This window comes from Pelophylax lessonae (assembly GCF_965119305.1).
Source record: "Pelophylax lessonae genome assembly, chromosome: 3".
NCBI classification, from domain to species: Eukaryota; Metazoa; Chordata; class Amphibia; order Anura; family Ranidae; genus Pelophylax; species Pelophylax lessonae.
The window spans coordinates 69,089,116-69,225,212 of NC_138770.1; the positions used below are offsets into that span (position 1 = coordinate 69,089,116).

The window sequence follows — 136,097 nt, forward strand, 5'->3', positions numbered from 1 at the left end:
TTATCGGACGTCCTACAAAGATGTCCTGTCTCCTTCAACAGGCTGTCGCTGGGATGACTTTCTCTGTTGGCATTTCTTCAATTTTGGCCAAAACAGTTACTGTCATTCTGGCTTTTAAAGTTACCAAACCTAACAGTATGCGGACACAATGGCTGGGAAAACATTTTGCCACATCTCTTTTAATTATCTGCTCTTCTGGGCAGCTTGTGATCTGTGTCTTCTGGTTGATCTTTTCTCCACCATTCCCAGAGTATAACACTCAAATAGAGGCAGGGAAAATAATATTACAGTGTAATGAGGGATCTACCACTGCTTTCTACATTCTGATTGGCTACATGGGAGGTCTGGCTGTGTTCAGCTTTAATGTGGCTTTTTTAGCCAGGAAATTACCAGACACATTCAATGAAACTCAGTATATTACATTCAGCATGCTGGTCTTTTGTAGTGTTTGGATCTCTTTCATCCCAGCCTACCTCAGCACCAAAGGGAAATACATGGTGGCTGTGGAGGTGTTTGCCATCTTGGCCTCCAGTGCTGGGGTCCTTGGCTGCATCTTCATTCCAAAATGTTACATCATCCTACTGAGACCAGAGCAGAATGTGAAGACAACTGTAGCCCAAAGAAATGTTTTTAAGTAATCATTCAAAAAGATAGAAAACTTAAGAATTTGGATAATAAAGTACATACAATTATTTTTGAATAGTTATGTGAGCAAAGCCAGGATTAGCTCTAAATTAGGAATATGGCACCAACATTCCATAATAAAGTGAGATGCGGGACTTTAAAGGTGCCAAGATTTACCAACTAGTATCACTAACATACACCACTGTTAAAACATAAATATTTATTTATCAAAGGCACAAATCCATAAAATCATTGACATGTCATTTGCGTAACCATACAAAGTTATGAAGTAAGGAAGTTGTTAGGATGCTTTTGCATTCTCATTTGGACATGTTTCGCCGTGTAGGCTTCTTCAGGAACAAATGCGCAGCACCTTCCAACTTTCTAAACAGAAAAAGTATGTATGTACCGACAGTTTAACATACAAACAAAAACACAAAATAAACTTACACATTAGTGAATTGCATACATTGCAACACAACATTAAAGAAACCCACACACCTATATTCCTCCCACAACACCACAGCAGGGATTCCCCAGAATAAATTTGGGCTTCATACCTGAAGGCAGGGTAAGACCCACTGATATATGTGAGATAGAGAGTCTGTTCATGTAAATTAGATGTGTCCAACCTAATGGAGTCATGACCCAATGCCGAGTCTCCTGCAGAGAGAAGTATAGGGACCCAATTCTGGATAAAAAAATAAACAACCAATTATTGTTTTAGAATAAACAGGATATTCCTGCTATGACACCTCAGCTTTCCTAAGAAGGCCTTTACTTACTTTTGTTGTCACAGAAATACACAGAGAGGGGAGCAAAGTTGTCCGCTGAAGGCAGTGATTCTTGGATGCTTTAACAATACCCTTAAATGTACACTGTCACATGCGTCCAAAGTCAATCACAGTGGGGGGAATATTTGAGTCTAAAAGAGGGCCTACATGAAATGAGCTCTAAAGAAGGCTCCAAAAACACATTAATTGTATATCATATCATGCCTACAGGTGCGCTTCTATCGTTCCTAGACTTGCAAAGTACTTTTGGCCTACCGCCCTTGATGGGCTTTTGATACTTCCAACTACAGCATGCGGTTCAAGCCCAATTCCCTGTCCCACCTGTGTTGGAGACCGACCTCTTGGAGGACCTTTTGGCACGGGAAATGCTATCTAAACCCTTGTCAGTGATATATACTACTTTAATGAGTGTGGATTCTCTGAGGATGGCTAGGCTATGGCAACAATGGCTGACTGACATACCCAACTTGGACAAAGAGGCTTCTGGGAGGACTGCTTCGGAGCTGCTCCAGACTGGGGATAGCATCCAGAGACCAGTTAATTCAAACAAAGTTCTTACATAGAGTGTATGATGTGCCCCAGAGACTGCACAGAATTTACTCCCAAGGGCCCCTAATTGTACTAGATGTCTCACATTGGAAGGTACATATTTTCATATGTTCTGGATATGCCCATGGGACAGTTCTGGATGGAGGTACAACTCTTGGTCTCCTGCACTCCGGAATTGGCGCTCCTGGGCATACCGGACGATGTCCAGAGGCTTAGATGCACTAGGCAGCTGACCTCCTTTTTGCTATATTACGCAAAGAAGGAAATTATACTCAAGTGGGCTTCCCCCACCCCCACAATGACATCGTGGGAGGCCATCATCAACGGGGCCTTGCCAATGTATAAATTGACTTATATTAATAGGAATTGCCCCCAGAAGTATGAAAAAATCTGGCAACCATGGCTAGACTGTTGTTGTTCTGTGGCGTAATTCTGACTCTCGCATGGACTGTACAGCATATGCTAAATGGTCCGATATGTTTGTATAATGTCTGAGTATCTCCTGTTTCAATGGTATGTACATCTGTAACACCTTTGTTTTATTTGTACCATTGTTTTTTCACAATAAAGAGCAACCCTGTTTTATTAAAAAATAAAAATGTGGCTTGTCAGCCCCTTCTTGATTAGGTTAAACTGTAAGAGGGAGAGACAAGGCAGATTTTATCTTAAATAAACTTTACAGTGTATTATTTGAGAAACAATAGCACAAAATAATGTACAGTGGCTGCATAGTATGTGATTGTTATGCTTTGACTGCAATATAAGAGGGAGAGACAAGGTTTGTTTTATCTTGAAATGAAAATTAGATTGTATCATTTAGAAGAAAATAGCCACAAATAGTGTACAGTGGATAGACAATGCAATGCAGGGGTCACGCATAACACAGAGCTAGAGAGCTGAAAGGTCAGAAGCAAGTGACACAGACTGTAGGGATCAGTAGTAGGGATGATCGAATGGTTCGGGTCCACCATCGGTTCGGCCCGAACATTGGGTGTTCGAGGTTCGGCCGAATTTAGAACTTTTTGCCCAAAAAGTTCGGAATTCGGAAACCAGAACCGCCCAAAATGCAATGCTTCAGGAAATGGGCTTTAACCACTTAAGCCCCGGAAGATTTTACCCCCAATCCGACCAGGGGGTATTTTGCGATTCGGCACTGCGTGACTTTAACGGACAAGTGCGCGGTCGTGCGACGCTGTACCTAAACGAATTTCACGTCCTTTTTTTCCCACAAACAGAGCTTTCTTTTGGTGGTATTTGATCACCTGTGCGATTTTTTGATCACGCGCTATAAACAAAAAAAGAGCGTCAATTTTGCAAAAATAACAATATTTTTCACATTTTTTTATATGAAATTCCCCCCCAAAAAAATGTAAAAATCAAAATTGTTTAACATTTTCGGCCAATTTGTTTTATGCTACCTATGTTTGGTAAAAAAAATCGCAAAAAGCGTATTTTGATTGGTTTGCGCAAAAGTTATCGCATTTACTAACAAAGGGAAAGATTTTTGTCATTTTTGTTGTTTTTTTTTTAACGCGTAATGGCGGCGATCTGCGTTTTTTTTGCGGTACTGCGACATTGCGGCGGACAGATCGGACCCTTGACTGACATTTTTGTCACTTTTGGGGTTACCAGTGACATTTCTACAGTAATCAGTGCTATATATATGCACTGTTACTGTAAAAATACACTGGTAGTGAAGGGGTTAACTTTATTTGGGAGGGAGGGGCTGTGTGTGTCCCTAGGGGCATGTTTTCTACTGTGATTGGCTGTGGCTTCAGCTTTAAGGACACTGATCAACGGATCTACATAGTAGATCCATGTGATCAGTGTCTTTACAGCGAGGAGAATGACAGGTCGCTTGTTTACACAAGCTGCCTGACATTCTCCCTCTCCCCCGCCGATCGCCGAGTGGCCGGCGGACATCGGGTCCGCTGGTCACACGCGCGGGGGGGTCCGTGACCACGCGGGAGCGGGGGCGCGCCTCCGGCGGCGCGCGCTCGCTCCCTAGACCCTCACAAGCAAGCAACGTAGCCCTACGTTAGTTTGCCTGTGAGGGGCTGACCGCCGACGTAGATAGTCGTGCGGCGGTCGGCAAGTGGTTAAAAGACCGTGATTGGACCAGAACCATTAGCAAAAGCCAATTGAGGGGGCAGGAGAATGCTAGGAATGTGACTGGAGTGACTAGGGGGTCCCTAGACCAATCATTAGTGAATATGCCCCCCAGTATATAAGATCGCCCCGGCCATATTCCTAGCATTGTTATACTGGACATGGAAGAGAGTGGAAGCAGTTCTGTTAATTTTACTTTAAAAGTGTCATTTAGCTATTTTTAGTGTGAGGAAAGGGATATCTAGTGTAGTTAGAGTGCTCCTTTACACTTAAGTTAGCTTCAAACATTTATTTTCTGTAGGGAAAGTGTTAAGTGTCAGGGGACCGTAGTGTAGTGTAGGGTTAACTGGCAGTGACTGCTATGGCAGGGTGACAAAACCCTTCCATAGCAGGGTGACCGCTATAGAGAAATGATCATTTCTCTGTGTTGCTTCGGGACAGGCATATGGCTTCTCAACAGCCAAGCATTTTTTATGCTGCAGGGGCTGCCACTGCCAGTGCTTTTTTGAGGACATGTTTGATGTCAGACATGACATCTGAACATGTGTATAGGGGGTATATATAGACATATATGTCTGAATATATACCCCTAGACATATATAGGTGTGATAGTAGCAGAAATAAATGCTTGAGCTAATGAAATCATTTACAGTAATATATTTCTGCTACTATCACACCTATATATGTCTAGGGGTATATATTCAGACATATATGTCTATATATACCCCCTATACACATGTTCAGATGTTTTGCCTGCCTCAAAAGAACCCCAAAAAATGCCAAACAAACGCTAGCGTCAAAAAAAAAAATGCCCAGGTGTGTTTTTGCTGGCATTTTTTGGGGGGTTTTGGAGGCAGGCAAAACATCTGAACTTGTGCACAGTACCACTATACACAAGTTCAGATGTTTTTCCTGACTGCAAAGAACCCAAAAAAATGCCTGCTTTGAAACCGGCAAGGTGTTTCAGCAGAGAAGCCATATTCCTGTGCTTAAAGTTTTCTAATACATACAATCCTTTTTTTTTTTCTGGTTCTGGACATGCTATAGAGCTGAAACTTCACATGTACACTTTTTAGACCCCCCAGACACAAAATCACACAAAAAAAGTTCTTAAAAATTGTAATTTTTGATAAAAAAGCCAATTATTGAAAAAATTAAAAAGAGATTTTTTGATTTTTACTTTGGATTTCAGATCTGGGGGGTCTAAAAGGTGTACATGTGAAGTTTCAGCTCTGTAGCATGTCCAGAACCATGAAAAAAAAAAGATTGTTTGTATTAGAAAACTTTCTGACAGGGGGTTGGCTCAGCTCCTGTAACACCTTGCCGGTTTAATAGAAGGCATTTTTTTGGGATCTTTGCAGTCAGGTAAAACATCTGAACTTGTGTATAGTGGTACTGTGCACAAGTTCGGATGTTTTGCCTGCCTCCAAAACTCCCAAAAAATGCCAGCAAAAACACACCTGGGCATTTTTTTTTGACGCTAGCGTTTTTTTTTTGGCATTTTTTGGGGTTCTTTTGAGGCAGGCAAAACATCTGAACTTGTGTATAGTGGTGTATATACACACATCCATATATTTATATACACACCTAGACATATATAGGTGTGATAGTAGCAGAAATATATGCTTGCGCTAATGAAATCATTTACAGTAATATATTTCTGCTACTATCACACCTATATATGTCTAGGTGTGTATATAAATATATGTATGTGTGTATATATACCACTATACACAAGTTCAGATGTTTTGCCTGCCTCAAAAGAACCCCAAAAAATGCCAAAAAAAACGCTAGCGTCAAAAAAAAAAATGCCCAGGTGTGTTTTTGCTGGCATTTTTTGGGGGTTTTGGAGGCAGGCAAAACATCTGAACTTGTGCACAGTACCACTATACACAAGTTCAGATGTTTTTCCTGACTGCAAAGAACCCAAAAAAATGCCTTCTATTAAACCGGCAAGGTGTGAAAACCGAGAAGCCATATTGGTGAAGATCTGAAAGTTTTCTAATACAAACGATCTTTTTTTTATGGTTCTGGACATGCTACAGAGCTGAAACTTCACATGTACACCTTTTAGACCCCCCCCCCCCCCCCCCCCCAGATACTAAATCCAAAGTAAATTTCAAAAAATCTCTTTTTTTTTTTTTTTTTTTTTTTAATTTTTCAATAATTGGCTTTTTTTATCAAAAATGACAATTTTTAAGAATTTTTTTTGTGTGATTTTGTGTCTGGGGAGGTCTAAAAGGTGTACCTGTGAAGTTTCAGCTCTATAGCATGTCCAGAACCAGAAAAAAAGATCATGTAGGTGTTAAAGTTAAAGGAGGGTCCCGACCCACATCCCTGTTCTACTGAAAAATTATCTTTTTTTTTTCTCATGGTTCTGGACATGCTACAGAGTTGAAACTTCACATGCACACCTTTTAGACCCCCCAGATACTAAATCCAAAGTCAAAATCAAAAAATCTCTCTTTTTTTTTTTTTTCAATAATTGGCTTTTTTATCAAAAATTACAATTTTTAAGAACTTTTTTTGTGTGATTAATAGTTAATGGGGCATGACCCAGAACCCTAGGCACTTTTTAGGGGCATTTATTGGGTTTTGGGGCTTCAAAATTGTGTTTTTTGATTACCGAAGTTCGGGTCCCATTGATTTCAATGGGGTTCTGAAATCCGGGCCGAACTTTCGGGAAGTTCAGATGTTCTGGCCGAACCAAACTTTTCAAAAGTTCGATCATCCTTAATCAGTAGTACATAACACATAGTGCAGGGGTAAGGAGTACGTAAATTACAGTTCAGAGGTCAGTAGTATATAAGGCGGAGTTCAGAGGTCAGAAGCAAGTGACACAAAATGCCTTGGTTAGTATGTTGTAGTATGTAATGCAAAGTGAAGAGTAGTAGGTAATGCAGAGTTCAGGGGTCAGGTGTAAATAATGCAGACTCCAGAGGTCAGTAGTATGTAACACACAGTGTAGGGGTCAGGGGTAACACAGAGTAAGGGTCAGAAGTAAGTGATGCAGAGTGCATGGATCAGGAGTAATGTAGAGTTCAGAGATCAGATGTCAAGGTTCAAATGTCAGTAGTGTGTAATGCAGAAGGCAGATGTCAAGAGTAGGGATGAGATTGGAGTTTGAGTCGAGGTAGAGTTTGACCCAAAGTTTGCATGTCTGTCATATGGGATACAGCAAACGAACTAGCTTATTCCTTCTGGAATAATCCCAAATGCTCGTCAGGATGAAGGGGGTTCAATATACTCCGTACCATGTGGGAAAAACAAAGCTCCACTAGTGCAATATTGTTTATACACTTTATTTCATTTTTGCATCCGCTTAAAAGAAGCCACTCACATTTAAACATAATCATAACAGCATGTAAACTCTCATGGAGGATATACTGCACCGTTCAGGGGACATTTCCCAGGCTCCACGCCGTGGTCCGTGCTCCTTCCAGGTCTGTTATCACTTTTAACAGTAATACTGTGTGGTAGGTAGGTTAGTTGACGCCGACAGGTCACGCCCCGACTAGTTTCGTCCTTCCTACTTCATCACAGTCACCCCCCTCATCCTGACGAGCATTTGGGATTATCCATGGTGGAAATTGCTGACATATGGTGTATTTGCTTATCCACGAGAGTGGCTGAGCCATTAGTGTCGGTGAGTGTGATCTACTCCCCCTTGCTTGCATGGTGGTGGTGTTGAGAGGTGACCCGTTATATCCACTTATCAAATCCACATCCCATCAAGTTCACATGTTTGGATGCACTTATTTACAAATGGACACTTTGACATTATGATGGACTCTCTACAGTTGATTGTCTATTTAAGTGGTCTCATGTGTTACTATTGAACATTTTATATTTTTAAGTAGCAGCACTAGGGATTGGCAGTTGGATTGTCCTGAAGCGCTTGGGTTTGTTCACTCATTTATTGGGGCAGGCCTTGTGAGCACTTCTTTTATTGAACTAGCTTATTCACCGCTGTGCCAAAACCCAATTATCATAATGCATTTTATGAACTGTGGTCAGGTGGCATAGTATAGCCAATAATGGGGGCTTGTAAATTTACAACTGCCTCCCTAGTCAGCTCTCCTAGCAGCCTTTTTTTATGTGTGTTGGAGTAGATAGGGACAGCTGACAGTCAGAACTGTTTTGAGAGAGATAGTTACAACCATACAAAGCTACATACAGAGCTATATGCAATGCTGTATCGTGCTAATGCTACATTGCAGTGAATTGCAGTGTTGTGTGTTAAACAGAATGGAGTGTACCCCACTGTACTCCCTGTACTGTATAGTGCTTCATTACTTGTAATTGCATTGCAGTGATTCACATATTATTTTGAACCACATGGGCCGGGACTATACATTACATTTATGGTGCACTTGCTGACGGCCAAGAAGAATGCAGGACGAGGCACAATGCTGGAGGTAGTGGTGCTATCCTGTGTCTTGCAATCTGGTTATGGTTACATCTCAGTCCTCTCTACCCACTCCTCCTCAGTGGCCTTCTCTGGCTTCTCACTAAAACCACTGGTACCCCCCCCCCCCCCCCAAGTGGCCAAGCGTCTACACAATAGCTCAGGCAAAACACTGCCAAACTGATTTGTGTCTGGCATGCCTGTGGGACAGAATCCAGACTTGGGTAGAGATTCATTCAGCTCTTCAGGGGCAAACAGAGAAGTAACTGTTTCCCATGCCATCTTGTGCCAGAAAAGGTAAGGTGTGACAAGGGCACCATCCATCAGCAGCAAAAGTTCTTACACGTGCCTTGCCTGCCATTTGTCCTCAACCTGGTAGTGCAGTTGTTCCTAATTAGGTACCCAGGTTTCTATGATCTCCTGAGGCATGCCAGAAAATCATGCAGCCACTTCAGGAGGTCACACTCCGCCAGCGTTTGCCTAGCCTAAATTCAGGAGCAACTCAAACTTCCTAAAAACAACCTGATATGTGATATGCCCACACGTTGAAAGTCGACCTTGGCCATGTTGCAGTGGCTGCACTATGAACGGGACATCAATTTGTATTTGTTGAAGTATAAGAAGAAGACAGGCTTCTGGGGTTTTGTGCCTTATAAGTGTCTTTTTATTCAGGATTACTGCACCGTCTTGTCAGGATTTGAAGAAGGAACCAGAATGGTGAGCTGCAACGAGGAAGGATCAGCGACATAATCCCTCAGGTGTTCCTGCTTGGGAAAACAAAGCATGGTGTAATAAAAAAGGAGGGCTTTCTGCTGTATCAGGTCCAGATTTATCTTGACATTGTCTCTGTGAGAAGAACAAGGGGGGAGGAGGGTTGGGGAAGAGCAGGAAGGAGAACAAAAGGCAGGCTTGCAGATTTTTTTATGTGGGGTGTTGTATGGGGGTAGGGTGACATAGTGAATTACATTATTGTCCTCAGTGACATCAAGGACTCGGGTTGCTCTGCCAACAAAAATTTGTGGCAGATACATTTTTTTAATGCATTTCCATCATTATTTGTGGCTATTTTCTTTTCTTTTTTTTTCCAATGGTTATTTTCTACTAAATGATACAATCTAATCTTCATTTTAAGATAAAACCAACCTTGTCTCTCCCTCTTATATTGCAGTCTAACCAAAGCACTCATATACAATGCAGCCACTGTACAATATTTGTTGCTATTGTTTCTCAAATAATACACTGTAATGTTTATTTTTATTTTTTTCCATTAGATTTTTATTGAAATTTTTTACAAGAACTACGGAACAGTAGTAAACAGATACAGAATACAGAGTAAAGACACAGTAAACATAGCAATGTCGACAAGCAGATAATACATCATAAGCAGAGTACATGGTCAATCGGAATGCAACGTGATACAAAGCATATCGTAGAATAGTCCCACACTGCCGATGAAAATGGGAAGGAGAGGAGAGGGGGGGAAGAGAAGGAAGGAGAGGAGAAAGAGGAAGAGGAAGGGGAAGAAGAGGAAGAGGAGGAAGGAAGAAGAAGGAGAGGGGAAGAAGGAAGAGAAGAAGACAAGAGAGAGAGAGGGAAGAAGGAGAAAAGGAGGAGAGAGAGGGGGGAGGGGAATGGAATGAGGGAGGCTAGTAGGGAGGGACAGAGGGGGGGGAGGGGGGGAGGGGAGAAGGGAGGAGAAGGAAGAGAAGGTGGAGAGGACAAGGAAGGGGGGGGAGGAGAAGAAGGAATAGAGGTAAGGGGGAAATGGAAGAGGTTAAGAGGGGGAAAGGCGGAGGCAGAGGGGAGGGCAAGCGGAAGGGATTAGGTTAGGTGGGAGGGTAGAACGGCAGCGGAGTGACTCAGAGGGCAACTGCCACATTTCAATACAACAACATACATCGCTAGTCCCACTTTATCTGCATACTACCGCTGTCTTAACAACAAGAAGTTGAACAGTGACATAGGGGTTGAAGGCAAGCAACGGGGGAGGGGGGGGAGATGAGGGGGGGGAGGGGGGGGTCAGCTCAAGAGAGAACCTGAGTACTTAATTCAAGTAACCGAACACCATGAATTCCACAATTTCCATTTTGTATCAAATTCTTTGCTTCTACCCGCCCTCCTCGCCAGGATGCATTCATGGTGTCCCAACCTCCTTCTATTGTCGGGCAATGGAATTTCTAGCAGCTAAGAGAATATGCGTCACCACACACCAACAATCTCTTGGGAAACAATCAATACCCACATTGGGAATAGCCAGTGCTGGAGAAGGTCTGGTGAGGACGCCTGTGATTTCCGAGATGATAGATGATTTCCAAGATGATTTCCGAGATGATAGAAAATAATTTGTTCCAGAAGCTGGTCAAATTTTTACAAGACCAAAATACATGTGTAAGATGGGCTACCTCTCCACAGCCCCTCCAGCACAAGGGTGAATAATCTGGCATAAACTTGGACAATCGGTAAGGGGTAAGGTACCAACGTAAGTTGATCTTCTGGGATAGTTCCCAGGGGTTTGCACAAGAGGAAGCGGTTCGGATGGATCTGAAAGCATGTCGCCATTGGGCCTCGGTATATGTCTCCTCCAGATCCGCCTCCCACTTCCGCAATGGGGATCTTTTCTCGAAAACCATCTTGTGCTGTAGGCAGTTATAAAAGAGAGAAGTACCTTTAGCTGCTCGCGAGGAGCCTATAAGAAACATCCAACCTGAGGAGGGAAGATAAATATGTGGGGAGGGCAGGGATCTTAGAAAGTGGGATATGCGCATATATATAAATAAGTCGCTCTGGGGAACTCCATACTCCACCTGCAACTGGGGGAATGGCTTAATAGAATCCTTACAAAGCAAGTCATCAATAGTAGTCAGTCCCTTCATACTCCAATTCCGAGTGGATATGTGGGGTACCACTAGTTCCAGAACATGGAGGGGTACAGGAATTTTAACCTGCGTTGAAGGCTCCAGTGCAAGAGGCAAACTCTCTCCAGGCTAAAAGATATGCTTGGACCGAGATCGGTAGGCCCTTCAAGGGAAGGGGATGCCACCTATCCGCCAATAGCACCGACCGCAGGGGCAAGGGGGCACAGAATTCCGCCTCCATGGCACTCCAGGCGGTCGTGTGTGCTTGGGACACCCACGAGCGTAGTTGGCCCAGTTGTGAGGCAAGCAAATAATCCTTTATATCCACCATGCCCATTCCCCCGGCGGTCCAGTGCCTGGCCAGTAGAGCATGTTTACTTCTTGGTCACCTGCTTCTCCACACCAGACCCTTAAGGGCGGCCTGGAGTTGTAGGATGAACTTGCGGGGGATGGGAACTGTCAGAGTCCTAAAGACATACAAAATTTGGGGCAAGAGGATCATTTTAAACGAGGCAAGGCGGCCCGACCGTGTGAGTTCAGTTTTGGTCATACGGAGGCATTCATTAGAAATTTTGGTGATCAAAGGAGGCAGGTTGGCATCGGCTAGTTGAGAGACTTTAGGGGTGAGGTGAATTCCCAGATAGGGTATGCTATTCAGTTTCCACGTGTAGGGGTACTGCGCGCTCAGAGTGTGGCAAAGCTTCGGAGGTGCGGCCACCGGGAGGATCAGGGACTTCGAAAAGTTGACTTTGTAATACGACACCAAACTAAAGCGTTGCAATATCTGATGGGTGGCAGCCAAAGAGTTGGCAGGATCAGTTAAGAAAATGATCACATCATCTGCGAATAAATGAACCACATGGTGGCGGGAGCCTATGCGGAGTCCACTGATGTCACCCGATGACCGAAGCGCTTCAGCAAGCGGCTCAATTAACAGGTTAAAAATGGAGGGGGACAACGGGCAGCCCTGCCTTGTTCCATTTGTTATGGAAAAAGGTTGGAACAGCATGTTGGAGGTGTACACCCTGGCGGTCGGGTTCGAATAGAGCACCAATATTGCTGATACAATAGGACCACTAAAACCATACTTCATTAGCACCCGAGTCCAGTGGTGTATTTAGGTTTTGTGCTGCCCTAGGCCGGACTAAATTCGTGCACCCCCTAATTTAACTACGACCCACCCCTTCATGTAAATGCCACACCCCTTCCTGTTTCGCGCAGCCGAGCCAACATGCCGCAGTAAAACTGCAGCGGGCGGTCGGCAAGTGGTCAACCACTTGCTGACTGCCTTCCGCAGAATTACTGCGGAAAGGCTGGCTCGGCTGCGTGAACCAACGTATGGGTACATTGGTTCGCAGGAGCGCGTGTTCCTGCCCTCACTAGGCAGCAGGGATGCCACTCCACAGGGCCAGCGGTCGCAGTTGTCGCTGGGCACCCGCGATTGCTTCCTGTTGAGAGAGAACGATGGTCAGCTATTGTAAACACAGCTGACCGTTCTTCTCTCTGGAATGATCATAGAGCCCCTGTGATCCACCTACTTAGGATCACAGGTCCCATCCCCCATACAGTTAGAAAACACCCCCTAGGCTCACACTTAACCCTTTGATCACCCACAGTATTGACCCCTTCCCTGCCAGTGTCAATATTACAGTAACAGTGCATATTTTTAGCACTGATTACTGTAGTAATGTTACTGGTCCCCCCAAAAGTGTCAAAAATGTCAGTTAGGGCTCCGATCTGTCCGCCGCAATGTCGCAGTCCCGCTAAAAATCGCAGATCACCGCCATTACTAGTAAAAAAAATGAAATAAATAAAAATGACATAAATCTTTCTCCTAGTTTGTAGACACGATAAGTTTTGTGCAAACCAATACAAATACGCTTATTGGGATTTTTTTTACCAAAAATATGTAGCAGAATACAAATTGGCCTAAAAGGATGAGACATTTTGAGTTTTAATTTTTTTTTTTTGGGGAATGTGATATAGCAGAATGCGAAAAAAAATTTGTTGCTCTTTTTTTGTTTATAGCGTAATAAATATAAATCGCACAGGTGATCAAATACCGCCAAAAGAAAGCTTTTTGTGGGAAAAAGGGACATCAATTTTTTTAGCGTACGGAGTCGCACAACCGAACAAATGTCAGTTAAAGTAACGCAGTCCTGAATTACAAAAAGTGGCCTGGTCATTATGGGGGAAAATATTCCAGTACAGAAGTGGTTAAAGCTTGTAGCAGTTTGCAGTACATGAACTTTCACTGCATGTGAACTGTTAAATGCATTTCTATTGGTTTCAGCATGCATGGAGCAGGTTGCACATGCTGAAACTAATGCAAACTCATTTAACAGTTCACATGCAGTGAAAGTTCATGTACTGCAAAGTTTAAATGGAATTATTATTTGTAGCCATAGCAGTGATAACCTAAAATCGGGATTCCTACCTACCTGCTGTCGGATGTCCTGGGGGTTCCCTTGTCCTCCTCTCTCTCCTCCTACATAGACCTGCCCTGGGGAGAAGTTAGTATCCCTTACATGCCGTGCGGAGGAGGGTAGGCGGAGCTACAGGCTCCGCCCCACCCACTGAATTAAGTGCAGCCGATCTGGCCAGTCACTGGCCGCTCTATGGGGGTGCCAGTCCCTCCCTCCCTAGCAAGTTCGTACGCCTCCCTCCCTAGCAAGTTCGTACGCCTCCCTCCCTAGCAAGTTTGTACGCCTCCCTCCCTAGCAAGTTCGTACGCCCCTTCACTGCCGAAAGCCGGAGACTGTGTGTGTAAAAGAGGCGGCAGGAGCAGACAAGCAGACGGGACTCACAGAACGGATCAGGTTTTTTTTTTTTTTCATGCGGGGGTCGGCTTTTTTGCCGCCCCCGCAAAGTGCCGCCCTAGGCCTAGGCCTTGTCGGCCTAGACCAAAATACAGCAGTGCCCGAGTCATATAGGTCCAATGGACGCGTTCGAATGCCTTCTCCGCATCCAATGATAACAGCAGAGAAAGCACCCGACCAGATCCAGCTTTATCAATGAGGCCCCGCACAAAACCAGTCTGGTCCGCCTGAATCAGCTCAGGTAGGATAGGATGCAATCTCAACTCCACAACTTTAGCATATAACTTAATATCTGTATTCAATAAAGAAATTGACCTAAAGTTGGGGGGAGATACAGGGTCTTTTCCCGGCTTAGGCAACGTCACAACGTAAGCTTGTTGCATTTCAGTAGGAAGGGAGGCAGAGGATACAGCAGTCTCGAATACTGAGGCCAAATGTGGGCCAAGTATATCTACAAACTTCTTATAGTAGAGGTTAGGTAAACTGTCCGGGCCAGGAGATTTCCCACTAGGCAGCATATGTATAGCCTTCGCAATCTCCGCCTGGGAGATAGGTGCGTTAAGAATCCGAAGCTGGTCGGGAGTAAGGCGAGGACAAAAAGTCAGAGATAGACTGTTCAGTGGGTTGGGGAGTGGATGGATCCTCCTTCAAGTTATATAAGGAGCTATAGTACTTAGCAAAGGAATCCGCAATCGCCTGTGGATTCATGATCTTTGCATTCGTAACCGGGTCCAGGAGATATGCGATTTTGTTTTTAATCTGTCTCGCCTTTATCTTGTTGGCTAACAGCTTGCCGGCTTTATAACCTTGCGAGTAGTGGGAAACCTTCAGGGCCCTGAAGAATTTGTCCTGATTTTCTATTAACATTCCTCTAAGGTCTGCTCTTAGGCGGGATAGTTGTTGGGCTAGAGGAAGCGATGGGGAAGATTTGTTTAGTGGCTCAAGTCTCCTAATTTCCTGCAGTATGTGGTCGAGCTGCTGACTCCTCTGCCTCTTGAGTCTAGCACACAGTTGGATCATGACACCCCTAATAAAGGCCTTATGAGCACACCAGACCACTGTAGGATCTGACACAGAACCAGCATTATTAATGAAATACTCCTGTAAACACCTCGCAATATACTGGGCATGTTGAGGAGAGTTCAGAACTTGGCTATTAGCTCTCCACAAGTAAGCCGGGCCAGCAGCCCCAGTCTCCCATAAAGTCGTGGAAACCGGAGCGTGGTCCGACCAGGTGATTGCATGTATCTCCGATGACTGAACCATTTGTAACAAGTGCTTATCGACCAATATCATATCTATACGTGAATATGAGTTGTGGCATTGAGAGTGGTAGGAATAGTCTCTCTCTCCCGGATGGAAGAAAGGGTTTGCTCGTGGCTAGTGATCCAAAATCTGTGCCACATCCCTAATATAGATACACAGGAAGAGGTCCCCTGGGTTCGGGATTTTTTAGGCACATAAATATGAATACAAAGGTTATGCAAAAATGATATAGTTTATTAATGTGCGAAACATATAAGTGTAGAAAGGCATAAAAACATTACAGGCATTTGAATATCATCAAGAACATGACCGTAACCATAAGATGGCAGGAACCAATACCCAATATATTTCGGAAAGTCAGATTTCCTTCTTCAGGGGAGGTTCAAACAATAGGAAGTGTTCTAACAATAGAAAATAACAGGAATATAATTATATCTTTGCACAATGTAACAAAGTATATATATAGGTACACTATACAGTATTGTTATTGGTATAGCACTATACAGGTATGTTAAATGTTGATTTATCTATTGAAACATAAGATAGAACACTTACATGGTTTGTCTTGAGATAGATATAAAGCCTGTAGGGTAGCTAAAAACATAGCTGGTTCACCTCAGATGTGGATTCACTGTTATAGGTAGGTCTATCCCATAGGTTAAACCAAACCCGTATATTGGAGTAACAACGCAGGATGATTCTATATGTGGGCCCCCTGTCCTCAAATACAGTGTAGCCACCTGAAGTCCCAATAAAGGCCGTAGCGCCAGGAGACTGACCGTGTGGACCAACTGGAGGGAGAGATATATAATGAATGAGGAATATATTGTTTGCCAAAAAAGTTTTTAAAGACTCTAAGGTCAGAACATCGGATCATCCGAGGGATGAGTTCCAATATATCTTAGGGAAAAAATATGAAAAGGTAATGGTTACCTGTGCGGTGATGGAATAGCGGATACCACACCTGGGGATCAGCCAGCACCATTCAAATGATAAAGAAATACAAAATGAAGTGGGTGGGTTTAAATAGTACCTTCGATTAGATCCAGTTGTCATCAGCTGGCACTAGGCTGTGGGGCTTCCCGGATCGCGGACGCCAGGACCGCCCCGCCGTATGAATGGCGCATGATCAAAGCATCACAGCGCCGGCGGAACCGGAAATGGCGTCCGCGTTCCACATGTGGACTTCCACTTCCGGTTTCGGCGTCCGCGTTCCACATGTGGACTTCCACTTCCGGTTTCGTGACCCGTGCCGGTGGAACGCGGACGCCATTTCCAGTTCCACCGGCGCTGTGATGCTTTGATCATGCGCCATTCATACGGCGGGGCGGTTTATGGTGGGATGGTTTATGGAGACGGTGGATGCGATCTATCACCAGTTCAGAGGGAGGAGTAGAAGGGAGGACAGCTTGGATGAGTTCCCGAGCATAGCGATCTAGCCCACTGGGTTGGACTGATTCAGGTATGCCCCTGATTTTGACGTTATTACGTCGTGAGCGGTCCTCCATGTCTGCCATTTTATCCTTCAATCGATCAATTTCCTCCTCATGACTGTAATGAGCATCAATAAGCTCATTATGGGATGAAGCAAATTCACCCATCTTAGTCTCCACTTTCTCCATGGGTCCCCCCAAGGCCTTGACTTCCCCTTTGAATGAGTTAACCCATGCCATTAAATCAGCATGCATGGAGGCCCTCAGGGACATCATCATGTCCTTCAGTTTTAATTCGAAGACTGGCCTGTCGCTGGCAGGAAAGAGTCAATACTAGCAGCCAGCTCCCTTGTGGAGTTTAATGAAGAAGAGTCCCCAAGGCTTACCTCCCCTGTAGGCGAATCATCCGACATCCTGGGCCTGCTCTTCGCCGGGCTCCTGGAGAGCGGGGTCGATGCTGATGGAGAGCGCGGCTGTCCTGCCTTTTGGGAGTGTGGAGGCGAAGGGCTATGAGGTGAGTGGGATGCTCCGCTGGAAGACGCCGGGGAACCTCCACCGGCGCCATCTTGCCCGCACTGCTGTCCCTGCACCATGAAGAAGTGCTGTAGTTGTCGCGGAAGGCCGCTCTCTTTCTTCTTTCTGGCCATGGTACCTGGTTCGGGAAGTGCAGGGGAGTCCGAGAAGGGTATGGATGCGGCTGTAAGAGATGCTAGGGCGCCGATGTAGACGGATAGTGTCTCTGGTCCGGCGGAGCTTCAGGCTCACACGTCCATGCGGCTACGCGGCGACCACGCCCCCCCACTGTAATGTTTATTTCAACAAAATAGCAAGAAGGAGATACCCCCTAAATGGGACTGTAACGGGCAACCACTCATCTAAGTAAAATTAATAATTTTTATTGATACAAATAATAAAAAAGTAGTAGACAAACAAAACAAAAAGGGACATATACATTTTCATATAAAAATAGGACGACTGATTGTACAAAGAAAAGTGACCATATGGTACAAAGGAGGACCCTGGAGGGGCCACAAAGACCCAACGCGTTTCGATATTTGCTTGTATTGACTCTTCTTCAGGGATCTTTACAGCATTTGTCCACTGTAGGGTATCCATATACAATTCAAGCCACAATATATGTATATGCCTTCCATACGATGTATTTCCTCTTCTGCCCCTCTCTTATGTAGAGAAATGTTTAACACGTTGCTTAGGCAACAAGAATGCGTGCACCCTGGGAACTGTAGGCTTGGGGCTACTGTGTATCCCCCGGCATCCCATCCACGTCACCATTCCCTGGGACCCACGTTGATTGGTCAGGGGCATCCTTGGCTCCACCTGGCGTACGTAGGCCATCCTTCCCCCTGGGTTGACTCCCGGGGAGGGATGGCAGGAACAGGCTAATGCAGTCTCTTTTGTGACCGCCGCCGCCTTCGTAGCGTGCGTCGGTGGGCGGGAGATGCATTTTCCGGCTCCACCCTATCCTCTCTTCCCCCAAGAACACCATGGCAACCGGTCGCGTCATGGGGCGTGTGCCATGTGGGACGGTCAGAAACGCATGAACACGGTGAGGTATGTGATATTGGGACCGCCCTGTGCACCGCCCACCCAGGGGGCCCATTAACACAGCTGTTGCACATTAAGGATCACTAATACAACATATAAAGAGTAGGGACTTTTCAAAAGTTCCGATCGACCAGAACACCCGAACTTCCCGAAAGTTTGGCTCGGATTTCAGAACCCCATTGAAATCAATGGGACCCGAACTTCGGTAATCAAAAAACACCATTTTGAAGCCCTAAAACCCAATAAATGCCCCTAAAAAGTGCCTAGGGCTCTGGGTCATACCACAAGCACACAAAAAAAGTTCTTAAAAATTGTCATTTTTGATAGAGAGCCAATTATTGAAAAAATTATTGAAAAAAAAAAAAAAAAAGAGATTTCTTTGGATTTAGTGTCTGGGGGGGGGGGGGGGTCTAAAAAGTGTACCTGTGAAGTTTCAGCTCTGTAGCATGTCCAGAACCAGGAAAAAAAAGTTTGTTTGTATTAGAATTGCAATAGAACAGGATAGTGGCTCCGCTATTTTCACACCTGGGCGTTTTTGTAGCTGGCGTTTTTTTGGGCATTTTTTGGGGGTCTTTGGAGGCAGGCATAACATCAGAACTTCTGTGTAGGGGTATATATACACACACACATGTATGTATATATACACATACACATATATAGGTGTGAAGGTAGCAGAACACTATGCTTGCGCTAATGAAATAATTAACACCCATATGGCTTCTCTCCTTTCACACCTATATGTGTGTATGTGTATAAATACGTATAATTGTGTGTGTATATATACCTCTATACAGAATTTTAGATGTTTTGCCTGCCTCCAAAGACCCCCAAAAAATGCCAAAAAAACGCCCAGGTGTGTTGTTGCAGGCGTTTTTTTTGGGCATTTTTTGGGGATCTTTGGAGGCAGGCATAACATCTGAACTTCTGTATAGGGGTATATATACACACACACTTATATGTATTTATACACATACACATATATAGGTGTTATAGCAGAGAAGCCATATGGGTGTTAATTATTTCATTAGCGCAAGCATAGGTTTCTGCTACTTTCACACCTATATATGTGTATGTGTATATATACATACATGTGTGTGTGTATATATACCCCTACACAGAAGTACAGATGTTATGCCTGCCTCCAAAGACGCCCAAAAACAAAACGCCTGCAACAACACACCTGGGCGTTTTTTTTGGGCGCAGGTGTTTTTTTGGGCATTTTTGGGGGGTCTTTGGAGGCAGGCAAAATATCTGAAATTCTGTATAGGGGTATATATACACACACACTTATATGTATTTATACACATACACTTATATAGGTGTGATAGGAGCGGAGACATATGACTGTTCATTATTTCATTAGCGCAAGCATAGGTTTCTGCTACTTTCACACCTATATATATGTATGTGTATATATACATACATGTGTGTGTATATATACCCCTACACAGAAGTACAGATGTTATGCCTGCCTCCAAAGACGCCCAAAAAATGCCCAAAAAAACGCCAGACACTAAATCCAAAGAAATCTCTTTTTTTTTTTTTCAATAATTTTTTTCAATAATTGGCTCTTTATCAAAAATGACAATTTTTAAGAAATTTTTTTGTGATTAATAGTCCCTGGGGCATGACCTAGAACCCTAGGCACTTTTTAGGGGCATTTATTGGGTTTTAGGGCTTCAAGATGGTGTTTTTTGATTACCAAAGTTCGAGTCCCATTGATTTCAATGGGGTTCTGAAATCCGGGCCGAACTTTCGGGAAGTTCGGGTGTTCTGGTCGAACCGAACTTTTGAAAAGTTTGATCATCCCTAGTATATATACACACACACTTATATGTATTTATACACATACATACATATAGGTGTTATAGCAGAGAAGCCATATGGGTGTTAATTATTTCATTAGCGCAAGCATAGGTTTCTGCTACTTTCACACCTATATATGTGTATGTGTATATATACATACATGTGTGTGTGTATATATACCCCTACACAGAAGTACAGATGTTATGCCTACCTCCAAAGACGCCCAAAAAATGCCCAAAAAAAACGCCAGCTACAAAAACGCCCAGGTGTGTTTTTGCAGCAGGCGTTTTTTTTGGGCATTTTTTGGGGGTCTTTGGAGGCAGGCAAAACATCTGAAATTCTGTATAGAGGTATATATACACACACACTTATATGTATTTATACACATACACACATATAGGTGTGAAAGGAGAGAAGCCATATGGGTGTTAATTATTTCATTAGCACAAGCATAGTGTTCTGCTACTTTACCACCTATATATGTGAATGTGTATATATACATACATGTGTGTGTGTATATATATCCCTGCACAGAAGTTCTGATGTTATGCCTGCCTCCAAAGACCCCCAAAAAAAGCCCAATAAACGCCTGCTACAAAACCGGCAAGGTGTGAAAATAGCGGAGCCACTATCCTGTTCTATTGCAATTCTAATACAAATAAACTTTTTTTTCTGGTTCTGGACATGCTACAGAGCTGAAACTTCACAGGTACACTTTTTAGACCCCCCAGACACTAAATCCAAAGAAATCTCTTTTTTTTCAATAATTTTTTCAATAATTGGCTCTCTATCAAAAATGACAATTTTTAAGAACTTTTTTTGTGTGATTAATAGTCCCTGGGGCATGACCCAGAACCCTAGGCACTTTTTAGGGGCATTTATTGGGTTTTAGGGCTTCAAAATGGTGTTTTTTGATTACCAACGTTCGGGTCCCATTGATTTCAATGGGGTTCTGAAATCCGAGCCGAACTTTCGGGAAGTTCGGGTGTTCTGGTCGAATCAAACTTTTGAAAAGTTCGATCATCCCTATTAGAGAGGACTCCGGCTGACATGACTTTGGCTGATGGGGAAGAATAAAGGGTGAGTATGGCGGACAAGATTGGGCCTGAGGAGCCAAACTTCTGCAAAACCAATTTCATGTAACCCCAATGGACTCGGTCGAACGTCTATAGAGAGGAGCAGAGAAGGCGTTCTGGTACGTTACGCATGGTGAATCAAATTAACTACTCTTCTGGTAGCGTCCGGAGCTTGTCGACCCTTTACAAAGCCCATCTGGTCTTTACTAACTAATGTGGGAAGAATTACTGCGATTCTATTGGCTATTAGTTTGGCGAAAATCTTTACATCAGTATTTAATAGTGAGATGGGCCTGAAATTGGCGGGAGTGGAGGGCGGTTTACCGGGTTTGGGAGGGTAGTAATATTAGCTTGGAGCATTTCTGGCGGGAGATTACCGGTTCTGACGGCTTCAGAGAATAAGGGCAGCATATGTGGTATTAGGATATCTTGCATGGTATGGTAATATTCGTTCGTCAGGCCGTCTGGTCCTGGGGACTTGTGCAGGGGAAGAGCTTGTAGTGTTTTGGCCAACTCTTGGTTTGTGAAGGGTCGATTCAGATGAGATAGGGAGTCTGCTGATAGTGATGGCAGGGCAAGGCGGTCGAGAAATTACCATATGTCAAATTCAGTGGGTTGGGGGGTGTCTCTGTCTTTATCTAGGTTATAGAGGGAGCTGTAGTAGTCCGCGAAGGCGTCAGTGATTTTATGGGGGTGGGTCAGTTTTTCGCCAGTGTGGGGGTGGGTGATGGAATCTATTCTCGTTTTGACTTGTTTGGCTTTAAACCTGGAAGCCAAAAATGTGCCCGCTTTGTTGTGGGATGAGTAATACTGTAAACACAGGCGAGCTAGCATTTTATCATGCCGGTCAATCAAGAGCCGTCGAAGATCTGAACGCAGGGACGTGAGTTTGGAAGCGTTGGTGGGAGAGGGTTTAGTTTTGTTGATGGTGTCTAAGGAGGGGATTTCTGCAGTAAGGGCCTGTAATTTATTATGGTATTTCTTTTTTAAGCGAGAGCCTAGTTGTATAAGGATCCCCCTAATAAACACTTTGTGGGTATTCCATAGGGTGGTAGGATTAATTTCAGGGGTGTTGTTGGTATCAAAGACTTCACGCATTCGTGACTGCAGGTGTTTGAGGGAGTCAGGGTCAGACAGAATGGAGTTGTTGCAGCGCCAAATAAATGAAGATGGGTTGGTAGGGCTGGTGGAGATGGTCATGTGTACTGCTGCATGGTCGGACCACGTGATGGGGGATAGACAGGTATCCATGACTAGGGGTAGGGTGGCAGAGTCTATCAGGAACATGTCAATTCTAGTGTAAGTGTTGTGGCAAGGAGAAAAATAAGTGTAATCTCTCTCTTCCGCGTGTTGGTATCTCCACACGTCATGGAGTCCCTCAGCATGTGTAAGTGCAGCCAGGGTAGGCAACTTCGATTTGCCCCTGGAGGAGGAGTCCATGGCGTGGTCTGACACCAAGTTAAAGTCACCGTATATGATCAGCTTACCCACTGTCAATTTGGCAACTTTGGAATACAATTTACATAGAAACCGTAATTGGTGGGTATTAGGCGCATAAACATTCACTATCGTATAGGGACAGCTATCCAAAGTACAATTGATAATAATGTATCGCCCCTCTGTGTCCTGCACCACCTTGGAGTAGGCGAAGGACACAGAGGCACGGAAAGCCAGCAAGACACCTCTCTTCTTTTCGCCTGAGGAGGCCAGAAAAACGTGTGGGAATACCGGGTGGGAGCATTTGGGGGGTAAGGCCCAGCTTGAAATGCATCTCTTGGACTGCTAGAACATCCGTCTTGGAGGATAATGTTTCTTGCCACATAGAGTAGCGCTTTGCCAGGTGGTTGAGGCCCTTAACATTCAGTGAAAGAAAGTGTAGGGGCATCATGGTGTCAAAGAAGGGAACTCAAATGTGCCAGGGTCTGTGGAGTAGGACAGTCTTCCGAGTCTTGGGTGGGCACCGACAAAGAGGAAAAAAAAAAGATAAAAGCAAGGCCAGGGTATGGTAGGTGGAAAAGCAGCAAGGTGAGTGAAAGTACCTGAGTGAAAAGTAGTCGCTGTAGAGTGGATGCATGAGGCACTAAATTATTTTACTTTTTAAATGGCATTGCTTTTCATAGTACAATTACTCCTCTTCAGAATATTAACTTTCTGTTTTAATAATTTTACGGAGTTTTATCCCATCTTATACCAGGCCGCTGTGTGCCATTTACTATTAATAAATATATAGTGCCAGGCCAGCAGCCTGCTTAGCAGTGAGTGTACACAATATAAGACAGTGCAGGCCAGGCCAATTACATTGTACATCAGGTAAAGTGCTATGCTAACTTAGCATTGCACTTTACCTGTGTACAATGTAATTGGCCTGGCCTGCGCTGTCTTATATTGTGTACACTGCTAAGCAGGCTGCTGGCCTGGCTGGCACAATATATTTATTAATAGTAAATGGCACACAACCGCCTGGTATAAGATGGTTCCCAAGTTGGTGGCACTGTTCCTTGATTACTGAAGGCCCCTTTAACACTTGTGTGACGTCAAATCACGCAATTTTTTACCGTGTTTTTTACCACAAAATGATCTTTTTGCGCCCCCCCCAAAACAAATTCTGAGCACCAGCCACCGCTGTATGCAGAACAGGTATATTGTTAGATAAATTCAGCATCACATTCCTAATACCAAGACAAGGCAATCTGATTAGCTGCAAATGTAGCATGAAGGTACTGGTGATACAAGACCATAAAGGAGTTGTGGATTGGTCACTTAGTACACAGAAGGCCAATTTACTAATTTTACATTAAATATTCCTAAAAGGTGGAACAGTGAGATAAAACATTTACAAAAGTTGTAATTACAAAAAATAAGAAAGAAAATGACATACAGAAATGTATTTACTATTTGGGCAGTATACATTTATGCTACCGGTAGGAGCACACCCAAAATCCAGTATCCGCCTTGTATCAGAACAAGCTCAAACTGAATTACGCTGTTCATTTTCAAGCTATAAGTCATTTTGTAAGAGAAGCATTGTGGGGGTGAATTCTTCCCTGTTGGCCAATCATCTTTGGAGGTGGTATACTGCCAGGTGTGAGAAAAGTTCTTGTCTCTGAAGTGGCCACTGGCCACAGATAACATGGACAAGACGTTTTAAAGGCTAGGTTGGAGTTAAGATTCCTGACACCAGTGCATCACCCAATCGATGAGCCCAAAGTCAACATTACTGCTGCGGGCATGGTTTGTACAATCGTTTAGTTGGTCCCTACATGATTATAAAAGGTCATGCCATTTTGTATCCACATTTAGCTCAGGGTGTTTACTATCAGAAGGAATAGCTCTCTTCTTCCCATGACCAATATTTTGGATCTTATAAGAGAAAAAACGTATCCCCTGGTCTTGTAAAGATAAGGGATAATCACAGGCAACATGGTGTCTCAATGATAAATAACCTCTCCTTACCTGCAGATTTGCAGTCAGGGATTCTTAGTGGCTTGTGGAGTAATAGTTGATTATTCTTATCTACTGTATAACCAGTGCCGGGAAAAGGTCATCTGAGCCCAGGGCGAAAATTCCAAACAGCGCCCTCTCAAGATGTATGAGAGTTATGTGTCTGCAAAAATCCCCCCCACAAAATACTGAGTACTAATCTGCATGCTTACCCCTAAGTATAAATCCCCCTCCAGCTCCAAGTACAAATTCGCCCCCCCTGCTGAAATACCCTACCTGAGCACAATCCCCCCAGTTTAAATGTCCCCCCACATAAAAAAAAATCACCCTTCCTAGCACAAATCCTGTACCCCTAAAGTTTCCCCTCCTAGTATACATCTTCACTCACAGATTTGAAGAGAAAGGGTATGATAAGAAGCATTTGGAGACAGTAAAAACTAAAGTAAAGGGTTTGGAGAGAGAAGAACTATTAACAAAACAAACAAAAGTAAGACAGACCCACACAGACCCCGCCTTTATAACTGGTTTTCATAAACAGTTTAAGGCAACAGAACAGATATTTAAGAAATAGTGGCCAATATTAAAATCTGATAGAACTCTCTCAAAAATTCTCCCTAATAAACCTAAATTTATATATAGGAAGGCTCCTACCCTGAGAAACCATTTGGTCCATAATGTAGTGAATCCTCCCAAAAATGTTAAGATGTTCCCTAACACCAAATGCTTTTTTAGATGCAACCGATGCCTACCATATAAAACTTAACAAAACTCAACCTAGGAGAGTTACCAACTTCAAGTCCAGGTCGAATAATGAGGAGTTTTAGATTGAAGAACTTATTACCTGCACTACCACTCATGTCACATATGTGATCGAGTGCCCATGCCAGTTGCAGTATGTAGGGAGGAGTACTAGACCCCTGTTTGTTAGAATCCGGGAATACATTAATAACATCAGGAAGGGGTTCCCTAAACACAGCCTCTCCAAACACTTCCTGGAAGTTCACCACAAAGATCCTAAGGGACTGAATTTCTACGGCATTTATACCATCAAGTCATTGGAGAGGGGATAACAAGAGGATCAAAGTGTCCCAAAAGGAAACCAGTTGGATCTATAAATTAGAAACTCTACAACCGAGAGGATTAAACATCGACATTCATCTCAACTGTTTGATCTCAACTGTTTTATCTCCAATTTTTTAGATCATCTCACTTCTTAGATTCACTTTAATAAAGTGGTCTGCCCACCAATATTTATCCTTTTACCATTTATGAGTTAAGGCCTATGACAGATTTTGTCACCTAATGATAACATTTGTCAATCTCACGCTTGGGCTATCAAATCCAAGTATTTGTCTCTTTATCTAGGGCATGTCCTCCTCAGGACACAGATGGTTATGATATATACCCAGTTTCCCCAGTTTATCTATGTAACAACAACTTGTATCTCATGGGTCATTCTATTTTTGAGGCTCTATCACCGTCATTATCCTTTATACTTCCATGACCTTATTATCTATCATCCTAAGTAGTAGTCCATCTAGCTTCTAGTTTTCCCTTATCGGGGCACATATGGTTATGATATATAGGCGGCCTCCCCACTCACCTACTAACACCACCATTCCTATGGGTTTGGACTAGTTTCCATGTTCCATTACCACCTCTTTTTAATATAATATATGTATGCATTTTTTATATATGTTTATACATATTTTTTATATATTTTTTTGATTATGCACATTCAATGATACATTTTTTATCTGGACATTTCCTTTTTAAGCTATGTATTCTTTTTCATACACAGTAGTGTTTATATATATATATATATATATATATATATATATATATATATATGATATTTATTTATTTATTTTTGCACACATAATATATTCAGTCCAAACCAGGAGACTATTTCCTCACTCCTCTCTTGGTCTTATTCAAAGTATGTCAATATTAAATTAGCATTTTTAACAGTTTATTATATGCTATTTAGTTTCATGTGCATTTAATGTATTTGGTAATATTGTACATCGCTGGGTAACCTATCTAAGACAGATAATATATATTCCACACACACACCTAATACTGTTTACAATTGGCTTTTTATAGCTGCATTACCAATGCTATTACATTCCTAGTGCTTCCCTTTCTACATTATACTTCCGGTTTCAAACTAGGCTTTGTGTGTAGAGATGGCCTTGCGGTTCGCCCGGCGGTCGGTTCCCGGCAAATTTTGCTTGTTCGCTACCCACCAAATTTGCAAATACATTGCGTCGTTCGCGGCGGCCACAGCCGTCAGGTGGAACGGGACAGCCAATTGATACATTCCAGCACATGGACAGTCCCCCTACCCTATAAATAGACCCGATCTGGCTGCCATTTCACATTCCGCTTTCTGCCAGTGTAGGGAGAGGTCTGCTGTGCTCATCAGGGAGAGTTTGCTAGACACATATAGCGCTGTGAAGATCCACAAAAGTCCTTTTGAGGGCTGTTATTTTTCGGTATAGGTCTACTAGTATCTTTTGAGCTTAGGGGCAGGTATCCAGTGGTTGCTTTAGGGGCAGTTAGAGATCGTATCTCGTACCTGGTGAAGACTGGAATGTTGTGGAGGCCTCTCTTGCTCCTCCCGCCTGACACTCCTGAAGGTGGGAACAGAGAGTGTAAGGCAAGGAGTGGCACGAGTGCCGTAGCGGCTAGCTGGTGGTGTTCACTCCGTAGGTGGGTACAGCTGGTAGTTGCAGTCCTTGGAACAGGGTGCAGTGGCAGCTTGGCACCAAAGAGTGGGAGCAGTAGCCAGCGGAAACCGGGCAGTGAGGTACAGAATCAGCAAGCAAGTCCAGAAGATAAGCCAAGGTTGGTAACAGCCAGGCAGCGCGGTAGAGGGTAAGCAGGCAGATCAGATCCATTTAAGCAAGCCAAGGTCAGGTTAGTAAGCAACAGAGCAGAAGCACAGGCAGAGGCAAAGTCCAAAGGCAGGCCGGGTCATACACAGGTGAGAAGTAACAACAGATCAGGTCTCAGAACCACGAGAACAAGCTGAAGAACATTCAGCAACTGCTCACAGTACTAGAGCAGTTTAAATAGGCCACTGGGAGCCAAATGCTAATTGGTGAGTGCAGGTGTGCAATGTGCACGGGTGTGAGCGAAAGTCCGTACTGGCCTTCTGGTGGAGGAAATCCGGTTTACCTTACAGATCGGCTGCAGCCACAAATCGCTCTGTCAATGTCCATAAAAAGTCCTTTTTAGGGCTGGTATTTCGGTATAGGTCTAGTATCTTTTGAGCTTAGGGAGAGGTATCCTGTGGTTGCTTTAGGGGCAGTTAGAGATCGGCTGCAGTCACACACAAATCGCTCTGTCAATGTCCAACAAAGTCATGTAAAGTGCTCCAATGTCGTTTAGGGTCTATTACAGTCTCTTTACTATAGAGAGAGGTATCCTGTGGTTGCTGTCAATGTCGACGATCTGTCAATGTCCACAAAAGTCATTTAAAGGGCTGCAAATTTTTTGGTATTGCTGTGCAGTGCACTAAAAAGGGGGGTGGGGGAGGGGGTTAATCCACAGTATAATATACTTTGTAGAAAGCATATTATAGTGGATTAGTAGTATTATTGTGCACTGTGCAGCATTGTGACAGGTGTGGTGGTGAGACTGAGCGTTTCTGCAGCAACACTACACACAATGGCAAACTCCCTGGCCAATTATTTGTAGAACTGGTGTGAAAGACCAGTGGCCCCCCAATAGCACATATTGAATTGGGGTGTTATGTGACTGAGTATACTTTTAAAAGTGTATTTGTGTCCTGCAACAACATTGCCTCTGTTGCTGTGTGAAGTCTGATGCACACAGCGCCAAACTCACTGGCCAATTTTTTCAACAACTGGTGTGATAAACCAGTGGCCCCCCAATAGCACATATTGAAGCGGGGTGTTATTTAACAGTATACTTTTCTAAGAGTTTATTTTAGTCCTGCAAAAATTTGGCCTTTTTCTGTGTTAACTGTGCTACACACAGTGACAACAGTTACAGGCCAATTATTTGTAGAACTGGTGTGATAGACCAGTGGCCCCCCAATAGCACAGATTGAAGCGGGGTGTTACCTACCTTTTTCCAGACATACTGCGATTCTCTTGAGACTTTTTTCACCGGGTAATTAAAAAACATGACAGGCAGAGAAAGAGGCAGAGATGTACGCAGGGGCGGTAAGGGTAGGGAAGGAGCAGTAGGCCGGAGCCTAACTGCGAAGTTTCAAAAGCCGCGTGCAATTACGACAAAGGACGCACCAGACTTGGTTGAGTGGGTCACTCAGCCTTCCTCTTCTGCACCCTCCTCATCATCTCTTATCTGCACCCTCTTCACGCTCTGCTGTGTGCATCCCCAAAGACACCACCACCACCAGCATATACCCTCCACTTGAGTCACTGGAATTTATTTTTTTTCCATCACAAGAAGTTTGCGATGCGCAGCCATTGTTGGCATTGGATCAGAAAGAGGAGGTAGCAACAGCCGCCACTCAGCAGTCTGACGACAGTACCCAGATCAGCCCAAGGATGTTGGTCCCCGCTGTTGCTGCCTACTCCGAGATCTCGAATGTTAGTGGTGGGGAAGATGACGTGGATGATGACGAGTCTATGGACGTCAAGTGGGAGTCCACAAGAGAGGAAGAGGAAGGGAGTTCAGAGGGAGAGACGGACCGGCAGATAGGGAGGAGAGGCAGGCAGAATTTGCATTGCACATGAGGTAGAAAGCAGACTGCAAATGTATCAGGAGCGAGCCATCAACCATGTACAGTCACATCTGGTGCTCCCAGGACGCCGGAACATGGCTCCGCAGTGTGGGCTTTTTTTAATGTGTCCATTGCTGACAACAGTGTTGCCATCTGCAGCCTTTGCAGTCAACGCATAAGTCGCGGTAAGCCCAACACTCACCTAGGGACAACCACCTTAAGAAGGCACCTAATCTCCCATCACCGAGCCCAGTGGGAGCAACACCGTCAGAAGTTGAACCCACAAAGCCACACTCCAGGCTCTCACCGTTCAGCTCCTTCTCCTCTCTCCTCACATTTGCCCTCCACTCCACCTTCCATGATGCCGTCGTCACATTGTTCTGGAAAAAGGCAGGCTTCTGTGGTCCAAATGTTGGAGCAGAAAAAAATGATGACGCCAGGATAACCCTCTTACCCAAAGTTTGACTGCTGGCTTGTCGGAACTGATAGTCCGCCAACTACTGCCATATCAACTGGTGGACTCGGATGCCTTTCGTAAATTTGTGGCCATTGGAACACCACAATGGAAGGTCCCAGGCTGGAAATATTTCTCGCAAAAGGGCATTCCAGAGCTGTATGGCCATGTTAAGCAGCAAGTGAATATATCTCTGGCACACAGTGTTGGTGCCAAGATACATCTGATCACAGACACATGGTCTAGCAAACACAGGCAGGGAAGGTATATCACTTTTACTGCCCACTGGGTGAACCTTCTGACAGCTGTTAAGCATGTAACCCATGGCACCCGTGTAGATTTAGTTGTACCGCCACGGATTGCAAGCAGGCCTGCCTCTTCTTCGCCTCCTCCATCATCCTCCCTCTCCTCCTCGGCTGACTCCTCCTCTTCCGCTGCTACCGTCTCTTCTCCTGCGCTGCCCAAGATCCCCAGAACCTATTCCACATGCCAGGTGAGACGTTGCCATGCTGTTCTGCGTCTGTTGTGCCTGGAAGCCAAGAGCCACACTCGTCCTGCACTCCTTTCAGCTTTGAGTTCACAGGCAGATCAGTGGCTGACACCGCTGAATTTGTCAGTTGGTAAAGTGGTGTGCGACAACGGTGCCAATCTGCTGAGCGCGCTGAAACAGGGCAAAATAACACACATCCTGAACTTGGTGGTGCAGCGATTCGTTGGCAAATACCCTGGGGTCCAGGACGTCTTGCGGCAGGCCAGGAAAATCTCGGGCCATTTCTGAAGATCTTACAAAGTCATGGCTCGCCTTGCTGAGATTCAGCAGCGACACAACCTGCCCCTCTGTCGTATTATTTGTGACTGCCCGACGCGATGGAACTCAACGTTGCATATGCTTGATAGGCTGCTCCAGCAGAAGCGTGCAGTTAATGACTACTTGTTCGAACTCGTCGGCAGGACAGGTTGTGGGGAGCTTGGGTATTTTTCACCTGACCAATGGCTGCTCATGCGGGACGTATGCAGACTTCTGTGGCCATTTGATGAGATCACCAAACTGGTCAGTCACGGCCAGGGCACCATAAGTGACATCATACCTTACGGCTTCTTTCTGGAGCGTGCATTGCATTGTGTCATTGATCAAGCCGTCGAGGAGCAGGAGCACGAAGATCAGGAAGTCGCAATGTTGGATGAATTCCCAGGGGGTGCTACTCCATCTGAAACAAATCAACAGCAGGAGTCTGAAGAGGAGTCAGAGGAGGAGGATGGTGCTGGGGGGATGAGGAGGAGCAAGAAGAGCATGCTTTAAACCTTTCTGGGATCCCTGGTGTTATCCATGGATGGGGGGAGGGGGAGGAGAACGAGGACGACATTATCCTGGATGATGAGCTGGAAGCAGGCATCTATACCGCTTCCAGTTTAGTGGGAATGGGGGCCTACATGCTGCAGTGTTTTAAGGGGGACCCCCGTATAAAACACATAAAGGCCAAGGACCAGTACTGGGTGGCAACGTACTTAGACCCCCAGTACAAACACAAAATAGCGGAAATGTTACCACAATCACAGAGGGCGGTCAGAATGTAGCACTTCCAGGCCTTGCTGAGGGAAATGCTGCATTCTGCTTTTCCGTGAGCTGGCAGAGGAATGCCCAGTCACAGAGAGACAGTTGTGGGTGGCAATCCAACAGCGCCTGCAAGAAGAGGGCGGTTGGAAGATGTCTTGGTCACTTCAGATATGAGATCCTTCTTTCAGCCAAACCATCGACAGCTGTACTCCGGATCCAGCATGAGGGAACGCCTAGACCGACAGGTGTCCGACTACATCGGGTTAACGGCCGATGTGGACGCTCGGAGTAGTGATGAACCCCTGGACTACTGGGTGGGCAGGCTTGACCTCTGGCCAGAGTTTGCACAATTTGCAATGGAAATGTTGGCTTGCCCCCCCTCCAGTGTCCTGTCCGAAAGGACGTTCAGTGCAGCAGGGGGGATCGTGACCGATAAGCGCACTCGCCTAGCTCATGACAGTGTAGACTACCTCACATTTCTAAAAATGAATGAGGCATGGATCTCTGAGGAATTCAACACATGTGACCAGTAGACCAGGTTTCATTGAAATTCCTCCACTCACAAAAATTCCTGGTCCTTGGCTTCGCTACATACAGCGGCATAAAAGGCATTTAATGTCCATTGAATGGCAAATTTTAGGGGACTTTAAGGGCCGACGATTATTTTTTCTGTGAATGCCTAATGTACCTCCAGCCACTAGAATTGAGCAGACACCTGGATGTCCGTGTTCGGCGGGTTCGGCCGAACTTGAAAAAAAAAGTCCAGGTCCGTGTCCCGGACTTTTTCCGAACTTTACCCGGACACCGAACCCCATTGAAGTCAATGGGGACCCGAACTTTCAGGCACTAAAATGGCTCTAAAACACCAATGGAAAGGGCTAGAGTGCTGCAAATGGCAGCAAAACATAGTTAAGAGCATGGCAAGTGCTCTGCAAGCAAATGTGGATAGGGAAATAACTTAAAACAACAAACAAAAAACAGAAAAATAAAACAATGTTCTTCATCTGTGAAGGACGAGGCCCATATGGAGTAGGAGGGAGGTTGAGGTGGTGGTGGATGTGGCGGTGTCATAGGCGTGCGCACAGGGTGTGCCTGGGCACACCCTAATCACCTAGGGCACATTAGCATTATCACTCTGTTTGCCAGTGAGGAGATGGGAAAGATCTCCCTCGGACCTGCTCTGCCATAAGAGAAGTGCCACACACATCTATTTCACTTTGCCAGCAGGGAGAGTAATGAACCGGGGCCATATACATGTAGGCAAACACATGCATGTGTATTTAAACTTTGGGGTGCACATCCTAATGCAATAGGCTGCACACACCCATGGGCGGTGTAGGTGGAAGTGGCGGTGGAGGAGGACGAGGTAGCCAACACTGCTTTTTTTCAGTCATTTTAAATGAGGGTACACCCCAAAAGAGTGAGAAAGATCAAAAATAGAACAATGGCTGGGTAAGGTCTGTATCCATCTCTATTCTGCACAAGGTACGGAAAAGTCCTGTGGGATCCATGCCTGGTTTATTTTAATGAACGTGAGCTTGTCCACATTGTCTCTGGACAGGCGGCACACGTACCGATACAGACTATGCCGCAATTTAATTGTTTTTACCCCAAGGGTGTAGATTGAATATCGGAATAGAAAAAAATTTATCTCACACGTACAAACCAAGACTAGGCCCCGATTCAAATTTTTTGTACCCTAAAGGCAGGATGAGGAGTAGGAGGAGTTCGGAACAGGCAGGAGGCAAACTGAAACACCCTGCAATCCTCGGCGGTGTAAGATGAGCCCCAAATATTGGAAAGGTGTATCTCACACGTACCGATACAGACTATCCTGCAATTTAATTATTTTTACCCCAAGGGTGTAGATTGAATAGCGGAATAGAAAATATGATATCAAAAGGTGTATCTATCTCACACGTACAGACCAAGACTAGGCCCCGATTACTATTTTTTGTACCCTAAAGGCAGGATGAGGAGTAGGAGGAGTTCGGAACAGGCAGGAGGCAAACTGAAGCACCCTGCAATCCTTGGCGGTATAAGATGCGCCCCAAAAATTGGAAAGGTGTATCTCACACGTACCGATACAGACTACGCCGCAATTTAATTCTTTTTACCCCAAGGGTGTAGATTGAATAGCGGAATAGAAAATATGATATCAAAAGGTGTATCTATCTCAAACGTACAGACCCAGACTAGGCCCCGATTACTATTTTTTGTACCCTAAAGGCAGGATGAGGAGTAGGAGGAGTTCGGAACAGGCAGGAGGCAAACTGAAGCACCCTGCAATCCTCGGCGGTATAAGATGCGCCCCAAAAATTGGAAAGGTGTATCTCACACGTACCAATACAGACTATCCCGCAATTTAATTATTTTTACCCCAAAGGGTGTAGATTGAATAGCGGAATAGAAAATATGATATAAAATTGGTGATTTTTCAATAGCACATGTGAACACAGCAATGTCTTATGTCAGTCAGCTCTGCTGCAGGCTATGAAGGGAAAAAAAAAGAAAATTCCCCTTTAAGTATTGTAATTTTTAAATAGATTAGTACAGACTATGCCACAATTTAATTTTTTTTAACCCAAAAGGGTATATATTGAATAGTGGAATAGAAAAAAGTGTATAAAATGTAAAATCACTAGCACATGTGAACACAGCAGTGTCTTATCACAGTCAGCACTGAAGCAAAAACACTGCACACAACTGACTGATAAAAATAGATTTTTTTCTCCCTCCTCCTGAGCGGGCAAAAAGATTGTGTTCACTGCACCACCCCACACACAGCAAAATCGATGTAGAACACTGACCCTGCCTATTCTCCAGCCTCGCCCTAAAATGCCCTAATAACTCGTCCTGCACTCCGACCTGACCCTGCATTCTTTTCGGACACAATACAATTTTTCACTGTCTGTCCCTAATCAGCAGCCAACACGTATGATGTGTGCTCTCTCCCTAAACTACAGCAGAATGAAGCAGCGTGATGGGGCTCTCAAACTTATAAAGACATGGTCACATACTTCAGATGGCCAATCACAGCTACTAATACATTAGTAGGCATGGCTGGGATGGCTTAAGGCACACCAGTTAAACGCTTGTTGATTGGCTGTTGAAAGCCCGACATTAAAAGTGCGCCATTACATACAAACCCGGAAATAAAATGACCGAACACGGATTTTAAACCCGAACATACAGTAAAGTTTTCGGGGTCCGTGTTCGGGTAACAAAAATACAATTATTCGGTACGAACACGAATAATACAGTCCGTGTTCGCTCAACACTACCAGCCACCAAATACTAAGTTCTTTGCTGTCAGTTCAAACCATGTGAGCTAATTTTTGGAGCCTATACAGGCCGACACTTACGGTTCTGTGTACTGTGAACGCCTACCGTACCTCTAGCCATCAAAAACTAAGTTTTTTGCTGTCAGTTCAAGCCATGTGAGCTAATTTTTGCAGCCTTTACAGGCCGATACTTACTTCTGTATACTGTGTGAATGCCTAATGTACCTTCAGCCACAGAATACTACGTTCTTAGCTGTCAGGTAAACGCATGTGGGCTAATTTTTGGGGCCTGGAATGGCCGACACTTACTTCTTTATCCTGTGAATGCCTAATTTTTCAGACTGGAAATGAAAAACAATGGGTTTGTAAAAGTCTGTAAAGGTTCCGCCAAATTGTGGAATGGATGCGGACCCATTTTACAGATGGGTGAATGGACCCTATATGTATTAGACAATGTATTTACTGGCTGCTGTCAGTTATGGCTGATTTATGAAAAAAAATATATATTTTTTGCTGTAAAAAAAAAAAAAATGAGGGCAACCTTTTCAATTGCAATACTTCTGTTATGACATTGTCCATGCACTCTGACTATTTGTGCACAGCTAGTACGTCTTTTGTGGCTGAAAATATGACCTAAAGGCTTTTAAAGTTCACCTCCCATTAAAGTCAATGGGGCCCGCCGCAAACTTGCGGTTCGCGGACTTTTGAGAAAATTTGCGGCTGGCGTTCGAACCGCCCCGGCCGATGTTCGTCCATCACTATTTGTGTGTTTATTGTTATTCATCTCTTCCAGTTTTTATACTGGCTGCTTGCGTTGCTAATTTCCGGATGTGTCTGTTGATCTCCGTCGCTAGGTTACCTCAGTGTATATATGGCAGCGGAATGGACGTAATGTGATGCTTCTGATGACGTCTGATGATGAAACGCATACAGCGCCATTACGTCACTTCCGGTTTCAGCTTTTGGAACGCGCTGCATTCCGGTAATCACTGTTACAGCACTCTGATACTTTTACATGCATGTGAGTACCCTGTATTTGCTTTCAATTTTTTTTTGCATAAAACGGTATCACACTATATGGTCTATACCATATATCACACTATATGGTACACACCTGTGTATAAGATTAGCACCACAAACTCCCTATCCAGGAATTGGGGCGCCCATCCCTAGGAGATTCCAGTGAGTGAGACCCACTCTAGAGATCCACTCCAGTTACACCTTGGTTTAATACCCCTGTGTGGGATTGTTTCATCTGGCGAGTGCAATATTTACTAGCGGGATCACGAACATTTCAACCTCATCTAATTCCCATTGATACTTGGGAAACAGCATGGCTATAGATTTTTTTCACTGGATTTTCATGGTTACAAGGACTTTTTCATTTATATTTGTTTGGAACACTTGATCGTTCAAAATTGTTTATTTATTCAGTATACATATATTCATCTAGTTGTGATATATTACATCAATATATGCACTGAGTCACTTTATTATTGCACTTTAATGTGTTGCTGTGAATTATTTCACCTTTATTTATTTAGTTAACAATATATTTAATTATGTATTTGCGGATCATCGCATTTCACATTTGACTGCATTTTAATTGATTCACTTTATTCACACAGTAAATATTCACTGGCAATTGTCGGCCAATTTATTGTTGTGATATTCACATTTCCCGGGTTGTATCCTTTGAATATTACTGACACTCAATTTATATATATTTGTACTCTATTTCATATTAACACTTCCTTTATACTTACTAGGCCTTATCTTCCCAGGCAGCGCCACTATCCCTTCCATTTTTTTCGCTATTTTATATAACCTCTGGTTATATTCTTAGGGAGGCTGCAGCCTTTTCGCTAACCTTAGCATGGGACCCTTTTTTTGTCTATACATCTTCTCTCCGCACTTCAAATCTCCCCCTGCCAGCACAAACCCCCCCTCAAATCCCCCCTCCTAGCACAAATCTTCTTCCCCCATCCCCCCTCCCTATACAAATCCCCCTAAATCCCCACTTTTAGCATCCGCTCTCGTAGAACAATACTTACCCCCTGACTCCCCCCCCCCACATTCCCCCTTCCAACACAAATCCCCTTCATCTCCTTGTGGCACCCCCTCACCTCACATGATACCACAGTGCCCCCTCCTTGTCCCGGGGCTGTGTATAACCACAAGCCTACAGGATCCTCATCCAAAAGACTCATTAGCAGCAAAGTTTTAAATTAGGTCTACAGGTCTATTCAGATTCTGAATTATGAACATATATCAATACTACCCCTCCTTGATTGGATTGGGAACATGCAGTATCTGTAATATCATAATCAGGGCCGGTGCAAGACCATTTTGCACCCTAGGCAAGACCAGCTACGTGCACACACGCCCCCCCCCCCTCCAAAATAAAAAATAACTGTACACATTGCCACCTTGTACATAATGCCCCCTTTTAACACTACACTCTGCTACACCCCCTTCCTGCAAACACTGCCCCTCTTTAACCCTACACCCCCTTCCTATACACATTGCCCCTCTTTAACCCTACACCCCCCTTCCTATACACACTGCCCCTCTTTAACCCTACACCCCCCTTCATATACACACTGCCCCCCTTTAACCCTACACCCCCCTTCATATACACACTGCCCCCCTTTAACCCTACACCCCCCTTCATATACACACTGCCCCCCTTTAACCCCACACACCCCTTTATGTACAAAGTGCCCCCCTCTCTAGAGGTGACATCCACCGGGGATGAGGAGGTGACAGGAGAGGAATGTCTCACTGGCCATGGCTGCACCCTAGGTGGTAGTGCGCCCTAGGCGGCCGCCTAGTTTGCCTAGTGGTAGCACCAGCCCTGATCATAATCCTTCTTTCTTTATCTAATACTACAGGGAGGCTGGCACAATACTTGTGAAACAGGTGTCAGATAATCTTCTAGATTTGTCAGGAATTGTTCCTCCCGTTGATCTCCTTGCCCCATTTTTCTCAAAAGAGAAATTTAGAACCTGACCTGTTGGAGGGAGCTGAGCTTTGAAAACGTCAAACTGAATCAAAGCAAAAAGTCTCTGTGTGTCTTTTTCTCTAGCCAATAATTAACATGCTACAGGTTATTCTTTAACTTCAGAGGGGCACGGGTTATACAGGCTACAGGTTATGCAACAACATGTTAACGATTGGCAAAATCACACAGAGACTATTGCTTTGATTCAGTTTGGTTGTCAGATATGGATGTCCTCACTCTGTCTCTCTGCTCATTTTTGCTCTTCTACTTCATTATCTCAGTATGGAGAATACAAAAGATGCGGCTCCGGCTTCCTCCAGGACCTACCCCGCTGCCATTTATCGGTAATCTGCTTCAAGTGAGCTTCGCATTGTATCAGTTTTATCCCAAGGTGAGTCAAATATTCAGGTGTAGAAGAGATAGCTAGTGAAACTAAGAGTTTAAAAGTTTATCTTCGCCAAAAATTTGCCAGTTCAACAAAATATGATTCAATAGTTGGCTGCTCCTTTGTTGATAGGGATAAAAGTTTCTCCAATAGCATGGTCTTCATAAGACTGCTGAGCTTACCTCTGCTATCAAATTCTGCATGTGGAAACAATTATTATCTGTTATTAATTCATTTGTACATTTATTATACTTTATTATCTTTTGCCCTGGCATCTGCTGGCAACGTACAGTGCAGTATTCACATTTGATGAGTGTATGCATAGGTAAAGGATCAGTCAGTTGCTAAAAGTGATATTTCAGTTATACTTGGAGTAAGGTGGAAAACGTAACCTGGCTTTTTATATACAACATGGCCAAAGGTTTTTGAACATGTAAAGTTCATACCAACAATATTGATTGAATGATTTCAGGTCATTCCAGTGAAGGGTACTATTATTGTATAGCACACAAAAACATTTTAGACAATTATGCACTTCTTGCATTACATCTAGAATCAGAATAACAAGGATCCGTCAGGTAAAAGATTTTTAGATGGTAAACTCACAAGGATAGATCAGTACCAGCAACTCAAATGTTATAATCAAAAGTTAGACCAGTGTTTCTCAACCTTTTTTTTTTTAGTCAAGGCAACCTTTAAAATTAGGGACGATCTCAAGGTACCCTTTCAAATTATAGACAGTCTTTAAGCGCCCAATTCTAAAATGTAAAAATTATTTTAATAGTTTTACATATTGCAGCAACAATCACACACACCTTAGGAGGCACAACATTAGCAGTGCACACTGCTACTGACTAGCAGGGGCAGGTTGGCAATGTTCGGCCCAGGGGGCAAGTACATACCAGAGGCCCATGGTGCAGATTAGTCTCCAGTGGGGCATGCAACTGGCCTCTGCTCAGACACAGTTTACACCATCCATGCTGGGGGGAAGGGGGGGGGCTGCTCTTTGTGCTTGTCTTCAACCTACACACATTAGGTCAGCGGCAGGGACTTTTTACTTCTCTTTACCAGGAATCCTTTAGGCATGTCTGTGGTAGAAGCGGTGCAGCCTTTTTATGGAGCATCAGAGCGGCCCAGGGGGCAATGGCCCCCCTGCCTCCTGGCCCAGTCTTCTCCTGCTGACTAGTACTCCAATGTTTCTCTTCCTCAGTTTTTTCTCCATCACTCAGCTAAGGTGACCCCAAAGCTGATGGCGGGAGGCAGGGAAAAGCAGAACAAGGATGCTATACGGGCAATTGATATCCTCCTTATCAACTGATGATGTAATTGATTGTTAGAAGGTTGAGATTTGAAAAGTCGTAATGGTGCACAATGAAAACCTGTGGCTTTGTGTAACTATAAGGCAGGCTTCATCCACCCACCACCTGTATACAGTTTTTGAGCATTTTTTTAGGCATTTTGCCAAGGCACTCCTGAAGAAACCTCCAAGGCACCACAGGGTGCCTGGGCACCCTGGTTGAAAAAGGTTGAGTTAGACAAAAGGAGACACAGTATACTGTGCATATAAGTACATTCAAAAAGCAGATATTAAAGTTATTTTTAAATCTGTAAAGGTATACTAATAGGACCAGAAATACTGCATCCCATGGAAGGTAGGCATTGTATCAAAGATTGTATAGTGTATCCTCTCAATAATCTTAATGGACTCCATGTGATTTAGGACCTGTGACCAGGTAGTGGAATTAGTATACCATGTAAAGGCTTTGACCCATTGAATAGCGCTTTACAGTGAGTGCAACAATCTTTCACAAGGGTTAGGCACATCAGGAATAAGGGCAAATAGGTGGTACATAGCCTTGGTCAAGGAAATTAGTGATCCTGCTATTTGGGCCATTTTAGTGGCTGCTTGGTATCAAAGAGGACCTACAGTAGCTCCTTGAAACTCCAAAACATGCGAATGAGGGTGCGTCAGTTTAGCCAACCACAAAAACAATTTGCTAGGACCAAGGAATATATTGTCTACTGCAGTGTTTCTCAACCTTTTTTTTATTCCAGGCACCCTTTAAAATGATGGGCAGTCTCGAGGCACCCTCTTAAAATTATGGACAGACTTGAGCAGTGATGGTAGTAACTGTGTTTAAGTAAACGGTGTTACTTAACGCACTTACTTTAGAGGGTAACGAGTAATCTAACTGATTACCCTTGCCCTCCCTGTAACGCCGTTGCCGCTACTTCGGCTGCGTTACCGCAATTACATCTACCGCCACTAGATAGCAGTAGTGTAATTGTAATTCCCCCTCTCCTCTATGACTGCGGCCGGCGCTGTCTGCGGAACTGGAGAGAGAGGAGGAGGAGACTCTGTGAGAGAGGCGAGCGGCAGAGCACATCAAGCCAGGCCCGGGAGGGCAGAGCATGCAACCGGCCGACCACCATTGCCACTTTGCCAGCCTGGCCGACCATATACTTTTAATATAACTATAAAAAAATATAGTCCAGATCTGCAGGGCAGCAGGAAGTCCACCACCAGTCCACCACTGCACACAGCCAGCCAGCCCAGAAGGGAGAGGTGCACACAGCACAGGCAGACAGGCCTGGAGGAGGAGGATGGAGCCAGGCGGACCCCAGTGTGCCTGCCTGGGCAGGCCACACCACCACCAGCAGCCAGCCAGGCAGCAGCAGCACAGCAGGTACCAAAAAACAAAAACCAAAATACGGTTACTCACAGTCAGACTCAGTCACAGTCAGGACTCAGACCCCCACCACCACCAGTGTGCCACACCACCACCGCCACCAGTGTGCCACACCACCACCGCCACCACCACCACCAGTATGCCACACCACCGCCACTGCCACCACCAGTGTGCCACACCGCCACCACCAGTGTGCCACAGTGCCACCACCACCACCAGTCTGCCACACCGCCACCACCACCACCAGTGTGCCACACTGCCACCACCAGTGTGCCACATCGCCTCCACCACCACCACCAGTGTGCCACACCGCCACCACCAGTTGGCCACATTGCCACCACCACCATCAGTGTGCCACGCCGCCACCACCACCAGTGTGCCACACCGCCAGTGTGCCACACAGCCCCCACCACCACCACCACCACCAGTGTGCCACACCGCCACCACCACCACCAGTGTGCCACACCGCCACCACCAGTGTGCCACACCGCCACCACCACCTGTGTGCCAAACCACCACCACCAGTGTGCCACACCGCCGCCACCACCATCACCAGTGTGCCACACCGCCACCACCAGTGTGCCACACCACCAGTGTGCCACACCGCCGCCACCACCACCAGTGTGCCACACTGCCACCACCAGTGTGCCACATTGCCACCACCACCATCAATGTGCCACGCCGTCACCACCAGTGTGCCACACCACCACCATCAGTGTGCCACACCACCACCATCAGTGTGCCACACCACCACCACCACCACCACCAGTGTGCCACACTGCCACCACCTGTGTGCCAAACCACCACCACCACCAGCAGCCAGCCACTCCAGGCAGCAGGTACCAAAAAACAAAAAAAAATAACAAAATACAGTTACTCACACTGTCAGGAGGACTCAGGACCCCACAGTGTGCCACACCGCCACCACTACAGTGCCTTGCAAAAGTATTCGGCCCCCTTGAACTTTGCGACCTTTTGCCACATTTCAGGCTTCAAACATAAAGATATAAAACTGTAATTTTTTGTGAAGAATCAACAAGTGGGACACAATCATGAAGTGGAACAAAATTTATTGGATATTTCAAACTTTGTTAACAAAAAACTGAAAAATTGGGCGTGCAAAATTATTCAGCCCCTTTACTTTCAGTGCAGCAAACTCTCTCCAGAATTTCAGTGAGGATCTCTGAATGATCCAATGTTGACCTAAATGACTAATGATGATAAATAGAATCCACCTGTGTGTAATCAAGTCTCCGTATAAATTCACCTGCACTGTGATAGTCTCAGAGGTCCGTTTAAAGCGCAGAGAGCATCATGAAGAACAAGGAACACACCAGGCAGGTCCGAGATACTGTTGTGGAGAAGTTTAAAGCCAGATTTTGATAAAAAAGATTTCCCAAGCTTTAAACATCCCAAGGAGCACTGTGCAAGCGATAATATTGAAATGGAAGGAGTATCAGACCACTGCAAATCTACGAAGACCTGGCCGTCCCTCTAAACTTTCAGCTCATACAAGGGGAAGACTGATCAGAGATGCAGCCAAGAGGCCCATGATCACTCTGGATGAACTGCAGAGATCTACAGCTGAGGTGGGAGACTCTGTCCATAGGACAACAATCAGTCGTATACTGCACAAATCTGGCCTTTATGGAAGAGTGGCAAGAAGAAAGCCATTTCTTAAAGATATCCATAAAAAGTGTTGTTTAACCTTCCTAGCGGTATTCCCGATTGTGGCTCGGGGTTAAATTTCAGTGCCAAAAGCGATAACCCCGAGCCACACTCGGGGTACCGCTAGGAAGATCACTGGATCCTGGTAGAGGGGTTACTTACCTTATCCCCGGGATCCAGCGATCTATGCGGGCGGTGTGCGGCGGCGGAGCTTACTCCCGATCCTCTGTGTGCCCCGGCTTCCGTCTCCTGTGATGTGATGTGATGTTCGCAGGGGGGTGGAACCGGTGGCAAATTCAAAAAGTAAATGCACAAACACACTGATACACTGTAATCCTATTGGATTACATTACTAAATAAAATAAATTGACCTTTGATTGCCCCCCCAGTGCTTTCTCCATTGCACTTCCTGCATTTTTCCTGCACCTTGTGTCTGGATACTGCAGAGCGACCATGGCATCAAACAAGCGCGCCGCAACCTCATAAGCGGTATGTGACCTTCTGGGCGACAGCGATACATAATCGCTTGCAGAATGGAGTGATAACGATTTGTGGGGAAGTTCGTCATCGGACGCAGAAAGTGATTTCAGCGATGATCCTGCGACTGTGCCCAGCGATGTGTGGACTTGGTGCTCGATCGACTGCGGTACGGAGCACGTAGCGCCCCCAAGGTTCCCATTTACCGGAGCACCTAGTATCAAAGTGTATGTTGAGGAGGACAACCCCTTGGCATACCTGCAACTCTTTTTGACCGATGAGGTTATTGAAAAGATTGTTGTGGAAACCAATCGGTACCAGGAGCAACAAGCTGCAGTACTTCAGCGGTTTTCAAGGAGCAGGATGTGGGAACCCGTGACCAAAGCGGACATCTGGAAATTTCTGGGCCTAATTATTCTGCAGGGAGTAGTGGGGAAGCCCATGCAGAAGTGGTATTGGACCACCAACAAATTACTGGCCACTCCTTTTTTTGGCACGGTTATGTCGGAGTACAAATTTTCGCTCATTATGAAGTATTTGCACTTTACAAATAATGACGAATTTGACGAGACTTCTCATCCAGCTCAAAAGATTTGAGACGTTTATCAAATAATTTTGAAAAATTTCCAGCAGTCCTATGTCCCAGAAAGAGACATTTGTATAGACGAAAGTCTAATGGCTTATAAAGGTAGACTCAGCTGGATACAGTATATTGCGTCCAAGAGAGCACGCTTTGGCATAAAGTAATTTATGCTGTGGGAATCCAGCTCTGGATACATTTGGAATTCGGTCCTATACACCAGGAGAGGAACCAAATTCAACTAAAGGTTCAGCAGCTATGGAATGGCAACCGCTTCAGTTCTGGAGCTGATTGAGCCTCTGCTGAATCAGGGGTACTGTGTCACCACAGACAATTTTTATACATCCCCAGAACTGTTTGAGTTCCTTCTACAACACAAGACAGAAGCGTATGGGACCGTTAGAGCCAACCGGCGTGACATGCCCCCCACCTTTGCCAACAAAAAGCTCAAGCCCGGAGAAATAGTTGCCTGGCAGAAAGGAAAAATGTTGGCACTGAGATGGCGCGACAAAAAAGATGTGTGCCTGATGAGTACCTTCCACAACATCTCTACTGTCATGGTACATACAAAAGGTGGAAAAGATATAATGAAACCGCAACAGGTCCTGGATTATAACACCATGGGAGGTGTGGACAGAGCTGACCAGGCCATGACTTTTTGTCCGGCAATGCGGAAACAACAAAAAAAATATTATAAAAAAATATTCAGGCATCTCCTTGAACAGTGTTTGTGGACGCATTTATTCTCCTAAAAAAAAAGAGTGACAGGCCTGTGGTTCATGCGGACTTTGTGTGGAAAATTGCTGAGCTCATATTTCTCAGGCACCAAACACCAACAGTAAGTAGATCCGGACGCCGTGCTGCTGGTGTTGTGAACCTGAACGCCTTACCGGTCGTCACTTTATGGACCACATTCCATCAACTGAAAAGAAGACTGCACCCACAAGGATGTGTGTGGTTTGCTGTTCCAAACGTGACGACACTGGAAGGAAAATCAGAAAAGAAACGCGGTACTACTGTCCTGACTGTGAGGTTGGACTTTTGTGCTGTACCCTGTTTCAAAATTTACCACAACCGGGAAGTTTATTGAAGCAGTATGACCACTAATATTGAATCCTTTTTGGCAAAAAATAAATAAATATTGCATCCTTGTTTGACAAAAAAAAAAATGTCAGTGTTTTTGATTTACTATAATTTATTGAATAAAAAGTGTTATTTTTTGGGAAAAAAAAGTGTTATTATTATTATATTATTATTTTTTATTATTTTATAGTTATTTATTATATTATAATTTAGAATTTTGTGTTTCAAAATCTATCATACCCGGGATGTTATAAAGAAGAACGCACAGTAAAAAGAAATCATATGTAAATAGTTGGTTTGGGCTGCTCATTCTTAAGAATTACTAGCAAAATAATGGTACCGCTTTCAGCACCTAAAATCCAAAATAATCATACCGCCAGGGAGGTTAAAGTTTGCCACAAGCCACCTGAAACATGTGGAAGAAGGTGCTCTGGTCAGATGAAACCAAAATCAAACTTTTTGGCAACAATGCAAAACTTATGTTTGGTGTAAAAGCAACACAGCTCATCACCCTGAACACACCATCCCCACTGTCAAACATGGTGGTGGCAGCATCATGGTTTGGGCCTGCTTTTCTTCAGCAGGGACAGGGAAGATGGTTAAAATTGATGGGAAGATGGATGGAGCCAAATACAGGACCATTCTGGAAGAAAACCTGATGGAGTCTGCAAAAGACCTGAGACTGGTATGGAGATTTGTCTTCCAACAAGACAATGATCCAAAACATAAAGCAAAATCTACAATGGAATGGTTCACAAATAAACATATCCAGGTGTTAGAATGGCCAAGTCAAAGTCCAGACCTGAATCCAATCGAGAATCTGTGGAAAGAACTGAAAACTGCTGTTCACAAACACTCTCCATCCAACCTCACTGAGCTCGAGCTGTTTTGCAAGGAGGAATGGGCAAAAATTTCAGTCTCTCGATGTGCAAAACTGATAGAGACATACCCCAAGCAACTTACAGCTGTAATCGCAGCAAAAGGTGGCGCTACAATGTATTAACTTAAGGGGGCTGAATAATTTTGCACGCCCAATTTTTCAGTTTTTTATTTGTTAAAAAAGTTTGAAATATCCAATAAATTTCGTTCCACTTCATGATTGTGTCCCACTTGTTAATTCTTCACACAAAATTACAGTTTTATAACTTTATGTTTGAGGCCTGAAATGTGGCAAAAGGTTGCAAAGTTCAAGGGGGCCAAATACTTTCGCAAGGCACTGTATTAAAGATCTTATAGAACGTCGTTGCATTATAGAATAGTAAAAAAAAAGTCACAGTTACTTTGCTGAGTAACTAATTACTTTTTCAATGTGGTAACTGAGTCACTAACTTAATTACTTTTTGGGAGAAGTAATTTGTAACTCTAACTAATTACTTTTTTAAAGTTAGATAACCAACACTGGTCTTGAGGCACCCTATTCTAAAGTATAATAAAGAAAAATTGTGCTCGTGTTGGATACCTCCTAAGAGTGCCACATCCCGGATACAGTAGGTAAAGAGAAAGTTCCCCTTGTTGTGGGACTTTATAGGCACTTATATATATGTTAGAATTTGATATAGACAAGACATAATATAAAATATATATAGTTTATTGAAAAACATTAATAGTGACAAATGTATTATTAAAAAAGAATTGGCAAGCTCAGTACATTGTATTACAATAGCATGTGAATATTAACCACAAAGTTACAGGGCACAAACCCAATGCGTTTCGGAGTGACAATGGTTGAAACTCCTTCTTCAGGGGTAGCCTTGAACAGTGGTATATTCTGCTGTATAAATTTGGACTTATAAGCCTGCCAGCTTAGAATTTTAAAAACAGAGAATGAGGATGCTCAGGACAGTCACCAAGGAATGCTGTGTCAAGATGTCAGAAGAGTTTGTTTTTGTTGGTTCAGTTCCCTGTATGAGAAGCTGGGTTATATGTGCTGTCCAGCCCAGTAGGGCTGAGTGGGGACAACTGAAACCCGAATTGTAGCAAGCCTTGTCACGGGTTACAAACATCAACTCATAAAGCACAGAAGAAAGTTCCTGGGTTCCTGGTCGGTGAGCAATACGATTCTAATAGTTTTGCATAACGCAGCAACATCCACACAGCCATTTTTTAAATCTGCCGCCTTTTGCAGCAGAGTAACCCGGAAGTGACGTCATGGACGCCGCCTCCGGGTTACGTCATCTGAGACCCCGATCGAAGCCGTTTACGGCTTTGATCGGGACTCCATCCAGCCGGTGGACGCACCTGCTGGGTGCTCGGGTCTCCCGGTGGGTTGGGAGGCCCGTTCAAAGTCACAGAAGGCGGCGGGAGGGGGGGGCATCCCCTCCGGCTCACCCGGGTAACGATCGAGCGGCTCCCAAGCCGCATCGGTCGTTACTGACGGAAAGCCGACCGTCGGCTGTAAACCACGGTACCGGGATGGTGTCTCTAGCTAGAAGCATCATCCTGGTATAACACCGCAAAGTTTGCCGACGTAGCCCTACTTTTACTTTTCGGTAAGTGGTTAAAAAAAAAAACTCCAATGAAACCTACCAATAAATATGGACATGAAGCCTATCCTTGGTAAGTGCCAGAGATAGAAAATGGTGTCCCAAAGGTTGTCCCTCCAATATTGTGCTTTTGGTATTTTTATTATTGGCTTCTTAGGATTTTTTAGTTAGTTTTTTTGTGTTTGTATTGTCTTAGTCTTGTTTAGGAGTGAAGCTCTGTTTAGATTGTATTTTTCCTTTTTTTTGTTTCTGTATTGTGTGATGTGATTTTTTTTATTTTCATCTCAGTCTTTCCAGCTTAGAGGAGAGATGTTGGGTTGTTTACATGTGGTCAAAGTTAACATTCCTTGTGATAGGAATAAAAGTGATCAAAAAAAAAAATGAAAGGGAAAGTGTAAAAAAAATCAAAAATAAAATAAACAATAAAAAAAAAATGTAATTCACACGCATACGTGCATCGCGCCCACATATGTAAACAGCGTTTAAACCACACATGTGAAGTATCGCCGGGAACGATAGAGCGAGAGCAACAAATCTAGCCCAGGACCTCCTTTGTAACTCTAAACTGATAACTTGTAAACATTTTTAAAATGCTGCCTATGGAGAGTACCAAAGTCTGGCGCCATTCCACGAGTGTGTGCAATTCTAAAGCATGACATGTTAGATATCTATTTACTTGGCGTAACATCATCTTTCACAATATACAAAAAAATTTGACTAACTTTAATGTTTTGTTTTTTATTAACTTAGGAAAGTTTTTTCCCAAAAAAAAACACATTTGAAAAATTGCTGCGCAAATACCACGTGACATAAAAAGTTGAAAAACTGCCATTTTATTCTCTAGGGCCTCTACTAAAAAAAAAAAAAAAAATATATATATATATATATATATATATATATATATAAAACGTTTGGGGGTTCTGAGTAGTTTTCTAGCAAAAAAAAAATGATGACTTTTACATGTAAGTGAGGAGTGCCAGAATAGGCCCGGTATGGAAGTGGCAGAGGTACGCTGGACTGGTGGAGTAGGGGCAGGCTCAGCACATCCCCCTAATGCAACAAAGAAGTTACGGTGTGTAGTGTCATGCAACAAGTCGCTTTTCAGAGGAACTCTGCACTTTATTATTGCACACCATGGAAGCTTATCTCTAAGTCGGGGAACTGCCCTAATGTTAGATTCTTCACATGACCGCAGTCTCCCCCTGGTCCCAGGTACCCCACCCACAAGCTGTTGCTTCTTTACTATTCAATCACTGTGTGTATTAGAAAACTAGCTAAATAGAACTATATTTTTAGCAGCTAAGACAGTTTACAAATATATCTTCCAACTGTTAATTTACACGTATTGTAGGCTTGGAGTACCTGCCTTTCTGCAGTCACTGAATGGCTTCAGTTAGAAAACTAAATAGGCGTCTTTATAAAAGGATGAAATTTGGCATTTTTAATTTTTGACATTACAAAAAAGGGGTTGATTTGTAAAGAAATTGCATAACCATTCGCCCAGTGAAAGTACATGTACATTCATTCTGTGTGAATAGGGCAAAAAGAAGCGTAAATAGACTGCATCCTGTGCTCTTTAAATGTAAAGCATTGATTTAAAACAGAAAATACTACATTTGGCCACAAGATGGAGCAATGTGTCATAGTAATTTCCTATACTTAGCTCCATCTGGTGGCCAAATTTAATATTTTCTGTTTAAAAAAAATTATGGACATTTAAGTAGCAAAGGATATAGTCTATTTACAGTTTTCCTGAACATTTCTAAAAGTGCGCTTGTTGTAATTTTTAAGATAAAGGTAAAGATTCTATTTAAGGGGTTGATGCACAAAGAACCTCTGGGTGGGGGGGGGGGGACCTCTGGGTAAGTCTAGGATAAAAAAGGACTTGGGGGTACTGGTAGACAACAGGCTTGGCAGTGGCATGCAATGCCAAGCCGCCGCAAGCAAAGCCAACAGAATACTGGGATGTATAAAAAAGAGGATTCACTCCAGAAATAAAGAGATTATTCTCCCGCTCTACAAGACTCTGGTCCGGCCACATCTGGAGTATGCTGTCCAGTTCTGGGCACCGGTCCTCAGGAAGGATGTGCTGGAACTGGAGAAAGTCCAGAGAAGGCCAACAAAAATAATTAGGGGAATGGAGGGCATCAGCTATGAGGAAAGACTACAAGCACTGAACTTCTCTCTGGAGAAGAGACGATTGAGGGGGGGATATGATATCAATGTACAAATACTGTACTGGCGACCCTAGCATAAGGAACAAACTATTCAGAGAGAGGAGATACAATAAGACACGTGGCCACTCACTAAAACTAGAGGAAAGGCGGTTTAACCTTAAAATATGTAAGGGGTTCTTCACTGTAAGGGCGGTAAGGATGTGGAATTCTCTTCCACAAGCAGTCGTATCAGCAGGGAGCATTGATAGTTTCAAAAAACGATTAGATGGGCACCTTAGAGACCACAACATACAGGGGTATACAATGTACGGTTAAAAGCAAACACACACACACATCATAGGTTGAACTGGATAGACTGATGTCTTTTTTCAACCTCACTATGTAACTATGTAACTATGTAAGAATTTGCATAGTCGTTCAGTCAGTGAAAGTGCATGCACATTCGTTCTGTGTGAATTGGGCATAAAAAAATGTAAATGGACTATATCCTGTGCTCTGTAAAGGTAAATAGTTTAAATTAAATAGAAAATACCACATTTGGCCATTAGATGGAGCTAAGTATTATAGGAAATAACTATGACACATAGCTCCATCTTGTGACCAAATTTGGTATTTTCCTTTTTAAATTGATGATTTACATTCAAACAGCACAGGATACAGCCTATTTGCATTTGTTTTTGCCCCTTCCACACAGAATGAATGTACATGCACTTTCACTGGGTGATATGCAAATTTTTTATGCATCGACCCCTTAAATAGAATCTTTACCTTTATCTTAAAAAATTACAACAAATTCACCTTTAGAAATGTTTAGTAATGGCAATCTACAAACAGAGACGTATATTTTTCCAAAAGGGGGAGGGAAGGGAGGTAAAAGAAATTAGACAAAGAAGGATGAACTGTTCTATATATGTGTTCTCTTACAGCTGTCCAAGCAGTATGGACCTATCTTCACCGTCTGGTTTGGTTCTAAACCAGTGGTGGTGCTTTGTGGATATGCAGTTATTAAAGAGGCCCTGATCAAAAATTCTTATCAATTCGGCACTCGTGGATCCATACCGATAACAGAAAGATTGACAGATGGTTTTGGTAAGAAAAATCTGTACTTTTTAAGATATACTGTTCTCTATATCTATATATACATGTATATAGTCAGGATTAGCAGCCAGACATATTGGTAAAAGAAAAAAGTCTTTATTTTCAGTAAAAGTAAAGAAAAACCAGCATGAATACAAATTAATCAGTTGATCAACCTTAAGTATACAGCAAAACTGTGGCTCACCACCAGCATCAACCTTGTCCCATAACAGGGCTTAAAGTCCCCACCTGCTCCAGGGTTCCAAAGAAAAGGTCACCACGTCTCAGCAGGGTCTTAGTAGCCCACAATGCACAGCTCTTCTTCACAAGTCTTGCTCCACATCAAACCTCACACAAAGCTGCTGATTGCTTCTTGCCCTTTTCAGCCCCCTCTTATAGGTGGGTTAATCCTTTCACGATCACAGTACCTGTAGGAAGGGTTGGAAGCTCTTCCCCATCCATAATCTCTCAGAGCCTCTGAGGAAGAGGCACGGCCTCGAAAACACGTCAGCCCTCCGTCTCCACGAGACATTGGACTTTTGTAAAGAGACTGCTCTATGGAATTGCTATGCTGGAATATCACGCATGTTTGTGAGTAGCTGATTTTAAAATGTATGTTATTAAAAAGCCCGCTGAGGATAATGCGCTAGGCTGGTGCGCCCCTTTTTTTGTCTCCATTTGCAGTGTTTGGTTGACCGTCCCTGGTCGTTGAGGGCAGCAAAGCTTAGCCATAGTGGATGCCAAGTGGAGTTCTGTGTTAGAGTCAGCCTTAAGACCCAGTTCTGAGGGCAGGAGCAGGGTGCTCAGCATCTCTTTTCGTTTTTGGACAATACCTATACAGGCAGTCCAACTCCTCCAGGATGGCACATCAATACATACCATTGCCAGAAAGTTTGCTGTGTCTCCCAGCACAGTCTCAAGAGCATGGAGGAGATTCCAGGAGACAGGCAGTTACTCTAGGAGAGCTGGACAGGGCTATAGAAGGTCCTTAACCCATAAGACTGATATCTGTTCCTTTGTGCAGGGAGGAACAGGATGAGCACTGCCAGAGCCCTACAAAATGACCTCCAGCAGGACACTGGTGTTAATGTGTCTCACCAAGCAATCAGAAACTGACTTCATGAGGGTGGCCTGAGGGCCCGACATCCTCTAGTGGGCCCTGTGCTCACTACCCAGCCCCGTGGAGCTCAATTAGCATTTGCCATTGAACACCAGAATTAGCAGGTCCTCCACTGGCGCCCTGTGCTTTTCACAGATGAGAGCAGGATGACGTTGAGCACATGTGACAGATGTGTAAGGGTCTGGAGAATCAGTGGAGAATGGTATACTGCCTGTAACATCGTTCAGCATGACTGGTTTGGTGGTGGGTCAGTGATGGTCCGGGGAGACATATCCATGGAGGAACGCATAGACCTCTATAGGCTAGACATTTACCAAAAAAACAAAGATTCCTGCGAGCAAACCTTCCTGCCTCAGATTTTTAAAATGCCGCAGACACTTCACTTCTCATAAAAGTGCTAAGAGCCAATAAATATAATATTAGTGTTGCGCAAATAGAAATCTATCCAGATGTGTAAAAATTAGAATATATAGCAAAATAAATAAATGTGTATAGCCCTCAAGCAAAAGATCCCAGTTCTATAACCTTAAAATGCTGTATCATAGATAAAATCCAATGCTGAGAGATAAAAAATATTTGTGCAGAGTGCGATTCCTAAAATGGATATAAAATTATGCTATAAGAAAGTGCAAAGTGCTAAAACACAAGTGTGTATCACAATAAATCCCAGTGCTAAAATATGTTACATATCAATCCATACAATATATAAAATGTTATAAATGATGAGTTGTAGCTGTGGTAAAATAATATATATAAGTCCATGCAGCAAATGACAATCAAGTGTCCAATATACAGTGGGTACGGAAAGTATTCAGACCCCCTTAAATTTTTCACTCTTTGTTATATTGCAGCCATTTGCTAAAATCATTTAGGTTCATTCTTCTTCCTCATGAATGTACACATAGTACCCCATACTGACAGAAAAACACAGAATTGTTGACATTGTTGCAGATTTATTAAAAAAGAAAAACTGAAATATCACATGGTCCTAAATATTCAGACCCTTTGCTCAGTATTTAGTAGAAGCCCCCTTTTGATCTAATACAGCCAGGAGTCTTTTTGGGAAAGATGCAACAAGTCTTTCACACCTGGATTTGGGGATCCTCTGCCATTCCTCCTTGCAGATCCTCTCCAGTTCTGTCAGGTTGGATGGTAAACGTTGGTGGACAGCCATGTTTAGGTCTCTCCAGAGATGCTCAATTGGGTTTAAATCAGGGCTCTGGCTGGGCCATTCAAGAACAGTCACGGAGTTGTTGTGAAGCCACTCCTTCGTTATTTTAGCTGTGTGCTTAGGGTCATTGTCTTGTTGGAAGGTAAACCTTCGGCCCAGTCTGAGGTCCAGAGCACTCTGGAGAAGGTTTTTGTCCAGGATATCCCTGTACTTGGCCGCATTCATCTTTCCCTCGATTGCAACCAGTCGTCCTGTCCCTGCAGCTGAAAAACACCCCCACAGCATGATGCTGCCACCACCATGCTTCACTGTTGGGACTGTATTGGACAGGTGATGAGCAGTGCCTGGTTTTCTCCACACATACTGCTTTGAATTAAGGCCAAAAAGTTCTATTTTGGTCTCATCAGACCAGAGAATCTTATTTCTCACCATCTTGGAGTCCTTCAGGTGTTTTTTGCAAACTCCATGCGGGCTTTCATGTGTCTTACACTGAGGAGAGGCTTCTGTCGGGCTACTCTGCCATAAAGCCCCTACTGGTGGAGGGCTGCAGTGATGGTTGACTTTCTACAACTTTCTCCCATCTCCTGACTGCATCTCTGGAGCTCAGCCACAGTGATCTTTGGGTTCTTCTTTACCTCTCTCACCAAGGCTCTTCTCCCCCGATAGCTCAGTTTGGCCGGACGGCCAGCTCTAGGAAGGGTTCTGGTCGTCCCAAACGTCTTCCATTTGAGGATTATGGAGGCCACTGTACTCTTAGGAACCTTAAGTGCAGCAGAAATCTTTTTGTAACCTTGGCCAGATCTGTGCCTTGCCACAATTCTGTCTCTGAGCTCTTCAGGCAGTTCCTTTGACCTCATGATTCTCATTTGCTCTGACATGCATTGTGATCTGGAAGGTCTTATATAGACAGGTGTGTGGCTTTCCTAATCAAGTCCAATCAGTATAATCAAACACAGCTGGACTCAAATGAAGGTGTAGAACCATCTCAAGGATGATCAGAAGAAATGGAAAGCACCTGAGTTAAATATATGAGTGTCACAGCAAAGGGTCTGAATACTTAGGACCATGTGATATTTCAGTTTTTCTTTTTTAATAAATCTGCAACAATGTTAACAATTCTGTGTTTTTCTGTCAGTATGGGGTGCTATGTGTACATTCATGAGGAAGAAGAATGAACTTAAATGATTTTAGCAAATGGCTGCAATTTAACAAAGAGTGAAAAATTTAAGGGGGTCTGAATACTTTCCGTACCCACTGTATATTATTTTACCACAGCTACTACTCATCATTTATAACATTTTATATATTGTATGGATTGATATGTAACATATTTTAGCACTGGGATTTATTGTGATACACACTTGTGTTTTAGCACTTTGCACTTTCTTTTAGCATAATTTTATATCTATTTTTTTATTTATTTTTTTTTTTTTTCCAATATAAAGCTTTATTGAAAAATACTTATACAAACCTAAGCTTCACAACAGTAGTACAAATTGAAGCAAACTTATACAGGTTGTATGCATGTTATGGTGGAAATCAGAATCACCAACAGTTTAGTCAAAAATAATTGTGTAATAACAATGCAGTGAAACCAATTTCCAGAGAAATCGAGGTATTAAACGTAATCAGGAGCTGCAGGCCGAAGCCCGCAGCAGCGGCTGACGAGCCACAGTAATAAGAAGTAGAGGAAGAAAGAAAGGTAAGGAAAAAAGAAGAAGAGGAAAATGAACGGAAAGGGGAACTGAGGGTAAGGAATATGAGGGAGGGATAAGGTGAGTGAGACCGAAATAAGCTGTCGGTTATTTGCCATTTGGGATGCCATTAGTAATGACATCTATAGTGAGGGTTGACTGGTCGAGATAAAGTATTGTTCAGATCTAGTGGGCAATGATATTTGTGTAAATATCAGACAATGTGAATTCTATCCAAGGGTGCCAAGTTTTATGGAAAACTGAGTCATTTTCCTTTTTGATAGCTAAAATCTCCTCCATCTCGTAAAAATTTTTTACTCTATCCAGCCACTCTTTTGTGGAAGGTTTTGATTGCGAGTTCCAATGTAGGGGTATGACCGCCTTGGCTGCGTTAAGCAAATGTCTGGAAAGAGATTGTTTGTACCTTTTATACGACATGTTATGCAGATGTAGTAAACAACAGGCAGCGTCCAATGTTAATGTGGTATTGGTAATGAGTTTTATGAAGTGGATAACCTCATTCCAGAATTTTTGGATGACAGAGCAAGACCACCACAAATGTAAAAATGTTCCTCTCTCTTTTAAGCATCTCCAACATCTGTCAGAGACCTGCGGTGACCACACCTTAAGCTGAACTGGGGTGATGTACCATTGCGTCAAGATTTTGAATGAGGTTTCTTGCACTTTTTTGCTCAAGGAGCACTTATGCGTGAAAACGCAAGCTTTTTCCCATTTCTTATCAGGAATGCTGCAATTGAGGTCTCTTTCCCAGATTGATTTGAATTTGTCAGGTAAGCCTTGCGGAGTCTGAGACAACCATTTGTAGGCCTGTGATGTGGTTTTGGTACAAGGTGTTTGGCTAGTGCAGATCTCCTCTAGATCCGTCGGTGGAGTGCTTAGTTGAAACTTGTGCTTTGAGTTTCGTAAGAAGTTATGTAGTTGCAAATAGTTCCAGAAGAAAAGGTTGTATCCTTTAGGTTGCAACTTATTGAATTCATCAAGAGAGAGTAGATTAGATCCTCTTAAGCAATCTTTAACACGTAGTTGTGTTTGTGATTGACATGCGTCTGTTGTCTTTATCCTGAAATCCAGGCCTGGAATAAAGTCAGGGTTGTTTGAAATGGGTGTCATAATCCCTAATTTAGATATCAGGTGGTATTCGGGAGCTATACGGTTGAAGATGTTCAGTGTAGTGGAGATCAAAGGATGTTGTTTAATTTCAGACGGGTAATTTCCAGGGTTCGTCCATATTAGGTTGTGTGCAGGGAATTTTGAGCAACTCTTTTCTAGGTCCACCCAATCCTTCTGTTGTGAATGGCAGTGCCAGTCCACAACCCTGGTAATGTGGGTTGCATGGTAGTACTTAGAAAAATTCGGTAGACCTATACCTCCATTAGGTTTGGCGCGCTGTAAGGTCTGTAGTTTAATTCTGGGTCTTTTCATTGCCCATAAAAAGCGCCTTTGAATAGTGCGTAATTTGCAAAGAAAGCTATTTGGGATTTTGATCGGGAGTGCGTGGAAAAGGTATAATAAACGTGGAAGAATTACCATCTTCAAGATAGTTGCTCTCCCAAACCAAGAGAAGTTCTTGGAGTTCCAACTTTTAAGATCTTTACCTATGGATGACAGCAATGGGGTAAAATTTGCCTCAAATATCGCTTCAGTTTTAGGGGTTAAATGAATTCCTAAATATTTTAATGATTTGGGTTCCCATTTGTATGGGCAATTGGCACGTGTAAGCAATTTGATGTTCTCTGGTAAGGAAACATCCATCGCTTCAGATTTAGAGTGGTTTACTTTAAAATTGGACATAAATCAGAATTTTTGGAACTGGAGATTTAGGTTGAGTATAGAAATGTGGGGCTGGGTAATATAGAACAGTAAGTCATCAGCATAGGCTGAGACCTTAAATTCCCTATCCCTGACCTGAAATCCGTGAATCGCTGGATTGGCATTTATGTGTCTAATCAATGGCTCTAGTGCTAGAATGAACAGAATCGGTGATAGCGGGCAACCCTGTCTCGTCCCATTCTTTAGGTGTAAAGGTGTGGAGAACACATTGTTCACCTTAACCTTCGCAGTTGGATTCGTGTATAGGGCCCCTATCCATCCCATCATGTTGTCTCCTAATCCTAAGTGTCGACAGGTGGCAAGGAGGTAATCCCATGCCACTCTGTCGAAAGCTTTCTCAGCATCAGTGGATAAAATCAATCCGTGTAAGTTGTTTATCTTAGCTTCATGAAGTAGATTGAGAGATTTAATGATATTGTCACGGGCTTCCCGTCCAGGCATAAAGCCTACTTGTTCTGGACCTATGATATTATGTAAGAGGGGTCTAAGTCTGTTTGCCAATATCTTAGCCATAAGCTTAACGTCTAGGATGAGCAGGGAAATTGGCCTGTAACTGGCGCATAGTGTCGGATCTTTGTCCTTCTTCGGAATGACCGTGATGTGAGCGGTTAAAAATTCAGGAGAAGGTTGTGTCTTTTTAGAAAGGGCATTCAGTGCCTTTGTTAGGGGTTTGGTAAGAATCGGATGGAAGGATTTGTAATATTGGAAAGTTAGACCATCAGGTCCAGGGCTTTTACCGCATTTCAAAGAGTTAATCGCTTGTTGAACCTCCTCAAGAGATATATCTTTTTCCATTTGAGCAATGTCCAATTGTGAAAGGCATGGGAGACCACTATCTTTTATGTATTGAGAGATTAGTTGTTCTCTCGTGCCAATTAAGTTTGCAGGGCGAGTTTGTGGGGGGAGATTGTAAAGGCTTTCATAAAAAGAGCGGAACGATTCCGCGATGAATCTAGGGTCATGGATCTTAATGTTCTGCCTATTTCTCATGAAGGGAATGTGAGAAGCAGCTTGAAGATCTTTTAGAGCTCTAGCAAGAAATTTACTGCTCTTATCCCCGTGTTCATAGTATATTGCTCTATTAAAGTAAATTGATCTCTTGGTTTTGTTATTGAGTATATCCATTAAAGCTTTCCTAGCTTCAGACAATTCCTTAATGAGAGATTGGGCCACGGAAATCTTGTGTTGTGCTTCTAACTTGGCTATTTTGGAGACCAAATCACCTATCAACCTCTCCCTCTCTTTTTTCTTCCTGTCGCCAAATTTGATGAATTCTCCTCTCACAACGCTTTTGTGCGCTTCCCAGATTGTCATCGGTGACAGCTCCGGTGAGGAATTCTCTTTGAAATAATTTGTGATGGCCCCACGATTTCATCTTTTATTTTTGGATCGAGAAGCAGAGAGGGATTCAGTCTCCAATTGAAGCTTGGCTTACATTGCGTGTCAGTGTTGATAGTAATTGAGATGGGTGCGTGATCCGACATAACAATATGCCCTATTTTGGCCTCAACTAGATCTGGCAAATCTCTTTGCGAGATCAGGAGGATGTTGATTCTTGCATATTTGTTATGTGGTGCAGAATAGTGGGTGTAATCCTTTTCCAGGGGATGCAGTGCACGCCACGTATCCACTAGATTCAAGGATCTCAATAAATCCTTGATTTTCTTAAGTTTTCTGTATGCTAGGCTGGTTTTGCCTGAAGATGTGTCCCTTAATGGTTCCAGAGGAACATTGAAGTCCCCTCCGAGTATAATGCAACCGGAAGCAAAACTTTTAAGTTCATCGATTCGTTTAGTGCAAAAGGAAACTTGGGCCCTATTAGGGAAGTAGACGTTTGCTAATGTCAGGGGACGACCATTCAAGGACCCAGCCAAAAAGATAAATCTCCCTTCGGGGTCAGCAAGTACTTTATCAACAGAGAAGGATGCATTTTTACTGAGTAGAATGGCCACTCCCTTGGTTTTAGCCAACGGATTAGAGACGGAGTAGATTTTGGTGAAATGTTTGTCCGTGAGCTTGGGAATGTGTTCGCCTTTAAAATGGGTCTCTTGTATAAATGCGATATGTGTCTTACTTTTTCTCAATTCTCCTAGTAGTTTCCTTCTCTTCTCCGGAATGTTAAGACCGTTGGCATTAAAGGAAACGATCAAAGGTTCTTTACCTAAATGAGCAAAGGCCATCTTGGGGTCTCACTTAGGATGGGATGGAGGGGGGGGGGTTTGACAGAAAGAAGGGGGAGGGGAAGAGGAGCTAAAGAGGGGGAAAGAGTGGATAGAAAGACAACTTAAGACCAGTTGACCTGAGAACACGTCCCTTGTCAACCTAAAATTAGGCTATAACAGGTGAGTTGAATATGAGGAATAACAAAACACAAAACAATGATACAATAGCCTGGTGGGAGCGTTGGAAGAAGCACAATGCAGTGGTACCTACGGTACCTAAAGTTCTCGTGAATCAAGGTAATACCCCGACCCACAAGAAGGCGGCTTGTGTAGTAAAATCAATATAAGAACAATGTAGCGCTAATCATCAGTAAAAAGTTCTCAGAAAGATTAAAAAGTCCATGTAAAGTCCCAATATGATCAGATGAAAAATGTAGCGAATCCGTGATACCACCACCAGACACCCAGTTCACACTGACCCTTACCACATAACGATGATCCCCATGACAGAGATCCCAAATGCCAAAAATAGACTCAGTAGGACTCGATATGTATCCTGGATAATATGCGTCCTTCTCTGGAAGTCTCAGGTCAGTAGTCACAGGTATGTAGGGAATGAAGCACAAAGCAGTATCATAGCGCAGACCATTTATTAACCAGATCAAAATAATAGATTAAAAACACTTACAAGGATCCAATCATAACAAGCATGTAAAGCAGTCCAAATTGTTTCCAAGCATGTTCCGCCACGGCATTCCACCAAAATGATGGCCGCCACGTCTCCTCACTGTGGGCGAGCTTGTCCACTGTAACCGCCCGACGTACGTTTCGTTACACTGAACGTCTTCAAGGGGCGCGGTCCGGCAGTCGTCACAGCTCTAAATACCAATGGGGAGAGAGCGGATATGGACGGTGACCCGGAAACCGGAAGTCGACCCCGAAACCGGAAGTGACCTGGAAACCGGAAGTTGACCCCGGAAGTGACCCGGAAACCGGAAGTCGACCCCGAAAACCGGAAGTTAACCCGGAGACAGGAAGTCACCTGCGTTCCACAACCAGGAAGTAAGCAGGATGTGCAACTAATAGTATATATGAAGGGAATAAACCCATCTTTTATTCGCATTACATGCCAGATCTAAAATATTCATGCGGCCATATATATTACAATAGGCATAACGAACAGAATATAAGATTAACATTAATAATGTCAGTAGAACCGTCCACTAGTAGAGAAAACGACGCCATCTAGTGGGCATATAGCGGAACATGCTGCAAACATTACAATTAAAAGCCATACACACACATATTGAACAATAAGAGAAATAAAAATAAATAATACAACGTGTAAGCTGCAATATATTAAGACTATAGGAATAAGCGGAACCTTTTTAATTCCGCTTATTCCCATAGTCTTAATATATTGCAGCTTACACGTTGTATTATTTATTTTTATTTCTCTTATTGTTCAATATGTGTGTGTATGGCTTTTAATTGTAATGTTTGCAGCATGTTCCGCTATATGCCCACTAGATGGCGTCGTTTTCTCTACTAGTGGACGGTTCTACTGACATTATTAATGTTAATCTTATATTCTGTTCGTTATGCCTATTGTAATATATATGGCCGCATGAATATTTTAGATCTGGCATGTAATGCGAATAAAAGATGGGTTTTTTCCCTTCATATATACTATTAGTTGCACATCCTGCTTACTTCCTGGTTGTGGAACGCAGGTGACTTCCTGTCTCCGGGTTAACTTCCGGTTTTCGGGGTCGACTTCCGGTTTCCGGGTCACTTCCGGTTCCGGGGTCAACTTCCGGTTTCCAGGTCACTTCCGGTTTCGGGGTCGACTTCCGGTTTCCGGGTCACCGTTAGTGATGTCGCGAACCTAAAATTCGCCGTTCGCGAACGGCGAACGCGAACATTGGCAAATGTTCGCGAACCGGCGAACCGGGCGAACCGCCATAGACTTCAATAGGCAGGCGAATTTTAAAACACACAGGGACTCTTTCTGGCCACAATAGTGATGGAAAAGTTGTTTCAAGGGGACTAACACCTGGACTGTGGCATGCCGGAGAGGGATCACGCAAAAAAAAGTTCTTAAAAATTATAATTTTTTGATAGAGAGCCAATTATTGGAAAAATTAAAAAAAAATAAAAATAAAAAATTTCTTTGGATTTAGCATCTGGGGGGTCTAAAAGGTGTACCTGTGAAGTTTCAGCTCTGTAGCATGTCCAGAACCCCTAAAAAACAGCATTTTTCTTATATTTTCAGGAATACGGCTTCTCTGTGGCTGGCTTTTTTTCTTGCAGGCATTTAGCGGGCATATTTTTAGGCAGGCATGTAATTTTTTGTATTTAGTGTCTGGGGGGTCTAAAAAGTGTACCTGTCAAGTTTCAGCTCTGTAGCATGTCCAGAACCCCTAAAAAACAGCATTTTTCTTATATTTTCAGGAATACAGCTTCTCTGCGGCTGGCTTTTTTTCTTGCAGGCATTTAGCGGGCATTTTTTTAGGCAGGCATGTCATTTTTTGTATTTAGTGTCTGGGGGGTCTAAAAAGTGTACCTGTCAAGTTTCAGCTCTGTAGCATGTCCAGAACCCCTAAAAAAAAGCATTTTTCTTATATTTTCAGGAATACGGCTTCTCTGCGGCTGGCTTTTTCTCTTGCAGGCATATATATCAGTGGTGGGTGGGCAGTGGCACAGTACACTCTCTGTGGACCTGACAGCAGTCACTGGCACCCAGGCAACTGCAATTTAAAAAATATATATATATTTTTTTACTTTGCAAGCTGCTGTGCCACTTTATATATCAGTGGTGGGTGGGAAGTGGCACAGTACACTCTCTGTGGACCTGACAGCAGTCACTGGCACCCAGGCAACTGCAATTTAAAAAAATATATATATTTTTTTACTTTGCAAGCTGCTGTGCCACCTTATATATCAGTGGTGGGTGGGCACACAGTGGCACTGCAGTGGGCACAGTACACTCTGTGGACCTGACAGTAACTGGCAGCCCAGGCAACTGCAATAATAAAAAATATTTTTTTTTTCAATTTATTGCAACAAGATGCTGTGCCACCGTATATATATCAGTGGTGGGCAGTGCACTGCAGTGGGTACAGTGCACTCTGTGGACCTGACACAGCACTCACTGCAATTATGACAGAGGAAAAAAAAAATATTTTTTAAAATGCAAGGTACTGTGCCTGTGCCACCCGAAATGAGTGTGGTGTGCACACAGTACAGTCTGTGGTAGGTCTGTGGCCTCTCACACACAGCGGGCAGGCAACTGCAGTGTACAATAGATATATATATATATATATATAAAGAAAAAACTCTATTACCTTACCAGCCCTTAAAAGGGCTTTTGGGGACACTATATATATATATATATATGTATATATAAATAAAAAAAATCCTCAATTACCAGCCCTTAAAAGGGCTTTTGGGGACACTAGATAGATATAGATATATATATATAAGAAGAAACAACTCAATTACCAGCCCTTAAAAGGGCTTTTGGGGACGCTAGGTATATATATATATATATATATATAGAAAAAAAAAAAAACACAAATACCAGCCCTTAGAAGGGCTTTTTGGGGTGCTGATATTACAGCAGTAGTGGACCAAGAACACTGCAAGACCAGGAACACTGACTAACTGTCCCTAGCTTAACAGCAGCAGCAGCAGCAGCAGCTCTCCCTACTCTCACTACACACACTGCTTCAGAATGATCTAAGATGGATGCTGCCTTTGCTTATTTATAGGAGGTGGGAGGGTGTGGGAGGGAGGTACGCTGATTGGCTGGAAATGTGTCTGCTGACTGTAAAGTTCAGGGTCAAAGTTTGCCTCAATGATGTCTTATGGGGGGCGGACCGAACATCGCATATGTTCGCCGGCAGCGGCGAACGCGAACATGCTAAGTTCGCCGGGAACTGTTCGCCGGCGAACAGTTCTATACATCTCTAGTCACCGTCCATATCCGCTCTCTCCCCATTGGTATTTAGAGCTGTGACGACTGCCGGACCGCGCCCCTTGAAGACGTTCAGTGTAACGAAACGTACGTCGGGCGGTTACAGTGGACAAGCTCGCCCACAGTGAGGAGACGTGGCGGCCATCATTTTGGTGGAATGCCGTGGCGGAACATGCTTGGAAACAATTTGGACTGCTTTACATGCTTGTTATGATTGGATCCTTGTAAGTGTTTTTAATCTATTATTTTGATCTGGTTAATAAATGGTCTGCGCTATGATACTGCTTTGTGCTTCATTCCCTACATACCTGTGACTACTGACCTGAGACTTCCAGAGAAGGACGCATATTATCCAGGATACATATCGAGTCCTACTGAGTCTATTTTTGGCATTTGGGATCTCTGTCATGGGGATCATCGTTATGTGGTAAGGGTCAGTGTGAACTGGGTGTCTGGTGGTGGTATCACGGATTCGCTACATTTTTCATCTGATCATATTGGGACTTTACATGGACTTTTTAATCTTTCTGAGAACTTTTTACTGATGATTAGCGCTACATTGTTCTTATATTGCTTTTAGATCTGTTTTTTATTCCAGATTCTGTGTAGCAGCTTTTCTATTTGGATTTTATTACCAACTTCTGAAGTTTGTATGTTTGAAGCTTTGAATTTCAGTTAGCGCAGCAATTTTCTTTATTATTGTGTAGTAAAATGTAAATGTAAAAGCGTAAAACAGTTCTACGACTTGTAAACTGATTAACAGGAAACATGAAGATCCTCTCTGTGAAGTGTTGGGAAGTTTGATCTAGAAACTAGAGTGAGATTACAAGGGAGGAGATATCCTTAGTCCCAGTCTCATAGGGGTAACACTAAATGATGGCGAAGTCAGCGGAGCGACAACATCACAGCAACAGTACATAGAGAGTTCAATCGTCTAGTTAATATTCCTGGAGAGCTACAAGGGTCCGTATTTCCATGTGAATAATCTCAAATAAAACTGACACAGTACCTTATGAGAAACGCAAATGAGTGGTCCTTCTGTAAGTGTTCAGTTCCCAGATTGAAGAAGAGAGCTTACCGGAGCAATTTATGATCAAACAGGTCATGTGTGCACACTTCAGACAGCACCTAGAAGCTCTAAAGTCTGGCATCAGAAAAGAGATGGAGAAAATCTGAGACAAACATAAGAACAAATGAAGTGAGCATGACTTTTTTAAAAGAAAAAAAAAAAAAAGAGAAAAAACCAAAACTCATCGCATCCGGTTCCATTCTATTACTGTAGGACGTGTACTCAAATAAAATCTCTGTTTCAGCAGTCAGACTTGTAGTTTAGCTGTAGTCAAAAGAACCATAAATCTATCTAGGCTCAGAGGCACCCTCTAGTGGTGTAATAAATGCCAAATTAAGCAGAGTAGACCCTTTTATATCCGTGCATGTAATGATAGCAGGCAAGTAAGATTAGTTTAGTTTAAATCGCCACCTGCTGGGGCCATCTTGCAATAGCAATCCTTGTAGTGAGTGTAACTTCCCTGGAGAGGGAGAGAAACCAAATTGCAGGCAATGTCACATGCAAAAAATAAAAAATTATCCAACGTGGATGACAAAAAATGTGACATTATGCTGAGAGTGGAATAAAGTCAAAGGCAGATTGCATCACTTAGAGTCTCTTAATCTCAGCGTTTTAGGAGGAGAAGCAAAGGTAACTGAGGGTTCTTGTTCTTTGCTCTTTTACCTCCTTTGGGAAAAGGGGATCTGTGAGCTGACGTTGAAGGTGAGCTTTCATAAGCATAATGGTTAACCGGGGATGTAGGCAGCAAAAACTCAGCATACCAATCTGGTAAGCTGATTTGGTCTAAATGTAGGTTTGAACAGAATGAGGACAAATCATCAGGTGTTCGCAGGAGATAATTCTTCCCTTGAAAGGTCGCTTGTAAAGCAAAGGGATATTTCCATTTGTATGGTATATTTCTTTCCTTCAGGGCTTCCAAAAGAGGTCTTACTGCTCTCCTGTTTTTCAGGGTGATTGGGGATAGGTCCTGAAAGAGCAGGATTGGAGCTTCATTAAAAAGGATTTGGTTGCTTTGTCTGGATTTGGCCAAGATTTCCTCTTTGAGTGTATGGATGGTTAGACAACATATTACATCTCTTGGGGGCATAGAGTCAGGGGCTTTTTGTCTAAGTGCCCTGTGTGCTCTGTCCATTTCAATAGGTGACTCGGCAGGTCTTTCCAGCAGATTGTTGAAAATGGATGATAGAGCAGATCGGATGTCACCACCATCCACAGATTAGGGCAGGCCCCGCACCCTTATGTTATTTCTTCTGCCACGATTGTCTAAGTCCTCCAAGTGCCTATTCATAGCAATTAGATGCCCTGAATGGGTGCTGGCCACATCTTCCAGCCTTTTGATCGCTCTATCCCTATGTTTGCCTGATTTTTCAACCCCCGCCATTTGGTCTGTCAGTCTCACAATGTCCGATTTGAGGTCAGTTATGGCTGCTGCAAAAGAGCCTTTGATATCGGCTGCTATCGCCATCATGTCATTGAAAGGCAGTTGTCTGTCTCTGGGTGATGTATCACTTACATTATCCTCAGAAGCAGCGATAGAGTCATTATCGATCTCTTCCTCTTCATCTGATGACGGCCTCCGCGCCATTTTGTTGCCTAAAGTGTGCCTCCTGGTGAGCTCCGCCTGGGCCTTAAAGATATCGGTGATAATCTTTCCCTGGGGGGCTTTGAGGGTCTTCAATGTTTTGCCCTGGGGGTTCGCCTTCACTATCCTGCCCATATTGCAGCAAAATTGAGCTTTATAAGTGCCGTAGAACAAGTGCAAGGTCGCTTCAGGTCCGGAGCTCCGGTCTCAGGCAGCCATCCACGCTGTGCGCCAAGCCACACCCCGTATTTTTTATCTCTCAGCATTGGATTTTATCTATGATACAGCATTTTAAGGTTATAGAACTGGGATCTTTTGCTTGAGGGCTATACACATTTATTTATTTTGCTATATATTCTAATTTTTACACATCTGGATAGATTTTTATTTGCGCAACACTAATATTATATTTATAGGTTAGACATTTACACCCTAACTGCCTTTAGAAATGAGGATGAAATCCTTGGACCCATTGTCAGATCCTACGCTGGTGCAATGGGTCCTGGGTTCCTCCTGGTGCATGACACTGCCCCGCTCTATGTGGCGAAAGTATACAGCCAGTTCCTGGAGAATAAAGAAAATGATACCACTGAATGGCCCACTGACGTAAATCAAATAGAACACCTCTAGGACATTATGTTTTGGTCCATCTGACGCCACCAGGTTACACCTTAGTCTGTTTAGGAGCTCAGGGAAATACCCCAAGACACCATCCGTCATCTCATTAGAAGCATACCCTGACGTTGTCAGACATGCATACAAGAATGTTGGGGCCATAAAAACTACTGAGTACCATTTTGAGCTGCTTCAATGAAATTTTAGCAAAATGGACTAGCCTACTGCATCATTTTTTTCACTTTGATTTTTGGGGTGTCTTTGAGTTTAGTCCTCTGTAGGTTGATCATTTTAATTTCTATCAAACGATGTGGCATCCTTTCATTCATAACTCATTACCCAGTCCATAGCAGTATAGATATCCAGCATGGTATATTTCCCCATTGAAATATGATGTGTTTTGAAAGTATTCCTTTAATTTTTTGAGCAGTATATATACACAGTGCAGGGCTCAAAATTTCAGGTCCGGAGCTTCTACCTAGGCCTTAAAAGTGGCCCCATCCAACCCCTACCCTGCCTCACCCCTAATTCCACCCCTAAACATGCCCTCATAAATTATCTCATGATATTTCACTGGTACCCATCTGTGCCAATCAATGCAGCTTTTCACTGCATTCAGATGACAGGGAGGAATCGGGGGGAGAGCCGGCCGGATCACACAGAATGGGGATCTCTCTCTGTGACACAGCTTGTATCTGAAACACCGGCCACTGTATAACAAAGTCCCGCCTCCTGGACCGGGACCGGCTCTGATGATTGACTTCACATTACTTCATTTTCCCGGCATTGTGCTGTCTATCATAGGAGCCATCTCGGAGGTGAGATTTTGTTTGACAGCAGCCGGCGTTTCAGATACAAGCCTTGCCACAGCGGGAGATCCCCGCTCTGTGTGATCCGGCTGGCTCTCCTCTTCCTCTCCTCTCCCTTCCCCAAAGTTTCCTGGCTGATTGTCCTCACCTTGTTTCCACTCACCAAGTGGAAAGTTTGAGGGCTGTATGCAGTATATATACATATAGTCAGAATCAGCAGCAAGACATATTGGTAAAAGCAAAACTACTTTATTTTCAAAATGTAAATGACAACCAGCATAAAATGCTGGACCCAACCCTTCTGTCCTATACAATACATATATTGAGAGAGAGAGCGACGCATAGCAGAAGTTAAAATCTGGATTTAGACTTGGCACCTAAAGCAACAAAACACCAGGAGAAGAATCAGGGTTTACAATCAGCCTAAAGGATTTCTATTGCATTTTGTAAGAGCTCACAGTGTGATTTGAAAAAAGTGAACACAAACTGAATGCAAAAAAGTGCACAGGGTTTACCTTTGGTCCAGATCATTAAACACCCAGCTGCAAGGCTGCAGGCAAGGGCAGTCAGTCTTGGTCCACCTTAGACAAAGTCAAGCAGACTCTATTCTTCAGGTGACCTGGTTCACCCAGGTACGAGGATGACACTACCTAAATAATGAGAGTAGAAACTTCCAAAACTCTCAGGTGGGCATAAACATGGTTAAGATTTACAGCAGATAGATCTTAGTGTAGAAGTATATTTTGTGAGAAGCCTGGGGGCTAACTCGCCCAACAAGGCTCCAGCTGTAACTAAAATATCACTTTTGGGTGGACTGACCTTTAAACTTGCCACCTGTTAAAAGAAGGTGGAAGGTAAGTTTTGCATGGTCCAGCCACAGCCCGTCTTGCCACATTTTCTTGCCACCCACCTCCAAGAAATTTCCCTCTCCTCCCCAACAACCTAAAAAACAAACACACACATAGACTTATCTCAAAAAGCTTTAATAAAATGTAATAAAGGACTGGTCCACACTCACTGATTGGTTGCTAGAGGTAACTGCATATCCTTACCGCTCACTGATTGGTTGCTAAGGGTTACTGCTCACTGATTGGTTGTTAGAGGTTACTGCTTATCACTATATTGGTTACTAGAGGTTACAGCACATCCTTAACGCTAACTGATTGGTTGCTGGAAGTTACTAAACATCATTATTTTTCACTGATTGGTTGTTAAAGATTACAACAGATCACTTAAGTTTAATGATTTGGCTGCTGAAGGCAGGCCTGGTGCAAGGATTTTTGTCTTCACAGGCAAAGGTGCATTTTGTTACCCTCAACCCCCACCATTCTCTCAGGCATGGTTGCATTAAATTAAACATTGGGCAAGGCTTAATAAAATGTAGATTATGATTAGAAACAATGAAGAAACCTGAGCATCACACCTGTCTCCAGCCCTGCAGAACATCACACCTGTCTCCAGCCCTGTAGACCGTCACACCTGTCTCCAGCCCTGCAGAACAGCACACCTGTCTCCAGCCCTGTAGTCCATCACACCTGTCTCCAGCCCTGCAGAACATCACACCTGTCTCCAGCCCTGCAGAACATCACACCTGTCTCCAGCCCTGTAGACCGTCACACCTGTCTCCAGCCCTGCAGAACAGCACAGCTGTCTCCAGCCCTGCAGAACATCACACCTGTCTCCCCTCTCCCAGATAATCCTGGGCAGCGCAGGTTAAAGGGGCAGCTGCTTTGGGCCCAACAACAATGACTGGACCTGGAGCAGCTGCCCCTTTTTCCCTGTGTTAAAGATGGCCCTGGTCCAGCATTACTGAGTTTCCTGTTTCTTGTTAGTCCCTTAGACAGCTTTCTGCTAACCAACCTCCAGCCAGTATAAACCAAAATTTCAATCTGTCATCATCCACATTCTCTATCTGATAAATGAGGGGCGATTTTTAAAGCACAGGGAGTTTGGCAGAGTTGACTCTCTGCTAAGAAGTGCTCAAGGTATTTTAGAATATACTGTATATTACAATATCAAGTAAATTAATATTTTCCCATATTTAGGTATTATCACCACTAATGGTGAACGTTGGCAACAAATTAGGCGGTTTGCAGTGACCACACTGAGAAATTTTGGAATGGGTAAGCGATCAATGGAGGAGAGAGTGCAGGAGGAATCCCATCACCTAATAAAGGCTATAGAGGATACTGGAGGTAAGATCAGGCAAAAGGAAGTCACTGATATGTTATGATGTAACAGGCAGGCCAAGACATCCTGCCATTCTTGGTAGGTGTGTAAGGTGTAGAGGTGGATATTAAGGAGGACATTTTTCTATTTGTTCATTTAGAATATCTTTGAGGTTGCTTGACCTGTGCAAAGATTGATAATTTTTGGCTTTTCAGGGATATACCTTACAAAGCTACTGGTAAGGAACGCCAGTAATATCAGATATCATTCTTTAGGGCTCTTCAACAAAGTCCCAACTCTGCTTGTGGGTAGGTGCAGCGTGGTTTGAAAAGTGATGAGTCTGGTTGTAGAATAGAGAACTTGTATTGAAGAACAAGGCTCAACTGAACAGACAACCCAGTGGAAGAGCACCATGCCAGGTAAACACTCACAGTGGATTCAGATGCACCCACAGTGTCTGTCTTGGAGGGTGGAATGCTGCCTGGCCGGTCTGGAACCATGAGGAGGCCTCCACAGAAGCATGGTGCTTCGTTAGCCTGTCCCTACTCTTTAGGATCCTCTCCCTAACACTAAACACTTTCCCTGACAGATGGGAGATCTGTCCCTAGCCTGTCCACCAATCCCAGGAGCAAGGGTCCTGAATCGACTCTGCCACGCCTAAGATGACCGCCAGAGTCACGTGGGCGTCCAGCATCCAATCAGATCACTGCCTAAGTAAATCAGGAAACCATAGAGGAACCATGTTCCCCATGACTTCCTCTCTCTCTGCATTGCCACTGCGGTTGAGCGCCACTTGCAGTGGAGACAGCAGGCTGCACCTGCCTACATGCTACCAATACAGGACAAAACCACCCAAAAGGGTTTTACAACATTTAAGAACTAGGTGCTTCCAAAACCATTGAAACATGTATTTTATTTTACTATTGATGAAAAAATGGATTTATCCAAATACGTCTTCTGATTTTATTTTTATTTTTTTGTAAATCTTTGTACAAACATTGAATACAATCAATTATTATTAATATTATATTATATCATATTGTAAATATTATCGATTTCACAGTAGGAAACTTTGCAAAGTAGAAACTCTCAGCTGCACTTTTTTTGCTGCTTAGATTGGAATGAGCTTTTTTGTGTGTATTTAGGGCCGTTTAGTTTATTTATTTGAATGAGTTTTATAGCATTTGTGTATTTTCCTCTTTTTGTGTATTTACCTTTTTTCAATGTCTGTTTTTTTCATTGCTCCCTGGCACCAGGGATCGGCCTCAGCAACAACAACCCCTTCATGGACCAGGGGGTTGGTGCTGCCTGTTACCTCTGGGGGTGTTTGCAGCCTTTTACCTCCGGGGGAGGGGGGCCTTGGGAGGTTGCGTGCAGACTGTTTCCTCCAGGAGAGGGGGGGTGGTTGCTGCCTTTTACCTCTGGGGGGAAGGGGTGATGTGTGCAGCCTGTCACCTCCCTTGTGTGAGCACTGCCTGTCACCTCCAGGGGGCAGGTGTGTATGCAGCCTCTCACCTGGAGGAAGGGCGTGTGTTGGCGCAACCTGTCATCTCTGGAGGTTGTGGGCATGTGCAGCCTGTCACCTCCGGGCCGGCCTTGCTCTCCTCCCTCCTCTTCTTCCTCTCTCTTTTCCTCTTGTAGGTTAGGTCACCACAGAGAGGAAAGGAAGTATTAGTGCTAGGGAAAGGGGGGTGGGCACCCTCTGGTGGTGGGAGAGTGGCAGTGCAGGTTGTGCTGACTAGCTTGCCTGTCGCCCACCCCCATCCATGTTGTCCAGCCCCCAACAGGCCACTGACCAGCACTTGCAGCATTGCAGGGGTTGAGGACCCCTGCCTTAGTACACCCATCACCCCAGCAAGGATACTATACAGTCATTCATCCCAGCGAGAAAGCCAGAATGATGACATAGCACTTCTATTGGACACTGATAAGTACAGATACTACACTTAATCTTAGTCAAAGGGCTGAGAAGTGCCCAAAGAGGATGAAACTTCCCTGACCCCCCCAAAACATAAGATTCCTGGCAGAGACAAGAGCACCCAATGCCATCTAGCCAAAAAGGCCTGGCATACTCCTATCCTTATGGCTAGCCAAAGTCGAACATCAAGTATTAGGGACTCTCCCAAACAGACATGAGACATGACACAATATGACATTACATTACATTATATTACACCACACTACACCACCTCCCCCTAGACTTCAGGGCAGGCCTGGTTTAGCCACAGTCTACCATCCTTATGGAGTGGAGTCACACATAAAAATAGTGAAGTGACACATAGAGAGAAAAATAAAAGGCCTCATTGTATAATATAATGGCTAAGCCTTGCAGCCCGGTAACACAATTGCCCCAATCTCAGACAAAAGGCCTAGCTCACAAGGCTTAATGCAGACAAAAAGAGAGTGGTGTCATGATCTCAGACCCACAGTGGTCCTCCAGCATGCCAGAGTTGCCACTTCCAGGGGGTGGTTGATACCCAGTCCCCAGACAGACCAGGTAGCACTGCCGAAATCAGGAAGAACTGAGTCCCTCAAGTCTCTCCACACTAGGGAAGTCATTCTGACTCCCGCCTTATCCAGCCCTTAATTTGGATTTTGATGAAGTTCCCTCAGGACTCCATCATATCAGCAGAAAGTTGAACAAAGACACCAGTCCATCCAGTTCAACTTGTGTCAACCATTCTTGCCAAAAGGCCAGAATCACAGTGGAGTACCCCTACTTGGCTCTGATGAATACAGAGGTTAAACCTAAGCTTAGCCAAAATGTTGAGAAGCAATAAGGTCCCATATTGTATTAAAGTTTATTCCTTACATCCCCAGGAAAAGTATTCAATCCTCACACGGTTCTCAGTCGTGCAGTAAACAATGTAATAAACTTAGTGGTGTTCGGCCGACGCTGGGACTATGAAGACGAGACCTTCTTGAAATTGATCTGCATCACCAACAATCTGTTCCATTTTTTCCGAAGGCCCCTAGGAGTGGTCAGTGCACTTTTTTTCTTTTCTTATTTAAAGTTTTACTGGATTCCAAAGAAATTGTACATCTTCAGCTACATAGGTCAGTGAGGACTTGTTTTATCCACTTCAGCCCCAGAAGGTTTTACCCTCATTTTTTGCGATATGGCACTGCTTTGCACGGTCGTACGACGCTGTACCCAAATAAAATTGATGTCTTTTTTTCCCCACAAATAGAGCTTTCTTTTGGTGGTATTTGATCATCTCTGAGGTTTTTATTTTTTGCGCTAAAAACAAAAAAAGACCGACAAGTTTGACAAAAAAAAAAAAAAAAAAAACAATATTGTTTACTTTCTGCTATAAAACACAGCCAATAAAAAAATATAAAAAAAATCAAATTTCTTCATCAATTTAGGTAAATAGGTATTCTGCCTCATATTTATGGTAAACAAAATCCCAAAAAGAATATATTGATTGGTTTGCACAAAAGATCTACAATCTATAGGATAGATTTAGGGACTTTTTTTGTTTATTGTTTTTACTAGTAATGGTGGTGAACTGCGACATTGCGACGGACAGATTTGACACTACCCGTGACACTTTTTGGGGACCAGTGACACCAATACAGCGATCAGTGCTAAAAAAAAATGCACCTTAATTGTATAAATTACACTGGCAGGGAAGGGGTTAACATCAGGGGCAATGAAAGGGTTAACTGTGTTCGACTAAAGACTGAAGACTAGGAGTCTAGTAAATGTAAATGGAGAAGGAGCACAACAAAGGAATAAAGTGATAAAAAAGAAAGTGGGAGAAGGAGGGCATATGAGTAGCGGGGTTATAGGGGGAAATAGGTTGGGAAATAGGTTGTAATTGCAATATGTGAAATATTTATATATTTGGCTGTATACATTTGTAAAAAAAAAAAAAAACCTGTTCCCTGGGTGTGCTTTCTAACTGTGTGGGGGATGGACTGACTGGAGGAAGAGAGACTTCTGTGTTCCTGATTGGCAGGAACACAAGATCTCTCTCTCTCCCTCTGTGTCAGAATGGCGGTCTGCCCTGTTTACATAGGCAGACTGCCGTTCGGTCTCTCCTATGAATGATCTGCGGGTCCCTGTGGCTATCGTGTCCGCTGGACCCACTGATTGGCTCCCGCTGTGACCAGTGCTCGTGCCCCCCCAGAGCCGACAACAATAATCACGTACAGGTACTTTTTTTTGCGCTTACGGGCCGCCCTGCCGCAGTAAATGTATGTGGGGCGGTCCTTAAGTGGTTAAAGCTCTTTTACTGTTAAAATGTATAAATTCCTTACTTTTCTAAATCTGCGCACAAGTTCACTTTGAGAATAAGCAGAGCTTTTTTTCAGCGGGAACGCGGGGGAACACAGTTCCGGCACCTCCAGGAATGAATATATGTAATGGCAAGGGGTGCTGGAGGTGTGCTGCAGGGTCTGTTGATGCTGGTTGCTGGGGATCTATTGTCACTGGAGGGAGAACGCAGTTCCGGCACCTCCAGGACTGAATATATGTAATGGCAAGGGGTGCTGGAGGTGTGCTGCAGGGTCTGTTGATGCTGGTTGCTGGGGATCTATTGTCACTGGAGGGAATCTATTATTGCAGGGGGGTCTGTTCCTGGAGAGATCTGTTGTTGCTGGCAGGGAATCTATTGTTGCTAAGGGTGGGTCTTATGTTGCTGGGGGGGTCAGTCGTTTCTGGGAAGGATCTACTGTTGAGGAAGAGGTCTATTGTTGCTGGCTGCTGGAAGATCTGTTGTTTCTTCCGGGGTCTATGCGTTGCTGAGGAAGGGGTGGTATTTTCTTGTAGGTGGTCCATTGATGCTGGGGGGGAGAATTTATTCTTCCAGAGGGTCTGCTGATGCTGGCTGCGAGGAGATCTGTTGTTGCTGCTAGGGAGGGGTTTTTTTTGTTGTGAGTGGTCCATTGTTGCTGGCTGCAGGGGATCTATTCTACTGCTTTTCTTGTTATCATTACCAAGCTCAATACAAATTAGTTAGTACCACAAATGTTACTGTATTATCTAAAAGGGGTGGTCTTGGGAGGTGGGTAATGGGTGGAACCAAGAAACGGTGCTCGGAGGTGGGTAGGGGCGGAGACAAGGGGTGACTTGAAAAGGGGGAGTTCCGGCACCTATTCTCTGAGAATAAGTATTACTCGACAAGGCAGTAAGAGTAATTAAATAAGTAAAACTAGAGAACTTTTGTGTATAAATTTGCTCTTCTCCCTCTTCAGGCATATTCTACATTTAACAGTCTAATGAAGCGTCTTCCAGGTCCCCATCAGAAGGTGTTTGCAGACTGTGATCATGTGAAATCTTTCATCAGTGAGGAAATTAACTCTCACAGGAGATCCCTGGACCCAGAGTCCCCTCGAGACTTAATAGACTGCTTCCTCATTCAGGCCAACAAGGTAATGGGCTGTATACATGGGATTTTCTATGAAGAGGTCGTATATACTGTTTATTGACTGTGTTTAATATGTTTATGTACCTTTACTATGTGATCGGTATACTTTTTTGTAGGCATTTTTCTGCTTTCCTTACTATTTCTCACACTTTGTTACTTCCTTCTTTCCACGACCGAGAACCATGTGAGGATTGAAGGCTGTACCTGGGGATGTAAGTCTTGCTGTCCACCCTGGAGCCTTCCCTCCGGCCTTGGGTCCAGCCTCCACTTTCTCCAGGATCTCCTTTCTGATGTTACCTTTCACAGGTCTGTGGAGTTTCTCCTCCTTTTCATCCCTATGTACTTTTCTGCAACCAGTGGAACTACTCTGCTATGGGTGTTGGCATCTTCTGTGCTCTCCCTGTTCAGAGCTCAAACTATTTTGTGTTTCTAATGGATGAGTTTTCTGTTTATTTCCACCTTCAGCACACTCATTTGGTGACTTTACTTGGGTTTATGTTTGTTTTTTTGGACTTTTCTCTATTCTACATTCCTGGTAGAGATGGCCTTGCTGTTCACCCGGCTGTCAGTTCGTGGCGAATTTTGCTTGTTCGCTACCCGCCAAATTTGCGAACACATGGCACAGTTCGTGGCGTCCATATTTGTTTACATTGGGGAGAACTTTGACCCTTGACACAGCCGTCAGATGGAACAGGACAGCCAATTGAAACATTCCAGCACATGGACAGTCCCCCTACCCTATAAATAGATTGCTAGACACATATAGCTCTGTTAACTACTTGCTGACTGCCTAACGCAGATCTACATCGGCAGTCAGCCCCTCACAGGCAAAGCGACGTAGGTCTACGTCGCTAGCTTGTGAGGGTCTAGGGAGCGAGCGTGCGCCGCCGGAGGCGCGCTCCCGCGCGGTCACGCACCCCCCCTCGCGTGTGACCGGCGGAGCCTTCCTATATATAAATTTAGGTTTATTAGGGAGAATTTTTGAGAGAGTTCTATCAGATTTTAATATTGGCCAGTATTTCTTAACCACTTGCCGACTGCCTAACGCCGATCTACGACGGCAGTCAGCCCCTCACAGGCAAAGTGACGTAGGGCTACGTCACTAGCTTGTGAGGGTCTAGGGAGCGAACGTGCGCCCCCGGAGGCGCGCTCCCGCTCCCGCGTGGTCACGGACCCCCCCGCGCGTGTGACCGGGGGACCCGATGTCCGCCGGTCACTCTGCGATCGTCGGGGGAGAGGGAGAAAGTCAGGCGGCTTGTGTAAACAAGCTGCCTGTCATTCAACCCTGTGTATGAAGGATGATCATACGGTTCTACTATGTAGAACCGTTGATCACTGTTCATACATCTGAAGCCACAGCCAATCACAGTAGAAAGCACGCCCCTAGGGACACACATAGCCCCTCCCTTTCAAAAAAAGTTAACCCCTTCACTGCCAGTGTATTTTTACAGTAACAGTGCATATGTATAGCACTGATTACTGTAGAAATGCCACTGGTAACCCCAAAAGTGTCAAAAATGTCAGTCAAGGGTCCGATCTGTCCGCCGCAATGTCGCAGTACCGCAAAAAAAAAAATCGCAGATCGCCACCATTACGCGTTAAAAAAAAAACAACAAAAATGACAAAAATCTTTCCCTTTGTTAGTAAACGCGATAACTTTTGCGCAAACCAATCAAAATACGCCTTTTGCGATTTTTTTTTACCAAACATAGGTAGCATAAAACAAATTGGCCGAAAATGTTAAAAAATTTAGATTTTTACATTTTTTTGGGGGGGAATTTCATATAAAAAAATGTGAAAAATATTGCTATTTTTGCAAAATTTACGCTCTTTTTTTGTTTATAGCGCATGATCAAAAAATCGCACAGGTGATCAAATACCACCAAAAGAAAGCTCTGTTTGTGGGAAAAAAGGACGCCAAATTAGTTTAGATACAGAGTCGCACGACCGCGCAATTGTCCGTTAAAGTCAGGCAGTGCCGAATCGCAAAATACCCCCTGGTCAGGAAGGGGGTAAAATCTTCCGGGGCTTAAGTGGTTAAGATCCACAAAAGCCCTTTTCAGGGCTGGAATTTCGGTATAGGTCTAGTATCTTTTGAGCTTAGGGAGAGGTATCCTGTGGTTGCTGTAGGGGCAGTTAGAGATCGGCTGCAGTCACACAGAAATCGCTTTGTCAATGTCCACCAAAGTCATTTAAAATGCTCCAATGTCGTTCTAGGGTCTATTACAGTCACTTTACTACAGGGGCAGGTATCCAGTGGTTGCTGTAGGGGCAGTTAGAGATCGGCTGCAGTCACAAATCGCTCTGTCAATGTCCACAAAAGTCCTTTTGAGGGCTATTTCGGTATAGATCTAGTATCTTTAGAGCTTAGGGAGAGGTATCCTGTGGTTGCTTTAGGGGCAGTTAGAGATCGGCTGCAGTCACACACAAATCACTTTGTCAATGTCCACCAAAGTCCTTTAAAATTCTCTGCCAAATTGTGGAATGGATGCGGACCCATTTTACAGATGTGTGAATGGACCCTATACATATTAGACAATGTATTTACCGGCTGCTGTCAGTTCTGGCTGATTTATGAAAAAAAAATATATATTTTTTGCTGTAAAAAAAAATAAAAAAAATTAGGGCAACTTTTTCTATTGCAATACTTCTGTTATGACATTGTCCATGTGCTGGGACTATTTGTGCACAGCTAGTACGTCTTTTGTGGCTGCAAATATGACCTAAAGGTTTTTAAAGTTCGCCTCCCATTAAAGTCAATAGGGCCCCCCGCGAACTCGCGGTTCGCAGACTTTTGAGAAAATTTGCGGCTGGCGTTCGCGAACCGCCCCGGCCGATGTTTGTCCATCACTAATTCCTGGTGCTGCAGGCATACTTTTTCCTATACATATAGTATGTTCATCATGGTCTTCTATTCCAGCCCTGACTGAGCTTGGGTGCCCATTTTGCTAAGGGAGCATGGTACTATGTCATGTAGTTCTTCTGTCTCTGACATCTGTCAATAGCACCTGTATTTTTCTTTTTCCTTTATTTATGTCTACTTTGTATGGTATTTTGTTGTTATTTTTCTGTTGTCTCACATTTTGACATTTGCCCAATATTGGGTTTAGCTGGAACCTTGACATTTGCACTTGTTGATGTCATCACATGTGGATGGTGATGATGGTAGGGGATTTAGGGTATATACACTATATTACCAAAGTATTAAGATGCTTGCCTTTACACACACGCATGAACTTTAATGGCATCCAACTCTTAGTCCATAGGGTTCAATATTGAGTTGGTCCACCCTTTGCAGCAATAACAGCTTTAACTCTTCTGGGAAGGCTGTCTACAAGGTTTAGGAGTGTGTCTATGAGAATGTTTGACCGTTCTTCCAGGAGCACATTTTTAAAGCCAGGCACTGATGTTGGATGAGAAGGCCTGGCTTGCATCCCCACTCTCATTCATCCCAAATATGTTCTATTGGGTTGAGGTCAGCACTCTGTGAAGGCCAGTCAAATTCCTCACTTTCTCATCCATGCCTTTATGGACCTTGTTTGTGCACTGGTGTGCAGTCATGTTGGAACAGGAAGGGGCTATCCCCAAACTGTCCCCACAAATTCTGGAGCATGAAATTGTCCAAAAGGTCTTGGTGTGCTGATCCCTTAAGAGTTCCCTTCACTGGAACGAAGGGGCCAAGCCCAACCCTTGAAAAACAACCCCACACCATAATCCCCCCTCCATCAAATTATTTGGACCAGTACACAAAACAAGACATGGATGAGTGAGTTTGGGGCGGAGGAACTTGACTGGCCTGCACAGAGAACACCTTTGGGATGAATTAGAGCACAGACTGCGAGCCAGGCCTTCTCTCCAACATCAGTGCCTGACCTCACAAATGTGCTTCTGGAAGAATGATCAAACATTCTCACAGCCTTCTCAGAGGAGTTAAAGCTTTCATGGGTGGACCAACTCAATATTGAACCCTACGGACTAAGACTGGGATGCCATTAAAGTTCATGTGCGTGTAAAGGCAGGCGTCCCAATAATTTTGGTAATATAGTGTATGTTGTGTTGCTTCACTTGTTTATTGTCCTGAAGAAGACGAGTTTGTGCCTCGTTGAAATGTCAAAATAAACTCTTCACTGTGCATTCACCTATATAGAACCATGAGTGCCTTTCTCTCTATTGGACTTACACGAGACAGTAGCATAGAATATCATTTCATATTCTAATGCTGAGGGCCAATCTAGAAAATGTGCACAACCTGCTGCAAATTGTTATGCCATTTATTTAGAATGGTACCCCAACACAAAACTTTATTAGCAGGTAACATATATCCCATGTGGTACAGTCATCTATAAACTGTAGGGATCGCTGGTTAAATAACATTGTTATAAATATCAAATTGAAAATAAGTTAAAGTGAAATTCCAGCCAATATGTTTTTAGTTCAGGACAGGCAGGAAGAGTTAAAACCTCATTTGGGCTTTGAACTCTGTCTAATTTGTCTGGTCTCCCTTTCTGTATGGCCAAAAAAAAGATGGTAGATTATCTAGCCCATGGATCCTCACACTACGGCCCTCCAGCTGTTGAGGAACTACACATCCCATGAGGCATTGTAAAACTCTGACATTCACAGACATGACTAGGCATGATGGGAAGTGTAGTTCCTGAACAACTGGAGGACCATAGTTTGAAGACCCTGGATATAGCCCTTCCAACTCTATGTAGCCCTGATCCCAGGGGAGTGGCTTAATGCAGACATATCCTCTTCACTTCGGTGACCCTGAATGATCTCCAACCCACCTGACACTATTGGTTCTGTCATTGTAAATAATCAAGACCACAGAAAGGTTGCAATAAAGAACCAAATTTACTGACCTTTGACTTGCGTTTAGTAGAATACACAAACAAGGTCAATAGACCAATTGATTAAGAACATCAATAACAATATAGATCCTGGATCCCCAACCTATAAATTGAGTAGGGTTCAGCACTCAGGATCAAAGATACAATCCTCACATATATAAATATATATATACATATATATGCTAGAGGATTGATACCCTTTAAGGCTGTAAAGACGCTGTGTTTTAATGTAAGAAAGAGAGTGACCACAATTCAAAGTTGACAGTGCTTAAAGAATAACTCTACCATTAATAGCTCTCTAGGAAGAATATTATATCTGCACTAAATAACTATCAGAGTGCATTCTGTATACTAATGGGGGCCCCCTTTACACTGAATTGCAAGAGTCTCCTGGATGAGTGAGGCCTCACTAATCTTCACCGGCAAGGGATCCTCAGCCAATCCAAAGGAAGTATTTGTAAGCCACAATAATGGTGATTAATCAACTGTAAACCCCAGGGTAATAACCAGCAATTGTAATCCAAACAGATGAAAGAGGAGAAAAGATTCCGGTACTTCACGATAGACAGCCTAACACTGAGAGAAGGGCTTAAGGCCTTTCTTGCCTGCCACGCACTATGCAGAACAACAGTGTCCTGTGGCGACCGTTATGTTAAATAGGGCCCTCTGCTAAACAGCTCTGCAGTCCCGCCCTGGCTCAGTCTAGGCGTAATGTCAGAACTTTGACTGGATTTCTCTCACCCAAGGTCCAGAACTCCGTTCCCAGGTCTCTTTCAGCAAGGTCCCGCTCTCTCTGACGACTCTCACGGCCTCTCAGGGCGTCTTTCCGCTCTGTCACACTACCGAGATCCTTCCACACACCGCTCGCTCTGACTCCGATGTCCTCTGCCAGGCCTCCAGCCTACCCGCCTGCACTCCGCAGCAGCTCTTTCCCTTCCTTACAGCACGCTGTCCTCGAGGCAAGAGAGCAAGCGTTGATCCCACCCCCCTTTATAAAGACACTCCCAGCAGGCTCCGCAAGTCCCATTGCTCCCTGGGAGAAGAGTCTTATTACAAGGCAGTCTATGGTCCTTACTCCTCCTGAAACAAAATCTCCCATAAGTCCACACTTCTGCAAAACTTTAATGACAGAATAACAGTCTAAACAACACTAGCCTTGCGACCAGGCTACATCTATTAAAAACTTAAAAAGAAAATTATGGAAAGCAATTCCACTTTTATGACCTCTGCAGAAAACAAACTCTGATATACTGTAACTCTATTGCTACTCACTTTTTTATTTCAATTATTACAATTATGAGTCTTTTGGGAGATGTCAAACAAGCTGTACCTACAATTCGATCTATGACTAATTCCTAACTAAAAGAATTGCTTTAATAACAAAAATAGAAAAGCTAGCTAAAAAAAAGGTTAGGAGACTGCAATGCCAAATTGAATGTGGGTGTGATTCTCTACTAGTCGAATCCTTGATGTTCTTGGCTTTCTGCTTTGACAGTTTGTGGGTCTTCTTGTATCGACTCTTGCCTCAGCCGCTATTTTTCAGCTCTTCTCTTTGGTCCCATTTATGCCTCACTTAAGTTCTATTTATCATGTGCTTGACACTCTAGCACTTATCTGAACATTCTAGCCTGACCTGTAAATCTCAAGTATCTCATCCAATACTTATTACGCTTGGCCATCGTGCTCAAGTTCCATAATCCTCTACAAATGTATCAGAGGAAACACAGAATACAAAGTTAAAGCATTCTATAGAGGTGGCTGCTAGAGTTAAAGTAGTGCTACAGTTATCAATCCATCCCTTTTTTTGCCTTCAGATCTCAAACCTATGCCACTCCCACTCACAAACTTATTTATATAATAACCTTTTAAACTCAAAGGCCTTTTTACTTACCTGACTCCACTGTTATGTGGGATCTCTTAGATCTCAGCTTCTCTTTCGGGAGGGAAGACTGATAGTGAAGACCAGTCTTGTCATGCTATCATGGAGTCATGATGTCATGCCATCACTGGAGTTTTCAAGAATCTGTGAGGACCCTAATAATAGGCAGCCAATGGGAAGCATACATGTCACCAAACAGTAATGGAGGCACTTGAAGAAAGACCTTACCACTCTGTAGTCCAGAAGAAAGGGGTATTGTGACTAAAGATGTGACATGACCATTGTTCTAGAAATTTTATAGATAGGCAACTTCTATCCTCATATTGATTAGTTGTTGAAAATGAATAACTACTGCAGTAGGAAACAGACACAAAAGATACACTCAGCATCTATCCAAATAACTGTTCTGTTTACTGTTTTTTTTTTTTTTTATACACATGATTATGTAGGGATCACATTAATATTACAATTGTTTTTTATGGTAACAAGGGGGCGTAACATAGGCAGGCTAATTTGCTTATCAGGACTTGAAAGAATGTAACATAAAATGAAAACATTATTTGTGCCATGTGCACAATGAGTGCAGTGTGTAATACAAAAGCAAAGCATACAAAATAAAATACAGTTATATACAGAATTTACAATTTCTTTTACTCCATGGACTAAGGTAAGAAGTTGGGCTTTTTTCATTTTTTTTAGTTAAGGGGACAATTAGCTAAAAAGGTGCTAAAGTTAATGGGGAGGGTCCCTTGGCAGATTACTGCTTTAAGATAATGTTATGGTAAAGCCCAGGTGAGGTCTCAAACCATTTTATCTCTTCATAGTCCTGTATCTGTTAAAAGTCATGATTTGTGACAGATTTTTTTCCTTGGAAATATGGTAAAATACATGTTTTGAACATGAATAAATTGGGGAAAATTTTGAACATACTATTGGAAACAAAAAGGGCTACAGGAGAAGCGTGCCACCAGCCCAATAAAAACTTTTATTTGACAAATAATTATTAAAAACAAATATGCACTCGCCTTTCACAGCCTGTTACAGATGTATGGCTATAGTTTTGGCCAGAGACACAGGCTGGTAAAATGGCAGTCAAGTTCTTTCTCTGCACTGTTAACCAGCTGGCTTGCAAGACAGAGTGCTCCGGGTCAAATCTTTTCTGGGGCACTAAGTAAAGGTATACCGACGTCATTTTGACAGAGTGAATCATGGGTCACTCCTACATCTCATATAGGGTGTTGCCACACCTCTCAGAAATATGTCCTAAACACTTGTATTACTTGTATTACAGAAGAAATTAAAGGGCATGTTTAAATAGGTCTGGTAATTTTTTTTGCATGCTGAGTATAACTCTGGTGACTATTTTTTTGACAAAACACTAAAGTAAACAAAAAAAAAAGTCTCTTAGGGTGGTCCATACTGTATGGTCCACTTCTTAAGAGGAAGGACACTTCCTTTACCCCCCATGACTCAAGACTAGCGATTTGGGGCAAGACACACTTAGGTCCACATAGATTAAAGACCAAGTACCAAAGCTGACCGAGTACTAGGTGATGGACTCTCCTGAAAAAAGACCCCCTAAGGCAAAGGAGGAGATGACCTAAGGGACATGCATCCTTCTCCTAGTCTTCAGGGTAGGTCAGAAGAAACAGTAGAAAATAAAAAAGGTGCCAATGCAGGTGCATAGGCTAGTTCTTGTGCTTGGTAACAAAAATGACCTCAGTCTCAGCCAAAAAACCTAGCCCATGTGCATTAAGAAATATCTGTATCCCCCAGAACGCCACTCCCAGGGGGCACTTGACAGTGCAGGCCCTCTGCCTTCCCAGCCCTCAGCTAAGCAAAGTAGTCCAGTTCAAATCAGGGGGCATTGGGCCCCTCAAAATCCTCCATGCCAGGAAATCACTCTTGACCTCTGCCTCATTCAGTAGGCGCTTTGGTTTCTTTTCTCATGGAGAAGATCCCTCAGGCCCCCCATCTTACCAGCAGGGATACTATACAGATCAAGAAGGCCAGAATGACTGGGCACGTTTTCCTTACCATTTGAATAACCAAAAACTTTTTCCATCTGGGATCCATCCGGTTCCTTTATCCTTTTCCCCACCCAGGTCCTATTGCAACCTCATGGGCTGATATGGAGGTAGGCAGCTGGTAATCTAAGGCCTCACTCACACCCTGCATTGAATGCCTAAAGGATTTTCCGTTTTCAGGGTAAAGCCACCTTCAATCATAGGGGATTCTGACAAGAAGAAAACAGGCCTTTATAACTTTTAAAAATAGTTTTTTGGCTTGCATTAATTTAGCCTAATGCTGAATGCCTCCATTTGGTACCCAGTTCTACTATTCTCCCAGCTTTAAATTTCTCTGTAAGGGAGTCTTTGAGGCGCTGCATACCACTGCTGGAAAAAATGTCCATAAACGAGCCTCAAATTGATTAAAACTTACAATTCTGTTTCTAAACTGCAGGAAAAAGATATGAAACACAGCGAATTCTGCCAGGAGAATCTCCTGATTACTGTTTTTGAACTTTTTATTGCCGGAACTGAAACCACATCCAGCACCTTACAATTCAGCTTGCTGGTGATGATAAAACACCAGAAGGTTCAAGGTAAGGTGATCAATGATCAGCAGAGGAACAATAACGGGGTGTTCGAAACATCGGTGAATTGAAGAACAAAAGCAAATGCCAACCTATCTGTCTCCCTCTACCCAACTCTCAGGGAAATGTCTACTTTTTCCGTGGCCAATGTCAATCTATACTGTTAAGAAACATTATAATAGTTTTGAATCAGCTTTATACTAGTAGTTTCTTGTTTAACATTTACAGGTGTTTAGGGGATTGTTTACACTTGTGTTACCCTCTGATGTGATTTTCACTTAAATGAGTTGCAATTGCTGGCAATATATTACCATTGTCGGCAAAACAAAAATGTTAAAAAAAAGCAGTGTGGGGGTTTTAAGGGGAACCCTATACCACAATTTATTTAAAAAATCCATACCGGACCCTTATCTGAGCACGCAGCCCAGCAGGTCAGGAAAGGAAGGGGGATGAGTGAGCGCCCCCCCTCCGAACCATACCAGGCCACATGCCCTCAACATGGGGAGGGTGCTTTGGGGTGGGCTCTGCTCATGTTGATGGGGACAAGGGCCTCTTCCCGACAACCCTGGGCTGTAGTCATTGGGGTCTGCAGGCAGGAGGCTTATCTATAATCTGTAAGCCCCCTTTAACAAGGGGGCCCCCCATCCCAGCCCCCTCTTTGTGAATGTGTATGGGGTACATAATACCCCTACCCATTTTCCAAACAAGTGTCAAAATGAAATAAAAATATTCACACAGTTTTTGACAATTCCTTTGTTAAAAATAAAAAAACAACGTCCCTTGATGTAAATCAATCATGACAACCGCCACCATCACTGGACCCGAAAAAGGAAAAAAAAATAGCCTGCGACGAAGGCTAACCATCGAATGCCTGCAATGCCATCTGACAGTTCTTAAATAGGTAAGGGACAGAGCCAGCTGGCGATGTCACCTGGTGGCACTGCCCCCATGTGACTTCACCGATCGGTGCATGCTAGGTCATTATGTCACATGGGGCAGTGCAACTCCTCCATGTTGAGGGCATGTGGCCTGGTATGGTTCAGGAGGGCCCCCCCTTTCCTGACCTGCCAGGCTGCATGCTCGGATAAGGGTTTGGTATGGATTTTGGAGGGGGGGGGCATCCAACTGGGCACCCTGCATATTCAGGAGTTGAACAGGTGATGTTTCGGCCGAACTTATGCTCGGCCCGAACCGCTCACCCAACACTAGTTGGCATAAAGCGGACGATCGGGAACGGTAAACTGCAGTTTCACCGCGCATTTTTACTGCCCCCCATATTCAAGTGTAAATGAGATTTAAAACTGATGCTGATTTTAATACATACAGATTATTTGACAAAAAATAAACATTTAATACATGTCAAAGGATTTCCAGAGAACTATGGGTTAGCTAAAGAGCCAGAGCAGCAGTATTTATCTCCTTTTTTTCAGACACATTGGGGTTGATTTACTAAAACTGGAGAGTCCAAAATCTGGTGCAGCTCTACATAGGACCCAATCAGCTTCCAGATTTTTTGTCAAACTTAATTGAACAAGTGGAAGTTAGAAGCTTATTGGCTACCACGCACAGCTGCACCAGATTTTGCACTCTCTAGCTTTAGTAAATCAACCCCAGTGTCTCTTATTGAAATGTTGGATGGAGCAATGCAGAGAATTAGAATATGTTAAAGTAGAAACATACCCAAATCCACAGCTTTGAGGTGGATTGGACTTGTTTTTCCAGCACATCCTACAGATGCTCGATTGGATTGAGATTTGGAGAATTTGGAAGCCAAGTCAACACTTCAAACTTATTGTTGTGTTCCTAAAACCATTCTTAAATTCATCAGACTAGGCCATCTTCTTCTATTGTTCCATGGTGCTCATGGACATTGGTCAGAATGGGCACCCTGACCAGCCTGCAGGTACACAGCCCCATGCACAACAAACTGTGAGGCGCTGTGTGTTCTGACACCTTTCTGTTGGAACCGGTGTTCACTTTTTCAGCAATTTGGGCTTCAGTAGTTCTTTTATTGGATTAGACTACACAGGCCAGCATCCCCACATCAGTGTTATTCACTTTACCTGTCAGTAGTCATAACGTTATGGCTGATCAGTGTATGTTTAATCGTGTAACTGACAGATACAGTTACATTATTAATAGTCATAATGATAAAACAGTGTACCAAAATAAAAGCCTTTTTATGTCCCTAAAAGTATATATAATTTTATTACGCAGCTTTGTCATAAAGTTATTGTTAAGCTAAATTTGGCTTGAGCATCTAGGCATCAACGACCTCTGGTCACGAAAAGGTTTTGCTGTCCTTCAAACTTGAAGCACTTGATGGACAACAGTGAAAATGAAAGCGTAAAAGTGACTTCACATTGACCACAATAACAGATAGGCAAATAGCTTTTTTTTTTATTCTGCAGATAATCCTGCCATTCAGCAATCACAATTGTTCCTCAACCACGTGACAAGACATTCTCCTAAATCTTTTTCCAAATAATTATTCCACAAGGGAAATAGAGAATTTTTAAGGGTGCACATTTTTATTGAAATAATGTTGCATTTTGGAATATTCTATTCTTTTCTTAGAGAGAATACAGGAGGAAATAGACTCAGTCGTTGGGCCAGACAGACTTCCCAGCATCACTGATCGCTTAGAAATGCCATACACCAATGCTGTCATCCATGAAATCATGAGATACTTAGACCTCGTCCCAATGGCACTTGCACATAAGGTCACCGAGGATACAAACTTCAGAGGCTTCACCCTTCCCAAGGTAAGACCCATTTTATTTTACTGATCCTGCCAATAACATACTTCTAGGGATGGGCTTTATGTTCGACGTTAGACTCGAACATCAGCTGTTTGTGTGTTCACTAAACGCACTAACAAATGGGAGGCTCAGCGGAAAGATCGCCCGCCGTTTAGCACTGTTGCAGTGCATTAATTGCTGATGATTGGCCAAAGCACGACCTGACCTGTATGCTTTGGCCAATCACAGCACAATGTCCTGTCAGAGCCATGATTGGCCAAAGGCAGGGTGCCTTTAGCCAATCATGGCCCAGGGGCTAAGTCCACACCCCACGCTATATAAGGCTATATAAGGCTGCTGCTTATATCGTGTACAGTGTGTTATAATAGAGATTAGGCAGGTAGTTAGTGGATAGCGTGTTGAGTTAGATTAGTGCAGTCAGTGTAGTGTACAGGCGTACTCCACTTTTAAAATGTATGGATATTTTGTAGTCTTGGGTCCCCTCTCTAAGTGCTCCCCAAGTTTTGAGTCCCTGTCACTTATAGTTCATGCGAAGTAGCGAAGAAATAGTGCGCTAACTATAAAAGAAATTAAGAGTCAATAATATGTGTAGAAACCAACAATCTTAAAAGACTCTCAAATGAATGGGTCTGCTGACGCTAGTACAAAAACATGTGCTGAGTGGCTCTGTACCAAGATGTCCAGGCGATATATGCAGATAAGGATATATCACATAGATCAAATATGATGAATATATTGAGTACATAAAATAAAAAAATAAAAAAAACAGGCGTGAAAGTCTCTTAAATGGTGTGAGTCTGCTCAAACTTATAAATAAATAATAAGTGTGTCCGTGCCAAGGTGACGTGACAATAGGTGCAGACGATGGTGTTTATCATTAAAAGATGTTCAGGGTGGCCTCTTACCGCAAAACACTTCAATAATGACATTCAAACTTGAAGGTGACAAAGTGGTGAGATGGTGACACCCGGTGGTAAAGATGGATTCTTACCAGAAATCAGGGAGATATGAGCTTAGACTGGCGAATCCAGTATATGGATAATGAAGAGTGATGTGCTCTCGCTAGGATATCCAAAAAACTTGTCTTGTTCACAGCTGTAGGTTCCGGTTGCTCGAGGTGCAATGACCAGGAGGGTGATACTCAAAGAAAAAAAGAAGCTGATGATGCATTACCCTCAATACACAATTATTTAGAAAGGAGGCAAACACTTTCATAAAAAAAAAAAAAAAAAACACGGAACAAACAGATGAAAAATTGCTTAAAAAAATGCTCGGCCACCTGCAGAACGGTCCGTAGCATATAACAGCACAGCTAGCCCCCCTCCGACGCGTTTCCACTTAGGAGTCGTCTACTGGGAATGGAGCTCACTTATTATTTATTTATTTATTTATACGTTTGAGCAGACTCACACCATTTGAGAGACATTCATGCTTGTTTTTTTATTTTTTTTATTTTATATACTCAGTATATTCATCATATTTGATCTACGTGATATATCCTTGTCTGCATATATAATTTGGAAATCTTGGCACAGATCCACTCAGCACATTTTTTTGTACTAGCATCAGCAGACCCATTCATTTGAGAGTCTTTTAAGATTGTTGGTTTCTACACATATTATTGACTCTTAATTTCTTTTATAGTTAGCACACTATTTCTTCGCTACTTCTCTAATATTATCACTTCTCTAGTGCTGCTTTCATTCATTTTTTATCTTGATTTGCGCACCTTCACTTTTAACATTTATAGTTCATGAGCAGTGCCATGCCAAGCTGACCAAGATTTCCTTTAGACACCAATGTTAACCACTTGCCGACTGCCCGCCGACTTTTTTACGGCAGGTCGGCTCGGCTGCGTCCAGTCACATAGTACTACGTGACTGGAGTGCATGTGATTCCGGCGGCGCGTGCGATTGTCGGAAAAATGGAGAGAAGACCCGCCTTCTTATGTAAACAAAGCAGGCGGGTCTTCTCTCAGACAGGCAGGGAGAGAGCAGCTGTTTCAGCTAAGCTGAAACGGCATCTCTCTGTGCCTGTCACAGAACCCCCCCCCCCACCACAGTTAAGCCTCGTACACACGTACCGATTGTCGGCCGTAAATATTCGATCGGCCGATTGTAGGCTTGTTAGTATGATGCTTCCGACAGCCGACAGCGCATTTTCGGCTGAACAGAATCTGTCTTGCAAGCATTAAAATTGTTGTTGGCCAACACCAGAACGGCCGATTGTTCGCCAGTCAGTACAGATTTCGGCCGACAGACAGCAGATTTGCAAGACTGGGCATGCTCAGAAAAGAAAAAAGACGAGGAAAGTTAACCATCACATGACATCACTTCTGCAGTCGGCGGACAAAATTCGTGTGCAGTCTTTTGCACTTTTCAACAGACAAGACAGCCCTCAGACAAAAGACGGCCGATCGTTCGGCCGACGATCGGTACGTGTGTACGGGGCTTTAGTAAGCACATTAGGCATACATTTAACCCCTTTGATCACCCCACGTATTAACCCCTTCCCTGCCAGTGTCATTATTACAGTAACAGTTAAAAAACAAAAGGTGAATCAGCGTTTGTGATAAAAAGTAAGCAGCTAGCAAAGAAGCGTAAAATATACTTACACAAAAATAAGAGAATAAAAAGAAATATGCAGCGCTAAAAATAGTACACAAATTAAAGTGTAACAAATGAAAAACTTTCTTCAATGAGGAAGGTAAAAAACGTCTCTTATGATAAATGTTCATACAAATAATGTGACGTTTTTCAGTGGGTGCAATCCAGTGTACAAATGGAAACGATGATGAAAGGAAAATGCTTTCTCCACCACCAAACGAGTGAAATGCAAACTCACCAGAGCCAGATGCTGTCTAGATTATAGGACAGCATTCGAGTATTGTGCGACCAGCTTCAAGATCTTTAGGACATCTGGATAGTCAGCAACCTTCGGCCTCGTGGATAACCTCCAATCCGTTGATTGATTCAGCACATCATGAGAGGGTTAAAAAGGCAAAATGGAAGAGGCTTATGGTGTATTATGAAGTGAAATAAATTTATTAAAAATATAAATTAATATGTATTACTGATACAAAATACAGTGTACATAAAAGATAGCATAAAATCAAATCATAAAAAGAACTCACATATAATGCCACCACTGTAATGAAAAGGGATTGCTAGGACCTTAGGTGTTTGAGATAAAAGCTCTACGGCCGTTTCGCGTCCAACGCGTCCTCAGGCTCTGGTGAGTTTGCATTTCACTCGTTTGGTGGTGGAGAAAGCATTTTCCTTTCATCATTGTTTCCATTTGTACACTGGATTGCACCCACTGAAAATTGTCACATTATTTGTATGAACATTTATCATAAGAGACGTTTTTTACCTTCCTCATTGAAGAAAGTTGTTCATTTGTTACACTTTAATTTGTGTACTATTTTTAGCGCTGCATATTTCTTTTTATTACAGTAACAGTGCATATTTTTAGCACTGATTACTGTAGTAATATCACTAGACCCCCCCCAAAAGTGTAAAAAATGTCAGTTAGAGGTCCGATCTGTCCGCCGCAATGTCGCAGTCCAGCAAAAAATCGCAGATCGCCGCCATTACTAGTAAAACAAAAAAAAAAAAACATAAAAATGACATAAATCTTTGCCGTAGTTAGTAGATGCAATAACTTTTGCGCAAACCAATCAAAATACGCTTATTGCTATTTTTTTTACCAAGAATATGTAGCAGATAACAAATTGGCCTAAAATGTTAAAAAAATTTCATTTTTTTATTTTTTATTTTTTTGAGAATGTCATATAGCAGAATGTGAAAAAAAATATATATATTTTTTTCACAATTGTCGCTCTTTTTTTGTTTATAGTGCAAAAAATAAAAATTGCACAGGTGATCAAATAGCACCAAAAGAAAGCTCTGTTTGTGGGAAAAAAAAGGACATCAATTTTATTTGGGTAAAGCATTGCACGACTGCGCAATTGTCTGTTAAAGTAACGCAATGCTGAATCGCAAAATAGGGCCTGGTCAGGAAGGGGGCAAATCCTTCCGGGGCTGAAGTGGTTAAAGACAGGGAGCAGTGCCATGTCAAGCTGACCAATATTTCCTAAAAATGCCAATGTTAAAGACTGGGAGCAGTGCCATGCCAAGCTGTCTAATATTACGCATAGATGCCAATGAGCAATGAAAGCTGAATTTTAGTCTGGGCAGGAAGGGGGTAAAAGTGTCTTGTATTTAAGTGGTTAAGGGGAACCCTATGACAGAATTTAAAAAGAAAAAAAAAAAAAAACGGCATGGGGCTGCCCCTAAAATCTATACCAAGGGAACTCCACACCAAAAAAAAAAAAAAATGGTGTGGGGTCCCTCCAAAATCCATACCAGACTCTCATCCGAGCATGCCCCCCCTCCTTAACCATATCAGGCCACATTCCCTCAACATGGGGGGGGGGTTGCTTTGGGGCAAAGGCCTCTTCCTGACAACCCTGGGCTGTGGTTGTGGGAGTCTGCGAGTGGGGGGCTTATTAGAATCTGGAAGCCCCTTTAACAAGGGGGCCCCAAGATCCCGGCCCTCCCCTATGTAAATGGGTATCGGGTACATCATACCCCTACTCATTCACCAAAAAAGTGTACAAAACAAATAAACACATAAGACAGTTTTTGACAAGTTCTTTATTAAAAAAATAAATAAAAAATAGCGTTCCCTTGATGTAAATCCATCATCAATCACGACACCTGAAAAATAGAAAATAATTAAAAAACGCTTCGCCTCTTCTGAGGCCTCCAGCCACATGCCACTCTTGAGCCTTGACAGCTCTTTTATAGGCAAGGGGCAGGGCCATCTGGTCACATCACCTGGTGGCACCGCCCCTTCTGATGTCACATAGAGGGGGCTGGGATCTGGGGTTTCCAGATTCCGATAAGCCTCCCACACACAGACCCCGACAACCACAGCCCAGGGTTGTTGGGAAGAGGCCTTTGCCCTAAAGCACCCCCCTCCCCCATGTTGAGGGCATGAGGCCTAGTATGGTTCAGGAGGGGGGAAGCCGCTCGCCCGTCCCCTCCCCTTTCCTGCCCTTCCAGGCTGCATGCTCGGATAAGAGTCTGGTGTGGAATTTGGGGAACTCCCCCCCCCCACCGCTGTTTTTTTTTTTTTTATTTTGGCGATGGGCCTGGTATGGACTGGGGGGGAGGGACCCTATGCCATTTTTTCATGTTTTTTTATCTGTACTGCCGAGAGCCGACAATACATTACAGCCGCAAGCAAGTTTAAATATAATTTTTTCATTTAGAAATTTCTGTATTGCTGCAGCAGGCTACATACATCGTACAAATGCGGCACTTTACAAATGTGGCACTTTACAGGCACAATAAGAGGACCCCCCCCCCCCCGGAACAATATTTAAAGGAATTTTTCATTTCACTTTAAGTATCATTAAAATCAGGTTGTTTTCACAATTTTTGTTTGCATTGATACGTGTCCCCCTGGGCAGTACCCAGGTCCCCATGCACTTTTTATGGCAATAACTTGAATACAAGCCTTTAAAATGAAGACTTTTCATGTTTGTGTCCCATAGACTTTAATGGAGTTCACATCTTCGCTAGAACATTTCCCCTGTTTGAGATGTTCTGGTGCAAACCAAACAGGGGGGTGTTCAGCCCATCACTACAAACTGCCTATCTCAAGGTGACAAAAGCATTGTCACCGAAGAACAGGAAGCATATTCAGACTACAGAATACCCCTTACTTTTTTGTATAACATGGGTTGGCAGAAGAGCGGTTTTATAGTTGATGGAGGAGAACTGGGAACTATATAAATATGTCAACAGTCAAGAGAAAAATGGCAACCAATCACAAATAGGATGTCGAATCATTGGGGTTGACTTACTAAAACTGGAGAGTGCAAAATCTGGCGCACCTCTGCAAAGAAACCAATCAGCTTCCAGATTTATTTTTTGTTAAAGCTTAATTAAACAACCTAGAAGCTGATTGGTTTCTATGCCGAGCTGGACCAGATTTTGCACTCTCCAGTGTTGGTAAATCAACCCCATTGTGACCAAAACTAAACCAGTAATGTAAGATGGCTTCAACTCTGCTCTCCACCCACAGGAGAAGTCCCTCAAATGCGTTTTGCCCAATAGTGGGCTTAATTGATGAGGCACTTCCACTAAAGGAAAAAACGCATCTGAGGGACCTCTCCTACAGGGGGGGGGGGGGGCAGAGCTGAAGCCATCTTACATTACTGGTTTATTCTTGGTTGAAGTAAGTTGCCATCCTGTGTGCGATTGGTTGCCATTGTTCTACAGCATATTGTAGCCTGACAAGCTGTTCTCTATAGTCTGCACCTGTTCATGTTGGCTGAAACCAGTGATAGGAGCATTAGAGCGGTTATTTGTCTACAGATTACCAGGCAAGTTTTTCTTAATTTTTTTTTTTTTTACTATTAATAATGAGCGGATATAACAAAACACTTTCAATGCTACAGTATATTTAGTTGACCAAAATGGAGCAAATAAGAGAAGTTCATTGTTTGGTTTTATATTCATTTTAACAAGGTGAATCATCTACTGGAGGTATACAGAAAAATAACCATGAAATTGGCCCAAGCCCCAAAAAACGGGTAATTATATCACAAAGATAGAGAAAGTATGGGTTTTAGGGCCCAATTGAAACAGGAAAACCAAGAATCCATTTTATAAAAAATTAAACATTTTATTTAGATCATATAAAATACATAGTGTGGTATGTGAGGGATTCCTGGATAGACAAAACGAATCCCCCATATATTCACCAAAAAACAACAATTAAAAACCACAGCTCAGAAATATACCCCTTATAAGGGGCTAATACATGCTTCAAGCTGATGTTGGTGCGAGAAGTCTCTGTTGTTATTTGGTTTGAAGGTCCCAATGAGCCAACGCGTTTCTCATCGAGCTTCGTCAGGGCCAAAGAGACCGAGCAATACCGATATTTCTTGCTGTATATAGTGTTGTGAATGGGCAGAACATATAGACTCCTGTGTTCATGAATTTCTTGTAAGTACGTGACTGGTAGAACAGACCAATCTAAGATTTTTGATCCTTCAATTTGTATGGGTCCCCCATAGCAGGCAGGACAAGCGGCTCCCTATCATCTCCGAAGGTCTCGGTCTATGATCCGGTGACTCTGTATCACAATGATGGGGGATATCTATTAAGAGCCCTTGATACGTCCTGTCTCCATGTATTTCCTCAGACCACAGTAGAGCACATTATTGCATTGAGTGACGTCGCTTGGGAAGGCTCATCTATTAAAGTTGCAACCCAAGATTGGGCTAGAAAAATATTATGCCTTTGATACTCACCCAAGTAGCCAGAACGCAGTGCCTTTTTTGATTGATCTAAACCATTAAGAGGATACATCCAGATAGAGGGGAATAAAGACGTCACTACAACATATGGGGGACCCATACAAATTGAATTGACTGTTTCAATTGGGCCCTAAAACCCATACTTTCTCTATCTTTGTGATACAATCTACTGGAGGTATGTGTAATTTTAGATGATTTTATATAAATAAGGACAGGGCTTGAGAAATGCTAAACCACTTTGTCAACATGTTGTATTTCTTTACGGGATATGGATACTGATTGTTCTAGTAAACAATTAACTTTTAAACAATCTGACCTTTAAAAAAAAAAAAAAGATAGATTTACCTGCCTATCTAAATGTAATGTATAACTGACCAGCCGAGAGGAAAGAGCGAAGGGAAACCTTAATGTGTTTTCTGTGCATGGCTATTTTTGTAATATTTAATAGAAGGAACTCTCTAATTGCTTTACTTGCTGGTCCATAATTTCATGTTTTTATTTTATAAAAATAAAATGGTAGATGCTCTTTAAGTATATACACTATATTATCAAAAGTGTTGTGACACCTAAACACACATGAACTTTAATGACATCCCAGTCTTAGTCCGTAGGGTTCAATATTGAGTTGGCCCACCCTTTACAGCTATAACAGCTTCAACTCTTCTGGGAAGGCTGTCCACAAGGTTTAGGAGTGTCTATGGTAATGTTTGACCATTCTTCCAGAAGTGCATTTGTGAGGTCAGGCACTGATTTTAGACTGGATTTTAGACGAGAAGGCCTGGCCACTCTCCACTCTAATTCATCCCAAAGCTGTTCTATCGGTTGAGGTCAGGACTCTGTGCAGGCCAGACAAGTTCCCCCACCCCAAACTCGCTCATCCATGTCTTTATGGACCTTGCTTTGTGCACTGCTCCAAATCATTTGGTGGATGGGAGATTATGGTGCTGGGTTGTTTTTCAGGGGTTGGGCTTGGCCCCTTAGTTCCAGACATTTTGGACAATTTCATGCTCCCAACTTTGTGGGAACAGTTTGGGGATGGTCCGTTGCTGTTCCAACATGATTGAGCACCAGTCCTGACATCAACCTCAGGCTGCATGATATTTGCACACATTTTTATCAAACCTGTAGCTAACATACAGCTCAGAGTACGGAGTGGGCCAATACAATGTATGTAAGGTATACCCTATCTGCAGACAGGGTTGGTTAGGAATATTTAATGTACGATACAGAATACAGAGTGGTGCAGACAGGAGAAATGACAAAACAGCAATGGACAACAAATTAAAGGCTAAGTTCATCTTTACAGAAAAAAATAATAAATGTACATATTTTTGCAGAAACAAAATGTGCATATATTATTTTTTCTGCGAGCCTGGAAAGCATTGCACCCATTAACAGTAGATCATGGGTGCAATGTGGGCTCCTGTAGACATGTCCTCCAACTTTCAGTCCATATCTCTGTACAGGCTTTCATTTTGAAAGCCAGTGAGCATTTCAACAGACTATTAAAGTGTGCATTAGCACCCCTGCAGCCCATTTAAATTAAAGTCCATCTGCCATTGTGAAAGAAGATAATTGTAGTTTATTCATTCACAAGAATCTGTGAATGATTCATGTGGCTGTATGTGCATAGTCCGTGCTGTTTTTAACCACTTGCCGACCGCCTTCTTTAAATTTACTGCGGCACTCAGTTCTGTAATTGACAACGATCCCCCTCCCTGTTCTGCTGACATCTGATTCCCCCTGTGTGTGTGTACCCCCTTTGGCTTGAGCCCCAGATGCCGAGACCAGTTGCTGTCCATGGTCCATTGCACACTGCCGCTGCATATGTGAGGCAATGCAGGGAGTGTGCTGCTGTATGTTTGAAAAAAAAAAAAAAAGCCTGAGCTGGCAGCTGATGAGCCACTTCGCCTGTAAGGAGAACAAGAGTGGGCCCTGGGTTTTGGAACGTTGATCACCGATGGTGAGAGCAGTGAATGAGGAGTGATGAGTATAGGGGGGAATGCAATGGATAGAAAGCAAGGAGCCTGCTAGGTGCAGAGGGGTGAGAGCTGTAGATGGGGGGGGGGGGTTTCTAGATGTGGAAGGGTGAGAGCTGTGGGTATGGAGGGTTTTCTAGGTGCAGAGGGGTAAAAGCTGTGGATGGGGGGGATTCTGGGTACAGAAGGGCGAGAGCTGTGGATATGGAGGGTATTGTAGTTGCAGAGGGGTGAGAGCTGTGGATGGAGGGGTGTTAGGTGCAGAGGGATGGGAGCTATGAATGGGGAGGGTATTCTTGGTGCAGAAGGGTGAAAGAAGTGGATGGGGGGGGGGTATTCTAGGGGAAAAGGGGTGAGAATTGTGGATGGGTGTTCTAGATGCAGAGGGGCAAGAGCTGTGAATGGGAGTGGAGGGGGGGAATGGGGTGCTATGGATGAAAGCTGTGGATGGGGAGGGTTTTCTAGGTGCAGAGGGGTAAGAGCAGTGGATGGGGGTATTCTAGTGCAGAGGGGTGATAGCTGTGATTAAAGGGTTCTAGGTGCAGAGGCGTAAGAGCTGTTTATGGGGGGGGGGGGCTATTCTAGGTACAGAGAAGTGAGCTGTGGATGGGAAGGGATGTGCTAGGTGCAGAGGGGTGGGAGCTGTGGATGGGGAGGTGCTGAGTATGACCCCATAAAGTAACATAGGCTACCTGCACACATCAATAGCCACATTAAAAAAAAAACTGATTCGCACTGTACAGGACACAGCACCTATGTGAACGAGCCCCAAGATCTAATTTACACTCAAATGAATTTAATAACTACTTATGTTTGTGTCCGCTAATAATGATTTTAGTTTATTTTTTGTGAAAATATTGTTTGATATTTTCTGGGGTCTGTCAGGTAGGCTGTACGGGGCCCCATGATTTCTAACAGCAGCTCTGACGGATGCACATGGTCAGACTGGGGGGCATGCCTGCCCCCAGAGCAGCCTGTGCTTGATCTCTAAAATGTATTTTTTTCAGGTAGCATAGTCAAATCAGGAGGCACTTGGCCCCTTGGAATCCTCCACAAGGGAATCACTCCCAGATCCCATCTCGCCAACTGGGTACACTGATTTATGTTCCCAATGTAAGATCAATTACCAGTGGATCATTCCAATGCCACAGTGACAGTGGAGCACCCCTTTTGCGCACTGATAAGAACAGATACTAAACTTAATCTTAGTCAAAAAGCCGAGAAGGGATCATTTAAGAACCTATACCCCACTAGGATCTGTCCTGCCTGTTAGTAGGCTGCCAGCCCTGTTGCATTCAGTTAGACCACCATATATGTATTTTGGGACAGACTGAAAATGAGCAGCAAAGACCAACCTTGCACCATCCCTGTTACAGGTTACCATCCAAAGGTCAGGTCTTCTCACATGTTAGAAAAAGCCTTTTACTAGGGGAATCCAAAACTACCTCCTAAGATTCCTCACCAAAGCCACATACGAATAAAAAACTATTATATTTTCTCAATTGTAAATTACAACATAAGAATTGAGAAGTTTGCTCCCAGGACCCAGATATTTAAGTGGGCCAAATGTGTAAAAAAGCATCTGTTGCATGTGCTGTTAGCAAAATGTGCTGATACTATAAATGTCTTTCCTGTCATTGTGTCACAGGGGACAACTGTGATTCCTCTCCTTGGTTCTGCACTATCAGACCCAGAATACTGGAAGTCACCCCATGACTTTAGTCCAGAAAATTTCCTGGATGAGAATGGGAAGTTCTGTCCACAGGAAGCTCTCATTCCTTTCTCTGCAGGTAAGAAACTGAAAGAGAAATATTCATAGTAGTTTCCTCTGCCATGTAATATGTTCATGCTTCTATCTGCTGCTTTCTTGTTGTTCCAGGAAAGAGGATCTGCCCTGGGGAAGGTCTGGCTCAGATGGAGATCTTTCTCTTCCTCACCGCTCTGCTTCAGAAGTTCTCCTTCCACCCTGCAAACCCAACCGATACATTCAATCTGAACGTGCTACGACGTGCTACCCGAAAAGAGGGGCTCTCCTACAATTTAAGAGCCAATCCCAGAATGGAGAAAATGAATGGACACACAAATTCAAGACTCGAGCGCACACTCTAGTAAAACGGAACATTATCTTTTCCAGCGCTTCCAATGGTCACTTGATTTTGTAGACATCTTAAACGCTTTACTTGGAAGACGGAGACTCCCACTCCCTCACCTTTCAGTTCTTTCTCTAGAAAGAAGTCTTAATGCTAATAATTGTATGAACTTACAGTATTGTGGTTGTAGCTTGTCTAAGCCTAACACTACAGGTCAGGGGCGTAACTACAGGGGTTGCAGGGGTTGCAATCGCTACCGGGCCCCATGCTCCAGGGGGCCCGGTAGCAAACCAGTGGGTGAACTTCTAGGATCTCAAAGGTCACACTTGCGACCGGGCCCTGGCATTTCACCACTGTGGGGAGGCCCCAAGATTGCAGGAAGGGGGCCCACTGCAGAACTTGTGAAAGGATCCTGATGCGGGACCATAATAAAAGGCCATGCAATGAGATTAAAGAGCCCCAGGATTAGTGGGAAGAGCCCCGGGCTTGAAGGGAAGGGCCCCGGCCAGGGGTCTGGGGGGCCCTTCATGGTTTCTTGCATCGGGGCCCTGAAGGTTCTAGTTACGCCTCTGCTACAGGTTGAGTTCTAGCAGTGAAAGGTCACACTGAACTCATGCTCAAACACTTTAGCATTAGGGTTCTTTCACACTGCTGGTCACAGCACGGGTGCAGTGCAATGTACCCGCAGTTTTTGTGAGGGTTACCTGCACATTCCCAAAGACTTCTATTAGATCAGGTGTTTTTGGTGCATTTTCAGAAATAGCACCAAAGGTTCTGCATGCTGCATCTTTACTACGCTTTCAGAAAAAGGGCCGATCTTAAGACATCTATGGGAAAGAGTGGGAAACCCAGACTAGAACCATGGGTACACTGTGCTGCATCCACAATGTGGCCAAACTGCAGCATGGCAGTGTTAGACTTCATGTACACGGGATGTTTGAAAACCTCTCCTGAACGCTGAAACTTGACAGCTAGTAACCGATGGTTAAAAACATCCGTTTTGCCGTGTTTACATGCTGCGTTTATGCATGTTTAGCGGTGTCTGTGTTCAGAACCTTTATTACATTGTAAAATGGTTAGAAATGTATCCCCATTGAAAGCACTTATAAACAAAATGCTTTTAAACACGGGTTACCGCGTTTCGACGCATTTGCACGCTGTTACAAGCATTTGGCATTTCAAATGCCAATAAACTTCTGTCTGAATGCAATTTTTTGCTTTAAAAAAATGCCACAAAACTCAACTGCCTCTAAACGACTATAAACGTCTCAATGTACATGGACTGATAAGATAACATAGAGGAGAGTTCAGGGGTTGCTGAAAAAAAACGCCCAACTGCTCCTAAACATCCATTATCAGCAGCAGTGTACGTGAAGCCTAAGGCCCCTTTCAAACAGGCGGACCGTTCAGATCCGCCTGTCCGTTTTTTTGGCGGATCTGAACGGTCCCCCCATGCATCTCTATGCTGGATCGGATGTCAGCGGAGACATGTCCGCTGACACCTGATCCGATCCGTCAAATCTGGACGGATGGAAACCCTATTTTCCATCCGTCCAGCGGATCGGATGGGATGGGACCGGGTGAGAACGGACCGACGGTCCGTTCTCACCCGATTTCCCCCATAGAGATGCATGGGGAACTGACAGCTGTGTCTCTGCACACAGTGCGGAGACACAGCTGTCCTTCAGCTGCTCAGCGCGGGATCGGCGGCTCGATCCCCCGCTGAGAAAAACGGACGGAGTGTGTGAAAGGAGCCTTAGTCTCATTGGATAGCGGTCATCTGAAGTCTGGATGTTGTTGCCATATCAACTGCCTGACCTCACACATTGTTTCCCACTCCAATCATTCAGAGTTCTTTCGTAAAAAGAATTTTGTTGCTATTTTGAAAAGCTGAAATAAAGTCTTCCCTGCAAAGAAAATAGTCAACATTTACTTACACTTACCTGTCCAGGCTGCTAAATTCTTCTGCATGGAAGAGGAAAGCTTACTGAAGCATGTTCAGCATTCGAAACTGAAGAAGGCACAGAGGCACAGAGAGTCGGACGACAGCATGCCCCGCTGCACTCTGTGGTTTACTCCACCAGCCCCTACATCACTACAGGACAAAGTAGTGGTGTAAGGGGGTAGGAAATAACCACAGAATGGAGTGAGGAACCAAGCCTATAAATCACCTGGAATTATACCAAAACCTAAAATTTTTTACTCTTTAGAGTTTAGCGGCATGCAGAGTGAAACATGTAAGTAATATTTGTATTGTTATTTTGTATTTCTTTTTTGCAGGGATTCTTTTATATTAGTTTCTCAACAAAGTCACTTTAAGATAAACCTAAACAACTATAGGGCTCTGTATTTTGACAATGCTATGCACACTGTTGTAGGACAGTGTGTGAGGTCAAGCAGTTGACAGGGCAACAACATTCACTCCGGCATCCAGTAGAAATGTAGCTGGTTTGCTGGGAATAATGAAATAAATACTATATACAGTATACCACAAAAGTCAGATTTTTGTAAATATTTTAGTATATCTTTTCATGTGACAAAACTGAAGAAATGACACTTTGCTACAATGTAAAGTAGTGAGTGTACAGCTTGTATAACAGTGTAAATTTGCTGTCCCCTCAAAATAACTCAACACACAGCCATTAATGTCTAAACCTCTGGCAACAAAAGTGATTACACCTCTAAGTGGAAATGTCCAAATTGGGCACAAAGTGTCAACATTTTGTGTGGCCACCATTATTTTCTGCACTGCCTTAACCCTCTTGGGCATGGAGTTCACCAGAGCTTCACAGGTTGCCACTGGATGCCTCCTTCACTCCTCCATGACGACATCACGGAGCTGGTGGATGTTGGAGACCTTTCGCTCCTCCACCTTCCGTTTGAGGATTCTCCACAGATGCTCAATAGGGTTTAGATCTGGAGAGATGCTTGACCATTCCATCACCTTTACCCTCAGCTTCTTTAGCAAGTCAGTGGTCATCCTGGAGGTGTGTTTGGGGTCATTATCATGTTGGAATACTGTCCTGCGGCCCAGTTTTCAAAGGGAGGGGTTCATGCTCTGCTTCAGTATGTTACAGTACATGTTGGCATTCATGGTTCCCTCAGTGAACTGTAGCTCCTCATTGCTGGCAACACTCATGCAGCCCCAGACCATGACACTCCCACCACCATGCTTGACTGTAGGCAAGACACACTTATCTTAGTACTCCTCAGCCAGTTGCCGTCACACACGCTTGACACCATCTGAACTAAATAGACCACAGGACATGGTTCCAGTAATCCATGTCCTTAGTCTGCTTGTCTTCAGCAAACTGTGGGCTTTCGTGTGCATCATCTTTAGAAGAGGCTTCTTTCTGGGATGAGAGCCATGCAGACCAATTTGATGCAGTGTGCGGTGTCTGGTCTGAGCACTGACCCCCCACCCCTTCAACCTCTGCAGCAATGCTGACAGCACTCATACGTCTATTTCCCAAAGACAACCTCTGGATATGAGCATGTGCACTGAAGCTCTTTGGTCGACCATAGCGATGTCTGTTCTGAGTGGAAACTGTCCTGTTAAACTGATGTATGGTCTTGGCCACCATCTGCAGCTCAGTTTCAGAGTCTTGGCAATCTTCCTATAGCCTAGGCCATCTTTATGTAGAGTAACAATTCTTTTTTTCAGATCCTCAGAGAGTTCTTTGCCATGAGGTGCCATGTTGAACTTTTAGTGACCAGTATGAGAGAGGGAGAGCGATAACACCAAATTTAACACACCTGCTCCCCATTCACACCTGAGACCTTGTAACACTAACGAGTCACATGACACCGGGGAGGGAAAATGGCTTATTGGGCCCCAATTTGGACATTTTCACTTAGGGGTGTACTCACTTTTGTTGCAAGCAGTGTAGACATTATTGGCTGTGTGTTGAGTTATTTTGAGGGGACAGCAAGTTTACACTGTTATACAAGGTGTAGACTCACTAATTTACATTGTAAAGTGTCATTTCATGACAGTGTTGTCATATGAAAAGATATAATAAAAAAATGTAAGGGGTGTACTCACTTTTGTGAGATACTGCTTATATATATATACAAAACTGGTTTAGAGCCACTCAGGGGTCTTGCAGAGGAGGAAGATCAAAGGCAGTAGTCTTTTTTTTATTGTTAGTGTCTCGATGTTTCGATGAAACTCAGTCTATCTTTCTCAAGACATTACAACATGGAAGTGAACAGACTAATAAACCCAAAGCCCTACCAACTAACAGTGGGTGTGGGTTAGTCTGCTCAATTCCATGCTGTAGTATGTTGAGAAAGATGCACTGATCTTTATCGAAATGTTGACAATATAAACACTGATATTTTTGATCCTCCTATTCTGTAGGACCCATGATTCGTGAGTGCCTCTAAACCAGTTTTGGATTTATATGGATATATATATATTAACTTATTGTTCTGGTTGTTCTAAGCGACTGTAAGGAGAAATGTGGATGGCTGCTCTGCAGAACGAAATTTAGCATACTGCTTCTTTGTGTTTGTCCTTGCTTTCTTTCTTTACTGAAGAAGAAGAAAAGATAGAGGAGAAAAAGATAGAGATGTGAGAGAAAGACGGAAAAGAAGAATGGCAAACAAAAAACATAGTGAGCTATAGACAAACAAAGGCCAAAGGTATAAGCAGCAAGGTCAAAAAGGGATGTTGCTAGTCATGGGTAACTGCACCAGGTCAGCAACACATATTGACTACAAAATCTTAGAACTGTAGGGCTAAAAGGGCAGCACCTCCAGGTTAGCCTGCCCTAAAACTGGTCACCTCTTCCCCACCTTGCTCCAATTCTGGCCAGAGCCAGCTCCAATTGTCACTGCCCCCTTTAGCCTGCTCTAATTTTTGTCAACTCTTCTCCAGCCTACTCTATTCATGATCAACGCTCTCTCAGCTTGATCCAATCCTGGCCACCTTTCCCCCAGCCTGCACCAATTCTGATCACCTCTTCCTTACCTTGGTCTGATCCTGATCACCTCTCCTTCACCCTGCTCCAATCTCGGTCACCTCCCCCTCTGCCTTCTCTGATCTTGGTCACCTCTCCCCCAGCCTTCTCCAGTCCTGGTAACCTCTTCCTCAGCCATCTTCAATCAAGCTCTGATTCTGACCACTTCTTTTGGCTTTGGTTCTGTTCACAGAGACAGTGTATTATGTCAGAGACAAAAGTCAGAAATATTGAACAGATACCCTGCACATCATGCAATTGGTTTTACTAGGCCACATTGAATGATAGGGAGAAGAGCTAATTTTTATCTAGAAATAAAAATGACATTGTGTTATATTAGACACTAGAGACAAAATTATTGCACAGATACTCTGCACGTCACACAGGAGGTTTTACTAAGGATGTGAGAGTGAGAGACAAAGCAGGGTTTATTGTAAAATACAATTTAGAGTGCATGAGACAAAGGCCAAAAATATTATACAGACTCCATTGTCATAATTTCAGAAAGACAATAGCCACAATATTTTGATTAACAGAAGGTTTACACATTGAAAAAAATAAAGCTAAAGCTGTTATTTTTTTAACAATTGTTAAACAGTGGCAAAACATGTTTCATAGCATAGCTTGTCTTCCTTTAGTGCAGAACCACACTGTATTGTCTAACAAGTTTTATAAAATGTCAACACAGAGTGTCCAAAAACATTTAAAAACCACATCCTCACATATCAGAGACAAAGTGGTTGTTATGCTGAAATAAAAATTACAGAGCAATATTTCAGAAGCAATAGCCAGACATATAGCACAGTAGCTGGAGAGTATCTAAGCAGCTTCATTAGGGAGCATTGTACATTATCTAGAAATAACATTATAGTGTATTTTGTCAGAAAAAAAGGCCAGAAGCCAGAACTGATTTAAAGACTGGCTGACAATTATGTTAACATTTTTGCTTGACTGCAATGGAAGAGGAAGGGATGAGGCAGTTTTTATCATTGAATAAAAATGACAGAGCATTATGTCAGGGAAAAGAGGAAGAAACATAGCAGAGACACAACTCATTGTAAGATGTTGTACTAGTCCATAATAGAAAAGGGAAAATTTTATTGTAAAATAGAAATAGATAAATAGATAGATAAAAGCCAGAAATATTGTACAGACACACTGCAAATCATGAAAGTATTTATATTAGGCCAAATTAGAAGAGCGCCAGAAGAAGCAGTTTTTATCAAGAAATAAAAATAAAAGTGTACCATGACAGAGACGAGAGTCAGATTTTGTGCACACATATGCTGCACATCATGTAATAGGTTTTATAGTGATGGAAGAAAAAAGGTAATGAAGCAGATTTTATGGTGAATACAATTTAGAATATATTTGTGTAGCACTGCCCCCTTGAGGGCTGCTGGATAGAGGGTGTTCCTCTGTACTCACCTGACCCTGTGAACCATCCGACCCACCTGACACTCTGGGTTCTGACATGGCAAATCTATTCTCCAAAGACACACTGACACAATTGGGAAACCGTTTTGTTATTTTACTGAAGAGATAAACAGGTATAACATGGTGAATAAAGAATGTACCAATATCAGTCAGCTAAACCTCACCAAACTCAGTGAGGTTCAACAGACTAACACAATATGAATATAAATGATAAATAAGAAATATTTAAAAAAAAATAATGCAAACAAACAGGATATCAGCAATGTCTGTCAATACTATTGCAATGTAAAATGACTATGGGCTAAAAGAAAGGCCTTTAAAGATTGACCACAGCTATAATTAGTTCTAACTGATAGTAATTCAAATTACTGTAACCGGTCCCCTTTAAGGCAAACAAGTGTTGGATCCCTTCTCCTAGCAAGGCCTTGCTAAGTCTTCACTGGCAGTTGGAGCTCTTATCACTGTTCAATGTGATATTTGTAATGTGTGTAATACTGTCTGCAGTCAGTGTGTTATTGAGGGAGAATTATACTTGCGATTAGGATTTCCCCAGGCACTCTTCCACTTATTAGTGTCCACATGTGATGATCCTGTGACACAGGCGATGTGCCCTCCCACGCTCCTGCATCTGGGAGTGATCGATACTCGGCTGTCCCGGTCAGTCAGCTCAGCCTCTGCCGCTCTCCGTTCAGCTCCACTGGATCTGCTACCTCTGTGTAGTCACCAGCATCCACACCGCTGAGGATGGGCTCCGCACTCACTAGGCCGAATGTACTAGGCCTCAATCACAGACAGTGCCCCGACACACCTCTGCTGTGTACTCGCTGAGTCCCGGAATCAAGAGAGCGCGCACAGTGTGAAGCAGATAGGTTTACAGGCTTTACCATGATCCTCCACTCGCCCAATGCTCCCTGGGAGTATAGTTTCTTCGGCAATCCAAACAACAGTCTGCATCCAGTCTAGAACTATATCTTCCACAATCCAGTTTGTACATTTCCTGTGAGGGCCGATCCTCTTCTGTAAGCAACCTTAAAGGGACACTCTAACAACCTCAACCATAACGGTAAACTCGAATATATATATATATATATATATATATATATATATATATATATATATATATATATATATATATACGTTACATACTATGGTAGTCCGGTGCTGGCTACATCTGTTAATGAGACAAATAAATGTTGCACAGGCCCCATATTAATTAATTTAGAGAGACAGCAACTACATATATTCTGGACTGATGGAGCACTGGAATTAACTGAAAAAAAAAGAAGAAGAAAAAGAACATAATTTAGCCCACAGAAACATTATATGCAGCACTTTCACAGTGTTGGAATTCAGCAGGGGAGGAGCAGCTGAATATTTTAAAGGAGTTTAAAGCCTTAAACTACTCATACACTAATAATTTGTTTTTGTTTAACTAGTGGGTTGAACAAAAAAATTAACCGATTTCCCCATCTACACAAATGATGTGAAATGAAATCCTTCCAGCTGAGTTATTTTATTTTGACAGCAGGGAAACTTCTTTGCCATCAAAATACACTGATCAGAGCTGCCAGCTATAGACGGTAGCACTGACTGATTAGGATAAACCTGACTGGATGGTTATACAGAGGTAGATCCACTTCTGAACAACCAGCCTGCCTATACTTGGATCGAAAATTTGTCCGGTCCCTGGTGAACCGGCCAAATTTTGATCCATGTATGGCTGGCTTTACTTGGTCAGCCACCACCATCACCATTGCTTCTCCTTTCAACAACTGGATGGTCCAAGCTACTTTGGCCATAAAAGGTGATATTGCCACTTTCTGAAATTAAGAGATTCCTCTGCAGCATCCCTTGCAAATGCTCCCTCTGTAATGACCAGATGTGTTTTGGCTCTCTCCTTGATGGCCTGGTTCCCGGGGTCCTTTTGAAGTCACTGCAGCATTAAAAAAACATATCCACCACAAAGTTTTGTCGACAGAGCAACCTGAGTCCTTGGTGTCACTGAGGACAATAATGTCTTTAACTATGTCACCCCACCCACATACAACACCCCACATAAAACAAACCCCTGGAAGACTGCCTTATGTTCTCCTCACTGCTCTTCCCCAACCCTCCTCCCCTTGTGCTTCCCCTGTGACTGGTGCTGCCTCACAGAGACTATTTTAGGATAAAGCTGGACCTGAGACAGCAGAAAGCCACACAGTGTTTTCCCAAGCAGGAACACCAGAGGCATTATGTCGCTGATCCTTCCTCGTCGCAGTTGACCATTCTGATTCCTTCTTAAAATTTTGACAAGAAGATACAGTAATCCTGAATAAGGAGACACTTTTATGGCACAAAACCCCAGAAGCCTTTCCTCATCCTATACTTCAACAAATAATAATTGATGTCCCGCTCATGGTGCAGCCACTGCAAAATGGCCAAGGTCGACTTTCAATGTGTGGGCATATCACATATCAGGTGATTTTCAGGCAGTTTGAGTTGCTCCTGAATTTAGGCTAGGTAAACGCTGGCTGAGTGTGACCTCTCAGTGTGAGTCTGAACTCTGCATTACCTACTACTCTGCACTTTGCATTACATACTACAACATACTGACCAAAGCACTTTCTCTCACTTGCTTCTGACCACTGAACTCTGCCTTGTATACTACTGACCTCTGAACTGTGATTTACATTCTCCTCACCCCTGCACCATGTGTTATGTACTACTGATCCCTACAGTCTCTGCCACATACTTCTGACCTCTCACCTCTCTAGATCTGCGTTATGCCTGACCCCTGCATTGCATTGTCTATCCACTGTACACTATTTGAGGCTATTTTCTCCTAAAAGATACAATCTAATTTTCATTTTAAGATAAAACTAACCTTGTCTCTCCCTCTTTTATTGCAGTCTAACCAAAACACTCACATACTATGCAGCCACTGTATAATATTTGTGGCTATTGTCTCTCAAATAATACACTGTAATGTTTATTTCATGATAAAACCAACCTTGTCTCTCCCTCTTACAGTTTAACCTAATCAAGATGCTTAGAAGCTCCCCGACAAGCCACATTTTAATGTTTATGATGATTTTCTCTCAGATAATAATTTTTTTGCAAGATAAAACTCAACTTGTCTCTATCTAGTTGCTGAATATTCAAGTGTTAATGCACTCTCATACCAAAACACAAACCTGAAGTCTACATTTTATATATTTTGTTACCATTAAACAAACCACAAAGGATCATGCAGATAAAAACACACCCTAATAGCTAAATATAGTAAAATTGCATTTACAATACAGTGTCTTGACCAGGGCATACCATCAGGAATAACCCCTCCACTGGTAAACCAGGTCACACTAGGAGATGCTGAGGAGACTCTTATTAGGTTATCGGCAAAGTCAGAGACCTTATCAGGGATGGTAACCTCAAAGGTTGACACCAGAGTGTGAAAAAGAGGACCAGTGTTGTATCCTGGATAGGTATAGTAACTCCATGAATATATTTTGGGTATGCCCTTTCCTCAGACTCATCTTCTGCATTTGTTGGTGTGAAGTGGAGAGGAGTAATGTAAAGTGGAAAAGTTAGCCCAGGCAATAGAAAACTAAGAGAATTTTTCCAAGCATGTTCTGTAATGTATTTGTGTATTTTCAATGTTGCCCCAAAGCCATATGATACGATCTTCTTACTGTGGGACCGTATTTAAACTTTTTTTTGCACTGGAATGTGTCTCTCATGTCAGTGCCCAGCTTCCTGTGCCTTTTTTGACAGTCATTTTCCTATTAGCCCTAAAAATAGCCAAAACTGAATAAGAAGTTTTGCCTTGACTTCAATAGAGTTTGATGCTACGTTTTATGTATTTTAAGTAGGATTCCCCAATATCCCACATAAACCACATTCGGGCAAATGCACTTATCCAACCTTGTTACTTTCTCTGATTTTCAATTAAGTTTATTCCTAAATCTTAAAACATTACTGGCCCAGGAGATCTAGTTAAAAACCTCATTGATAGCTATTGTATAGTATAGGATATTTAATATTGTTTAGCAATCAAAAAGGACAGATCCTGCACATGCTGATATACAACAAGTACAAAGAGGAGTACTTCACCAGCCCATGACGCTGTCCATGTGTTCACCTCCTTTGTTTGTATGTTTTTTAGCTGAAATGTCCTGGTTGCTGCTGCTCCTCTCTCACTCCACTGGGGGGGGGGCAGATCAAAACAATTCAAATCTGTAAAGAAAAGCGCACGCAACCTGGGGCAATAACGCTTTAATAAAGGACAATAAAACAGTACATTGGAATTGCACTCACACTTTTCCTTTAAGACAATCGCTTTACAGCATTCCAACAGGAGCTACTCACTCCTCCCGTCCCTCCAGATGGTGACTCTGCGGTCTCCTCATCCGCTGCTGCCACCGCTGTATCCCCGCTCTCCTTCACTTCCTGTGTTGCCTGGTCACCGGATGCCGGTTCTAGTGCGCCTGCACACTATACCGACGTGATCTACGGCGCCTCAGGAGAGCCTCAGCCAAAGCCGGAGCCACAAGTTGTACGGAGCTGCGAGGTGGGGGATTCAAGGCACGGGTGCACTGCCTCTGCTGTTACTACGGACAACGCGTTTCGGAGGCTGAGCCTCCTTCCTCAGGTCCCACCTTGCTTCCTGCTAACGCCCCTCCCTATATACCCGGGATACCATCGGCCCTAATTATTTAGTTGTGTATTCTTAAAGGGGCCAGTTACCGATAATCCTTATCCACCTTGGCTGGGACGGGAGAAGCAAGGGGCTATCCACTTTTAAAAAACATATATTAAAAAACATATATTAAAAATACAGTTTAGGATACAATTTAAAATACAATTTAAAACAGTACAATTCCAGCGCAGATATTAACCAGAGCTATTATAGATACATGTTTGGATATCACATTCCCTACATAGCAATGGTTGTCTCCTGCTAAAAATACATAAACGTATCCTAAAAGTATATATGTATATAAGACTCTAAGCTACATCAGCATTTCCTAATACCAATAGTCGACAGATCATATTAATTCCACATTTATCTCTCATCCATCTACCAAAATAATTTCATAAGTCAGGATAATACACATAATAAATAAATAAATAAAAATACTAGTCTCATTAAAATTCAATAAGATAAGATTCAATTCCATATGGCACATATGCAAATATCAATTAGTATATGAGAATACTACTCCATATAGGCCAACCAAATATACTACACGGCAGTTGTTTATATTTCTCATATATATATATATATATATACACACACATGAGAAATACATATACATATACCTACACATACCCATCGGTGGTGACACCCTGAGTATCCCCAAATATATATCTGTTCATATACACCTACTCTCATACCCAGCTGCTCAGATATTGTTGTGTGGACACGAATGTGCGTATGCCTCCGTGCACACTTCACAGACACATGGCCGGGCAGGGACTATGAACTAGACTAGGACTAGGACTAGAACCGGCATCCGGTGACCAGGCAACACAGGAAGTGAAGGAGAGCGGGGATACAGCGGTGGCAGCCGCGGATGAGGAGACCGCAGAGTCACCATCTGGAGGGACGGGAGGAGTGAGTAGCTCCTGTTGGAATGCTGTAAAGCGATTGTCTTAAAGGAAAAGTGTGAGTGCAATTCCAATGTACTGTTTTATTGTCCTTTATTAAAGCGTTATTGCCCGAGGTTGCGTGCGCTTTTCTTTACAGATTTGAATTGTTTAGATCTATGTAATCTATAGTTTTTTTTTTCTTTTTAACAAAATAGATTTCAGTCCCTGCAGGGAAGGTGGAAGTAAAAAATTAAAGCCCTACGCTTAGCACCAAAGAAAAGGTATTTCTAGAACCTTTAAAAGAGTCAAGTTTTTGTGCAACATAAAGCAAGAGGGCTGCAAGGAAATGGCAATGTGCTTTCATTAAATGTTCTTTTCCAGTCCAGCAAATCTAAATGAAAAAACTATTTTCCCAGTTTCCAACTTTTTATTATACAGGATTTATATAGCGCCAACAGTTTGTGCAGTGCTTTACAACATTAGGCCAGACAGCACAGTTACAATACAATTTAAGCACTTAAGCCCCTTCCTGACCAGGCCCTATTTTGCGATTCGGGCACTGCGTGAATTTAACGGACAATTGCACGATTGTGCAACGCTGTACCCAAATGAAATTGACGTCCTTTTTTTCCCACAAACAGAGCTTTCTTTTGGTGGTATTTGATCACCTGTGCGATTTTTACTGTTTGCGCTTTAAACAAAAAAAGAGCGACAATTTTTTTATATGAAATTCCCCCAAAAAAAAAAAAATGTAAAAATCAAAATTTTTTAACATTTTAGGCCAATTTGTTTTCTGCTACATATGTTTAGTAAAAAAAAAATTGCAATAAGCGTATTTTGATTGGTTTGCCCAAAAGTTATTGCGTTTACTAACTAAGGGAAAGATTTCTGTCATTTTTTGGTGTTTTTTTTTTTTTAACGAGTAATGGCGGCGATCTGCGATTTTTTTTTTGCGACATTGCGGCGGACATATTGGACCCTTGACTGACATTTTTGACACTTTTGGGGGTATCAGTGATATTACTACAGTAATCAGTGCTATACATATGCACTGTTACTGTAAAAATGACACTGGCATGGAATGGGTTAACTTTATTGGTGATGCAGGAGTTAAGTGTGTCCCTAGGGGCGTGCGTCTTACTGTAAAGGGGTGTGGCTAGTGATGTAACCACAGAGACATACAATCCTACATAGCAGGATCGTATAATCTCTGCAGTTAGATCAGGGAGAATGACAGGCGGCTTTGTTTACATCAGCCGCCTGCCTTTCTCCCTCTGCACCGGAAGATCGCGAGTGACCGGCGGACATGTCACTTTGCCTGTACGGGGCTGACCGCCGCAGTAAATAGTCGTGCAGCGGTCGGCAAGCGGTTAACCACTTAAGCCCCGGAGGATTTGGCTGCTAAACGACCAGAGGGCATTTTGCGATTCGGCACTGCGTGACTTTAACGGACAATTGCGCGGTCGTGCGACGCTGTACCGAAACGAATTTGGCGTCCTTTTTTTCCCACAAACAGAGCTTTCTTTTGGTGGTATTTGATCACCTGTGCGATTTTTTGATCACGCGCTATAAACAAAAAAAGAGCGTAAATTTTGCAAAAATAGCAATATTTTTCCCTTTTTTTTATATGAAATTCCCCCAAAAAAAAATGTAAAAATCAAAATTTTTTAATATTTTCGGCCAATTTGTTTTATGCTACCTATGTTTGGTAAAAAAAATCGCAAAAAGCGTATTTTGATTGGTTTGCGCAAAAGTTATTGCGTTTACTAACAAAGGGAAAGATTTTTGTCATTTTTGTTGTTTTTTTTTTTAACGCGTAATGGCGGCGATCTGCGATTTTTTTTGCGGTACTGCGACATTGCGGCGGACAGATCGGACCCTTGACTGACATTTTTGACACTTTTGGGGTTACCAGTGACATTTCTACAGTAATCAGTGCTATACATATGCACTATTACTGTAAAAATGCACTGGTAGTGAAGGGGTTAACTTTATTTGAGAGGGAGGGGCTGTGTGTGTCCCTAGGGGCGTGATTCTAACTGTGATTGGCTGTGGCTTCAACTGTATGAGGAGTGATCAATGGATCTACATAGTAGATCCATGTGATCAGCTCTCATACAGAGAGGAGAATGACAGGCAGCTTGTTTACACAAGCTGCCTGACTATCTCCCTCTCCCCCGCCGATCGCAGAGTGGCCGGCGGCGATCGGGTCCGCCGGTCACGCGCGCGGGGGGGTCCGTGACCACGCGGGAGCGGGAGCGCGCCTCCGGCGGCGCGCGCTCGCTCCCTAAACCCTCACAGGCGAGCGACGTAGACCTACGTCACTTTGCCTGTGAGGGGCTGACCGCCCACGTAGATAGTCGTGCGGCGGTCGGCAAGTGGTTAATACAGGAGGAATCAGAGGGCCCTGCTCGTTAGAGCTTACAATCTAAGAGGGAGGGTCAAGTGATACAAAAGGTAATAACTGTGGGGGATGAGCTGATGAAGAAAATGAAAGTATAGTTGTATAGGTGGAGGCTGGATAGGCTTCTCTGAAGAGAAAAATCTTCAGGGATCGCCTAAACGTCGATAGAGTTGGAGATAGTCAGACAAATTGGGGTAAGGAATTCCGAAGGATGGGAGAGACTCAGAAGTCCTGGAGGTGAGTATGAGAGGAGGTGATGAGGGAGCTAGAGAACAGGATGCATCATGTACCTGGAGGTGAGCCTGAACGGTGAGGAATGCCTCTTTTACGCCTCTGACTCGGGACCCCTGATAGTGCAGACAGAAGGCGCCAAGTATAGAGCAGCACGAGTGCCTGATGTAGCTGGAAGCAGGCTGATGTCCACAGACAGGGATAGCCGGGTAGGTCCAGAGCAGGTATGCAGGCAACTAGTGCTGGTGGCAGGAGCGTAGTGAGACAAGCCGGGTCAGAAGCCAAACGGTCATACAGGAGCCAGAAGGAGCAGACTGGAGCGGAGGTCAAGGGACAAGCCGAGGTCGGTGCAGGCGGATAGCAGAGGATAGTCAGGATAAGCCGGGTCTGGTACTGGTAAACAGGATACAGGTTTAGCAGGTTCAGGTCAGCAAGGCTGAAGACAAAGCAGCACTGGAGCTGAGCAAGGGCTGGGTTTAAATAGTCAATTTGGCGCCAACATCTGTCACGTTGCATGTTTGCGTGCTTGCGTGCTTGCGTGCGCGCTTTCGCGTATTCGCGCATTTGCCAAGTCGGCGGGATTGAACAGAAACACACCTCTGAACAGCAAACCTCTTCTTACAGGAGGTCTTGGGAGGAACGAAGAGGACTATTTGGTTGGTATTTTCAGACCAGATTAGTGATGTAGCTGGGGGCAGAGTTGTGGATGGCTTTGTACTGTTAGTATTTTGGATTTAATTTGTTGGCTGAGTGGCAGCCAATGGAGGGATTGGCAGAGAGGGGTAGCAGAAGCTGAGCGGTTTGTAAGGTGGATGAGTTTGCAGCAGCATCCATGATGAACTGAAGGGGGGATAACCTATTTAAAGGTAAGCCAATGAGGAGGGAGTTGCAGTAGTCGAGGCAAGAGATAACCAGGGAGTGAATCAGGAACTTTGTGGATTCATTGGTTAGGAAGGGACGTACTTTGGAGATGTTGCAGAGGTTGAGGTGGCAAGCTTTGGAAGGTGATTAGTTGTGTGGGACCAAAAGGAAGGTTCAGAGTACAGGATAACACTTAGTACCCTGACATGCGGGGGATGGGTGGATGGTTGGGCCATTACTCTTTAGGGGAAGAGGTGGCAGGGGGAGAAAATATTATGAGTTTTGGACAAGTTGAATTTGAGGAAGTGGTGTGACATCCACTGTCAGTTAGTAAATTAGTGATGCGTGATCTACCTGGTTGAGTAGTACATATGCAGCTTACTCCAAAGTAGAACTCCTGCCTAAACCTAACTAGTTTAAAAAATGCTTGCTCCCACTCCTAACACTTATGCTGATTAACCTTTGTAAAAAAGACAAACAGATTAATCAGCATATGTGTTAGGAGGGGAGAAGGGCTCATTTTTAAGACTAGTTAGGTTTAGGCTTGAATTCTACTTTCCACTTTCTCCAGCCAGTTGGAGAACCCCTGTATCTAAAAAAAAAAAAAAAAAAAAAAAAAAATCTTTATACATACAGTATCCTTTTTGCAAGGGCCTTTGCTCTAGTCCAGTGATGTTACCAATCCTCCTTTATCCTTTTATTGTCCTGGAATTAGGTGCACCCTACAATGTAGAGACATGATGCCTTGAGCTCCCAGCAAGTGGGTCGAATGATGCTAGCACCATTCAAACATAAAGACAGCTCTGGAGAGGAGGCAAACATAGCAGATGGAGTTTCTTTTATTTTGAAGAACTGCTGGAGGATTTAATTTTTTGTTGGGCCCAAGCTATAATTGGGCTTTAGGCTTCATGCACACTAGCTTGAAAAATTCTCCTAAGAGTAGCTTTTCAGCATTTTTTTCCTGCTTCTAGAAACAAATATATAGAAGGAGCAAGAAAGAAACAATGTTCCTTATCCCACCCACTCAGCGCTCATGTATATGCAATACTCCTAGGATCTATACATGTATATCCAGCAATGCAGCAAGATATACTGGTATGCCTATATACCCAATAAAGCAGCTGCTATACTAAAGACATAACATAAAAAAGGGGGTGTGTATAAGAGCCTAAGCCCACATAGACACTAGCAGCGCTAGAAACAGCCCCTGACAAGGTTGATGGTATATAGCAAAAACAACCAGCCTAGCAAAGTAGGGGATTGTTATAAAGCCTAATAGTTCATAAGTCCATAATATTCTCAGGGTGAAGTCACACGATAAAATGGGTGCATAGAAACTCCTAGTGTAGTGAAACACCAGACTTCTTTATCGATCACTCAGCAACCGTCATATCCTTCACCTCACCGCTGTGCTCCCCCCCTTGAGAGTGGACACGTACCCTTAACGCTAGGGTTTAGCGCTTTATTAAATCAATAATCCTCCACATCCGGATGGTAATCTCCTCAGGATTCAACTCCACAAAGTAGGGATATAGGCAGCACCTCCTCCTCTCCTCTCACATAAAGGTGGAACAGATGCCTCCTCCTCTCGTCTCACATAAAAGGGGAACAGATACCCATAGCGTAATATGTACAAACAAGGCTTTATTAAAAGGTTAAAATCCCACTCACATGGAATCGGATGAATTTATGCAAAAAAACATATCCAAGGGGCAAAACTCGGTCCTCCTGCTACTGACGTTGTCCCCACTGAGCCACACGGTACGGGTGATCCAGCCACCCTATCACGATGTTGCCCGGACTCACTGGCGTTTAGTGCTGGGGATCCTCTGGGATGTCCTTGGTATGGAACAGAATGACCACGTGCTCACGCACTGACGCGTTTCGTCGGCACTGGACTTCTACTGAGGGCGTGAGCACGCGGCCACATCACCTCCTCTTTATACCCTTATGGGGGAAGTGTGGGGGTATGCGTGGTGGCAAAAAGAGGGCGGGGGCCTCCACCACGTGGGCGGCCGGAAGTCAGTCCGCCGCCAATACGCATACAATCAGCGCTGGCGGCAGGAAATCACTCCGCCGCTGATCTCCAGGTCCGTACATCGGGACTCTGGAGACACCGGAAATGGCGCTTTTGGACTCCGCCTTTTGCTATGTCCGCCTATCCGGACATCAGAGGAACCGGAAATGACGCTCCTCGCTCGTCCCGCCCTGCTCTCAAGGCCGGGAATAGGAGAGGAATCAAAGGTGATGTTTACCAGCTCCGCCTCCCACTGAGTCCGCCTATCGGAACACAGAGAGGACCGGAAGTGATGTACCTCCATCGTCCCGCCCTGCCCACACGGCAGGAAACAGGAAATGGAGCTAGCTGTCATACACCTATCCAGACAGGAAGCCGGAAATGGAGCTCATAGTCAGCCTATCCCTCGTTCTAATACCCCGGAACGGCGTCACACCCCTCTATATGCATATGATGCAAATTCTTGGATAGAACAAGCCATATCCTGGTCCCACCCCCCTCCGCAATTATGCTAATCGCTAGGGCCGGCTTCATGACCGTCCCTGCGGACAGTGGGGACATCGCCTATATGCATTCCCTCATATATTCCTTAACAATAATGCATCAGCACACTCTTAATGTATTAATCTATTATCTCATAACAGAAATACAAAATAAAGAAATAAAGGTATAGTTGACACATGCCACAATTATGTGAAACAAATATCCTCAACTGATACGAACTAAACGAGAGAGAGAGAGAAACAAATGCCAAAACTGATTCCCATCATGGGCCCGCTATTGCCCGCCAGGCTTTATCCATCAGTGTTACATATAAATCAGTGTAAAAATAGTATAAACACTGATCGTTAACTCTCTCACTAAATACTCACAGTAGTTCTTAAATACTAATCATATAACAAGACCTAGAAAATATTCTAGTCTCTGTGATGGGGATATCGCTTCAGCTGTAACTTAACATTGCATGTGTTATTATCTAAAATGGGCTCACTGGTTACAGTTATAGTAAAAGAACTGACCAACTAGGTCCTATATTGCACCTATCATTCTCAATTGGGGTGCTCCATATGGTAACACACTATCGACATGTGAATTTAAAACAAAATATAAATATGCTAGCCATGCAAATGGCCTGATTGACCACTAGTAACAAATAGTGTTATTTTATGTGCCCTTGTACACTATGTTAGCCTAGAAGTATTTTTGACGCTTCAGTATTTAGGAGCAGAAAAAAACGTGTTTTTGCATTTTTAGCAGCGATTTGCTGACAGAAAAAAAATGCTGAAAGCTCCTAAACACTCCTAAACTCTGATAACAGCTGGTAAGCGTTGGTGCCCAACGTTTATTTCTTCTCTTAGCGGGCCGCCTCTGGTGTCCTTAACAACCAATAAATTGCTGGTTTTTAAGGATTGGGCCAGCAAGCTGGCTGCAGTGTCCATACCAACAGATGACTCTGTTAGTTGCCAGTGAGGTTCCTCACTGACAGCTGAATGTAAACAAAAAAAATGAAACAATAAGGATCCCAAAATACTCAGCCCTCAATAAACAGATCCTGCCACGGCGCCTCGGCAAGAGAGGTCAGGATATTAAACCTCTAATAGTAACAGTATATCAATGCAAGCCAGCAATATACAATAAAAGCAATAATAAAATAGTCAAAATTCATAAGACATGAAACTATGACATGCGGCGCATTAAATCATCCCATGTGAGTGAGAATGACAATAAAAAATGAACATATCACAAGTTCATAAAGTGTAGTCCATATAAGAGCAGTCCATATAAGAACAAGGAAGTACCGTCCACCACACCTTGTGTACAAGAAACACTGCTCCCAATGGAAATGCACTTAACTGTAAACTGGTAAATGAACTCTTGTCAGTTTTATCTAATCCAGAGCTAAAAATTCAGGTGTCCAGTAACACTAGCGGCTCGGTGATATTCCATATGAGGGATAAATATAAGAAAAAACCATAGCGTAATATTGCAAATTAAGGTTTTTATTAATAAATGTATAAAAATCCACTCACATTGCTCAAATGTAGATAACACGTTAAATATGCCAATGAGTCCGGGTGATGGAGGACCGTCCGCACACCCATTTCCAAGCCACAAATAGGGCGTCCTTACGGGGCTCAACGTCATTTCTGGCTAGACGTGTGACTCAAAACATCGTTGCCGTGCAGCCTGCATCCCGACATGTTTCGTCATTACCACTTAGTCATGGAATAGGCTGCACGGCACGGCAACAATCTATTTATTCTCAGCGGAGTGACAACAACCAATCGCTTGGAGGAAGTGACCATCACCAAGAGTCAAACTACAACCTTAAAGGCAAACTGTATATGAACTTTACAAAACATTTTAAAAAGTTCATATTTTCAAAACTCCACATAAAATTAACTAAAAAGGAGTCGTGACAGCCGCCAGTATACCTGGAAAGTATCACTATTACCAAAATTAATGTCCCACTCGTAGGTGGTAACAATTAATGAAGATACTTTTAATAACATTAAAACAATATATATATGTAAGTAAATACTAATCCTAAAAGCATAAAATGCTATAGGAACACCTGAATTTAAATACAGTAAAAATACTGACTTGATAATTATATCAGTAACACAAAATGACTATTTGATGTTGCGTAGAGAGGCTTGCAAGCACTGAATCAATAAATATATGGCTATACACATAAGTATAGAAAGAAATAGAGACACCACTAACAAAGCTGAATTTACCTAATATGGACAAAAACCCATTTTAGACAGATACTACAGAAAATCATTACCAGGTATTACTGTATTAAGAAATACCCACAATAAGAAATCAATAATTACTAATGAAGACGTTTAAATCTAGTTCAATGTTTAAACCCCTCGGAGTCAATCTTTTTAATAGAAATATCCACTTAGTTTCTCTCCGTGATAGATCTCTTACACGGTTTAATCCTCTCCAAGGGGCATAAACGTCTTCATTAGTAATTCATTAGTAATATCCATTCCGCCACTCACCGGACATTTTTGCGCATAGAACTGGCCCGGTTAAATCCACGGTCATGTTTTCCCGAGGTATCTCGGATCATGCCCTGCTCCTGCTCACTTTACGTTTGTCTGAGGGGTCGGGGGGGGGGTGGCTGGAGGCTGTCCAGATTCTGGATTATGGTATGCAGAGCGACACAGACCCACAAGTCTCTCCTCTCGACGGCCAAGCAAATATTTGAATCTGGGGACAAAAATGGATGGCTTCTCGCTTGGCTGTCGAGGGGACAGACTGCCACTATGCATATAGGATGTGTCCGAACTGGGACGGGGGAGCTCTTAATAGACCAAGACAATATTAACGATCCGACAGTTTTATCAAATCCTTTATTCCTCTAGGGTGACATATGGGGCCTCTGATCTGGATCAGTTCCTTGATGGGGTGGCCTTCCCAATGTTAGATGACACAGCTAGGGATAGACTGGACGGACAAAAATCACCTTAGAGGAACTACAAATAGCGATGGGTCATATGCAACCAGGGAAGGCACCTGGACCCGATGGTATACCCATCAAATTCTTCTCCTGTTACCAAGACACGATGGAACCCAAATTAACAGAGTTAATAGGAACATTTGAAGAACTGAGCGCCTTGCCGGGCTCAATGTCTGAAGCTTTGATTGTGCTGATACCCAAGCCCGGTAAGGGCCTGGAGGATTATGCCATGTGCCTCATACCATCCGATTTCGTTAATCAACCCCAACGCCAAACTCTTAGCCAAGATCCTCGCTCTCCACCGGTCCACAGTAATAGAAGATCTCATACATGTGAATCAGACTGGCTTTATGCCAGGGAAGGGCACGGATATTAATATTAGGCGCCTCTTTCTCAACCTGTCCTCCACACATCTCAATACGGGCATGAGGGTGGTGGCCTCCCTGGATGCAGAGAAGGCCTTCAACACTGTCGAGTGGCCTTTTTTGTGGGGCGTCCTGCGCAGATTTGGGTTCGGTCCCAAATTTCTCCTTTGGCTGGGACTGCTCTATGATAACCCCAAGGCCTGTGTCCGTACTAACGGTAGAACCTCAGATGTGTTTCCGTTGCCTAGGGGGACAAGACAGGGCTGCCCCTTGTCGCCTGGGCTATTTCCCCTGGCACTGGAGCCACTGGCTATCCTAATTCACAAGTCCAATGCGGTGAAGGGCTGGAGGATCGACCCCCTCCAGGAGAAAATTTCCCTCTACGCGGATGATGCCCTGCTGTACCTAACTGATGTGAACTCATCCTTGCAGGCCACTCTGACAATTTTTGAGGATTTTGGCCAATATTCCTGCATTAGGATAAACTGGAGTAAGTCCATGCTTTCCCGTTGAATTTGGACGCCAGAACACCGGCGGCCCCCACTCCCTTAACCTGGATTGAGGAATTTAGATACTTAGGCGTCCGCGTAACCAAAGATTTGAGCACATATTATGGGAAAAATATCTACCCTTTTCTCCTGCAACTAAGAGAAAGATTCACCTCAAGGGCTAATTTACCTCTAAATATCCTTGGCCGTATTAATATTATTAAAATGATATTTTTGCCCAAAATTCTTTATGTTTTTCGCAATTCCCCCTCCTAGATTGTTAACTCTTTTTTAAAAGAATTAGAGGGCTGCATCAACTCCTTTGATAGGCGGGCACTACCCCTCGTCTGGCGAAGGCCACTCTGCAGCTCCCGATTGAACTCCCCAACTTCAAAACATATTCTTGGGCAGCTGTGCTGGTCACTGTTCGGTAGTGGTTTCCGGGCTCGAGACTCAACGCGGAGATTTGTTTAGAGGCGGCTTGTCTGGGTTCTTTGGCCGAACTTAGCAACTTAGCTTATCGGGGTTCAGGTGCATATGTCTCCCTCCCGCACCCTACCAAGACAACTCTTAGGGTATGAACTGTAGCTAGGGCACGCTTCCTGAAACCTAACCATTGGTCCCTGTATCAGCCTCTGTGGGGCAATCCCACCCTACCTCACATCAGAATAATTCCTGATCTGCACATATGGGCCAGGTACGGTATTCATAGGCTGAAGAATATCATGCCTACAGGTGCGTTTCTATCGTTCCTGGACTTGTAAAGTACTTTTTGCCTAACGCCCTTGATGGGCTTTTGATACTTCCAACTACAACATGTGGTTCGAGCCCAATTCCCTATCCCCCCTGTGTTGGAGACTGACCTCTATATGGACCTTTTGGTACGGGAAACACTATCTAAACCCTTGTCAGCGATATATGCTACTTTAACGAGGGGGGATTCTCCGAGGATGGCTAGGCTATGGCAACAGTGGCTGACTGACATACCCAACTTGGACTTACATATCCAACTTGGACAGGCCTGGGAGGGCTGCGTGGCCCAGTTCTGGAGGGAGGTGTTTGACATCATCAACACCCGCTTATAACTCTCGGCCCCCTGCACTCTGGAATTGGCGCTCCTGGGCATACCGTACGATGTCCATAGGCTTAGGTGCACTAGGCAGCTGACCTCCTTTTTGCTGAATTACGTAAAAAAGGAAATTATACTCAAGTGATTCTGACTCTCATATGGACTGTACAGCATATGTTAAATGGTCTAATATGTTTTTATAATGTCTGAGTATCTCCTGTTTCAATGGTATGTACATCTGTAACACCTTTGTTTTATCTGTACCATTCTTTTTTCACAATAAAGAGCAACCCTGTTTTGTTAAAAAAAAAAAATGTGGCTTGTCAGCTGCTTCTAAGCATCTTGATTAGATTAAACTGTAAGAGCCGGTTCACACTACTCCGACTTGGGACACGACTTGTGTGCCCTCAAGTCACCCCTAGTCTCTTGTCATCACAAATTCGATGTAAATGAATGAGAGCCGTCTTAATATGCACTACTGAAGTCGCTCCGACTTCAGAAAAGGTTCCTGTACTACTTCAAGGCGACCTCTATCCGACTTGTGCACATAGACTTCAATGGGAGTCGCCTCTAAGTGCCGGTTCACACTTGCAGTGGCACGACTTCGGGGGCGACCTGTGAAGTCACGTGCACTGCGACTCCTGCGCAACTTGCATGGACTTCATAAAATGAATGTCTATGCAAGTCGCTCCAGGTCGCCCCGAAGTAGTATAGGACCCTTTTTCTAAGACAGAGCGACTTGTGTCACTCCTATTAGAACGGTTCCTGTACCAAACAATGGGAGCGCGACGGACCGCGACTTGTCAGGCTGACAAGTCGCGGTCCAAGTCGTACCAGTGTGAATGGACTCTAAGTCGGATCCTTATCTATTTTCAAGCAAATTGTTATCAGACTTTCCAGGAAGAAAAAAATTAGCCAGGCATTCCCCACAGACAAAGTCGTCTATCATTTAAGTCTCTTCAAAGTAGTGCACAAGTCTCTTCCAAGTCTCTAAACAAGTCTCTTCAAAGTCACGCTAAAAAGTCGCTCCTTCATGGGGCGACTTTCTGGTCGTGGTAGTGTGAACCGGCTCTAAGAGGGAGAGACAAGGCAGGTTTTATCTTAAATAAACACTACAGTGTATTATTGTAACAATCCTACAGGCTCACCTGAGTCAGAGGACTGCTGGCCAGAGGTAGGAGTGGAGCCCAGTGGCAAAGACCGCAGGCAGGTAACAGGTGCTGGATACCGGATGGACACCGCGTAGTACTCTGATGAGGACACGGGTTCACCTGAGGTGCGGAAACTAAGTGCTAGCTGGTTTTCACTAGAGCCCCAGATGGTGGGGATAGACTGCGCTGCAAGCTAACACCAGGACGCGGTCCTCAGGATCGCCCAGCCAGGCAGAGTGCAGGTTCGGTCCGAAGGCAGAGGAGCAGAAAAGGGATAACCAGAGAGAAGTCAGACGAGCCAAAGGTCGGGGCGGGCAGCAGTAAGTGTGGTCAGACAATCCGGATCGGCAACAGAGGGGTAGCAGTTCAATAGGTAGGGACAAAGCAGAAGAGTAGTCGGTAGTCAATTCCTGGTCAGAGTTGGATTTGTGGTAGAAGATAAGAGCAGCAGGTGAGGAGTAGCTTGATCAAGGCTCAAGAGCTCAATAATCAGCAAGCTGGAGTGCAAGGGGCTGGACTTATATAGGGAAGTACCAGGTGTGGGGAATCAAGGGTGATGAGCAAGGCTTGGCAAGACTAAGGTTGAAATAATAGGCTTCAGGGAGGAATGTTCAGGGAGGAATGTCCAGATAGGACGGTAGCCTAGTTAGCAGGGCTACAGGTTCAAATCCTGACAATTATTTGAGAAACAATAGCAACAAATATTGTACAGTGGCTGCATAGTATGTGAGTGTTTTAGTTGGACTGCAATATAAGAGGGAGAGACAAGGTTTGTTTTACCTTAAAAGGAAAATTAGATTGTATCATTTAGGAGAAAAAAGACACAAATAGTGTACAGTGGATAGACAATGCAATGCAGGGGTCAGGCATAACGCAGAGCTAGGGAGTTGAGAGGTCAGAAGTAAGTTACACAGACTGTAGGGATCAGTAGTACATAACACATAGTGCAGGGGTAAGGAGTATGTAAATGACAGTTCAGAGATCAGTAGTATATAAGGCAGAGTTCAGAGGTCAGAAGCAAGTGACACAAAGGGTCAGGAGTAAATAAGGAGTCAGGAGTAAATAATGCAGACTCTAGAGTTCAGTAGTATGTAACACACAGTGCAGGGGTCAGCGGTAACACAGAGTAAGGGTCAGAAGTAAGTGATGCCGAGTGCACGGATCAGGAGTAATGTAGAGTTCAGAAACCAGATGTCAATGTTTAAATGTCAGTGTTGTGTAATGCAGAGGGCAGATGTCAAAAGTAGGGATGAAACTGGAGTTTGAGTCGAGGTAGAGTTTGACCCAAAGTTTGCATGTCCATCATATGTGTAGCACCCTACAAGGTAGGTGATAGGTAAAGTATATTGGGCCTTGGCTGCCTAACAGCAGGGCCATGATTTTTAGTCAGGTTGTCATGGTTCCCAGGTGTGGCTGTTGAGACTGGGGAGTCTCCCCACTGTGCTCAATGAGAGGGCTCTCATTGGGCAGTGGAGGAAATCCAGCCAATCACACACACAGACTTGTATCTACCCCAGAAAGGCAGATTCTGCCGCACAGCATTCTGGGATTGGGTATAAGTTTGAGGGGAGTGCATGATGGTGCATCTTTGGCGGGAAGCAGAGTCCCAGGAGGGAGAAGGATCGGGTGTCCCAGGCAGCTTGCCTGAGGGGACAGAGAGCTGAGCTGCAGAGAGGATCCTGTGTGCCGAGGACCAGTGGAGTTGAGGGGGTCCAGTTTCAGGAAAGCATTCCCAGTTTGTGAGTACTGTAATTGCCCCTGGGGGTCTGCCTAGCTGAGAGGGGACCGCTCCGGTGAAGGTCCAAGGGATCCAGGAGCTAGCTAGCGGTAAAGGGGGTGCCAGTGTTGACCCTGAAGTACAGAGAGGGTGCCTAGTGAGAGGACCCTGAAATGTAGAGGGGGTGCCTAGTGAGAGGACCCTGAAGTGTAAAGGGGGTGCCTAGTGAGAGGACCCTGAAGTGTAGAGGGAGTGCGTAGTGAGAGGACCCTGAAGTGTAAAGAGGGCGCCAGCGGTTGGGCCCTGAAGAGTTAAAGTGTACAGCGTGCAGTGTGCAGTGTGCAGTGTACAGTGTTGAGAGTTGCAGCAGCACAAGCAGTTAAAGATAGCTACCTGAGTCAGTGAAGGGCTGGAGGGAGCTTTATACAGGACTGTTGAGCTAACCAGAGTTTCAAGAGTCAAGTATCAGTACAGTCCAGGACTTTTGAGCTAAACAGAGTGTTAAAAGTCAAGTTCAAGCACAGTTCAGCAAGTCAGTGTTTTTCAAGCGCCAGCAAGCGTTGATCAGCATTCAGCCGGCGTCAAGACAGCGCTGAAAGGCATTTTTTCTGCAAAGTGTCCCATTTGTACCTAGTTGAGTCAGAGGAGTATCCCAATCATTCCCTTCTCCCATCCCAAATTAGTGATGGACGAACATCGGACGGGGCGGTTCGCGAACGCGATCCGCAAATTTCTCAAATGTTCGCGAACCGCAAGTTCGCAGCGGACCCCATTCACATTAGTGGCAGGCGAACATTAAGAACCTCCAATTCATATTTGCAGCCACAAAATACTTACTAGCTGTGCACACATAGTCCCACAACATGGACACTGACATACCAGAAGTATTGCTATTGGAAAAGTTGCCATAAAAGTTTTTTTTTTTTTTTTTTTTCAGCCCAAAAATTATTATTTTTTTTTTCTAAATCAGCCAGAACTGACAGCAGCCAGTAAATACATGTCAAATACATATAGGATCCATTCACACATCTGTAAAATCGGTCCGCATCCATTCCACAATTTAGCCAAACGTTTACAGACCCATTGATTTTCAATGCCAGTCTGGAAAATTAGGCATTCACAGGATAAAGAAGTAAGTGTCGGCCAGTACAAGCCCCAAAAATTAGCTCACAGGCGTTCACCTGACAGCAAAGAACTTTGTATTCTGTGGCTGGAAGTATATTAGGCATTCACAGGATACACAAGTAAGTGTCAGCCAGTACAAGCCCCAAAAATTAGCTCACAGGCGTTCACCTGACAGCAAAGAACTTTGTATTCTGTGGCTGGAGGTACATTAGGCATTCACAGGATACAGAAGTAAGTGTCGGCCAGTAAAGGCCCCAAAAATTAGCCCACAGGCGCCACCTGACAGCAAAGAACTTTGTATTCTGTGGCTGGAAGTTGCTGTGTGGAGCAGGGACAGACTGTATAGTGACACAAGTCGCTAGCTAATAGGTCCACAAAAGTCTTTTGTCAGTGTAGGGAGAGGTTGCTGTGTGGAACTGGGACAGACTGTAGCAATTAGGCATTCAACGGGCATAAAAGGCCTTTTATGCCACTGTATTTACCTAAGACAGGGACCATGAATTGTTATGGGTGGTATTTGTGGCCTGTCATGAGGAATTTGTATCAAACATGGTCTACTGGTCACATGTGTTGAATTCCTCCGAGATCCATGCCTCATTCATTTTTAGAAATGTGAGGTAGTCAACACTGTCGTGAGCATGGCGAGTGAGCTTATCGGTCACGATCCCCCCTGCTGCACTGAACGTCCTTTCGGACAGGACACTGGACGAGGGGCAAGCCAACAGTTCCATTGTAAATTGTGCAAGCTCTGGCCAGAGGTCAAGCCTGCCCACACAGTAGTCCAGGGGTTCGTCACTTCTCAGAGTGTCCACATCGGCCGTTAACCCGATGTAGTCGGACACCTGTCGGTCTATGCGTTTCCTGATGCTGGAGCCTTTGCAGTCAATGCATAAGTCACGGTAAGCCCAACACTCACCTAGGGACGATCCGCTGGACGGATGGAAAATAGGGTTCCCATCCGTCCAGATTTGACGGATCGGATCGGATGTCAGTGGACATGTCTCCGCTGACATCCGATGCCCCATAGATATGCATGGTGGGACCGTTCAGATCCGCCAAAAAAATGGACAGGCAAAATTTCTGCAGTACCCAAATACACTATTATGAAAGTATATTGTTATATAACACCCCGCTTCAATCTGTCGTTTTGGCGGGCCACTGGTTTATCACACTAGTTATGAAAAATATTTTCTAGTAACTTTTGTCACTGTGTGTAACAGAGTTAACGCAGCGAAAGAGGCAAAATTTCTGCAGTACCCAAATACACTATAATATGCTTTCTACAGTATATTAGAAAGTATATTATAAGTGTATTACACCCCTATATACTGCACACCAAACTATAGTACACCTATACCAGTCCTTCAAAGGACTTTTGTGGCCCTATTACCGAGCGATTTGTGTCACTGACAGTTTGTCCCTGCTCCCCACAGCAACATCTCCCTACACTGACAAAAGGCAGAATGTAAAATGGCAGCCAGATCAGGTCTATTTATAAGGTAGGGGATATGTCCATGTGCTGAAATGTCTCAATTGGCTGTCCTGTACCACCTGATGGATGTGTCATGGGTCAAAGTTCTTTACAATATAAAAGAATATGGCGGCCGCACATCGCCATATGTTCGCATGATCGGCGGACAGCGAACGAGCAAAGGTCGACGCAAACCGACCGCCGGCGAACCGCAAGGCCATCTCTATCCCCAATATAAAAAAAAAAAAAACCCAAAGATGCCTGAATGGTCATGGTCTCCAATCTCACACTTGGGTATTCAGCTTACATTTATTTATTTTATTTATTTATTTCAGGTTCTTATATAGCGCTGTCAATTTACGCAGCGCTTTACATATACATTGCACATTCACATCAGTTGGGCTGAAGGTATCACTGGTAACCATGGCAGACCCACATCAGGCCCAATGCCTGGAAAACCTGCTACATTTGGGGGCTCGTCCGTGATTTTGCCATTGGTTACTGGGCCGGTTGCATCTGGCAACGGCAGAAGAAAAAGTCGTAAAAGTCAATTTTTGTGCCCAGAACTGTTGTTCAAGTACCAAGCCAAGTGTGAGGCGGGATCTGTGGGAGGCAGGTAGAGTGGGATGAAGTTAAAAGTGCACATGGGAGGTTGCCCATGGCAATGCAAGTGTCCAAGTAAAGTCTGTAAAATGATGGGAACCTTCCACATGGAGTATGATATGTACTCTTCTGTTAGATATTGGAGAGCAGAGGGAAAAAGAGTAAAGGTGCATAATTGCTGCAACTGCTTAACAGGAAGAGGTCCCGGTGGGGACGGAGAAGATGGCGTCAGGGGTCCCGGTGGGGATGGAGAAGAAGACACCAGTGGTCCCGGTGGGAACGGTGAAGATGGAGGCAGGGGGCACGGGAAGAGAGGTGCCAGGGGCCGGTTGTGTGCATGCTATATGGACTGATGTTGACCGTGTGTAATGTTCTGGTACCTTTGGGTACCCTAATTACTCTTTCATAAGTGTATGCGCCCCACCATTCTCTTTTGGTAAGGTGCGCATACACCTTTAAGACTGATGCTGTCATCACTGAGCGCCGGACTGGATGGCTATTTAGATCGCCGGCTCTCACTCACATGTGTTCGTTCAAACTGCTTTGTGCCTTGATGCTAACCTGTCTTGAAGCTCACATGCTTGCAAGCATACCTCGCTGTCGGAACCACGCTGCGCTGATCCCTGTATCCCGCTACCGGATCATCCGCTCTTGCCGAACCTCTCCTCTGCTACATTGCTATTAGTGATAAGTACCCCACAGGGGAAACCTCTATAACCTTTATACTAAAGCTTACACTATCTAGCTCTGCATACTAAGGACTATTACTACATCTGCATTATCTAAGATTGCTAGCTCTTGAGCCTACTACCACCTGTTCTTGCACTGGGTTGATCTCTCTTGTATGTCCACCTGCTACTCTGTCATCTACTACCATACATGATTGCTAAACCTATCTGCATCCCATCTGCTACTATCTTACTTTCAAGAAGATTTCCTTTCAAGTGTCTGTCATCTACCATCTCTACCCAACCTGTCTCTTCAGCCTATCATCACTGTGTTACTATATACATAAGTCACTCTAGGAAACATCTTATTGAGTGTGTGTATTTACTTGCTGAATTGAGATCATCCACACATGATGAGTCATTGAGAGTTGGGAATGGTGTCTCAGCGTTTCTCTACATGACTACTGAAGTGGAATATTTCTGCAGCTGAAAATCCACATCATACGTAAAACGCAGGAGCGTTACACCGTGAAACCGACAGCAGGACATTTATCCTATATAGCGGGTGCACGGATACTGTGAGGATCGTAGTCGGCCATGCCGGGAGAGGCAGTGGGGCTAGCCTCGGAGACAGTACGGAAGATGTAAATTGCACATGTATGGCTAGGAAGAGAACTATCAACCGTGCTACCGACAGCGGGATATTACTCTTGCCAAGCAAGGAGGGACAGCTGGCTTCAGTGAAGGAAGGCGCAGTTGTGGCCCTAGTGCAAATGAGGAGAGTGGATGCATGTCTGGCAAGTGACATGGTACGCTTAGCAGCCACTTTCCTGTGGGTTAAAGTAAGAGAGCATGGCAGGGGAAGAGTTACTGCACCGCGCAGTAAAGCGCACTTCACACAGATCTGCCTAACAGGAGGAGTCAACACTCAACATGGCGAAAGGGTGGAGATAGCGGGAACATCCAGCAAATCAGGAGTGACTAAGGGAGTCCTAATACCAGCTCCTTCAGGTATGGCTGCAAGGTAGACACATGTAGGAGAAAGAAACATGGCGTTTATGAGAGAGCAAAAGAGTGTTACTGTTATTGCTGCCGCCATCGGTGAAGACTCTGCTTGGCAGACACCGGAGCAGATTCACTATCCCAATCCATCCCTAGTATGGGACATAGGCATCCAGATGGTGCCTGAAGGCGGACTCACACTGTGCACGGGAGGCGGCCGAGAGTTCCTAGGAGCGGTATGTCCTCAATGTGCTACTGTTATGTTGAAAATGCAAGCGTGGATCCAGTGTGGGCAGTGTGGCTATCTGCTGCTCTGGGCAGAGAGGAGCGAGGGCTGGCCCAAGAAGTTGTATGTCACTTGGGAGTCAGGCCTCACTCAGGAGGTGACCGGGACAGAATTCAAGTTCCTCCACGGGGGGTGGAAGGGGAATGTTGCGCTTAATGATGAAGCTGGAGGCCATGCCAGTAGCCAGTAGGCCTTCAGTGTTTCTAAGGGGTACTTGGTTGCAGAGCCCCCTAGAGAGGGTATGCATGCCAGCACAAGCGGCCAGAGGGTGGCTGGAAGATGCATCTACCACAACAGTAGTGGCAGGATCTACTCCCATTGCTATTCAGCAGCCTACAAAGCCTGCAGCTGTTAAAATCTCACCCACCAGTACTAGTGGTGAGGAGAAAGCAGGAATTGTACCCATAGGATCCCCGTCCTTCCAGTACAGATAAGGTTCTATAGAAGAGGGGATCGACAATTGGGGATCAGCTGATGAGACAGAGTGGGACTGGGGGTCAGAAGCTGGGAGCAGCTCCCCAGGTCCTGAAGTTGCAGTGACTTTCAATAAGGAGGCCAAGGAGGCTATGGAAAGAGAGGTAATGCTGCTAACAGAAAAGTGTAGAGACTTCTGGAGTGATGAGGTCATATGGGACTTTTTATTCATTCCTAAGCCATATAGAGACTCACCAGAAGTGGAACTAAAGGAAAGATTCAATGCTGTAAAAGCTCAATGGAACTTTGGGCGCTCCATCTATATTGACAGGGTGGAAGTCCGACGCCCAGATGGATCAGACCAGGCCTGATCTATAAAGGTAAAGGATGAACAAGGAACCTATGTCAGGGCTCCCCATCCCGACTATTACATTTAGAAGAAACAAGTTGCTCATTTCAAAAGGATTTCAAACTGTGTATATCTGGCCGGCTGGCCATCACAACTGACTAAAGAACTGTTGAGAGAAAAAAATGTGTAATGCTGAATTTACAAGTTTCTGTTGAAAGTGTTCAAGTTTAAGTGTAGACCCCTTGGGCCATGGGGCCAGGGTCTTTGGAAGACTGTTTGCTATGTCAAATCACCTTGAGCCACCGGGCCAGGATCTATGTGGATTACAAATACTGTGTGGGAGGCTGTCCACAGTTCAAGCAAAAGTGAAGATACAGTTTGCTGTAGATTCAAGTGTGTGTCCAGGAACTTTGGTGAGGGGTGCTCTGAAGGACCCCTGTTGTTACTTCCCTGACTCAGCAGGACTGCAGGTCACCCAGGCTTCAGTAACTTGCCCTGTTTCCTACAAGAAGAACTTTGAGAGACAGCAAGAGGGCACTGTGTCTCACTTCATCAAAGGACTCTGCATAGTTAGCCAGTGTTAGGGTACAGACTTATTACCTGCCAAGGAGTGGACCCGGCGAGTCAAGACACTGGTCAGCAGAGGTAGTCAGGGAAGGGAGTGGAAAGGATGCCCTAATAGGAGGGTCTTTCCACTCAGTTAGTCTTGTATTTTCTTGTATAAATGTATGCAGTTAGACTAACTTTTGCTTCCATTTCTCTACAGGTGGGATCATCTTAGAGACGTCAGTTAGGGAATGTACAGTATGTTTGCTTAGAAATCCCCACCAAGCGAGTTTGTTAGTTTGCATCATTTTCATGCACCTAAATTGTTTGTATATTTGTACAGCAGAGTAATGTATAGCTATATTTTTCCACCATAACATGTTTGTGGGATACTCCTGAGTTTTTGGCCAGAGTTTTTGATAGGAGGCAGCTGCCTCAGAGTCAATGGGGACATGACTCAGTTTGGTGTGGGGTGGCTGTAGCACCCTACGTGGTAGGTGCTAGGTAAAGTATAGTGGGCCTTGGCTGCCTAACAGCAGGCCATGATTTTCAGTCAGGTTGTCATGGTTCCCAGGTGTGGCTGTTGAGACTGGGGAGTCTCCCCACTGTGCTCAATGAGAGGGCTCTCATTGGGTAGTGGAGGAAATACAGCCAATGGCACACCCAGGCTTGTATCTACCCAGAAAGGCAGATTCTGCCACACAGCATTCTGGGAGTGGGTATAAGTTTGAGGGGAGTGCATGACGCAGCATCTTTGGCAGGAAGCAGAGTCCCAGGAGGGAGAGTACGGCTGTCTCTCCTCCTGTCAGAAGGATCGGGTGTCCCAGATGGCTTGCCTGAGGGGACAGAGAGCTGAGCTGCAGAGAGGATCCGGTGTGCCGAGGACCAGCGGAGTTGAGGGGGTCCAGTTTCAGAAAAGCATTACCAGTTCGTGAGTACTGTAACTGCCCCTGGGGGTCTGCCTAGCTGAGAGGGGACTGCTCTGGTGAAGGTCCAAGGGATCCAGGAGCTAGCTAGCGGTAAAGGGGGGTGCCAGTGTTGACCCTGAAGTACAGAGAGGGTGCCTAGTGAGAGGACCCTGAAGTGTGAAGGGGGTGCCTAGTGAGAGGACCCTGAAGTGTAAAGGGGGTGCCTAGTGAGAGGTCCCTGAAGTGTAGAGGGGGTGCCTAGTGAGAGGACCCTGAAGTGTGAAGGGGGTGCCTAGTGAGAGGACCCTGATGTGTAAAGAGGGCGCTAGCGGTTGGGCCCTGAAGAGTTAAAGTGTACAGTGTGCAATGTGCAGTGTACAGTGTTGAGAGTTGCAGCAGCACAAGCAGTTACAGAGAGCTACCTCAGTCATTGAAGGGCTGGAGGGAGCTGTATACAGGACTTTTGAGTTAACCAGAGTGTCAAGAGTCAAGTCTTAGTACAGTCCAGGACTTTTGAGCTAAACAGAGTGTTAAAAGTCAAGTTCAAGCACAGTTCAGCAAGTCAGTACTTTTCAAGCACCAGCAAGCGTTGGTCAGCATTCAGCCGGCGTCAAGACAGCGCTGAAAGGCATTTTTTTCTGCAACGCGTCCCATTTGTACCTAGTTGAGCCAGAGGAGTATTCCACTCATTCCCTTCTCCCATCCCCATTATCAAATAAACAAAACAAACCAAAGATGCCGGAATGGTCATTGCCTCCAATCTCACACTTGGGTATTCAGCTTAAATGGGCTGAAGGTGTCACTGGTAACAATGGCAGACCCACATCAGGCCCAATGCCTGGAAAACCTGCTACATATGGGTATACAGCAAACGAACTAGCTTATTCACCACTGTGCCAAAACCCAATTATCATAATGCATTTTATGAACTGTGAACTGTGGTCAGGTGGCATAGTATAGCCAATAATGGGGGCTTGTAAATTTGCCACCACCTCCCTAGTCAGCTCTCCTAGCAGCCTTTTGTTTATGTGTGTTGGAGTAGATAGGGACAGCTGACAGACAGAACTGTTTTGAGAGAGATAGTTACAACCATACAAAGCTACATACCGAGCTATATGCAATGCTGTATCGTGCTAATGCTACATTGCAGTGAATTGCAGTGTTGTGCATTACACAGAGTAGAGTGTACCCCACTGTACTCCCTGTACTGTATAGTGCTTCATTACTTGTGATTGCATTGCAGTGATTTACATATTATTTTGTACCACATGGGCCGGGACTATACATTCCATTTATGGTGCACTTGCTGACGGTCAAGAAGAAAGCAGGAAGAGGCACAATGCTGGAGGTAGTGGTGCCATCCTGTGTCTTGCAATTTGATTATGGTTACATCTCAGTCCTCTCTACCCACTCCTCCTCAGTGGCCTTCTCTGGCTTCTCACTAAATCCTCTGGTACCCCCCCCAAGTGGCCAAGCGTCTACACAATAGCTCAGGCAAAACACTGCCAAACTGATTTGTATCTTTCATGCCTGTAGGACAGAATCCACACTTGGGTAGAGATTATTTCAGCTCTTAAGGGGCAAGCAGAGAGTAACTGTTTCCCATGCCATCTTGTGCCAGAAAAGGTCAGGTGTGACAAGGGCACCACCCATCAGCAGCAAAAGTTCATACATGTGCCTTGCTTGGCATTTGTCCTCAACCTGGTAGTGCAGTTGTTCCTAATTAGGTACCCAGGTTTCTATGATCTCCTGAGGCATGCCAGAAAATCATGCAGCCACTTCAGGAGGTCACACTCCGCCAGCGTTTGCCTAGCCTAAATTCAGGAGCAACTCAAACTTCCTAAAAACAACCTGATATGTGATATGCCCACACGTTGAAAGTCGACCTTGGCCATGTTGCAGTGGCTGTACTATGAACGGGACATCAATTAGTATTTGTTGAAGTATAGGAAGAAGACAGGCTTCTGGGGTTTTGTGCCTTATAAGTGTCTCCTTATTTAGGATTAATGTATCATCTTGTCACGATTTGGAGAAGGAATGAGAATGGTGAGCTGCAACGAGGAAGGATCAGCGACATAATCCCTCAGGTGTTCCTGATTGGGAAAGCAAAGCATGGTGTAATAGAAAAGGAGGGCTTTCTGCTGTATCAGGTCCAGCTTTATCCTGACAACCACCTTGTCTCTGATATGTAGGGGATGTGGTTTTTAATAGTTTTTGGACACTCTGTGTTGACATTTAATAAAACTTTTTAGACAGCACAGTGTGGTTCTGCACTAAAGGAAGATAAGTTATGCTACGAAACTTGTTTTGCCACTAAAGCAATTTCCAAGATCAAGGGTTTTTAAGGTGCCATTAATGCAAAAAATCTCAAACAATATTTAACATTTCAAAATTTTATTAAACATTAAAATTCATCTCATAAAAGACAGTTTTCACTTGCATATGACAGTATCCCTAACTTTCCTCGACGTGTTTCGCTAGATAATCATAGCTTCTTCAGGAGATTAGTCTGGATATTGTTCACATAAATGAAATATAAATAATATACATAATTACTCATCACATAATATTCACAAAATAATCACAATGTGTCTATTTACAAAAAATGTCTGACATATATTATACAACATAACAAACAAATGTGCTTACAATTACTGGGTCCATAAAAGGAACATAGAACCCCACTTATTCTGTACGCCTCCCATATTTTCAAAGGTTATCCCTTGGATATTAGGACCAGATGAAGGACAATTAGGATTTTACTAGGTAAGTGCCTGTGAAAGTGGATATCAGTATACCATAAGGCTCCATGTACATGGGACGTTGTTAAAAGTCCCTTTGAATGCTGGAATTTTTAGAACGTTTGAAACGTCCGTTCAGTCGCGTTTGTACCCGCGTTTAGCGGGCGTTTAGCGGTGTTTGCGGGCATTTGCATTTAGAAGCGTTCCTAGAGGTCAAAAAAATTTTTCCCCTTTAAAATGGAAAAACGCGAACGCTAAACGCGGGTCATCGCGTTCAGACGCGTTCAGACGCGTTCGGACGCGTTTGTGCGTTTGAAACGCCGGGAAACACACGTTCGAACGCAAATAATTGCGTTCTAAAAACAGTCCCTGAACGCAACTGCCTGCAAATGACTGTAAACGACCTGGTGTACATGGACAGATAAGATAAAATGTAGATGGGTTCAGGGGCTTCTGAAAAAAACGCCCAACTGCTCCTAAACGGCCATTTCCAGCGTCCCGTGTACATGGAGCCTAAAGAGAATGTTTGCCACTGTTTGACAATTGTTAAAAAAGTGAGGACTTTAGCTTTATTTTTTTCAATGTGTAAACCTTCTGTTAATCAAAATATTTTTGGTTTTGTCTTTTTGAAATCATGACAATGGAGTCTGTATAATATTTTTGGCCTTTGTCTCATGCACTCTAAATTGTATTTTACAATAAACTCTGCTTTGTCTCTCACTTTTCCATTACAGCCTAGTAAAACCTTCTGTGTGACGTGCAGAGTATCTGTGCAATCATTTTGTCTTTAGTGTCTAATATAACACAATGTCATTTTTATTTCTGGATAAAAAATAGCTCTTCTCTCTATCTTTCAATGTGGCCTAGTAAAACCAATTACACGATGTGCAGGGTATCTGTTCAATATTTCTGACTTTTGTCTCTGACATAATACACTGTCACTGTGATCAGAACCAAAGCCGAAAGAAGTGGTCAGAATCAGAGCTTGATTGAAGATGGCTGAGGGAGAAGTGATCAGGATCAGAGCAGGCTGAGGAAGAGGTTACCTGAATTGGAGAAGGCTGGGGGAGAGGTGACCAAGATCAGAGCAGGCTGACTGGGAGGGGACCGAGATTGGAGCAGGCTGAGGGAGGGTGATCAGGATCAGATCAAGGTGAGGAAGAGGTGATCAGAATTGGTGCAGGCTGGGGGAAAGGTGGCCAGGATTGGATCAGAGAGAGAGATGACCATGATCAGAGTAGGCTGGAGAAGAGGTGACAAAAAATATAGCAGGCTGAGGGAGCAGTGACAAAGATTGGAGCTGGCTCTGGCCAGAATTGGAGCAAGGTGGGGAAGAGGTGACCATGATTAGGGCAGGCTAACGTGGGGGTGCTGCCCTTTTATCTCTACAGTCCTAAGATTTTGTAGTCAATATGTGTTGCTGACCTGGTGCAGGTGCCCATGACTAGCAACATTCCTTTTTGACCTTTTTGCCTATACCTTTGGCCTTCGTTTGTCTATATCTCTCCATGTTCTTTGTCTGCCATTCTTCTTTTCAGTCTTTCTCTCACATCTCTCTCTTTTTCTCCTCTATCTTCTTCTTCTTCAGTAAAGAATGAAAGCAAGGACAAACACAAAGAAAAAGTATGCTAAATTCCGTTCTGCAGAGCAGCTATTCACATTTCTCCTTACAGTCAATTTGAACAACCAGAACAATAAGTTAATATAAATACTGTATATTCCATCATTCCCCGCACACTAGCTACATTTCTACTGGATGCCGGAGTGAATGTTGTTGCCCTGATAACTGCTTGACCTCACACACTGTCCTACAACAGTGTGCATAGCATTGTCAAAATACAGAGCCCTATAGTTGTTTAGATTTATCTAAGGCTCGGTTCACACTACGTTGCTCCGACTTAGGGGACGACCTGTGAAGTCGCGTGCAGCGTGACTTCCTGCGCGACTTGCACGGACTTCATATAATGAATGTCTATGCAAGTCGCTCCAGGTCGCCCCGAAGTAGTACAGGACCCTTTTTCTAAGTCGGAGCGACTTGTGTCGCTCCTATTAGAACCGGTCCTGTACTACTCAATGGACCGCGACGGTGAGCGACTTGCCAGGCTGACCAAGTCACCTGACAAGTCGTATTAGTGTGAACCGGCACTTAAAGTGACTTTGTTGAGAAATCAAAATAAAAGAATCCCCGCAAAAAAGAAATACAAAATAGTATTACAATTATTACCTACCTGTTTCACTGTGCATGCCGCTAAACTCTGAAGTGAAGATTTCTGTAAGATTTTTAGGTTTCGGTATAATTCCAGGTGATTTATAGGCTTGGTTCCTCACTCCATTCTGTGGTTATTTCCTACCCCCTTACACCACTACTTTGTCCTGTAGTGATGTAGGGGCTGGTGGAGTAAACCACAGAGTGCAGCAGGGCATGCTGTCATCCGACACGCTCTGTGTTTCGAATGCTGAACATGCTTCAGTAAGCTTTCCTCTTCCATGCAGCAGAATTTAGCAGCCTGGACTGGTAAGTGTAAGAAAATGTTGAATGTTTTCTTTGCAAGGAAGCCTTTATTTCAGCTTTCAAAATAGCAACAAAATCCTTTTTACAAAAGAACTCGGAGTGATTTGAGTGGCAAACAATGTGTGAGGTCAGGCAGTTGATATGGCAACAACATCCAGACTTCAGATGACCTCTATCCATTGAGACAAAGGCCTCATGTACACTGCTGCTGATAAACGGATGTTTAGGAGCAGTTGGGCGTTTTT

At 43.8% G+C, this 136,097-nt stretch overlaps 2 protein-coding genes across 2 annotated transcripts in view; both read left to right on the forward strand.

The window, feature by feature from the left end:
* LOC309550337 (vomeronasal type-2 receptor 26-like) overlaps positions 1 to 638 on the forward strand; it is a gene marked incomplete at both ends in the record, with an annotated part of 906 nt that extends 268 nt beyond the window's left edge. Inside the window, one exon of the mRNA XM_082250734.1 lies at positions 1 to 638. This exon is cut by the window's left edge and continues 268 nt beyond it. Coding sequence (XP_082106860.1) covers positions 1 to 638 — 638 coding nt within the window.
* A 37,319-nt stretch (positions 639 to 37,957) lies between these two features.
* On the forward strand, positions 37,958 to 98,270 carry LOC309549330 (cytochrome P450 2G1-like). Its single transcript, XM_082249527.1, has 10 exons — positions 37,958 to 38,154; positions 50,233 to 50,395; positions 68,481 to 68,630; positions 71,425 to 71,585; positions 73,807 to 73,983; positions 83,175 to 83,316; positions 85,885 to 86,072; positions 97,033 to 97,174; positions 97,264 to 97,687; positions 98,053 to 98,270. The coding sequence occupies exons 1-9, from the start codon at positions 37,987 to 37,989 to the stop codon at positions 97,491 to 97,493; spliced, it is 1,521 nt and encodes a 506-aa protein (XP_082105653.1). The 5' UTR covers positions 37,958 to 37,986; the 3' UTR covers positions 97,494 to 97,687; positions 98,053 to 98,270.
* The last annotated feature ends 37,827 nt before the right edge of the window (positions 98,271 to 136,097 follow it).

What these genes read in the sequence shown, in the direction of transcription:
- LOC309549330 (XM_082249527.1), top strand. Translation starts at nt 37,987, where the DNA reads ATGGATGTCCTCACTCTGTCTCTCTGCTCATTTTTGCTCTTCTACTTC. An exon ending in GGCTATAGAGGATACTGGAG is followed by an intron (nt 68,631 to 71,424) that starts GTAAGATCAGGC and finishes TTACATCCCCAG; the next exon opens with GAAAAGTATTCAATCCTCAC. An exon ending in TCTCATTCCTTTCTCTGCAG is followed by an intron (nt 97,175 to 97,263) that starts GTAAGAAACTGA and finishes TTGTTGTTCCAG; the next exon opens with GAAAGAGGATCTGCCCTGGG.